Genomic DNA, 144,179 nt, shown 5'->3' with positions numbered 1-144,179 from the left:
AAATATTTAACTATGGAAGTAAATACAACAAGGCATCTCCAAATGCCTTTTAACATGCTCTTAGCTCCTTCTCCTTTGTTCCTCTCCTCTCCAAGTTCCAAATTAGTGTAGCTCTCAGCAACTTTTTGCACTATGGATGCTTATGGAGGTTCAAGATTGTAGATGATTATGAAAAGTATGCAAATGCAAGCTTAATAACCAAATAATTACGAGTTATCTAAATGCTTATTTGTTAATTTTAACCAAAAGAGTGAATATGACTAAGATATGCTAAATGCTCTCTAAAATTATCTATAACTTATATGCATACAAGTTTTCAGGATCTAGAATATGAAGAAATTCGCAGGGTGGGAGAATAGAACAAGTTAGCAATACTAGCGAAAAATAGAAAGTGGAGAAATGGGAGGCTCGGGAAGTTCATGGCGACCATGGCGGCGAGCGGGGGAAAATTAGGGTTACGACAAAGGGTTTATATGGGGAGAAAGGGGTGAAAACAGGCTCATTTGCATTCGCATCCATAGTGAAATCTTAGCTCTGATAGTGACTTTTTGGAGGAGTAAGCAGCAGTCAGGATGTCGGTTCCCATAGTAGAGCACCGATTAGAGTGAGTCCGTCGATTCCAGTGGCCAGACGGCTACGGACCAGCAGTATGTGAATTTGAATTTTTGATATTTTTTGGCTGAGTCCAAGTTGAGTCGACACAATAGCGCGAAAACTGTGTTTTGGCACTGTTGTTAACTTAATTAGCGCTATTGTGCCGCTATGGCGCTATTGCTTAGTGGTTTTAGCACTTTTGCCAAGGTTAGTTCTATTGCATAGCTGTTTTAGTGCTTCCGTTCGTTTAGCGCTATGGGGTAGTTTATTGAGCATTGTTGTGGTTAGGTAGCGCTATTGGGTAGTCAATATAGCGCTATTGCCTAGTTGATTTAGTGCTTTTGTTAGGATAAATAGATGCCTCAATTTGTTTGAACAAAAATCTCTTAATGCCAATGATGGATGGACGAAGAGATGAGGTGAGAGTTGTTTTGAACCATAGCAGCCCTGATGAGCCTTAGGTCATTAGGATAAATGCATGTTGAAGTCTAGGTGTGCCATGATTGCTTACCTATTGAGACCCGAAGATACTTGATCAAAGTATCTGTTGATAGTCTAGGTTTAAACTTAAGAAAGTTTGAAAAAAAAAAATTGATGATGATGGTTGATGCACTTGTGTAGGAGGATCTTCACGTCTTACAGTTGCGTGAGAGGCATCCCGCCACACAGGTGTTGCATGATCGGTTGACAGAGGTTGAAGTGGATTGCATTGCAGTGACAGGCCTATATGATGTGATGTATATGCTCATGATTCGGATGAATCACGAATTGATTACAACATTGGCAGAGCAGTGGCATAGTGAGACATGTTCATTTCACTTAGCGCAGGGAGAGATGATAGTTACACTGGAGGATGTATGGCACATCCTGCACATTCCCATCCGAGGAGAGCTGGTGAGATATGACCAAGCGTGGGGGACCCTAGCAGTGCGGAGATTTTTTGAGGAGGATGTCTATATTGATGATGGATTGCTAGCCTGGGAGGACATAGTTGCGTTGTATGAGCCATTACTAGCAGTGCTATCAGGGATTGTTGGGGGACTGCTATGCCTAGATAGGCGATCACATGGACTGGCCGTTGGTTGGGGGTAGGTGATCGAGTAGGTGATTATAGAGGGGACCCGATTTGCATGGGTACCGTGCATGCTATCACACTTATATCGGGATCTTCATGAGGTTGCATACCAAGGGAGGGGCTCATTGGGAGTAGGGATCACGCTGCTACATATCTGGGCCTAGGAGCACTTACCGATTACCCGATCAGTTAGTCTGAGATTCTGAGTAGTGGATCAGCCATATGTATATATGTATGGTGGTATGATGAGTTAGCCCCACCTGGGGAAGTTAGAGTGGTGGCGGTGGGCACTGGATGACTTGGATACCATGATCTGGAGGTCGTATATTGAGTGTGAGCCATGGGAGGATGATGCGGAGGCATTACCATATGTGTTTATGACATGATACCTCATTGGTAGGACAACCTACAATGTGGAGAGACAGCTTCCAGGTAGGGTGTTGAGACAGTTTGGGCAGAGGCGGGGATTGCCTAATGGTTCAGGAGAGTATGCCAGGGTGGTCTGAGAGAGGTACTTATGGGGGCCAGTATTACTGTATGATAAGGCATTAGCAAAGTTTCATACACTACAGGCGAGACCATGGTAGATGAGGTCGGGGATGGTGGATGTTGGGGTGTCAAAGGAGTATACGCAGTATATTGTAGCACATTCGATTCCGTGGATATCAGATTTGGCAGAGCTGATTCCAGATTTTGAGGAGGAGAGGGGACAGAGATGGGGGAGGTGAGGAGGTCGCGGAGTAGCAGGTGGGGGTGGAGGTGGTGGGCGATTACAGCAGAGAGGGAGAGGTGGGCAGCCATTGCAGCTATCTCAAGGACCTTTGATGTAGGGAGGCATGAGGTTAGGTGGCAGGGATGCAGGTGAGGGACAGGAACCTATGAAGATAGAGGAGGGAGCCACTAGGGAGGCACCTATGGATATGGGGGAGGGAGCAATAGATGGAGATCTGCGGGATCATATGATAGGATATTTGCAGACTCGTATAGAGGATTTGGAGGCAGAGGTGGCAGCTAGAGATGTGCAACTATTTGCGCGAGAGTTAGAGCTTACTGTGGTGCTACGGGAGAGGGATGATGTAGTGGAGAGATTAGCAGAGCTACAAGAGAGAGTCTGGGTTGGAGTAGGAGCACAGGGTCCTATTAGGGAGGTGATGAGGGAGATTTGACGGGCACAAGCAGAGATAAAGTATTGGCTGGGGTTATATGAGTAGGTGGTGCCAACTAGTCAATGAGCACTAAGCTATTCCTAGATGTGGTAGGCAAGATCAGAGCGGTCTCAGAGAATGCAGAGAAGTGGTGGTGTGATGGGTCCTCCCTAGAGAGATAGATTAGGTGGTGCAGGGGCTAGTGGGGGAGCAGGTAGAGATGGGGGTGCAACATCTGGTCAGAGTGGCATCTGAGAGAGCATTTTGTATGTATTTATTTTATCATTTGGACTATATCTTGGATGGCTCTTGGTAACCAATTTTTTGGACTTCATTGTACTCTGATACGTGTATATTTTTGGCGATATGATATAATATCTGAGGAGATCCCATATTTTGTGATGATATGTATGGATTCTTATGCAGGATGATGATCTTTATGATTTTATACTTAGATGGATAGTTGTACTTGCTATATGTATTTGTTTATGAGATGAGTCCTATACGCATGTTGCATGATGATTTATGCCTACATGATGTCTATATGCATGTTTTATGAATGTGATGCTAATGATGTTTATGCAGGTTTATATATGTGTGGATGATGTGTTGGTGATGTAACACCTTATGTATGTAATGCCATGATGATTAGGTATGCATAATAAAATGATGACTATGATGGTTTTTTTGGATTTCGATAAGACAATGAGATAATGATATGTAATGATGTTTATGATATAATGCATTTAAATGAATGATTAAAACATGTAAATGCATCTAGATGTTTGTTATATGAATGTAACAAATGTAAAGTACAAATGTTGAAATGATGATTTCTAAATGAACGCATATGGATAATATATATGAACCTATGTGGAAACAAATGGTTTTGTTTATGAGTCTTAATGGTGAAAAATATGATGATGAGATAATGATAATGCAACTCATGGGTAACTGCACCTTAATGCAATTTAAAAAGTAGAATGAATGATGTTTGTAATGAATCCTAAATGAAATGAAATAAATGAGTAGAAGTATTGTAGTCACATAAATCTGTCCACTTAATTAAATGAATACTTAGTATTTATTTGATTATTTAACCATCAATTAATAATTAATTAAATTAATATTTAATTAATTCATCTTAGCCCTCTTCTCCTATTAATTAAATAAATTATTCAATTTATTTGATTTAATTCACTTAACCAAATTCATACCATTAATTAAATAAATAAATCATATTTGTTTAATTAAATCTTCTCTCACATTTAAATAAATTAATATTTATTTAAATCCCCCAAAATCCCACCTCTCACATTTAAATAAATTAATATTTATTTAAATCCCCCAAAATCTTCTCTCACATTTAAATAAATTAATATTTATTTAAATCCCCCAAAATCCCACCTCTCACATTTAAATAAATAAATCATTTATTTAAATCACCTTTATCCTCCACCCACTTGTATTTTCCTACAAAAGCAAGTTGCACAATTATTTTAAATAAATAATTTATTTAAATCACCTTTATCCTCCACCCACTTGTATTTTCCTACAAAAGCAAGTTGCACAACTATTTTAAATAAATTATTTATTTAAAATCCTATTTATCCTCACCCACTTGAAACCTTTAATGGTTTCCCTTAAAGTATTCAAACTTGATGGCTTTAAAGTCTTCAAACTTGATGGCTTCCTTCTATAGTCTTCTTAAGACTTTAATGGTTTTCCTTAAAGTCTTCAAGCCTTTAATGGTTCCCCTCAAAGTCTTCAAGCATTTTAATGTTTTATCTTCCTTTTTCTCATTTAAATAAATTAATATTTATTTGAATATTTATCCAAATACAACTTGCACACATTTATTGAAATAAATGAATTTTTATTTTAATAAAATCCTATTTTCCCTCACCCACCAAATCCACTTGCAAAATCTAATCCCCTTCTAGATTCTTCTAACCCCTTCCTAATTAACTTAATCCATCCCCTAATTATTGTCACATTCCTAAGCAAAATGGAGTCACTTCTCAAAGCCTAAAAGTCTTTGATAACCATTAAAGGCTTTCAACCTTCAACCACTAAATGTCTCAAAGTCTTGGATAACCTTTGAAAGCTTCCAACCTTCAACCACTAAATGGCTCAAAGTCTTTGATAACCATTGAAGGCTTTCAACCTTCAACCACTTAATCCCCAAAGTCTCCAATAACCATTAATGGTTACCTCAAACCCTCCCACATAGTTAAAACATTTGTTTTGACTCAACCTCTACCCAACCCAAAGGTCTCATCAGGCCATTAATGCTTTGACCATGATTATCTCTTAAACATTTGCACAAAGGTTTATCCTTGGATTAACTCTTAATCCAGTGGGTAATCTTAATTTGGACTTGACTCTTAGCCTCTAGATAACCATGAGGTCTCCTCAGGCATTTGATGCCTCCAACCTCTTCTCTCAACCCAATCTTATGTTGACACTTGTCACCATTTCATTGGTGCAAATTGTGCACATGGATCCCCAACTTTCAAGCTTGACCCTTGATTAAACCTTTCAATCCTGGCCATCCATTGCTCCATTTTTCCTATAAATAGAGCCCATTCCTTCATAATCCAGATCCTGAAAACTTGTAAGCATTTAGACTATAGACATTTTAGAGAGCATTCAGCATAGCATAACTAAATCTTGTCTTTTTGGTTAAAATATATCATTTTAGCATCAATAGCATAGTATTTAGCTTTTCATTTCATATTTGAAGCTTAATATTAAATCTCAATCCTCCATAAGCATCCATAGTGCAAAAAGCTGCTGAGAGCTACACTATTTTGGAACTTGGAGAGGAGAGGAACAAGGGAGAAGGAACTAAGAGTATGTTAGGAGGTATTTGGAGATGCCTCATCATGTTTGCTTTGATAGTTAAATATGCTTGCATGCTTGTAGTCTCTCTTTTGGTATGCCTTTATAGATTAGTTTTCGATTGACAAACACTAATGTTTTGTGTGTTTTTGTGTTATTTGATCATAGACTAATCTTGTGCCATTTAGGAGGGCATCAAGTATATACTAAATGAATATAATGAATGTACTTAACTAATGGATAGATAAATGCATGCAAATCATGGGAATCTAAACAAATGTATGGTAAATAAGTTTAAATGATAATAAATGATGAGTTGCAACTAACACTAAATGAATGCATAGTAATGGCTAATACAATCAAGGATAATTTTATCATATGAATGAATCTAAATGTCATCAATATGCAATGATGAAATGATATAAGAAGACTAATGTCAATAAATGATAATGAACTATATGTAATTGTATACCACTAAATGATATGAAATGGACTTGATGCAAATGCAACTAAATATAATGATGATGATATGATCATGATAGATGAATGCAAGGTTGTTTAGACTTTGCATGATGTACTGATGATGTATCAGAGTACTCTATCGCGATTGTATCCAAGATCAGCTCAATTTTCACATAACTGCTCACATTAAATTTTTTCACACTTGCATACAAAACCATGTATATGAATAATGAATGAGTAGATGGATGGGCGATATGGAACAAAATACAATATAAACAGATGAGATGGAATGACGATCCATAGTGCTTTATTTTCATCATTGAGCTTTTAAAATGTTTGTAAGAAAATGCAAGCAACTTGACATAATGATTCAAGATGACCTGAGTATTCCTTACATGGTTTTTGATATAGCAAGTTAATACGAGCAATGTGATATAATGGATCAATTTGACTCGAGTATTTCTTGTGGAACGGACAAGGATTATCTCCTTTCATGCATGACTTGGAACGTCCTCCTTGATCTTTGGCCGATCATATCCTAAGACAAGTTCATACTGTAATCAGAGATAAACCATTATCGAGCTTGGATGAGGCAGTAGGAACCAAAGATGGAGCATTGTACCTGTAAGCAAACAACATATATAGAGAATAAAGAATATGGACCATCGATAATGCTTCATGCTCATATGGTTGAGGTATACGCTGTAGTCAGCAAGCCGTAGTGATCTATGACTATATTTTGCATAAGATCACATAGCTTAGTGAGCTTCCCATGTAGACACCATTAGTACATGGCCCAGTACTTCATCAGAATAATTCACAGAAGATACACAAACAATGTTGGAGGAACCTGAATGAATAAATAATCTACAAATCAACCAAGTACTTGATAGCTTACACAAAATTTTCTTGTCAAAGAAAATGTCATCTTGTCTTTCTTTTGGTAAGGAAGGATGCATCCTTGTTAAGATAGTTTGTGTGTTGATGTTGGTTGTTTGGTCGATTTGATAAGTGATCATCATTTGAGTATTTCACAATGTTTGTTTGGTATCTGCTTTGAAAAACGTATGTATAGGGTGTTTGCCATGTTTTTGATTGATTTTTGATGTTTTTATCATGTTTTTTGATTTTGTGATTGTTTTGAATGTTTTTGGATTTTGTGAGACAATTTTTTTCATGTTTTTGGTATTTTGATGATTGTTTTAAAAAAAAAAAATTGGAGTTTTGTGAGACAGTTTTGAATGAAGACCCAATGAATCACAAGTAATGCAGAATCCACTTCTATCAAATACGTTAAGGGTATTGCCTCCAGTTTAGGCATGACTTTGAAAAAGCGGGATGCGAGGCGCATAAAGTACTATCCTTGAATGCAGATTAATAACATAACAAGCCATGGTTTGGACGGATGGATGAGTGAATGTAGTGAATGTGATCACAACAAGTTTGAAAGACAATGGAGCCATAGCCTTTATGAGTGGCACCTATTTGCTAGGTTTTCACCATTGCACTTACCCAAGGTGCCACCGGAGTGGTTGTTCACCGCTTGGATGCATGATTTTTCTTTACTATTTTGATATTTTTGTATTTTCTTTAGGACATTTATCTGAATGTTTTTGATGTTGTTGCCGATATGTATGGGAGCTTGATGCTCTGTGCAACTTATGTATAAATTTTTTTAAGGTGCATGTTGTTGATCGGATCTGCTAGTGGTTCTCCTTCTCAAGTAGCCAATTGATATGCCCCAGACCTAAATACAGCAGTAATAACATATGGACCCAGCCAATTTGATTCAAACTTTCCCTGATGTTCTTGGTTGGGTTGGTTATGAGGATTTTATCGAAGAACAAGATCACCTACCTCGAATGTACGAGGTCTAACCCAATGATTATAGCTTTTGCTCATGCGCTGTTGATAGGCCTTGAGGTGATTGTATGCAGCTTGTCACTTCTCATCAAGTAGTTCTAAGTCCTAAAGATGGGATACTCTGTATGCTTCATCATCTATGAGATTGTGTAAGTAAACTTGTAGAGATGGTATCTTGACCTCAATAGGTAAGATAGCTTATGCGGCATAGACTAGTGAGTAGGGAATTGTGTCTGTAGGGGTTCGAATGCTAGTTTGATATGCCCATAGTGCTGGATTCAATTGAATATGTCAATCATGACCGACATCATTGACTATCTTCTTGAGGATTCTCAATATGTTCTTGTTCGATGCTTCGGCCTGACCATTGCCTTGTGGGTAATAGGGAGTGGAAAAGCGTTGTTGGATGTGGAATTTCTCACAAAGCTCACAAACATCCTGATTTTTGAAAGGAAGACCGTTATCTGTGATGATGGACATGGGTACACCATACCGGAAGATGATGTAATTAAGAATGAATGAGGCTTCGGTAAGTGGAATAGCTTCAATCCACTTTGTGAAGTATTCGATGGCGGTAATAATGAATTTGTGGTCATTGGATGAAGATGGATGGATTTTACCCACAAGGTCAAGGCCCCATTGACAAAAAGGCCATGGTGTTGTGATTGGTTGCAATTCTTGTGTTGGTGCATGTATCAAGTCTCCATGAACTTGGCATTTCTTGCACTTTCTGACAAAGTAGTAGGAGTCTTTTTCCATAGATGGCCAATAGTATCCAGTGCGCATGAGTTTCTTGGCTAGTGACGGACCGCTTGCATGAGTTCCACAAATTCCTTCATGTACCTCTTCCAAGGCCTTTGTTATCTCATCATGTTCCAGACATCGAAGGAGAGTACCATCAAGACTGCCTCGGTATAGGGTTTCAGCAATAATGGTATATCGAACGGTTTGGCAAATGAAGGTTTTACGTTGGTTATTCGATTGGTTAGGAGGAAGTGTGTGATCGTGGAGGTAAGTGTAGAACTCACCATATCACGGGGATTCAAAACCGATAAGGTGACATATCTTGGATTTGGGGATATCATAAGCGGGAATCCAAAGTTGTTCGACCAAGAACTTGTAGCGTGTTGAATTCTGTGGAAGATCTAGGAGAGATGCAATGGTAGCCATAGCATTAGCAACTCGATTCTAATCTTTGGGTATCTGCTCAAAGGTGATAGTAGTGAATGATGCCTTTAATTTGTCCACCATTTGTTTGTATGGCATGAGTTTGTCATCCTTGGTCTGATATTCATTTGTTGCTTGTCGAATGACCAGTTGGGAGTCGCCATATACTTGTAGTTCTTGTAACGTCCATTCTATGGCTAGCCTGAGTCCTGTGATTAAGGCCTCATATTCAGCTATGTTGTTTGTACATGGAAATGTGAGCCTGTAAGACTTTAGGATGTTGTCACCTTGAGGTGTGATAAACAGAATGCCTACCCCGGATCCATGCCTAGTGTATGAACCATCAAAGTATAGTTTCCATGGTTGTGTTGTTGTGATCATGAATATCTCTTCATCTGGAAAATTGGAAATTGCAATAACTTGACCCTTGATAGCCTTACGGTCCACATACTCGATGTCAAATTCACTTAGAATCATCACCCATTTGGCCAAGCAGCCTGTCAGTGTGTTGGGCCCATATAAAAATTTCCATTCCATATGTGTCCTTTTTTGAAGTAGTGCTTATCTAATTTGTCGGTCAAGTTGTTTGCTTAAATTTCCCTCATGTAATTTGGTCATTGTTAAGTTTCACTGTGTTGAACTTGAACCTTGAACTTGAACCTTTTCGATTCAAGGTTCAAAGTTCAATGGGCATTGCTTTGAATGTTTTTCCTCTCGTGCGGTTTTTAAGTTTTGCTAGTCCTAGTCGGCATTTTGCATTCTTTGAACTTTGAACTTGAACCTTTTTGGTTCAAGATTTTTCATGTTAATATTGTGTCGCAATTGTTTCGCAAAGTTTAGAGTTGGATGTATAGGTTTCTTGGAGGACATGTGACTTTCCACAAGATGACCGCACGGATTTTTAGGATATGATAAACGGTCATTGAGGGAAGGAATATTCTTTCTTCAATGATTTGAAATATGCTATTTTTAGCAAGTATGTGTAAGGATTTGTTGTGTCAGAAGTGAAGTGACTTAGCATTTAAATTATGCTTCAGCGCAATTATTTTAAAATAAGGTCACATGAATGAAGAGTAATGAAGGCAACTTTGGTAATGATAGGTAAGATTTTCTTGGCTTTAAAACTGAGTAGTTGTCACGTCGGGATTATTATTTTCTAGAGAAGGTTTTGAGAAGGAATTTTCGAAGCAGGAAAAATAGGCTACGATAGAGGTTTACAGAGGACAGAGGAAGGTATGTTTAACAACTTTCTAAATTATTGCAGTTTGTTTTAAAGATATGGGTGTTCTGTTAAGCTGCTTGCTTCTGTTTCCACTTTCCTTCTTTGCCTGGGGTCAATTGGGGAAAATCACGAACTAAAAATGAGGCATGTTTTGCCCAAATTGATGAGCTCCTCTTCCCTGGTGAGCTCTTTACCGAAATTAGGTGATACAGCGTTAGTCCAATTGGATTTAGATGTTTTTCTAGAAAGAGTAAGGAATTCAGTCACGGACGCTATGATGAGAGATGCAGCATAGAGCGGATTATTAGAAGCAGTCGCCTTTCCCACAGCTGCTCCTTGCCCTGAGTTATTCTTAGAATGTATGAGCCATTATGACAAGGGTAATAGATGTATAAGGAAAAATGATGGTGAAGTCTTGTTGTCCATTGATAGACAGATAGTAATGGCAGCCATGGGTATTCCACATCGGGAACCCTATGAAGATTGGACCATTGGTAAATCCTATGGGATTTTCTCTAAGAAAAAGCAATATTATAGAACTGTTATTGCACGGAATTGGCTCCTAAGATTCCAAAAAGGAGGCTCAAGGCTACTGAGACCTCTAACCTGTGAACATTTAATTCCTGCAATCCGAGACTTGGTGATATTGTTGAGCAGGGTAAAGGGTAATTCCCACTCTTTTTACTAGGAGGATTGGATGTATTTCTTCATCCAGGTCACTCTGGATAAAAGTCGGTTCATCGACTGGGGAACTGTCATCACGGAAAGGTTACACAAAGGTTTAATTAATTATCTTGGGATGCTTAATTTTTATATGTCTTCCTATCTGTTATATATGTTTGCCTGTGTGAGAGAATCATCTGGATTGTCTCATGTAAAATGGGTTCAAGGCATGAGAATTTATGAATATCATCCTAATCTGACTTTGAAAGGGCATGTTGATGACTATCTCCATTGGAATGATATTTTTGTTGGAAGGCTGACCTTTGAATTACAAGGTAACTTGTATAGAAGAATGTCTGCAGAAGCGGTTGAACTTATTAACATCTACGACTATTTCTTTATATAGTTCAGTCACTTCACTTACCTAAGGGTTGGAGGATTTAAAGGTGAACCCTTTAGGCTACCCAGGTATGTTTCAGACTACTGCATTTTGATCAAAATTTCTAGGCAGCTTGCCTATGTCACAAAGGATTATGGTGAGGACTCTGACACAAGTGGGATTTTTCCCATTGATTTAAGCCATTATAGTTGTAGGTCTGTCTCTGATGCACTGAATCTTGAGCTAGAATTTAAAAAGTTTCATTTGAAGACCTTTGTGAAAAGGGATAATTTTGATAGTAAGGGTTTCATTGCTCAGTATATGAAGAATATGGTGCCTGATCAGCATGTTCCTCAGTTAGAGGATTATTGGGAGGGTTGCCAGGATGAATTTGAAGTATGGAAAAGGAGTTGGTCCAGATTAACTTTGAAACAAATTTATGACATGAGATTGTCAATGGATACCTCAGATGTCACCACCGATAATGAAGACGTACTTGATTATGAGTTTATGAAGCGGGTACATGATGAACCTCTTCCAAAAGTGGATTGGAGAAAAAAGATGGGGGATAGTGTTTAGACACACACCTTCAATGTAATTCGCAAGACAAAAAGTTGGCTTAGGAGTTGCCGTTTCCATCCGACACGAGCAGTCAATTCGAGAAGCAAAAGTGGGAAGAAGAGTATCACAAGTAAAACTTCTGTTTTAACTAACATTCTCATTTCTGATGCAGGAAAAAGGCAGACAAGGATTAAAGAAGAGAAACTTGACACCGGGGGTGAGCTTTCTATTGCTGGTCGAATTACCAGGTCAAAGACCAAGAAGAGTTTCCAACCGTTGGCTCCTCATCTCATCCTTGATTTGGACACAGAGGAAACACTGTGCAAGATGGCATCCCCTATTTCTGAAGTAGACAAGGTTTCAATTGACATAGATACTACTCTCCAAGACCCAGGGACACTTGAAATCCAGTCTCATATGGACCGTGCCACACCACCACCCTCAGCAGGATTTCCACCCATGCCATCTAAGGAACTGACTCTAGCACCCAAATGGTTAAGTGATTCAATCACCAGGAAAAGGAATGTGGTTCCTATTTTGATATCAATGGAGGATGTTGTGAGAAAATGTCTGGGAAGGTCTACAAAGCCCAAAAAGCTAAAAATGGAGGCCATGATTGATTTTGATGAAAGCACAAAGCATTGGACTGTGGACATTGCTAGACCCGAGTCTGACTAAGATGTTGTTATGGTTTTAGAAGTGGATTATGCTATTGAACAAATTGATTTGGGGGTCAAAACCAGAGCTGTAGATGTGAAACATCTGGAGACTTCAACTAAACAAATTATCTCTCGTACTTGGAAAGACGAAAGAGACAAGGCTGAGTTAAAACAAAGTTTAACACAAATGGCCCAGTATATTCATGCTCTGTAGAACAATCTGTTACCATTGTCTCAAAATTTAGGACCAGTTAGTCCGAAGTCACTTGGTAATCAAAAATTCTTTGATGAAGTTCAATGAAATAGGATAATTGTCGAGGTTTTCTCATAATGGCTCACCTCGATCATGCATCAAGCAACCAATTACATAACGGATTTGGTTCAGATTTTCAAAGATGCCAATGAAGTCACCAAAGCATTGGACTCCGACTTGGTCTCGTGGTAGAAAGAGAAATCTAAATGGGTAGTGATTCGAAACAGATGCGAGATATTCAGCGTTATGGTCTAATGAATTTTCTTGCTGAAAATCAAGTTTCAGGATTAAATGAAGATGTGATGTTTATTTGCAAGGAGAGTATTGAGTGGCACAACCAGATTATTGAACAAGGTTATAATGAATTGGCCAGTCTGCATGGTGAATTAATGGCCTTAAGGGCGACCATGCAGAAGGACTTACACTGTGTGGATGTTCAATTGCTTAAAGAAGACAACAAAACCCTAGAAGATATTACGGAGATGATTAACCAGTTTAGCAGCCACATCAAACAAATTAAGGTGGAGAAATCCTTGTCCGTGGAAGACTTTACAAGGATTTCTAAAGAGGAATCAATGCTCACAGTTTGTCTCGATCACCTGGATTCCCACAGAGATAAAGTGCAGATGGTGAAGAGAAAGAAGGATCTTTGGAAGCAGAGAGTAATTCACATCAATTTGCCACACGTAGTTGTAATCCAAGAATTTTCAAAAGTGCATCGAGAGTGGAGCACAGTGAAAGTAGTGATGGTGTCTATCCAAAACACTAACCCGAGCGATCACATCAGAACTGAGTAGACGACATGACTAGCACTGCTGGCAGTTGTTTGCCAATGAGTCTAGTTATTTTCCTTAGTTTCAGTTATATAGTTAGGGTTTCTTTCTATTAACTCATGTGAGTTAATTTTAATTTGGTTAAAAAGAACTAATATTGGTCTGATGACCTATAAATATGTTTCGTAATGACTTTGAAAGGGTTCACTAAGTTTTTGAAAAGTCTATCTTTAAAATTGGCTAAAAATATTTTGTGTATGTAGAAAGTGGATGATCATCGGTGAATGAAAAACTTGTTGACGGTTATCTTTGGTTTCAAATCTGTGTGTTTGATATTTGAAGTTTGATTTCTGTGAGAATCTGTTTCAAAGAAGACGCTATTATACTTTCTATATGTGCAGAAAATTACTAGCAAATTTCAGCTTTATAAGCTTTTCATTTTGTTTTAGTGTACATATGAAGTCTATCTGCTTTATATAAAGAGTTATATATGAATTAGTGCTTGCATTCATTTTGTGTTGACTGGTGTATGCAATTACCTTTAAGTGCTTTTTGGTGAAAAGCATTCTATTGATTGTGTGTAATTTGGAGATGATTGAATATTGTTTAGAGGGAGTTGTACCTTAATTTAGAGGTTAATCAATATAATGATTTTCCAACTGTTTGGTAGTAAATTTGTTTTTCTTTACATGACCCGCAATGTTTAAAGATTAAACAAATAAGGGGAGACAAATCTGCTTACCAACACAGTGTTTCTTTACTGAGTAAGTATTTGAGTGGATCAATCTTTGCAATTAGCTGTACTTTATGTGTCAACAGATAGTGCCTTAGTTTAGTAGCTGCCAAGATTACTACTAGGCAAGCTTGCTCAATAGGTGTGTAATTGAGTTCATAGCCAACCAGTGTGCGAGAGATGTAGTAAACAACACACTCTTTTCCTTCTGCATTGTGTTGTGCCAGTAGTACACCTAATGTTGTATTCGTTGCTGATATATAGAGCAGTAAAGGCCTACTTGGATCTGGTGGAATCAGCAATGGTGTATTCATGAGATAGTCTTTAAGCATCTGGAATGCTTGTTGGCATCTGGTATCCCATTGAAAGCAGATATTTTTGTGTAGCAGGTGTGTAAATGGGTGACATTTATCTGCCAGTTGTGCAATGAATCTTCGGATGGATTGAAGTCATCCTTGTAATGTCCTTAGCTGATTGATGTTCTTTGGTGGTGGCATGTCCATGATTGGTTTGACCTTTGCAGGATCAATCACAATACCTTTGCTTGAGACAATGTATCCTAGAAGCTTCCCTAAGGTTACTCCAAAGACACATTTCTTTGGTTTGAGTCGAACATGATATTGTTCCAGTCTGTCAAATATTTTCTCTAATATGTCTAGATGACCTTCTCTTGTTAGTGATTTTGCTAGTAAGTCATCAACATAATCTTCCATTATGGTATGCCTCAGGTCATGAAAAATGGTGGTCATTTCTCTTTGATAGGTCACTCCAGCATTCTTTAGACTAAAAGGCTTTACATTCCAGCAGTATGTTCCCCATGGACATGTGAAGGCCGTTTTATGTTGATCCTCTGGTGCGATCTTTATCTGATTGTATCCTGAAAATCCATCCATGAGTGAAAGCATGGCATGTCCTACTGTTAGGTCCACTATTATGTCGATGTTTGGTAGGGGGAAGTCATCTTTAGGACATGCCTTGTTCAGATCTCTGAAGTCAATACAGATACAGATGCCCCCATTTGGTTTGTCGACAGGCACAATATTGGATATCCAATCTGCATAATCAATTGGTCTAATAAAACCAACATCCAGGAGTTTCTTAAGTTCTACTTTGATGAGTACTGCAATCTGAGGATGCATCTTAAGAAGCTTCTGCTTGACAGTTTGGCTCCTTCTGCTATGGTGAGGTGATGCATGACTAAATCAAGATCAAGCCCGGGCATGTCTGCATATGACCATGCAAAGTTGATCTGACGCTTCTTGAAGAACTCTACAAACTTAGGTTGTTCCTCTGGAGTTAAAAGAGATGCCAGATGTATGTGGTGAGGAGTTTCAGGAGTCCCCACGTTCTATTCTTTGGTTTCCTTGATGAGAATTGTTGATCGTTCCTGTTGTGTACTAGAAGGGAGAATGTCAGACCTTTCATCCTCCGGTGCCTCAAAAAGGTTTTTGAAGAGGGGAAAAGACCTATGAGGTGGATTAGATGACAAATATGCAGATCAAATATATAATCACATGAAATCCAAAGACATAATTTGAAATGCTCAAAACAAGAATGAAATGCATATACCTCACAAACCAATACCTTCTCCTTCGGATGGAGCTTGATGAAGTGAAGGCACCCTTGGATGATGCTCCACTTGATGTGCTCCTCTTGCTTGCTTGATGTGGATGGCTCTCCAATGTTGTGCACAAATGAGATGGATCTTGGAGGATGACGGAGATGAGATGATTAAGTGTGGATATAGGATGATTTTGACATGATAAGGATGCTAAAATGATTTTCCTAGGCTCAAAAGGGCAGCATAAGATTACTAAATTTGGAGATGAAGAATTAAGGGATGGAATCCTCAATTTATAGGAAGAGGAGAGGAAAAATGGATGGCTAAGATGGATTCAAGATGAAGGGCTAGGCTTGCTTGTGAGCTCCCACAAGGCCCAAGAGAGGGTGTGAAGACCAAGAGATATGCCTTAAAGGCATTTCTTGTCTCCACACTCCTCAAGGTACATTAGGAAGACTTTCCAAGGTACCTTGAGAAGAGCAAGGTGCATTGGGAAGACTTCCTAATGTGCCTTGAGAGGAGCAAGGGATGTGACATCCCTTGAAGAATGGGGAGGAGGAATTTAAAATTCTCCAAAAAGGGATAATCATGGGGATTGGAGGAATAAGAAGGAATTAAAAATTCCTTGGGAGAGGAGATGCCTAGAGGATTGTGAGATTTTAAAAATCTCACATTCACCTAGGAAAAGAGCATTAAAAGCTAGTGGTTGGATGGAAGGGACAAGGGGTTGACTTTGTAGCTAATCATGATGATTAGCCACTAGCAACTCATTAGGAGGGGATTAGAGGAAGAATTAGGTGGGATGGGATTTGTAGGAGGACTTGAATAGGAGAGAGAATGAGTGGAGGGAATTAAAAATTAGAAGAATAAGGTTAAATGAGTTTAGGGAGTTTCTAGAAGAATTTATTAGGTTAATGATGAATTAAGAAGATGATTTGTAGGAATCGTGTAGGTTAACTAATTAATTGAAATTAATTAGCCAAGAGGAAGATTTGTGAGGATTTAATCTTTTAGAAGAATAAAGAAAGGGATTGATTTATTAAATAAATCAGTCACATACTATAGTGACAATATTAATTATATTTAATTAATATTGAGGAGAATTTGAATTAACATAATTAATTAAGAGGAATTAAAAGTAATTAAAAATAATTACTTTTAAGTGTCTACATTTTTCCCCTCTTTGAAGCGAGGTGTGATGATGCGTTATTCAAAGAATAATCTAATTATTCGATTCGATTGATAAGATCTAGATTCAGTTTGGTTTTAGGAAGGATTCATTCTATATAAGACAAAGATGATCAAAGCATCTAGTTTCAGGAAGGACACATCCTGTATAAGACATGATTGATCACAATGTCTAGTTTCGGGAAGGATTCATCCTGTATAAGACATGATCAGAGCATCTGGTTTCAGGAAGGATACATCTTGTATAATACATGATTGATCACAACATTTGGTTTCAGGAAGGATTCATCCCGTATAAGACATGATCAAAGCGTCTAGTTTCAAGAAGGATTCATCCTGTATAAGACATGATTGATCACAATGTCTAGTTTCAGGAAGGATTCATCCTGTATAAGACACGATTAGAGCGTCTGGTTTCAGGAAGGATTCATCTTGTATAAGACATGATTGATCAAAACGTCTAGTTTCAGGAAGGATTCATCTTGTATAAGACATGTTCAGAGCATCTGGTTTCAGGAAGGATTCATCGTGTATAAGACATGATTGATCACAACGTATGGTTTCAGGAAGGATTCATCCTGTATAAGACATGATTGATCACAATGTATGGTTTCAGGAAGGATTAATCCTATATAAGACATGATCAGAGCATCTGGTTTCAGGAAGGATTCATCCTGTATAAGACATGATTGATCACAATATTTGGTTTCAGGAAGGATTCGTCCTATATAAGACATGATAAGAATCAGAATTAATTATGTGAGGAATTAAAAATAACTAAAATAATTATTTTAAGCGTCTACATTTTGGTGGTGTGTGGAAGATAGAAGAAGAAGAAGATGCCCCAGTGTAAAGCATGGGAGGTGTATGCCCCCTCAAGAATTTTTTCGGAAAAAATGATGAAAAATTATCGAAAAGAAGAGGAAGAAGAATCAAGGTGGAAGGGATAAATGAGGAAGAAATATGAAGCAGTCATGAAGAATTTGGAAAGAAGAATAGGAGGTGTGAGACCGCGGAGCAAAATGGGCCCTCACGGGGGCCCATATAAGCCACAACGGACCCCATGAGGGGTCATTGGTACACACAAGCCTTGGAGCCACTCAGAGCGAAGAAGAAGAGAGGAAGAGATGGATTGCATTCCAGTTCGTGATCATCGCGCTGAGAGGATCTGACGATTCGACCGACCGAGGAGCTATGGACCACTGGTGAGTAGGTCTATCTCTCATTTGGAAATTTTTAATTTTGGCTAAAATTAGGGTTGGAAAAGGGGGGGAAGCTATAACAGGATTACAGGATGCTCTTCGTTGGTAGGATGTCAAGTTAGAGGGGTTATGAGCCAGAGTACATAGGGTGGAGGAAGATGCGACACGACTACGGGGGGAGAGGGATGCAACCCGCCAGGCATTGGTTCCAACTGGATTGGCGCAGATATTTTCTGACAGTCTGCAGCAGTGAGAGAGAGAAGAGAGATCATCTCGAGAGGCACAGTATTACAGAGGTTTATATCATGGATTAGTGCATATAGGACAGCGAGCAGTCTCGTACACTGAGAGTGTACAGTCTCAGAGGACTCATAGTCAGCAACCGACCCAGAGTCAGCAGACAGGGGGATCAGTTAGGGGGTGCAGGAGGATCAGGAGGGGGAGGTCCAACAAAGGGAGGTACAGCAAAGGGAGATACAGCAGAGGGAGGTGGAGAGACAGGTGGGGAGAGCTAGCCCCCGTTTTGCTTGTGTATTATATTTTGACCCTTCGGGGTGATCATTGTATCATGACAGACACATTTTCCTCTATATATATACATGATTTGATTGGTGGCAGATGATGTGTAGCATTTATTATGATGGATTTTTTTTTTTTTCTTATGGTGTCCTATATGGATGTAATCATGGATGTGCTATGTTGACCTATTTTGTGATGCAGAGTGGATGCTTATATATGTATGTTTATGATGTGTTGATGACATAGTTTTTGGATGCAGGATGAATGATTTTTATGCTTTATGTATAAATACACACGTGTGAATGATTTATAATGCAGTCTAAATGTAATGTTATATGGATGAGTCTATCTTTTATTTATGTGATGCAATCTTATATGGTAAATGTTTTGTGAAAAATATGACTGTCTAAGAAATGCACTCTACCTGATGTGAATGATTTAAAAAGAGGGAATATACCAATAATAACACAATGATCTTAGATAGAAGAATATGGAATAGATGGGAAGGGGGGGGAATTAAGATCTCCATGGGATTATTGAGTTTAGGATTTGATGGAATGATGATGATATTTTGTGCACAACAAATGTGGAGAGCCAACCTATTTTGATGTTGCACTGGGTGATTTGCACCACTGATTATAGAAATTAGGATGCCTTGAGAAACCCAAGGTGTGGACTAACTCTCAGATAAATGGGAATTCCTTACACACAGCTATGCAAGTGTTAAGAAACACTGATACATAGTTGTGGGTATGTGCAAGGAGACCCTCAAACACACCGATAACTCTTGTACACAAGAAGGTAAGTGTTGATGAACACTAATACCAGGTCGCCGATTTGTACAAGAGAGATCCCAAACATGCCCTGCTATGAAAATATGCCCAAGTTTGTGCCTATTGTAACATACCTGGATATGGAAAAAAAACCAAGTAGTCATAAACAGTTGTAGTCATAGGGCAAAAGATGCAAGTCTAAATGAAAAGATCCAACAAAATTTAACAAGTAAAATATAACCAACTGATACCTCTTGCCAAGAGTAGGACTAGGATGGAGGATTAGGTTTCCAGGTGAGGGAAGGAATCATCCCTAGGGCAACGTGGTCTTGTAGATTTTAGGCAAGTGATTTTATGGTTTTGGAGAGTGACTAGCAGACCTGGGATTGTTTCTAAAGACTTCTTGAAGCTTACATAGAGGCATAAAAGCTCAGCTTGATGGGACATTCCTTGTTCATGACTCAGGTGAAGACTCATCATCATACATGTGTTTTATTGGAAGGCGAGAGGGAAGGAATGTTGTGAATGGGAGGATTGGATGGAGAGTGATTTGCAGTGTCGAGCTGATAGACAGTGGATCCGGTTATTTACCTTGGCGCCTGTATGGAGGTTTTCACCAAGGTACTTGTCCATAGCGCCACAAAGTGGTTTTCACTGGTGGACGAATTGTTTTTCTTTCTTTTTCTTGTAGATTTTTCTTTTTTTTGTGTCACATGGCACCTATTTGTTGGGTTTTCACCAAAGTGACGCTTTTTTCAGGATCTTTTTCTTTTTTTTTTTGTATTTTTCTTGATTTTTTAATTTTATTTTTTTGGTTTTTTGACAATTTTAAGACTTTCTGAGGATTAGACATAAAATATTTTGAGGTGCATGATATTCATTAGTTCATCCACAGGATCACCTTCAGGAGTAGTCAACTAATAAGCTCTTGATTCATACTTTGCTGTGATTACATATGGTCAAAGCCAATTAGGCTCGAACTTGCCTTTCTTTTCTCTGTCTTGTAGATTTTTCTGATTCTCCATGAGGACAAGATCACCAATCTGGAATTCTTGGGTTCTGAATTTTTTATGATAACTCATGCGCAGACGTTTTTGATATACCCAGAGATAATTCAAGGCCTTGAGGCGCCTTTCATCTAACAATTCTAGCTCTTGTAAGCGGGCAATTCTGTATTCCTCATCTGGTAAGATATTTTGCAGCTATACCCTTAGAGAGGGGATCTCGATCTCAAGGGGAAGGATGGCTTCGGAACCAAATACTAGGGAATAAGGAGTGGCACCTGTGGGGGTGCGGATGGAGGTGCGGTAGGCCCACAACGCAGGATGGAGTTGGAGGTGCCAATCACGGCCCGCTTCATTGACTATCTTTTTGAGGATTTTTTATTAGGGTTTTATTAGAAACCTCAGCTTGGCCATTGCCTTGGGGGTAATATGGAGTAGAGAAGTGGTGTTAGATGTTGAATTTTTGGCAGAGTTCTTTGACATCCTGGTTTTTAAATTGTCTTCCATTATCTGTGATGATAACTTTTGGGATGCCATATCGACAGATTAGGTAGTTAAAGATGAATTTGGATATTTTCTTTCCAGTGGTGAAAGTAAGAGGGATAGCCTCTACCGACTTGGTGAAGTATTCGGTGGTGGTGATAATGAATTTATGTCCATTAGAAGATGAAGGGTGGATTTTCCCAATGAGATCGAGCCCCCACTGCGAGAAGGGCCATGGTGTAATAAATGGCTGCAATTCTTGTGATGGTGCGTGAATCTTGTTGCCATGTTGCTGGCAAGGGATGCATTTCTTCACGTAGTTATATGCATCTGCTTCAATTTTAGGCCAGTAGTACCCTGTTCTCAAAAGTTTTTTAGCCAATGTGAGCCCACTTGAGTGTGCTCCACAAATACCCTCGTGTACTTCATGTAATGCCCATTATGCCTCTTGTTTATCTAAACACCTTAGGAGGGAACCATCAAAATGCCTTCTGAATAGAGTGTCTGCAAGGATGGTGTAAAGAGCACATCGGAAAATGAAGGTTTGTTGCTGGGTTTTGGTGAGATGTGAGGGAATGGTGTTGTCTTTAAGGAAAGTGAAGGTTTCTTGGTACCAAGGGGATTCAGGACCAACGAGAACACACAACATTTCAGAGTCTGGTAGGTCATATGCTGGTATAAACAATTGCTCAACTAAGAACTCACACTTCTGACTGTGTGCCAGTATTTGGAGGAGGGAGCCAATGGTGGCCATTTCATCTGTAGCCCTATTGCTTGTCCGCAAGATTTGATCAAATCTGATTGTTGTGAAATGTTGCTTAAGATCCTCAACCATGGTGCGGTAAGGAAGGAGTTTATCATCTTTTGTATAGTACTCATCGTTGACTTGTTTTATGACGAGTTGCGAATCACCATAGACTTGTAGCTCCTTTACTTTACAGTGGATAGCCAAGCGTAAACCTGTGATAAGGGCCTCGTATTCTGCTATGTTGTTGGTGCATGCAAAAGCGATTTTGTATGATTTGGGGATGTCATCTCCTTGAGGTGTGACCAATAATATTCCTACCCCCGATCCATTCTGGGTGTAAGAGCCATCAAAGTACAATCGCCATGTGGAGGGTGTGGTAATGGTCATAATGAACTCATCTGGTAATTCTGTGAGAAGAGGATGGTCACCTGGAAGTGGAGCTTCAGCGAACTGATCTGCAATGACTTGTCCCTTGATTGTCTTTCTATCCACGTACTCGATGTCAAACTCACTTAAGAGCATGACCCATTTGGCAGTTCTACCCATGAGAGTAGCTTTGGATAGGAGGTATTTAAGTGGATCAATTTTAGCGATTAGCTTTGTCTTATTGTTCAGCATATAGTGTCAAAGTTTTTGTGTGCTAAACACCAATGCCAAACATGATCTTTCAATGGGGGTATAATTGAGTTCATATCCTACCAATGTTCGACTGATCTGGTAAATAGCATGTTCCCTTCCTTGGTCATCTGTCTGTGCCAATAATGCCCCCAATGCCACTGCAGTACCACATATATACAAAACAAGGGGTTTTCCAGAAGTAGGAGGCATCAACACTGGAGGTGATGCTAGATATTCTTTTAGTTTCTCAAATGCCTTTTGGCATAAGCAGTCATATTTGAACTTCGTGTCCTTGCGTAGGAGATGTGCAAATGGATGGCACTTATCTGCTAGTTGTGAAATAAAGCGCCTAACAGATTGGAGTTTTCCCTGTAGACTGCGTAGTTGTCTGAGAGTTTTTGGTGGAGGCATTTCCATGATAGCTTTTACTTTTGTCGAGTCGACCTCAATGCCTCTGCGGGAAACAATGAATCCTAATAATTTTCCTGTTGTGACTCCAAACACACACTTTTTGGGATTCAGACGTAGCTTGTATTCTTCTAATCTTTCAAAGATCTGCTTTAGAATGGGAATGTGTTCTTGCCTTGTCTTAGATTTGCCTAGCAGATCATCCACATAGTCCTCCATAATTTTGTGTAAGAGGTCATGAAAAATTATCGTCATGGCACGTTGATATGTAGCTCCCACATTTTTGAGGCCAAAAGGCATGACTCGATAACAGAAAGTTCCCTAGGGTGTTGTGAATGCAGTTTTATGCTGATCCTCGTCTACAATCCTGATTTGGTTGTATCCTAAAAATCCGTCCATAAGTGATAGCATCTTGTGCCCTATTGTAAGGTCCACAATCATATCTATATTTGGAAGTGGGAAATCATCTTTAGGACAAGCTCTATTTAGATCTCAGAAATCTGTGCAGACGCGGATGCCCCCAGCTGGTTTTCCAATTGGTACAATGTTGGAAACCCATTCAGCGTAGTCTATTGGTTTGATGAAATCTGCATCTAACATCTTTTGGAGTTTCGCCTTGACCAGGAGTGCAATATGTGGGTGCACTTTGCGTAATTTTTGTTTTATAGGTTTTGCATCTGGACGGACAACGAGATTGTGAACCACCAAGGCGGGATCCAACCCTGGCATATCAGCATAGGACCATGCAAAATTGATTTTTACCTTTGTAAGGAAGTTGATGAAATCTTGTTTCTCCTTTTCTATGAGGGACTTGGCAATGAACACATTTTTTGGCATGACTTCGGTGCCCATGTTGATGTTGTATGTTTCTTCTATCAGCAAATTTGATTTGTCCTGTGGAAGGTAACCAATGGTAGGGAGGTCAAGTCCCTCATCGTCAAGTGCCTTTTCTACATTTTCACTTTCGGATATGCCCTTTGTTTTTATTTTTTGTTCATCCAAAGGTGCCTCAAGGAGGTTTTCACCTAGGGAATCATGTCTTTTCCTTTTATTATCTTTTTTGCAGCTAAGGGTATTGACTTGACTACCAAAGTATCCCTTTTCATGTAGTTGAATGCCCTCAACTTTGTTACAACTTTCTAGATCTTGTGTTGTGAGGAGAGCAATGAGATCATTATCATCGATACAGATATCTAAAGTGGGTTTGTCTCATTGGCCCCAATCAATGAGTTCAAGATGGACAAGATGTAGCTCGTGTGAAGTGGGAGGGGTTAAGGGGGTGATGGTATTGATGTAAGTGTCAAAGAAGATATATTTCTCGTATTCAGAAGGCATTTCGTGGAATTCCTCTTCGTCAGCGCTTTCGATATCCAAAGAAGGACTAGAAGGGGCACCGACGATAGTAATCTTATGCACCGGGGTGTACCCTAAGCCTCTGTTGTATCTGTAGGAGATAGGATTTATGGGTGTTTTTCTTCCTTTCTCCTCTGGTCCCAGGTCGTGTCCTTTGTAACCCATTTTTTCAACTATGGCAGATGCTTTTGGGTATATTTTTTTGGATACTTTTGCTGGATCATCATCCTCTTCCCGGTACAACTAGGAAGAGACATCTGCTTCCAGGCTTTCCTCATTAAGTAGGCTCCATTGCTGGAAGGTGGTATTTTGGCATTACATGACTAGTTTCGGGTCCTTTTTGAGCTCTTTTGGTTTGCCAAATGACTTAGGAGAGAGAGGGAGGTTGCCTATTAATAAGGCGTCCTCCATTTTTTTATTCTCCAAAGCCATTATCCAAGATCTTGATTTGATTATCTGGTTGGGATGAAGTGGAGGCAACATTTGATGTGTCGGATGGAGACGTTGGCGAGGGTCTATTTAGTGGACAATGATACATATGTTTCCCCTCTAATAGTTTGCAATATTGAAAAGGTTGGGGATCACCTTTGATAGTGATCTCTCTTCCATTATAGGGGAATTTGATGCATTGGTGATAGGTGGAGGGTACGGCCTGCAAGGAATGAATCCATGGCCGCTCGAGGAGAATGTTGTAGGGGAGATCAAGATCTAGTGCTTGGCAAGGGGTTTCAATTGTAATGGGGCCCACTTGAAGAGGTAAGGTGATCATGCCCTTTGAAACTCTTTCTGCATCATCATATGCCTTTATTGTGATCCTTCCTAATGTGTCTACCAGATCCTCAAATAGTCCCAATTGTTTTATTAATTTATATGTACATAGATTAAGCTTGGATCCACCATCTATCAGGATATGTTTGACCTTGTGCTTGTGGATAAGAGCTTCGATGTGCAAAGGTTTGTTATGGTCTTCATCCATGGGAGCATCTTTGGAGATAAATACAAGGTGCTGCTAGGCAGCAAGGTTTCCAATGAGGGCTTGGAATTGGGTGGCATTGATGTTATCAGGAATGCGTGATTCAAGAAGGGCTTGTTCTAAAATTTCTTTATGGACCGGGGAAGTTTTAAGAAGTTCCGAAATGGAGATCTGTGCGGAGGTCTTCCCAAGTTGGTCAAGGAGGTCATATCGACGGGTGGAAGACATGGGTGGTGGATTTGGTGGGGGAGCGACTCCTTGGATGGTGACTTTACCTCGGCGTGTAGTTATATTGCAGTCATTCTGGAAAAAGGAGGTGGAAGACATGGTGCCTTGAATGACTACCTTAGCGGGATTTGGTCTACTTTGGGAAGAAGGAGGATTGACTCCTTGGATGGTTATGACATTGACATGATTGTTTGTAGGTTCAATGCGACCTACTAAAAAATCAAAGCTAGTTATGTGATTAGTGTAGTCATAACCCATCGCGTTAGATGATGAGCCTTTTCCTTTATCGTGCTTCGGAAAGGGTTCCTGGTATATTTTGAGTTTGTCATTTTTATTACTAGGTTTTGCATTTTCTACTTTAATCTCACCCCTATCAATGAGATCTTGTATGTAGATTTTCAGTTTCATACACTTTCGTGTATCATGTCCCTTGATACGATGGTATTCACAATGCTCATTTTCATTATACCATCTTGGTTTTGGTTGATTGGGGTCAAACGTGTTAGTGATTGGAAAAACCACTACACCTGCTTGGATAAGTTTTTGAAACACCATTTCAATAGGCTCAGCGAGAGGAGTGAAATCTCTTGGAGTCTTGTTATTCGATCGGGGTGGTCGTCCCTGGATTGATACATTGTCGTGAGGTTTTTGGGATTGATTTTGATTGTTTTGATTATTGAATTGATGATTATTGGTGGTGTATTTTGGGGAAGCGGCCATGGTTTGGACCCGCTTTGCATCAGTTACACCACCATTAACCCTGTTTTTGTTTTTAGACCATAATTTTGGCTTGTCGTTATGATAAGAGGAAGAACTTTGTGTCGACTTCTGGTAACGTTTTAAGATTCCTTCCTCCAACAAGACACATTCGAGGGCGAGGCCCTTATTGATCAATTTTTGGAAGGATTTGATACTTTAGGATATTAAGGGTCTCGAAAGTTCAGGCACCAAGTTCTTTTGAAATAGCTCAATTTGATGTTGTTCTGGCATGTCCCACTGGAATTTCTTGATAAGATGTTGTCATCTTTGTAGGAAATTGGCGAAGGTTTCTCCGGGCCTTTGTTTTGTATTGCATAGGTCCATCATAGAAACATCATTAACCATGTTGTAAGCATAGTGGGCCATAAATTTTTCTGCCAAGTCTGGAAAGGAGACAATGGAACCCCATGGTAGAGATGAGAACCATGCCAGGGAATCTCCCATGAGACTCTTGGGAAAGAGTCTGTGAAGATAAAGGTCACTATAGGAGACTTCTTGGTATAAGATGTGGAATTCTCGGACATGGTCGCGGAGGTCTCCTTTGCCTTCATACTTGGTGAATTTGGGGATCTCAAATCCTGGGGGGTAGGGTGCAACTTATATAGATGGGTCGTAAGGAAAAAGGAAAAACTCTTCGAACGAGTAAGTTTTCCTTTTATTAGTCATTTCTTTCATGTCCTTGATATTTTTCATGTCTTGAATTTCCTTGATGAGTTCTTGTTGTGGAATTTGATAATGATGTATTGTATTTGCCCCAAGAATTGGATAAGCCAAAGAAGGTGCGCCACCACCAATATATTGATATGATGAGGAGGCAGGAATGTGGGATGCGAGGACCAGTGTCGTAGGGATTTGTGTGATAGTTGGTTGCGGTCCGCAAACTGTTGTCACGGGATTGAATACGGCCCGGATAAAACTTGCGACATTGTTGGCAAGAAGGGAAGTTTGTGGAATAGAAATATGTGGTTGAATGGAAGGAGGCGGTATAGAAGTGTGTTGGAGAATAGATGAGATTGGATGTGATAGTGGTATAGATGGTAAGGAGGAAGAAGGTGGGATGGAGACCACGGTGGGAGATGTCGCGAGTGGCATTGATTGAGCTTGGATGATTGATGGGGCTGCAATTGATTGAGTTTGAATAATAGGTGCAGCACTTTGTGTGGGAGCGAGGTCTCCTTGTGGTTGTTGGGCGAGAGCGGATCTATTAAATTCAGGTGGAAGTTGAGCTCCATTTTCAAGGAGAGTTTTCAGAAGTGCAGTAGGATTGTGTTGAATAAACTTTTCCATCATCTCTTGGTTATAAGAATCCACTAGGAAAGTTTGCACTTCCGGAGAGAGTTCATCTTGGCTAACCATGTTAGGATTTTGGCTTTGATCTTGATTGCTAGGTTGCCCACTTTGTGTAGGATCTTGCGTGGGATCTTCATAGAGGACACTAATGTCCGACATGCCATATTGTTGTTCAGCCATCTTTTTTTTTTGGGATCGAGTTGTGACCATACACGAGTAACCTTAGAAAAGTTTGGAGGGGGAAATTTGTGATGAAAGGACTTAGCAAGATATTTGTGGAATTTTGGATTTTGTCTTTGATGACAAAGGATTTTGTTGATTGGTGGGGGTTCTTAGATTAGAGCCCAGATTTGATTAGGATTTGACACCTTAGTCCTTGGATGAGGATTTTAGGTGGTGGATGGAATCATGAGCAAGGTGATGACCAAGTTGGGTAGAATTTAGACCTTGGATTGATGATTAAAAGCCTCTCTTATACCAAGGGTTGACTAATGACCCTAAACAAAGTAAAGACGTGAGTTAAGAGCCTTGATCGACTCAAAAGGGATTAGGCAAAGGGTACTTGGAGAGGATTTTTCTTCAAGCACGAGAGCTGATTGATTAAGGATGAGATCTAAATGAAACTTCACAAGGCATGTAACCTTAACGTGAGGTAAAATTGTATTAGAGGATGATTGGATTTGGATTTTGATAATTGATTTGATAACGGTGGGAGATTGATTTGATGTGCTAAGTCCTTAGAAAATTTGAGGATGATTGATGGAGGAGGTATGATAGCGATGGCTTAGAAGAAACTTGATGACTAGGTTGTTCTAGGCATGGACATGACTCAATGGAGGATTGATTCGAATGGTAAGTTGTGTGAAAGGATACGACCACCCTAATTTTTGGTGATGGTTGGTGTCTTAAAGGACGAATCTAAACCTTGATGGAGAGCATGGACTCTTAGTTTCTCACTTGGACTTATGGGACGGATGGAGTTTTGATGCAATTTTGGACTTTGTGTAGGTAATGACTTGTACGATTGTTTGTGCCTTGACAAGTGTTTTGCAAAGTGTTTGAGGGCAATGACGTGTTTTTAGTCCTCTCTTGGCAAGTATGTATCAAAAAAAGCAAACACAATGATTAAATGCATTTCGATTCAAAGACACTCATGCTCATATACAACACTCTTAAGGTTGGCAAGGACAATAGTCATCAGATCCCAATCGGTTTCCCAACTACACCTACCCAGAGCGGACACTTAGATGCTTGACCCCACTAGCTCCCCTCCATGACACTCACTTCTCGGGGGAGCCAAGCATCAATTCCCATGAAAACTTATCATGGCGAACTTCGTGTCTCTACTAAGGGTCGTAAAAATATGGGCGGCTTCAAAGGTCCGACCTCCTGCACCAATGACTAGAAGGTTTTTGGCCACTATGAACAAGGTGTTTAGTATGTCTTCTCGTGAGGAGCTACCCTTCAAAGTTGCACAAGCACAATTGATGCCTATAGCCCGATGAAGCACCAAGAACTTAGTAGTCACGCAAGCGTGATTGAGATATCTAGGATCCTACTAAGCACTCAATGTGAGAGTGAACTCTCATATAGCCCCAACCATTAACCCTTTCGTAGTCAATGGCCTATTTATTATAGTGAGTTGGTAACCCTAGGTTTGGGTGTACTCACTTGGGTTGTTCCCCTCTTACCTTCTCAAAAGACCAAGTTGGGAGGGTAGGCCCGCTAGAGGAAAATACACAATCAAACAAGAAAAGGTTGGAGGGTCTAGATTTCTGATCGTCTAGCTAGATGAGAGCATACTCTCCTACCTTTATGCTTTTCTTAAAAGACATGCAAGACAAAGGTTCATTCCATTTTAATTAATATTTTGGTGCCTAATCTAAATAAATGCACAATGTTTGGTTGAATCTGCTTAGGCAACCTACAAAATAATGAAATTAGTAGTTTTTTTTTTTTTTTCTGACTCTTGGATGATCGGATTAAACTGCAAAACTAATAGACTGGAAATTAATCCTAATTGCAGTGCACAGACAGCACATGCGCTGAAGTGTAGTCAGTCACGCTGAAATGCCTGCGCATGCGCCAAAACGTCTGCGTATGTGTTGAACTAAATAAAGCAATAAGGAAAAAAATTGCAAAACCCACAAAACTAGAAAGGATCTTATACCTATCTATCGCACTGGTTGAAAATGCTCGCACTGAAACACCTACGCTCGCGCTGAAACGCCTGCGATCGCGCAAACTGAGAATAGAGATTAGCAAGAGTTAGTGGGTAAAGTTTTCAGAATTTAAATTTAAATAAACAGGGAGAGAATGACATAAAAATGGTCGCGTTGATTTAAATTTGACGCGCTAAAACACCTGCGCCAATGCCGAAATGAATGCGCACGTGGTGAAAAAATTGAGATAACACAAAAAAAAAAAAAATCAAAATACGCCAAGCAGGAAAAATTCAAAATATGTCAAACAGTCGTGCTCACGTTGATGCGCCTGTGCTCGCATTGAAGTAAGTTTTTCTGTCGCGCTGAACTCGTGAGGCTCGCGCTGGTTTGCAGTCTCTCATGCTATTCCAGAACCTGCATCTCACAACTTACAAAAACTCACAAAAAATGTTATTTTAGGGACATGGGTCCCACCGGGCGTGCCAGAATGAAGAGGGGAAAAGACCTGTGAGGTGGATTAGATGACAAATATGCAGATCAAATATATAATCACATGAAATCCAAAGACATAATTTGAAATGCTCAAAACAAGAATGAAATGCATATACCTCACAAACCAATACCTTCTCCTTCGGATGGAGCTTAATGAATTGAAAGCACCCTTGGATGATGCTCCACTTGGTGTGCTCCTCTTGCTTGCTTGATGTGAATGGCTTTCCAATGTTGTGCACAAATGAGATGGATCTTGGAGGATGATGGAGATGAGATGATTAAGTGTGGATATAGGATGATTTTGACATGATAAGGATGCTAAAATGATTTTCCTAGGCTCAAAAGGGCAGCATAAGATTACTAAATTTGGAGATGAAGAATTAAGGGATGGAATCCTCAATTTATAGGAAGAGGAGAGGAAAAATGGATGGCTAGGATGGATTCAAGATGAAGGGCTAGGATTGCTTGTGAGCTCCCACAAGGCCCAAGAGAGGGTGTGGAGACCAAGAGATATGCCTTAAAGGCATTTATTGTCTCCACACTCCTCAAGGTACATTGGGAAGACTTTCCAAGGTACCTTGAGAAGAGCAAGGTGCATTAGGAAGACTTCCCAATGTGCCTTTAGAGGAGCAAGGGATGTGACATCCCTTGAAGAATGGGGAGGAGGAATTTAAAATTCTCCAAAAAGGGATAATCATGGGGATTGGAGGAATAAGAAGGAATTAAAAATTCCTTGGGAGAGGAGATGCCTAGAGGATTGTGAGATTTTAAAAATCTCACATTCACCTAGGAAAAGAGCATTAAAAGCTAGTGGTTGGATGGAAGGGACAAGGGGTTGACTTTGTGGCTAATCATGATGATTAGCCACTAGCAACTCATTAGGAGGGGATTAGAGGATGAATTAGGTGGGATAGGATTTGTAGGAGGATTTGACTAGGAGAGAGAATGAGTGGAGGGAATTAAAAATTAGAAGAATAAGGTTAAATGAGTTTAGGGAGTTTCTAGAAGAATTTATTAGGTTAATGATGAATTAAGAAGATGATTTGTAGGAATCATGTAGGTTAACTAATTAATTGAAATTAATTAGCCAAGAGGAAGATTTGTGAGGATTTAATCTTTTAGAAGAATAAAGAAAGGGATTGATTTATTAAATAAATCAGTCACATACTATAGTGACAATATTAATTATATTTAATTAATATTGAGGAGAATTTGAATTAACATAATTAATTAATTAATTATGTGAGGAATTAAAAGAAATTAAAAATAATTACTTTTAAGTGTCTACAGTTTTCACCATTGGATACGCTCTTTTGGATACGCTCTTTCTTTTTACTTTTGTGGGATAAAACAGTGCCACAATGTGGTTTTCACTGGAAGATCCATGTTTTATTGTTATTTTTTACAGCTGAAAGGTTTGGCATATGCCCCGAAAGATGTTGTGCTATTAAGTTCAATGGCGAATCCAGCTTTGTGATCCCCACTTGGTATGTTATCCCATAGTTCCAAAAAGTCAATGATCGCCTCATCGTTTTGGAAATGGTCAAGACATGGGGGACTAGGTTGGTTCCATTCGATGAGTTCGGGATGGATAATGGGCATTACTTCATCGATTAGGTTAATTTTGTTAGATGTGTCAGTGAGGTTTAAGACATTATGGTGAAGTTCGTTGATGGTACTCTCCCTCTCAGAATCAGGTGTAGGATGTGACGTAGGGTCTATGGAAGAAGTTTCCAGCTCAGGAACCCAAGAGGTCTTTATCTGTGTTTCTCCATAAACATGGATGTCTTTGCGGGGTGGAGGTAGTGATGTGTATTCCTCATCTAAAGTATTAAGCTATATGGAATCAAATTCCCACTCATGTGAGTCAGTTTCTGAGTCACTTTCCAGTAACCGGTTACTGTACCATACTGGGATATCCTTTGAGTTAAACACTGCAAGTGTGATCAGTTGATGTACCTTTGTAGATGAAATGATTGGTGTTGTAGGAATGATTATGGGGATCAATGAATCCGATACGGGGAGTATCGGTAGTGATGACTCTACTGCTTGTGCTAGAATTGCCAGTGTTGTCGATACTACTGGGGGTTTTGATATAGTTGTTGCTGCTAATGGTGCTTTTGATGTTATTGTTGCTGCTGATGGGGTTACTGGTTTGTTTGGTGGGATGATTGGTGTTGTGGATGGTTTTGCTGGGATTTTTAGCCTTGATGGGGCAGTTGTCATGGTGTTTGATGTTGCTTTTATAATCAAAGGTGACCTCTTTGTAATAGGCTGATATAGAGGTTGGTTGGGTTTTCCTTTTAATCTGAGCTTAGGAAGGATCTCCTTTTCAAAGGCTAAGCCTGTATTATCCTTGGGCTTTAATTCCGGCTGCAGCGGTTCATGTCTTCCTTGCTTGCAAGGTTCCAAAGCACTCTAACTATCTATAATGTCCCCTTCTCAGACCTGATCTTTGACTTGGTCATTATTGGCTTCAGGGCATGATTGAAGAGTTAAGTTGATATATTTAATTAAAAGGTCACGTTTTAATATTATATTCGAACGTTGACCCCTTGGCCTAGTCTATTGACTTTATGTTGTTTTGAAAAGTGGGCTTTTTGAGGGTGGCGCCTTCATTAAAGATTATTTTATTAATTTCCAAAGTCAAAGCAAGCTTAATGTGGGCGCATTTATCAAGGTATTGAATTTAATTAAAATATCAATAATAAGCTTAAAAGGAAAAGGATGCCATCTTGGAGAAAGGATTAGGGTTTGGATATTGAAGTGGATTTTAGGGTTTCGTGAAGTCAACAGGAAGTTATAAAAGGAAGACTTTGAGCAGCATTTCACATCTTTGGTCTACAGTACTGTTATGTTGTCGGTTTGGCTCTGGGTTTGCTTCGAGGAATGAAGGCCTCCTAGCTCGGGCATCGCTTCTTGTTTGTAAGACAGCAACTAGTGGTGATTTTAGTCTAGTTTGTGAGTTCCTTGAAATTTGTGCATTGTAATCAGCATTGTAGTTCTTAGTTTCTGATTTTTGCATATTAGAAGTTCCTGGTTTTTGCATGTTAGCTTTAGCAGATTGGATGTTTAATTCATAAATCAAAAAAGACAAAGAAATTCATTGTGGGTATTGCATATTCCCTTCCATATAGGGAAGGCGCCCATGTGTGCCAATTTGTAGATTTATTTGTGAAGCATCAGATTTTTAAAAGAGAAATCGCCCTTTCCAGCTGGGTCGTACCTTTGTTGTCTTGGGAATTGTGCATTGAGTGTTAGATGCTTTTTAAGTCTATTTTCTGTTCTTAGTCTGAGCGCCTCCTTTCTATTAGAGTTTTGCAATTGATATCAAGCATTTTGAATGAGTAAAGAGTGAGTTCTGAGCATTTCAAAGGAATCCTATGTTGCTGGTTATTTGTTGAAAGGTGCAGGTCTGTTAAATCAGTTTGGAGAAATCTGCAATATCTTTATTCGATGGTGGTGAGAGTTCTTTGAAAGCGATGGGAATGCTTCATTGAAGATTTATTCAAGTCTGGAGAAAAGGTTGGATCTGTTTATTGCCATTTCCATTAATCTTACTTCTCAGCAAAGGAATTCATTAATATTGTACCTCTCTATTTATATGCTGATACGTATTGTTTGCAAGATTTCATCTTTCATAGTGTAAGCTGGCAGTAGTACTGACAGCAGAGTATAATCTAGTACTGACAGCAGAGTATAATCTTGCTTTATCAAATTGTAATGCTCTTCTTACTTTCAGCATTTGATATTGTATTTAATTGACCTCCGCCCTATGGTAGCTACTTTCCCATTCTGGGTTAGCAAGCACATTCTGGGTGTTGAGTATTTCCAGCTTTTGCATTTCTTTTCAAGCATTGTTTTGTAATCACTCCGCCATATGGTCGCCCCTCACTCCATTCTGGATTGGGTAGCACATACTTGGTGTAGAGTTCCCTTTCAGCATTTAGGGTAGAAGATCCTCTGACCATATGCTCGCCATCATCGGCGCCATTCTTGGTTAGAGTTACTGCATAAGCAATTTTGTTTTGGATCCTCTGACCAATGCTCACACCTTGCCCACAATGGGATCCTGGTGTACATTCTGGTTAGAGTTGCTTCAGCACGTTTTGGTTTATCTTCTAACCTTAACAGGTGCATTGAATGTAATTTGTAATTTGTACAAACGAAAAAATTTGGCTCGGAATATTACACTATCATAACCCATTCTTTGCATAATGAGAAGGCCTTTGCCATACTGATCTATGGGAAGCTTAGCTTGTGGGATGTCTGCGGTGATTGGGTCTTTATAGATCCATTCTGCTAAGTCCTCATCTTTGATTTCTTCTTCTTGACTCTTTCCAAGGATGAAAGGCATCAAAGTACATGCTGGCTTGATAAGTGGTTGTTGAAGTAACCGTTGAGGTTTACCGTGAGTTCTAGGAGAAGTAGGCATTTGTCCTACACAAAAGAGTTGGCTAAAATTGTATTCCCTCATACCTTCCTCTTCTATTTTCATCTTGAGCTTCTCTTGTTTGGGTATAGTGGTGTTTGAACTGGAAAGAAAATTTGGACTTATGTATGAAGTGGAGGAGATGGCTTCTTTGTTGTTTAGAACAGTAATCTTTGGTTGATGATTGATATTATGACAATATGCAAAGGGATTTGCATCGCCCAGGATTGTGACTTCTACAACATTATGCGAGAAATTGATACACTGATGGTAGGTGGATGGGACGGCTTGCATGGCATGTATCCAAGGTCTTCCTAACAATAAATTGTAAGGCAGAGGAAGGCCCAGAACTTGATAGATGATGTGTTTCACCACAGGGCCCACTCGGATTGGTAGCACCACGGCTCCTTTGGATGAACATTCTGCATCATCATAGGCTTTGATTGTTATCTTCTTGTGGGGATCCACTGATTCAATGGCATATCCCAAAGCTATGATTAATTGTAGAGTATAGATATTCAGGCCTGCTCCATTGTCGATCAAGACTCGCTTGATCCTATGTTGGTTGATAAACCCTTCAATGTGAAGTGAGGCGTTATGAGGTTGCTAGGAGGAGGAGTTGTCACTTTCAGAGAAAGTGAGACAAGGTGATGACCTTAGATTTCCAACCATGGCTTGGAACTAATCTGTATTTAGGTTTGCAGGGACTGATGCCTCTTGGAGAGCTTGATCCAGAATTGTTTTATGGGATGGAGATAGGTGCAATAGCTCTAAGATAGATATTAGTGCGGGTGTTTTGTCTAATTGTTCCACAAGGTTATACTTCTTTGGGATAGATGCAGTGCCTTATGGAGCTCCTTTTATGGTAATTTTGTTGCAACGTGTAACAACATTGCAAGTGGAGCTAGGATTTTTTATGGTAATAGTTGCAATTTGTTCATCGGCATCGTATAGGTGATTCACAGTGTAATTATATGCGGCTTGCGTATAATCGGTAGTATCTGTGTTTCTCCTTGAAGTGGAAGGAGCCCTCTGATCATGTGATGGAAGTGGATTTTAAAACATGAGATGATCATTGTTTGTTGCCTTTGGGTCATGTCCTTCAATTTTGATTTCACCTCAGTCAATAAGATCCTAAATAAGATCTTTCAATCTGTGACAATTGCTTGTCTTATGTCCTTTCCCTTGATGAAAATCGCAATATTCAGTATACCTCCACCATGAAGGTTTTACTTGAGGTTCATAATTTGATGTTTTGGGTAAGGTAACCAGATTTTGAGAAACCAATTGACGTAACACTATTTTGATGGGTTCCCCTAAGGGAGTGTATGTTCATTTTGGTTTAAAATTTTGTTGACGCTGTCTGGGTTCTTCTTGAGATGTATTATGTCCTTGACTTGGAGGAGCAACTGTGTTATTCTTGGGTGGGGGTTCTGTCCTGCAAATCGAACCATAGGTTGTGCACTTTTGATAGTTCTTGCATCCACAACCCCGTCGTTGACGATGTTTTTGGTTTTGTTCCAGAAGTTAGGCTTGTCACTATTGAAGCATGGACGAGGGCCATCCTTTGGTTCATTGTAGATTTTGATAAGTCCTTTCTTGATGAGAGCCCACTCACATTTTAAGCCTTTGGTTATCATGTCATTGAAAGAGTCTGTGTCTTTTATGTCTAGGAGAAATTCCATTTCATCATTTAAGTTGGAAATAAATATTTCCACTAGTTCTTGTTGAGGTAACTAAAGAGAACGTATGCTAGACATTTGACGCCATCGTTGCAGAAAGACTGAAAATAGCTCACCTGGTTTTTGTTTAGTGTTACATAGATCAGCCATTGTGATATCACATTCAATGTTGTGTGAGTAAAGTGCCATGAACTTCTGGACTAACTCTTTGAAGGTCCTAATGCCACCTGGTAATTGGTAAAACCATGATGTGGTTGTTCCTCCCAAGATTTGGGGAAAAAGTCGCATTAGGTATGTGTCCTCGTATGCCACTTCGAGGCAAGTTGAATGGAATTCTCTAACATGATCACGAGGATCTCCTTTTCCTCTATACTTTTCAAACTTGGGTGTTTCAAACCCTCGCGGAAAAGGTGGCATATGAAGATTCCTATCAAAGGGATAGGGACAAATGTCATTAAGTGAAAATTGATTGGTTTTTACACCACTATGAAGTTGTTGGGCAAGATTCTCGACTTGTTGCCGCAACATGTCTATTTCATTTGGAGGAGGAGGAGGTGGGGGTTTACCTTGATGAAGGTTATATCTATTGTGATCTTGACCTCTTTCATCCTTATTATGACTTTGGTGTTATGATGCTTGTCTTAGTTGTGCAATGTCAAAGTCAGAGGGTAGTTTAGCCCCTTCTTGAGCAAGTCTTAAAAAGTGAGCATCAGCATTGCTCCTGAGTATTTCATCAAAAAGTCTATTAAAGAGAGAGTTGTGTTGGGCCCTTTCTATTGTTGTAGGAGTACAATTACTTGTATTGTCATCATTTACGTTTCCTCCAAGGGCTTCTTGGAATTCATTGATATTTTCCTCCTCTTCCTCTTCAATTTCTTGTTGTCTAGACCTGGACCTGGTATGAGCCATTTTGTTTACAAGTTTTTGTTGAAGTTTGATGAAAATGATGATGAGTTGGTGATGGAATGAAAGATTGATGTTTGGTGAAGTATTTTTCATATGGATCCCTAGCACTAAAGGTAAATGTTACCAAAGTCCTTTCCTGAATTGTTTGTTGTGTTTGATTGACAAAGTTTGATGTGATAAGGTTTAGAGAGATCTGAGATGTGTTACAGACTCAACTACCTAGTAATGAGAGGATTCACTCATAGACTAGTTTTAACCTGCATAGAAATGTCTCTTAGGATGAGTTTATCCTAGATGTAGAGACACTCTAAAAAGTGATGCGTTTGTGTTTGATTCAAGCAATATTTTGAAATAGAACTTAGGACAAAAACCTTTTGATGTTTTGAGAGTTGGAAGTGGATTTGATGAGATATGGATATGATAATGGATGAGATGTTTAACTTCAATAGAAACTTTGTGTTACAAAAGGAACAAACTCTTCCTCTTCTTCTTCAGGGGTTGTTGGTTCTTCCCTAGTCGAGTTATATGTGATACAAATATCTGGAAAGAAGGCAGGATTGATCTTGTCTCCCTTATTTTGATGATAACTCAAAGCTCTATATTGAGTAAAAGCTCTGTGGTTTAATGACTCTGGATCAAATTTGTTTGATTTCCCTTGAAGGTAAAGATGCATGTGACGTAAGAAGGTTCTATGAGAGACAAAGATTTGTCTATTAAGATAGAAGAATTTCCTCCTTTAGATAAGATCCTTTGAGCTCAATGGTCTTTTCTTCAAGTTGATGTTTTGATGAAGATTCTTCATTCTCAAGATGTGAAGAATGGTCATATAGTTTTGATACTTTTGCTGTTGCTCTTTGGTTTTGATCTTTTGTGTTTTTGAAAATGTGTGTTTTGGATGAATACTTGTGTTGGATTTTGGATTCTTATGATGTTTCTTTGACAAGAAAACAAAGCAAGCACACAAGCACAAGAATGTTGCCTCAAAAGACACAAGTGAGTATGGATCTAGATTAACCCAATCTTTTGAACTTTTTATGACCCTTTCCTTCAAATGTATTTTAGGTGTTTTCCAAAGCCTGAAGTTGGCTCAATTTGCACTGGTCTTGACTAAACGAAAACACTTCAAACACTTTTTATCCGTAAGGTAAAATGGCCAATTGCGATAATTTCAGCCCACATCTTGATATTTCTTTGATTTTGGTACTACATACCTTATGAATCCCGTCGTGGCAGGTAAAGATGTGATATACTAATTCTTGCATGAGCATAACAAATAGATGATCCCTATGATGGGGGAGTCATCACTTTCATCAAGCCATAAGTGACTTTTCAAAAAGCTATGTTTCTACTCAAGGAAATATGTATGGTGAGTATCTTGGGAGCAAAACCATCTATGCTCTTGCACTAAATGTATCACAAATATCCTCAATCAATAGAACGGGTGGGCTACTACATAAAGGTGTTTAGTAATTTTTGATGTCTTTGCACATAAGTTCATTCTGCAGTGACTCACTTAAGAGCCTTGTAACTTGTGGTGGGGCCCATTTGTCCTTTCGGCAAGTTACACTATAGGAACAGCTATACCCAAGGCTACAGCTTTCGCTCTCACCTAATTTCTATAGCGGTTCAAAAGATTTACCGCGTGAGGTCGTTCCCAAGAGTGATGTGTCTCTTGGAAAACCTCTCTTAAAAAGATAAAACTCGAGTGTTACTAACACTTTTCTCTTGCACCTAGGACCATGAAAGCCAAGGGAGAGGATAATGTGTGTTAGAATTAGGACCACTCGACCAACTCTTTTTGCACAAGTGTGCCAAACACAAACTACACTTGTTCTTTTTAACTTGTCATTGCAATGATGTTTTATCTATTTGGAGATGTTGCTCCAACAATCATGATGTTCTTTTTAACCTCAAAGGAAAAATGTTTGAGTAACTAGGAATTAAAAAATCCTGGTCAACTGAATTTGAAACACCTATGCATGAAGTAAATCCTTTTGCAAAAATGAGACAAGTTGATTGTTCTTTTTACTTGCACAAAATCAAAATATGGATTGTGATTTTTAAGTTTGGATTGATGCAAGGAAATCAAATTTTGAGTTGTTGATTTTAAGCACCGAAAGAAAATGAGTCCTAACTTGCAAGAAATAAAGATTGTTTTTGTGATTTTTAAACCACCAAAAGAAGTTTGAAGCCTAACTTGCAAGAAATAAATATTGTTTTTGTGAATTTTAGAGCACCAAATGAAATGGATTTTAACTTGAAACATAAAAAGGAGTTAGTTTCAACCTGCACATGAAACAAACTGTTAGCAAAATCCAAACATATGGTGGGCTTCTACAAGCCTAAGAAAATTTATTTTCTCGGTTACACGGCCTTTTTTACAATATTTTGTTACAATAGCGCTAATCTGTGTGAAAACAAAAGCGCCACTTAACACAAATGTGCTAAAGTAAAAACACAAGCGCTAAACTAAAAATTTAAACAGCAATAACAAGTGCGCTACAACATGGGCAAAAGCGCTAATTAATAAGCAAAAGCGCTATAATACAAGCAATAGCGCCAAATTTGAGACAATAGTGTTGGCATTTGGCATTATAACAGACAATGGGAGATTGTTGGCATTTCAATAAGGATATTGAGAAGGTTTTTGATGATTATGGATATAACTGATTAAGGATGTTTACTGTCTTAATATTATTATTTTGTCATTGATGTCAAGAAATTGATTTTCTAATTCAGTATGATGTTGCCATATCTTGAGAAGTATGATTTGATGAGTATAAAGATGTCGGTAAAAGACACAGAAAGAATATGATGAATAAGGGGATGAATAAGGTATTCAATGGGCAACTATTACCGAGTCAGACAATGATGAGATCATGATGTTTAGATTGTTTTAACATCATACATATGTTGTAAATTGTAAGGTTAATAATATACTATGTTACCGAGCAAAGAACCTAGTCGGTAAACCCTAAGGAACCTAGTCGGTAAACCCTAAGGTTATCGCTATCGGTTAATGAAGGTGGAATGTCTACCGAGTGAAGTTTAGTATTTACCGAGTTGTTACCGAGTTGTTACCGAGTTGTAACTGAGCTGTAACAGAATACATTAAATGGTTACATGAGTTATTTAATGAAGGAAGCTGATGAGCTGGAACTGATTAAATGATTGGTATGTCGTGCATGAATTTTGTTAAAGAATCTATGGCAAAAGAAAATCGGCATGAAGATCTACAGCACAGATTGAACCGCATTACCCTAGCACAAGTTCCAAGAAATGTATACAAGTTCCAAGGTAGGGTAAAACATTTTTCAGATCGAAGGATACATTGAACCTAGACAAGATTGAAGATCTGATGGCTATGATTGATCATGGGAAATGTGATCAAAGAGATTAAGCGATTAGCTAATTGTTTATAAATAGGGAACTATTGATAAACAATGTATGCACAGGGATGCTACATATTGATTACCGAGCACAGAAGCTTGAAGACCTGTTTGAATAATAGAGTATAGAAGCCCAGCAGATGGACTAGATTAGTTCTATGTCTAGATTGTATTGAGCAAATAAGAATCTGCTTTAGCATTTTAGATGTGAAGTTGTAGATAGATTTTTATTACTGTTATTTTGTGAAAGTGATAGAAAATCTCTTAACCGAGTGGACTTAACAGTCTTATTGGTAAAACCGTCTAGCAAGGTGACATTCAGATTGAGTATTTGAAATCCTTTAACAAGGTCACTTCTAACAAGGTGAAGATCCTAACATATCTGAGGAAAATCCCTTAACCAAGTCACATCTAGCAATGTGTTTGTAATCTTTAACAGGATTTTCTTTTAACCGAGCATACTCTAGAAAAGTATATTTCTTAGTGGGTCCGAAATCCCATAGTGGTTTTTCCCTATTTGGGTTTCCACGTTAAATCTGGTGTTATGAGTGATGTGATGTTTATATGCTTTTGAGTTTGCATGTTTAGCAATTTTGGTTATATCACTGAAGTATATGTTACCGAGGTTGAATCTAGTGTTTTTATGAAAGATTAAGTTTGTATGATTCACCCCCCCCCCTCTCATCTTATTAGCTTAGCATCTATACTTATCTTTAAGTATCAGAACTATCAATTGGTATCAGAGTTTTGGACTCCAGAAGAAAAAAAGTTTAAAGGTACTTGAGGCAAAGATCCAAAGATGTATAAGAGGGATGCACCGAAGCTGAACAAGTCAAGTTTCTCTACATGGCAGAAAAGGATGAAGCTGCACCTATCAGGAGTTGGAGAATATGTTGTATATTATCTGGAGATTGATTTCATCACACCGAGAACCTATTCATTGAATATGGAAGAAATAAAGGCAAAGCAAGAACATATCCAAGCAATTATTGAAATAACATCTGCATTGACCGACTCAAAGTTTAATGATCTAGAAGGCTGCAATGATGCAAAGGCAATGTGGGAAAAGCTCATATATGTATATGGCGGTGATGAACATGTTCAAAGAGCAAAAGTAGATATTCTAAGAGGACAACTTGAATCTATGAGGATGAATGAAGGTGAGAACATAACCCAGTACAGTACAAGACTAAAGGAGATTGTCAATCAAATCAAAGGAGCAGGTGGAACTATTGAAGAAAAGGATGTAAAAAGTAAGTTGTTAAGAACCCTTCTACTGGCTTATGCAATCCGAGTCTCTGCAATCAATGAATTAAGGTTTGTACCTAATATGCCAGTTCCTTTAGATGCTACTATTGGTAAGCTACATGCATTTGAGTTAAGTAACTTTGATAACAATGGGTCATCGATAAATAAAGTTGAATCTGCATTCAGTTCTTTTCATCTTGATGAATCTAATGACTACAATGAAAGAAAGTATAAGCACTCTAAAGGAGATCACAGTGGAGCAAGTGAAAGATTTCGTAAGAACATTGAAGAAGTACACAAACTGTATGAGGAAATCAGAAAGCAGGAAGAGTTTGAAGCACTATTAGCCAGAAGGTTACCGAGAGGCAAAGGTAAGTATAAAGGAAAACTACCTTTGAAATGTTTCAATTGTGATAAAATAGGACATATGGCTTCTAACTGTCCTGACAAAGATTCTACTGAAAAGAGAGATTACCGAGATGACAGACAGAAAGATAATCATTATAGAGGACATCGAGACTTCAGAAGAAGAGATAGAAAGACATGCTTAATAGCTGATGAGGAATCCAACGATGATAAATCAGATGAAACTGATATAGAGGAAGTAGTTTATGTGTCTATCAAAGATGGATCAGATGAAGAAAGGTATGAAGAAAAAGCCCTAATATCTCACATAAATACTAATGATTCTTGGATCATAGATAGTGGATGCTCACATCATATGACAGGTGATAAATACAAGTTTGTTATGTTAGAAGATTATGATGGAGACTATGTAAGATTTGGTAATGATGCACCATGTCCAGTAAGATGTAAAGGATCTATAAAACTTCTTGACAATGCAAGATGCAATGATGTTTATTGGGTTGAAGGTTTGAAATACAATTTGTTGAGTATAGCACAGCTAAATAATACAGGTTACCGAATAGAATTTCATAAAGGAATTGTCAAAGTTCATGACAAGCATGGAAAGTTAGCTACTATCGGGACACAAACAAAAGGTAACACATTTCACCTTGACTCAACTCGGAATAAGTGTCTGTATGTAAAGATAGATGATACCTGTTTATGGCATAAAAAGTTTTGTCATGTAAATTTTGATAATCTGATCAAAATAAGTAAGAAGCACTGAGTAAGAGGTCTACCAAGTCTTGAAAAACCTGAGAATGCTATGTGTCGAGGATGCCAGATGGGTAAAATGACAAGATCAAGCTTTACAAGTAAGTCTTACACCTCTAAGGGAATTTTAGATCTTGTGCATACTAATCTTTGTGGTCCTATGAAAGTTCAAAGTTATTATGGTGACAAATATTTCATATTATTTGTGGATGATTACTCAAGGATGATGTCAGTAATGTTTTTAAAAGAAAAATTAGAAGCTTTTCAAATGTTTAAATGCTACAAGGTAAGAGTTGAAAATGAAACAGGAAGACAACTGAAATGTCTTAGATCAGATAGAGGAGGAGAGTTCACATCTGATGAGTTCAACTTATTCTGCAATGATCGTGGTATTAAAAGACAAGTCTCTACACTGAGAACTCCACAACAAAATGGAATTGCTAAGAGAAGAAATAGATCTATTGTGGATTGTGCCAGAACCCTAATGATTGAAAAGAAAGTGCCACAAACATTTTGGAGGGAAGCAATAAGCACAACAGTTTACACCCTAAACCGAATACAACTGAAGAAAGGTACTTTGAAGACACCATATGAAATCTGGTATGACAAGAAACCTAATGTAAGTTATTTTAAAATCTTTGGAAGTAGATGCTATGTACACAAAGATGATAGAAATGGCAAGTTTGATCAGAAAAGTGAAGAAGGAACATTTCTAGGTTATTCTTCTAGAAGCAAAGAATTTAAATGTCTGATCAAATCATCTAACAAAATAGTAGAAAGTGCAAATGTGAAAATTGATGAATTTGTAGAAAGAAATGATGAAGGAAATTCCAAAGAACCAGAAGATTATGATGAATTTGTCTATGTTCAACCGACAATCCTACCGAGAAAATTGTTGAAGAAAATGAAGAGAATATCCAGTTACTGAGTGATGATAAAGATCATACAAAGCCTACCGAGCCTGTATTAGCCAAGTATGTCAGAAGACATCATGCACCAAGTCAGATTATAGGAGATAAGGATGATCCAGTGATGACAAGGAACAAACTGAGACAGAACACATGTCTGATATCTGAATTTGAACCAAGAATAGTGAAAGAGGCATTTAACAGTGAAGATTGGATAAATGCTATGACAGAAGAGATTGATCAAATCAAGAAGAATGACACATGGACACTAATCCCAAGACTGAAGGACAAAAATGTAATCAGTACAAAGTGGATTTTCAGAAACAAGCTAAATGAAAAAGGTGAGGTCATTCAAAATAAAGCAAGACTAGTATGCAAAGGTTATGCTCAAGAAGAAGGAATTGATTATGGTGAAACTTTTGCACCTGTGGCTAGACTTGAAGGAGTAAGAATATTCTTGGCATATGCTACTTTCAAAAACTTCAAGGTTTATCAAATGGATGTCAAATCTGCATTTCTAAATGGAATATTAGAAGAAGAAGTTTTTATTGAACAACCTGAAGGATTTGTTGAAGACAAGAGTAAAGATCAGGTATGTAAATTGAACAAAGCATTATATGGTCTGAAACAAGCACCTAGAGCATGGTATGAAAGATTGCACTCTTATTTGATTAAGATTGGTTTTATAAGGACAAGTGAGAAAAACAATATGTACATGAAGAATGATGAAAATGGAATACTAATCTCAGCCATATTTGTTGATGATATTATATTTTGTGGAAATGACTCTTTATGCAAGAACTTTGGAAATGAAATGAGCAAAGAATTTGAGATGTCATTAATCGGTGAGATAAAGTATTTTATAGGTTTACAGATACTGCAAATGAAAAATGAGATTTTCATTACTCAATCCAAGTACATAAAGGAAATCTTGAAGAAATTTGGAATGGAGGATTCAAAACCAGTAAGTACTCCTATGACTACCAATTGTAAACTATCAAAGAATGATGAATCTACATTTGTTGATGAGACACTTTATCGATCCATGATTGGAAAGCTACAATATGTTGTTCACAATAGACTAGACATAGCACATGCAGTAGGTATAGTTGCAAGATTCTCTGCAAATCCTAAGGAAACACACATGACAGCAATCAAAAGAATTTTCAGATACTTGAAAGGCACTGAAGATTATGGCTTAGTATATCAGAAAAGAAATAATTTTGATTTAAAAGTTTATACTAATGCTGATTGGGCAGGCAACATTGATGACAGAAAAAGCACAAGTGGAGGAGCTTTCTTTTTAGGAGAAAGACTAGTGAGTTGGCTTAGCAAGAAACAAGGATGTGTTTCATAGTCAATAGCAGAAACTGAATACGTTGCTGCAACATTGAATTGCACCAACATAGCATGGATCAAACAACTATTGGAAGGTATAAATGAGAAAGTTACTGAGCCAGTAACTATATTTTGTGACAATACTAGTGCCATTAACATTTCGAAGAATCCTATTGTGCACTCTAAGACAAAGCACATCTCTATCAAATATCATTATCTTAGAGAAGAAGCTCAAGAGAAGAAAGTGGTGTTGGAGTATGTTAGCACAAAGGAACAAATAGCAGATATCTTCACCAAGCCACTACCAAGGGACACTTTTGAGTATCTTAGAAGTAAGTTAGGGGTCCTACCCCTATCTTCTACTTACTGATCGATTTCGGTGAAAGCATCAATTCGATGACTCTACAGAATATCTTTTAGGAGTTGATGTTGATTTACACACTTTAGGATGTTTTCTAAAGGTGTGCAGGAAACAATGTAGGATACAATACAGGAAATAGGAATTGAAGACAAAATGCTCTGACCGAGACTAAGTTGACACATTACAGCAGGAATTCACTTCATATAGGAAGAAATTATGTTTTAGTTCTTTACTTTGGCATTGTTGTCAAAGGGGGACAAGACTAGAGAAGAAGATTGGAAAAGACTGAGAAGACTGAAAAAAAAGCAGAAAAGAAGACTGGAGAAAAAAAGGAGGAAGTCTAATGTATGGGGGAGAATTCTGATGATAGGAAGAGAGCATTTCAGAATCTCACAAACAACTCACAATAATCCAAATCAATTAGGTCAAATCAATTGGTTTTGCCATCAATGCCAAAGGGGGAGATTGTTGGCATTTGGCATTATAACAGACAATGGGAGATTGTTGGCATTTCAATAAGGATATTGAGAAGGTTGTTGATGATTATGGATATAACTGATTAAGGATGTTTACTGTCTTAATATTATTATTTTGTCATTGATGTCAAGAAATTGATTTTCTAATTCAGTATGATGTTGCCATATCTTGAGAAGTATGATTTGATGAGTATAAAGATGTCGGTAAAAGACACAGAAAGAATATGATGAATAAGGGGATGAATAAGGTATTCAATGGGAAACTATTACCGAGTCAGACAATGATGAGATCATGATGTTTAGATTGTTTTAACATCATACATATGTTGTAAATTGTAAGGTTAATACTATACTATGTTACCGAGCAAATAACCTAGTCGGTAAACCCTAAAGAACCTAGTCGGTAAACCCTAAGGTTATCGCTATTAGTTAATGAAGGCGGAATGTCTACCGAGTGAAGTTTAGTATTTACTGAGTTGTTACCAAGTTGTAACCGAGCTGTAACAGAATACATTAAATGGTTACATGCGTTATTTAATGAAGGAAGCTAATGAGCTGGAACTGATTAAATGATTGGTATGTCGTGCATGAAGTTTGTTAAAGAATCTATGGCAAAGGAAAATCGACATGAAGATCTACAGCACAAATTGAACCGCATTACCCTAGCACAAGTTCCAAGAAATGTATGCAAGTTCCAAGGCAGGGTAAAACATTTTTCAGATCGAAGGATACATTGAACCTGGACAAGATTGAAGATCTGATGGCTATGATTGATCATGGGAAATGTGATCAAAGAGATTAAGCGGTTAGCTAATTGTTTATAAATAGGGAACTGTTGATAAACAATGTATGCGGGCAAATGTATGCATAGGGATGCTACATAGTGGTTACCGACCACAGAAGCTTGAAGACCTATTTGAATAATAGAGTATAGAAGCCCAGCAGATGGCCTAGACTAGTTCTATGTCTAGATTGTATTGAGCAAATAAGAATCTGCTTTAGCATTTTAGATGTGAAGTTGCAGATAGATTTTTATTACTGTTATTTTGTGAAAGTGACAGAAAATCTCTTAACCAAGTGGACTTAACAGTCTTTTTTGTAAAACCCTCTAGCAAGGTGACATTCTGATTGAGTGCTTGAAATCCTTTAACAAGGTCACTTCTAACAAGGTGAAGATCCTAACAGATCTGAGGGAAATCCCTTAACCGGGTCACATCCAGCAATGTGTTTGTGATCTTTAACAGGATTTGCTTTTAACCCAGCATACTCTAGAAAAGTATATTTCTTAGTGGGTTCGAAATCCCACAGTGGTTTTTCCCTATTTGGGTTTCCATGTTAAATCTGGTGTTATGAGTGATATGATGTTTATATGCTTTTGAGTTTGCATGTTTAACAGTTTTGGTTATATCACTGAAGTATATGTTACCGAGGTTGAATCTGGTGTTTTTATGAAAGATTAAGTTTGTATGATTCACCCCCCCCCTCTCATCTTATTAGCTTAGCATCTGTACTTATCTTTAAGTATCAGAACTATCAAATAGCGCCATTGTGATAACAATAGCGCTAAAATGTCAAATTGCAATAGCACTAAAGCGCAGGCAAAAGCACCAAAGCGCGACCTATGTGTCAAGTTAAACAGTCAAAAAAAGTTAGTTTTTGTAAAAAAATATTGTTGTTGTTTGTTCGATTCACGTCGGGTTCACAAAATGATGCTCTGCAAAAAGGACAAGTGTTAGATTAAAGCTCGTGGTCGTATAACACACTAAAACATGAGAAACTGTTAGTGTTAATCAACCAAAAACTAATCTAAGCAGACATATCAAAAGAGACACTAAAAACATGATAAAATATTTAACTATGGAAGTAAATACAACAAGGCATCTCCAAATGCCTTTTAACATGCTCTTAGCTCCTTCTCCTTTGTTCCTCTCCTCTCCAAGTTCCAAATTAGTGTAGCTCTCAGCAGCTTTTTGCACTATGGATGCTTATGGAGGTTCAAGATTGTAGATGATTATGAAAAGTATGCAAATGCAAGCTTAATAACCAAATAATTATTAGTTATCTAAATGCTTATTTGTTAATTTTAACCAAAAGAGTGAATATGAGTAAGATATGCTAAATACTCTCTAAAAATCTCTATAACTTATATGCATACAAGTTTTCAGGATCTGGAATATGAAGAAATGGGCTCTATTTATAGGAAAAATGGAGCAATGGATGGTTGAGATTGAGTAATCTCAACAAGGGTCAGGATTGAAAGATATCAAATCCATGTGAAAGATTTCAACCCAATCCCAGGATGACAAGTGTCAATATGAGATAGGTTGAGAGAAGAGAGAATAAACAATAAATGCTTGACATGACCTGAAGGTTAACTTGGGAGTTAAGGTCAATGTTGGGTTGAGTGAATAAATTCTTTATTCAAAGAATAAAGCTTTTATCCAATGGATAAACTCTTGTGCAAGGTAAAAGGGATAACCATGGTCAAAGCAATAAATGTTTGAGGAGACACATGGGTCACATGAGGGTTGAGTTAGGGGTTAACCATAAATGGTCATGTAAGAGCCATAAGTGGTTTAGAAGACTTTGGAGGTTAATTTGTTGAACACACAAAGCATTAAATGCTTTTCAAAGACTTTGAAGTCTTTGAGAAGTGACTCCAAGTTGCTTAGGAATGTGACAATAATTAGGGGATGGATTAGGCTAATTGATTAGGATTAGAAGAATCTAGAAGGGGGTTTAGGAGTGCAAGTGGATTTGGTGGGTGAGAGAAAATAGGATTAAAATAAAATTAATTTATTTCAATTTGTGGTTGCAACTTGCATTTTTAGGAGAATGCAAGTGGGAGGGAATAATGATTTAAATAAATGTTTTATTTAATTTATTTAAAAGAGGAAAGAGGATTAAATTGAATAAATAGAATTTATTCATTTAATTGATTGTGAATTTGGTTGAATTAATTAATTAAAATAAATTGAATAATTTATTTAATTAATAGGAGAATGTTTGAAGATGAATTAATTAAATATTTATTTAATTAACTAATGGTTAGTGGATTTTTAATTAAATAAATAGCAAATATTCATTTAATTAAAATGGACAGATTTATGTGACTACAGCATCCATATGAAGAAATTCTACACTTGAGTCGTCCAATGCATGGATCAAGCAAAAAAGTTAAAAGAGTATCAAAAATCACCACTAGGATGAAAACCTGGCAAACAGGCACCCTGTGACAAAAAAAAAATTGAGAAAGATACAAAAAAAATTGAAAACAATCAAAAAGTGCAATAAAAACAAGTGGTGAAAACCTGGCAACAGACGCTATTTGTGAGAGAGAATCTCCTCTATCTACTAGTACTTACATCATATCTTTGGCTCCATCTGATCTAAACCAATAGCCACTACAGAACACTTATAAATGTAGTATTATCCCGGACATACTTAGCGTGGTCACTATCCCTGATTATCTGAATCATATCCCACCATGGCTTGGTGATCAGTGTACATATCCATATCGAAGTATTATCGACAACAAGGGGCAAAATCCTGACCTAGCTGGGGGCACTTTGCCTTGCAAATTTTCAATAACAGACCGAAAATGTAACAAAATAACAAAGATCAGAACAACCAATAATGACAACGACAATGCAAGAAGGCTAGACATCATGGAATTGAACTGACTGGAACCGAACAAAAGACCTATTTGCAAGATGTTTTATTTGACAAGAATACATTTCCAATAGCATGCATGCTTACTTATGATTGTTGATTTTTGTTTATCATATCTTCTAAGTGACTCAAGGATATCTCAAAGACTAGAGAAGCAAGAAAGGAATGTGATGTTTTCTTTGTCTACTATTTGGGAGTGAAGCCTTCTACTATGCAAATTTGTCTTATGACGTGATCAGGAAACATATCACTAAAGACATTTCAGATTTGTATGGGACTAAGGTTAACTCTTGTTTGTTTTACGCAAGCAACACTCGGGTCATCTTGGTTCAATTATACCCCGACATTTGTTTCGTCTTGCAATATCAAAATCCATGTAAGTTATACTCAGGTCGTTATGGTTCAATTATACCATGACATGTGCATCAACTTTCAACAAATCAAGGCTCGATGGTGAAAAAAATAGGGAAGCACTAGCAATTTGATCAAAAATAGATTGCAACATTTGGGAACAAGAATGCATTAGTATCAGTTCATTATCATTATCATATTAATCTTGCATTAGGTTGCATATCATTTTTATTTTTCATTAGTGCCATTTATCATCTTTAAGCTTCGACTAGGTTGCATATCATTCTCATTTTAAATCTTGCATTAGGTTGCATGTCATTTTTTGCATCATTCCATTATCATTCTTAGCATTAGGTTGCATATCATCTTTAATCTTGCATTAGGTTGCATATCATTATCAGGTTAATCATACATTAGGTTGAATATCATCAACATGTTAATATTGTATTTAGGTGCATTTGCATTATCATTTTCCACTTACATTCGATTGCATTATCATTTTCATATCACATTATAGTTTTTGATTAAGTAAAAACAAGTTTTAAAGGGACCAGAAACCCTATACAAGATAGGTTTTAGAAGGACCTACAACCTGAACCGAAAGATAAACTTGAAAGACCACTCAAAGAAACAGAACACAAAAGAGATTTGGCCCAGCCAATCAAAAGAAGGGTAACAGCATTAACCCCCACCAAAAACCAACAAGCTGCAAAAAACTAGCAGCCCTACCCCAACCAGGAAAGATCAAGAATTTGACCTACCTTTATGGGATCGAAGGGTCATATCAAAAGAGGACTACGACAATTTAGATTTTTTACTTTTAACAGTAATCCATCCCTCCTCAACCCTAGCAGCAGCCTTTTGCCAAGAGGATGGGTCCATAATAGAGGACCTCCCATCATCAGGAGGAACAGAGCCAGCATCCAGAGAGGCAGAGACAGCAGAAGATCCAACAGCAATCTGAGATGCGAGAGGGTCATCCATCGAAGAAGAAGATCCATCATTTTTCAAAAGATCACTCAGGATGCCACCACAGGCATTCACACATTCCTGAGGCAAGGCAACACCAGAAACAAGAGGTGTACCCTCAGTTTGAGGAACCTATGCCACCACTTGGGAAAAGCTTTTATTTTTAACAAAATAGTGTTCAGAGGATGCACCTTTCCACCAAGAAGCAGATCTTTTTTTCTTTTTATCTGTTTCACACCCTGCAGCAACATGTCCAGTCTGGAAGCACTTTCGACATCTAAAGGGGATACCTTCAAAGTCGAGTGGTTGGACCCAAGATCCCAAGGAAGATTCAATCTCTAACTCAGCTGGAAGCCCTTTAGAGACATCAATGTTAACCAAAATGCAAGCATAAGTAGAATGATAAATTTGGTAAGATTCCTTATCAATCATTAGGAATTCGCCTAAAGCCTCCCCCACTTCCTCTAGCAGAGAATCCGTCCAAAGATGAAGGGGAAGGTTGGGGAGCCTAACCCAAATAGGAATCTCATTAAATGAATCAGTACGTGGATTAAAGCTTGAGAATCAGGGTTTAACCATCAAAACATATTTGTCCTCCCAGCTGAAAGGATTAATCCCTAAGATTTTTGATCTATCCTCTGCATATTCAAATTTAGCAATGAAAAAACCCTTGGCTAAGGGAAAAATGTTAACTGAACCTTTTATGCTCGGTTCCCAGCTTTGGGAAATCCAAGTGTGCAGTTGAGGAAGGCTTGGCCAAAAAGCCCAAAACCTATAGATCAGACCATGAGCTTCAAACACAGAGGAAGTGTGGATGATCTCCATGTCAGTATCAGCAGATACCTTGAAAACCAGATGTTTGCAAACAGAAACCGCCATAGGCCCTAAGCCACGGATACCCTGATCAGCAGCAGAGGGCGCTGGAAGCACCGTATCACCATCTGAAACCCCCGTAGAGCTCCCATACATAGCACCAGGCTCACTAGCCGCACCAGGGGAAACAGGGGACTGGACGACATCACCAGGTGATGTCCTTAGGGCAGCAGTAGTCGCAGACGGCCTTAGGGCAGCGGCAGCAGCAACAGCAGTCGCAGACGGCCTTAGGGCGGACGGCATCATGACAATAGCAGTAGAAGAATCTCTGGTTCAAAATGTAATTGGTGTAATGGTCCTTTTAATACCAAGAAGTGCGGGCAAGAAGATTCGAGGTTGTGGCGGCTTTGGGCCTGAGTAAAAGTTGTAGTCAGATATGATATCACATTATAGTTGCATTTTCCTACCATATCATAATGATTTCCATATAATTGTAAAGAGAATTACATCTTATATCATAAATCTCATTTTCAAAATATATCTCATATCATGCATATCATTATCCATCTCAGTTTCACGATACATTTCACATTTCACATTTCACATCATTATAGCATTTTGTATATCATATTAAAACATGTGACATTCTAGATCATGTTATCCAAGGCACAAAAAAGCACAAAAACATGTTAGAAACATCTGCAATCGTCAAATCCAACCATCATCAGCATATCACCTTCTAAACATATAGTATCATTGCAATCATCATATAAGCATGTAAATCATGAAAATCAAACACACACACATCACATCATCATCTACAAAAGTCATATAGATCAAAATCATATCATATAGCTCATTGAAATCAAAATAGTTGCATCCATAACATATCATCATGCACATGTGAGACCACATGTTGATCCAAAGGAAAATCAATGATACAAGTCAGAATCAATTGTCAGTTAGAACAAATAAATTTCCAAAGTCCCTAGATATCATATCAATAACAAAGTCTATGAATCAAGCAACATCAAAACGAATCAATCAATCCAAGTTCCATATCAAAAATCAATCAATCCAAGTTCCATATTGAAAATCAATCAATCCAAGTCCCATATAAAAAATCAATCAATCCAAGTCCCATATAAAAATTCAATCAATCAGGACACATATCGAATCAAGACCCATATCGAATCAAGACCCATATCGAATCAGGACTCATATTGAATCAAGACCCATGTCGACATGTTTGAATCATATCAACAATCAAGTTTGACCCATATTGACATATTGACCCATATCGACAATTAGCTAGACCCATATCAACCTTTGAAACATATCGACACTTGACCCATATCGACAATCAGAATTCATACCAACACGACCTCGGTGGACATGTGGGCATGTACGCACTATTCCCACATTAGTCTTCCTCATTTCTTCAATATTCTTTTTAAAATTTATTGGTAGATAAATATCGAAATATTTAAAAAATTCAAAAAAAAATAAATCATCCAAACTTTCGAAAATCATCCCGCATCGCACCACTGCTCCGGAAATCATATTTTTTCTCAATTCATCTCCCGAGGGGGCATATCGACATCAATTTCATATCAGTCTTATATCGACACCAGCTTCATATCGACTTTTCATATCAAATCAATTATTCATATCTGGGACATCATATCGACAATCCTGGCAAACAACATCATATCAGAAAATTTTGATGACATATCGAACATTTTCTTTGAATTAACATGTGGTCACACATCACTTCAAAGAGGGGCAAAATGTAGACACCTAAAATTGGACTAATCAATGTGGGTGTGTAAGTAGTTTTTTTTCCACAGTCCCTGGATATCATATCAATAACAAAGTCTATGAGGGGCAAAATGTAGACACCTAAGATTTAATTAATATACCCTTCTTCTATCTAAGCCATTTAATTAAATACCCCCCTCTAGCCATTTTAATTAAATTCACATTTAATTAAAAATACCAATTTAATCCCCTTTGCATCTAAATAAATCAAAATTTCTTTGTAAATCCCCCCCTTTGCAAAATCCTACAAATGCAAGTTGCATCCCTTTTGGCTAAACTAAATTATTTTAATTTAACTAAAAATTCTATTTTCCCTCACCCACTTGCAAATTCCTACATATCCAACTTGCCTCCTAATCATCCTTCTAGAACCTATCTAATCCCTTCATTATCCTAATTAATCCATTTTGTTTCTTCCTAGGTTGCTCACACATTATCATCTTCATCTTAGCTTAATTAGATCACTTACTTCTTCAATTTGACAACACAACTTCATCTTTCATGTCATTTTCATATCAATAGTTCATATCATTTGATCATCTCACTAAGATCTTAGTTACATTCCATTAAGATCTTATAATCATATATATCTCTTGTTCTTTAGGTAGTCATCCTAGAGATCAAGTGCTCTTCCAAGCTGAGAGCCACCTTGTTTTGAAGGATCCTTGGAGATAGAGGAACATGAGACGTGCTTGGAGTTTTTGATTTCAAAACTTAGTTTAGTTTCTATTTTATATTTCTAACTCTAACAATGTTTCATGTGTTTTCTTGTTGGTTGTTTTCTCCTCTTGCAGGTTGATTCCATAATTTGGAGCTCACGGTTTCCATGTGACACAGGGTGGATGAACTTGAGAGTTCATCAAGGGTGCACACTTTTGCGTCAATAGTAAAAAAGAAGGCTAAATTTCTCAGAATATAACACTTCTACTATATATTACCTTCTATACAACAATATCTCAAACCTTTAATCCTTTCACACTATATCTATATCCAATGAACATACTTTTCATAGCTTTGTTCTCCAACTTTTTTCACTTCTCTTTTGGCACATGTGCATATGCCTTGCAAATAAAAAACTAATATATCTTAATGAAGACCTGTGACCTATCCATGCCTCTATAAGCATCTTATCAACAAGAGATGATGTAAGAGACCTACTAATCAGGTAACAAGTAGTGGCAACAACTTCAACCTAAAAATGTTGTTTTAGACTAGCACTAGTAAGAATTTCCCTAGTCTTCTCCATCATTGTCTTGTTTATTTTCATGTGGCTCTATTTGGCTATGGAGAATACAGATTTCTTTTTTCTTATAATGCCACAATATTTACAAAATATATCAAAATTTGTAGAGAAAAATCTACTACCATTGTCTGTCCTCAAAAACAAAATATCATCCTACAACTCAACCATTGCTTTAAATTCTTTAAATCAATTGAAAACTTCATATTTTCTCTTTAAAAAATATGTCCTACTATAATCATCAATAAATGAAACATAATATGTAAATTTTTCAATGGAAGGAACATCTACATGACCAAACATGTCAAAATGAATAAGATTCAATACACCACAAGATTTATGAGAACTTAAGTAAATTTGAGTGTTTTTTCCTTACCATAAACACAATGCTTACAAAATACAAAATCAAAATTATAATTAGACAAACCTTCAACAAGGTTTTTATTTTTTAAGGTCCTTAGACCATTTTCTCCAATGGAGCCATGTCTATTGTAATAACATAGTCTTCTTTGTAGGTAACTTTGATTTAGGAGAAAGAGCACCCTTGGGTACCAAAAATCCATGGCCATCCACTAAAGGTGAAGACCACACCTCTTCCAACATTGAACTAGTCACAAAGTCACTTGTCACAAAACTACTGTTGCACTCAATAGTGTTTGCATCAAAGATTATACAAAGTGAAAAATTTGACACCTCTAGTGATTACCATAGAACCTCTAACTATATTGCATCTTTTTATCAAAAAAAAAAACTACTTACACACCCACATTGATTAGTCTGCTCATAGATAATAAAAAAATATTGCTAGTCTAGAGATATGCAACACAACATTAATCATTTTTATTCTACCATCAATAAATCCAATTCTAACTTTACTGCAACCAAGAATACTTTAAAAAGAATCATCATGCATGTGCACCTTGACTAAATCCTTCTAAGTATAATAGGTTGATGCAAAAAAACCATATAATTGGTTCAATGGACCAACATATCCCTTATCAATTAACATATTAACTTGTAGGGATAATTTAATTATCGACTAGGGACATATCTTCTTGGATGATGTTGACATTGTATGTGTAGTTGAGGAGGCTCTAAGTTATTCTATTACATATGTACTGGAAATTAACTAAAAGCAACAAACAAAACTGAAAAACATAAATGTGTTGAAAGTAAGTTTAACTACATAGTGGCTAATGTAGGTAAATAATCAATTACACAGTAGTGGTTACAAGTGGTTGTTCTATTGGACTTTTAACTATGTTGCAAATTTTTACATAAAATGTTTCTTAACTATTATTAACAGTTGAACATATCAATCTAAATTAAAGAAAATAACTTAACAAAATAGTCTACCAATTAACCAACAATCCAACTACCATTAACAATAATAACCTACATTATAAAGAGAGTTATAGTACCTCAAGTGGCCCTTTCTTGAGTGTTGTAATCTCAACTATCAATATTCAATCTTTAACTCAAAGTTTCATTATCAACATTCATTATTCATTGTAGATTCAAAGGGAATACATAAAACTAATAATCGTCATGTTGATAAAAAAGACACTAACAATAAAATGTAATGACTAACTAGAACTCTTGATGACTATTGACTTACAACTAGGAACTAACATCAACTCTAACAAGGTCCCCGATTTATACATAAAATCCTAAGAGTCCAATTATTTTTGCACTCTAAACAAACATCCTAACATATGTAAATTCTCCCATAATCATGGGGAAAAGTATTTTTTTATACAAACAAAAATAAAGACCTAATTAAATAGAGTAAAGAGTATCAGAGTCCTCTCCGAACTCGAACAACATCAAAAAACAACTAAAGCAAGAAGTGTCCAAGAATAAGGTAACATCATTATGAACCATATTCTTGTCATTCTACAAATATTTCCTTGTTCTATGACTTCATTTATTCTTTATTAACATCATTAACAAGAGGTATCAAGAACCATTCCAAATTCTTCACAGTTGCTCCACAATTGTTGCCAACACGATTGAAAGGGATGGACATGCTATTGGTAACCACCCTTCGGCTACAAGTTTGACAATCAATCTCTACTACTACATGTTTGTTCCTCAAAAACATTTTGACATTAACTATCATTAATAACATCAAAATTAATAACATTCCAAAAATATCCACAAAATCACATTCATTTATCACTATGACATATATACCATCAACTATACTTAAATACTTAAAATAGCCAATAAAGTTATAGATATTGCCTTAAGAGCATGTGAAATGTCATGAAAAGTATAAGCTAGATCAAGGTAAATAAGGTCAAATCTAAGACTCATCACACCTTACCTCCATCAAAGTCTTCACATTCAAAAAAACAATCTCTTTTAGAATTCATATGGAAATATGCACCTAAGTCAATCAACCATGCATCATTACCTACACAAGTGGCCAAAGTTAAAATGAATGCATTGCCATCTTCCTTGTCAAACTCACAATCATAATCAAATCTCTTCTTATTTTGGACTCCTTATGGAAGTATACATGCTTATCATAGTTCCAACAACTGGATTTGTATTTTGTAGGGGATTTGGATCTTCTCTTGGACTAGGATTTTTCATGCTTTCCATTCTTCTTGTCTATTTCATAAGGTCGTCCACAAAAAGTTAAGGCCTCACTAGCACTGATAAATACCTTCCTTGTCATCTTTTCAAAAAGTAGATAACCCGAAACATCTTCAACCTTTAAGATAATAGAAGTACTTCCAATAGTTGTAACAAGAGAAACCCATAATTTAGGAAAAGAACAAATAAATATTTGACATTTGTCCTCATTCATTTTGACAGCAACTAATACCTAGTGAGCCACCAACGTATTGAATGCTTCTATTTGGTATGTAATTCGTCCACCCTCTTCCATTCTGAAGGAATACAATTTCTTCCTCAAGAAATTATCATTCACTAAAGATTTGGCTTGATACATCTCACCGAGTTTCTTCTATAGTTTTTGTACAAAGGTATCTTAATGGACATTGAGTAAAATAGATTATTCCAAGAATAATCTAATTAGGCCCTTGAATTTAAGGTTTGTAACATCATATTGAGTAGCCAAAGTAGCATTTGTAGGCCTTGAAACATTCCCATCAATAACATCCCATAGATCTCGATCTATTAGCAAATCCCCCATCTTTAGCTTCCACATCTCAAAATTATTTCCAAAAAACCTCTCCACCTGTATTCTCCCTAATGAAATTACCATTGAATATTCCTACAATAAAATCACAAAGTATTTTCTACACAAGATCCCACTCAAATCTAGATTAGTTAAAATAACCCAAAGCCCACAACTAAAACCAAAGGTGATTAATCTATGATAACATTTGTAAGCAAGCTAAATTAATGGAACATTTTCCTACACTAATCTTGATATGAGGGTAATGCAAAACTTTTTTAGATCTTTACAACTATACATAATATAAACATGAATATCATGCATACCACAACATAGTGATTTAAGTGGGAAAAATACTTGTAAGAGAAAAACCCCACACTACAAAGCCACCCAATATAATTTTCAAAATCAATAAGACTCTAATATACATTTAGAGCAAGCTTCTCATAGGAGTATCACCAAATAGAGATCCATAGGCAACTTTGCAACTATAAGACTCTTACAACCAACCTCCATTTCGTGCACCTAACATGTAGGAGATACAATACACAAAACTATCAAATAGTATCACAAAACCATGAGCCGAAACCACCTAAAAAGTGGTCTCAAACTTATCCTCAAACACAAGAATCCCTATGATGTGTCAAAACACACACCAACATGTGTAACTCCACCTTATATACCTTGTCCCAAAACCAGCAACCTCCCTTAAGTGGAGTGTCCCTACTTGAACCATCCCTTTGCACTAGGACAAATAACAAAACCTCCTTGTACTTTAATTTGAATTGCAAGACAACCAGACATGAAGATTAAGAAAATTGGGCCAAAAATTATGAAAAAATTGTAGACCAAATCCACTTTTGTAATCAATTTTCTTTCTTTTCCACCTCGTCCCAGAAATTCATTGCCAAAGCATGTTTAAAGCGGTGCTCCATTGTTGCCAAATTTTTCTTAAACCCACTATTTCTAGGGTCTAGCGGATGTCACAAATCTACATGATTGTCAATGTTTGATACATAGAAGAGATCTACCTCATTATCAACCATAGTTCGTATTTTATTAGGGCTTGTTGGAGAGTTTGGATGATCATCCAGGGTTGTAGGAAATAGATAGGAGGGGTGAGTTCATAGGGGCACTACCATGGATGAAGTACAAAGGATCATATTCCAAGGAACAACAAATCTTTATCCTTGTCAAGAATAACATCTCAAGGGATTTGAAATTTAATGGCAAAAACAACACCACATTTAAACGATCGCATTCTGCCAATACATGCACCAATTTATTTTATTTATCTATATCGATAAAGAATAACAAATCTTCATCCTTACCAAGTTGTGTGTCTGGGAACTTTCCTTTACAATCCTATGAGCAATTAGGGTGCAAAGCCATACATATTAGTTCTACCCCAAACCTCATTATTATTATTTTATTTTTTTGAAAGGTAAATGCTTTTGATCTAGAGATGTGAATTTGTGACGTCACAAACAAGGGACCTCATTCCCAATATAAACACTCAATAATAAGATCCCAATGAGATTTCAACTTTGGTGGTAAGAACTACACCACCACATTCAAACCATCACACTATGTCAATATCAACACCTTATTTTATTTGATTTTTGGTGTTATTTTTATTTTAAAAGCTCTTATAATTTATTTATTTAAATATTTTATTTTTGTTTATTTAGATATTTTATTTACTTAAGAGTTATTCTATTTGCTTAAGAGATATTTATTAGTCCTTATCATATAGGCAGGAGACTAATGTTTTCATTTAAGCCCAAATGCAATTAATCATATCTAGGAAATTGCATTAATAAAAAATTACTGGCTTATTCTATAGTTTGCAAAGTAACGAATTTCTAAATTTAAATTTACTATTTTCTTTCTTTTTTTGGATTGGTCATTCCTTATTTTGCTAGGGTTTTCTAACTTTTCCTATTAAAAACTTTAACAAAAAACTTCCCACCAGTCAGCGATGAGTATGGTCTATGAGTAATTAAATAATTTAAAATCAACATTGTACAAAGTAAATTTTTTTAATTTTATTTCAATGTGCTTCAAACATCGCCTCTCCCTAAAGCATGAGTATGGTTTTTACTATTCCTCATGCATCATTTTTATTATTGCTGGTTTCATCTTATTTTATTATTTTATTTTTTGTGAAATGGTGGGCCCAAAAGAAGTTAACGATGAGATATTTTCTTTTCTCTGAGAGAAATTGATATATATATATATATATATATATATATATATATAATTCAATTAAAGTATATAGATTTAAAATAAGTTTTGTTTTTTATTTAACTATATTTATTAATAATAAGTATTAAGAATTTAATTATATTAATATTCATTTTTATAATATTTTTTTATTTATTTGAATTTATTTTTCATTCAGTTAATGTTGATGTTATTTGTAATAAATTGATTAAGTCTAATAATTATAAATAAAAAAAAATCAGTTTTTAATCTACATATAAGTTTTAATTAATAATTATTTGTCTTATTAAAATTTTAATTAATGTAGAACAATACGACTTCTTCTTAAAATAATGAGGCAAATATGTATTTCCAAGAATTATTTGTAATATAACAAATAAGGTCATAGGAACACATTATGATAATCATTTGCCATCTCCATTGATCTGAAGTAGGATTACACTTGTGTAGGGGAAGGAATAGTTGAGTGGAAGAAAGGGAAAAGTAAGCGATGTTTGATATTCTCATTCTTGATAATTTTTGGAAAACGATACACTATTGAATATCAAACAAAGCCACACAAATGTATTATGATAAACCATGTCCATCTCCATTGATATGGAGTCCATATGAGTAAACTAGAATCACTGCAAGATGATTTTTTTTTCAGTCCAACAGGCCATGATCAAACAATTACCCTTGTATTAATCCTACTCATGCACTTCCCCAACTTATGCAACTTTTGTCATACAAGACAAAGAGCTAGCCCTATATATGCCCTTCCACTATATTCTCATGGTCTTTGACAAGTAATCTATAAAGATTACTCTTCAAGAAGTATTGACATATGAAACATACACATAAAAAGCCACAATGGATAAATTGCCTAAATCAATTTTATTTAAATTGTATGATTTGACATCTAATCATCCTTACTAAAAATCAGAGGCATCTATTCATCTATATGCTAATCTCAAATCCTAAATATGAAAATTGGTTTTCGAAATAAGAAACCAGAACTCAAACATGAGAACAAAATTTTATGAATTACCACCTATATTGTAATGAAAATTTTAAAGGCCCTATTACCACCTACACACTAATGAAAACATTTAAGGCCCTTACACTCAAATCCTGGCCATTGAATTCCTTTTGAGAACAAGAAACCAAAAGTGAAACATGAGCATCAACATAGATCGCTACTTACCTACTAGATCCTTATGAAACAGTCAAGAATCCTCATGATCTTTGTCTATTTTAGCATTTGCATATAAATTTTTGGATTTGATCATATAACTTCTTTCTAGTGTACTTAATCATAATTCAATCAGAGTAAGCATAAGTTCTAATAAAGACACTAGATAAATTACATTCCAACACAATATGATATTGTTTTCTACGATATTCACATTTACGAAACATTAAAAGAAATTAGCATGAATGCTGAAAAATAACATGTAAATCTTAAGTACACTTATTCTATAGTAAAAGTATTCAATATCATGAACAAATTTTGTGTTAACATTTGCTCCAAAGTGATGAAATTCTTCTAACTTTCACCATTCAAACTTATGGCTAATTAAATGAATGAAGGATGTGCAATCTATAAATATAAATGCATAATAGATAGATTATATGTATTGGCTAATTAAATGAATGAAGGATGTGCAATCTATAAATATAAATGCATAATAGATAGATTCATATGCATACATAGAAGGGATCCTGAGTACAAATGGTGACTCGAAATTTCAATTAGAAGTTCTGATGATTTGTTTTGTTTTCTTACAATGTTAGCAGCTCCACAAACAAGTACCTTTGCCAATTCTAGCAACACTTCATAAGTGCAAGCTCTAGCTATCAACTAACATCTTCAATGTTTTGGCCCCTTTTCAACAACTAAAATATATTTCTCTGTTGCATCTATCCATTAAAATTCTTTTTTACTATCTTTCATCATCTCCATGGTTCTAGCACAAATTCTATTATTTTATTTTTTTGGTGAACTTCTAAGTATCTAAATGGACTATAGTTCTTTTTTAGTTATTTTAAGCCACTTGGTGTATAAGCAATAATATAACCACCAAATCATTATATTCTTTAAGACAAGGAAAAATAGGAAAATACTCTTTGAAGATATAAAAAGAGTTAAAAGGAATAATTATTTCTGTCTTTAGGAAAATATTTGAAACACTGATTAAATTATATTTTTTGCAATCAAAACTCTCTTATCCAATCCATAGCACAAAGTCCAAGTCAAGTCATCAGTTTAACACAATTCAAGTTTCATGGCAAGCCCTACTATTTTTTGCATTAGGCAAGGACTCTAGCTGCAACACGGCTCTTGTTTTTAAAACATATCTTGATTGTATTAGTTTCATTGATATCATCGTAGAATACCTCGACTTAATTGCTTTAGGATAATTAATAATGCTTGGGATTTAATAATTTTTATAAATATTTAAAAATTAAATGAAGTAAGTTAAGACTTGGTTGACATCATACGAAATTCAATTGCTTTCAACCAAAATATTAAGATTGCAATCTAATCAATCTTGAGTTGCACAGTCATGGAATTTGAATTTTTTGTTCCTCAAGGTCGACCTTGAGCTCCTCAAAAGTAACCTAATCCACAAAATCAATCATGCAACTCAAATATGATCAATCAAAATAACGATGCACTCCAACTCCTTTTTCCTCTATCATTGATATCTCAGGATGTGCAAAGACTAGCAATATTTAAAAATACCTTAGGAATGTTGCTAGATTGTAAAGGTCGAGTTATCCACAATCAACTCCCTTGATACACTGACTTTATGACCTTAAGTGAATATCAAAGACATTACTCTAAAATATGCAGGTTTCCAAGAAAAAAAAAAACAATGCAATTCGTTTTAGCACTCCAAACTAAAATGTTCTCAAGATGAATGTTTTTTGTAATTACTTGTTTTACAAATGATCTCAGATGTATTTATATGCAGAAATGAATGTATTTAAATACAAAGATATAATAAATAAGCATAAATGTGTACTAAATAAACTCTTAATAACTAATAGAATAAAATACAAATCCACAATTCGAATTTGGATTGATTCCACATAATTCAATCAAAATCTTGAACCTTAGAATTGAACCAGTATAGGAAGGCATAGATCTCAAGTAAAAAAACAAATATATGGATAAAGGTGCAATGAAAGTACAATAACTAATAATAATGAGAATAATGTGTGAATGAAGATAAGGCTAAAATGTATAGAAGTGTGCAAATAGAGACGAATAAAAGATAAGGGATGGTGTCAAGAATACACCACTTGTCACTTCATAATTCTTCTGAGACATTTCATTAAAATAAGCCCCCAAAAAAATAGAAATTTGCATATTTCTCCATTACAAATTTTTTTTTTTTTCATTTGCATATTTCTTCGTTACAAATATGTTTTTTTTTTCTCATTTATTTGTCGTTAGATTTTAAAAATGTTAAGAAATATTTGCTATCCATTAATTCTCCATTCATCTAATGTTGGGTTAAAATATATTTTATTTATTTATTTATTTTACTTAAATTAATTTCATGTCTGGAACATATAATTTCTCCCAAATTTTGGAAGATTCAAATGCACAACACTAATACAACCATCTCCATGAATGCAAAAATCTTAATTTTAGAATTTGTGGGGCGTCCTATGCTTGGCCATCTCTTTTGAAATTACCGAGCTATTTTTAGCACTAAATAAAATATTTTTCATCGATTAATTGGTAAGCTTTAATTCTGACTGGTTTTCTTTTTAAGTTAAAAAATCATATACAGCCTATTAAAATTGTGAAACAAAATAAGCAACTTCAAAGCTTAAATCCAAGACTTACCTGTAAAAATCAACGTGTTAGTAAAATTGTTTCTGGAATCAACTGTGCAGAAAAAATTTGCATAACATTTCGGATCACCCCATATTGTTGAGATCTTTGTATTTAAATTTCGTTAAATAAAAAAACAATTTGTCAGTCATTTTACTTGAACCTTCCATGTTTCGTACAATGAGAAAAAAAAACTATTTATGTGCACCGCATAAAAAGGGCACAATTCATCAAAAAGCCCAAACTTTCTCTGATGGTATCATATCCATCAAAATTAAACTAGAGAAGCTCACCGAGTCAAAAGAGACGGGAGAAACAAGCCATCTAATGCAGGCTCTGATCCAGCCTCTCATTGCAGTTGCCCAACAAATTGTAGTCATCATACCTTAAAAATTGTGCCAACATGATATAAAATATGATTCCGGCTTTTCATATTCATGCCACAATATTTTCCTCAAGAAAACACCTTAACTTATATGTTCTCCTAAACCTGTAATTTTTACTTTTTATAAAATGCAATAAAAAAAATTCTTTACAGATGATGAAATGTAATGATACCTCACTTCCACATTGACAGTCATTGTGCATTGACTGCCTCGATACACCTGCCTCATCTCACAAGTTTAATCGATGCAAAAATTCCACACACAAGGTCATTTGTTGCTCTTGCTTGTTTTTTTTAATACCGTGAAAATATACTTCTGTAGAATGAAACCACTAACCAGGCAAATGCCAATGAAGCTTCCCTAATTTATAATATAAGCGTGCATCACAAAACTAACTCAAAGAAAACATATCACAACATCACAAATGCTTTAAGTTATGTCAAGGCCATAGCGTAGGAGGCTCCTAATACAGCTAAAATGTTTGCTTCTGAATTGACAAAGCTTTTGCCATATGGAGTCCCTTCAAAACATCTCAAAAAAACTACTCTTGAAATCTCGGATGTGTGTTCTCAAATGTCAGATCCAGCTTACCATCTAAGTGCCAGCATCACTATTTTTATATAAGATTGTACGTTACAGAGTCGGTATTACGCCCACCAATTGAAAACCGGGCCTCCCTTACAGTTATTTTGAGTTTTTTTTATTTTGGTGTGATAGACAAGCTATTTCCATTCAAGTGCCAAAAGCAAGAATCAGTGGAATAAACGTGCATTAACCATAAGCCCTTGCAAATGTTAGTTCCATTACCATAAGCATGAAATGAAAATCTTACGTAGCATTGAAGTGAACAGCAAAAATATGTAAATAAATTGATGTACTCAAAACACATTGTAAAAACACGTGATCAAGATCTCTAGAATACTAAATATGTTCTCCCTACGTCCAAAAGCCATTAAACATGAATGCATCATAGTCAGTGCACCATCATTTCAAAGATGAGCTTGACAAATATGAATGTAGACTTATAAATAATTTTACAGGGATTGTGGAAGCTAGGAGACCATTTTTAGAATCTCCAGCCACATGTTTGCTGAGCATAAACTTAACGTGATGTCCATGCCTGTCAGTATTACCAGAATTAAAACTAGGCACGGTTCATCGGATATAATGTCACAAAGAATAAGGAGCCTCAAAAAAGCTCTACAAGCAGCCAAAGAATATACACAAAATAGCGCTTCCTGCTAGCAACAGAGAAGAAAGCACACTACAACTACAAATTAACAGAAGCACAACTCCATCTTTCCATCATTGGAAGCTTGAAATCCTCTACCTGACAATCAAAAATCCAATGTAGGAAATGATATATAAACACCTTTCACAAAGAAAGAAAGATTAGCACTTCAATTTGCATATGATACCGACTTCTATTGTTTAGAGGTTTAGATATCTCAGATGGTTCACAGGTATAGACTTCACAGTGAAATTTTCACGAAGGGAGAAGGCAGCACATCCTTAGTTCCTGCACAAATGCACAAAATGTGCTACTACATTAGCATTATAAACAGTTTAGCCCCTCTTGCAAACTATTCAGGACAGGAACTGAACAGCAATCACAGATCCATATTTTGGCTGAGATTCTAAAAATTGAGGAGGGTCATTGCTCTTCCTTCGGCTTCCTCAAGGCTTCTGCTTTTTCTGAAAGAACAGCATTATCATCATTACCAATAGACCGACCTTCATTTGTTGAATGTGTTAATGATGGTAATGTTTCAGTTTGCATATTTCCACTATGGCTGTTCAAATTTGTAGGTGAAATTTCTTCAATCCCTCCACTTTCTGTATTGGTATCATTCCTTCCTTCAGGCCTGCTCTCTGAAATCCTGCTGAAAGCAGACTGTTTGTTCACAACCCGTTCACTTTTTACTGCATTTGTTACAACACTCCTGCTGGCAGCTGTATTTGCTGTCTGAGCTTGTGAAATAGTACCCAGTACATCATGGCTGCTATGCCTAATAGCTGGCACATCATGGTTGTGTTTTCCTTCATAAGTTGTTATAACTGCCTTCTCATCATTTGATGCCCTCTCAACGTGTTTGCGCACAGGGCAGCCAAGATTCGTGCACTTGTAATAACTCCTGATGCACAAAACATAAGATGCAATGGTTAGTACAAATGACACATGGTACAAATTCCTCATATTTTACCAATGGCATTGTGAATGATAGTATTCCATTTTTTGGCTAAACTTTTCATACATGATCCCATTTAGTTGCATAGAAGAATATGACACAGAATTGGCTACTGCTTAAGGAGAATAATAATTGCTCTGCTCAAGACCCTACCAATTTTGTGTCATCGTGGACATTAAAACATAGAAAACATGCTAAGAAAAAATATTTAAAGAACTGAAAATTCTGATTTCTCTCCGAAATAGTCTTTGCACACTTGAACTAAATTATCAGTCAAAAGCAACACTCAGTCCAGATTTGTCCCTCTCAAAAAATGAATAAAACCATGATAAAAAAAGATGTTAAGGCAAGCTATGGATCCATGGTAGATCAGCAATAGGTTTCCTCTCTTATCATTTTATTCATTCAGTCCACTTTGTTTACTCCTTTGGCGCCAAAAGTTGTCTGTTACAACATAGCCATTTGACCACTACAACAAATCATAGCAACTAACCAAAGCCAACAAGTACTATCAAAATAGACAGCTACTAAGTACTAACAGAACATTACAAATATATTTATTTTAATTACATACTTTGTACATGTCAAATTGGTAGAGTGTGGTAATTAAACAAGGATCCAGATCTTTTCCCATAACTTTTAAATTTTAAAATGAGAGCAGAACCCTCAAGGATTGTTCATGACATAATGTACCTAATATTTTTTCTCTTGGATCAACTATAAAGGATTAATACTCGACAAGCACACATCTAAGGTGTTAAGAAACAGATATTTTACAGCTGTGAATCAATCAAACTAGCAGATTGGATCATGTTACCCTAGAGGAAATAGAAACCTGTCAAGCCAAGGAGCGCCTATGTGAAACATGAGGCATTATAGACAATAGGTTCTGCAGCTGCTAAGCAGATGTATTCAGATATAAACCAGTACAATTATGGACAAAAACAATAAAGCACAGAAAAGAATCATTATAAATTCAAGAAGCCCACACAGTGAACTCGCAAGCTACATCACTGCAGCTTAAGTTCATACAATTGAAAACTCAATCATGAAATATGAAAAGAGAACGAGTGGGGAACATTACTAAGTCTGCTACAGATTTGAGATAACTGAACCAACAACATAGCATCAAATTCATAGCACAACTGAATCATAGGAGATATAGCACAACTGAATCATACCACAATTTTGTTTTCATAAATCGATATATTAACAAAGGAGATTAAACTCCTTAAACAGAGAGATTTACACGACGGAAATAGAAACACAAAAGACAACAAACCAAGATGACCATTATAGAAACATTACATTATTTTAATACCCTCCCTTAATCATCATCATTCTAACTACCCTACAAAAGACATAATCTGCAGTCTTTTGGTCACAAATGCATAGAAGGCTGCCCCCTTCTCTTCAGAACACTCTTCAACATGAGTCTACTGCTGAGACCCTCCCTAGTTCTGCAGAACTTCTGGAGACAACCAAGTTAACCACAATCCTACCAACCTGATGTTGGGTAACAAAGCTGCCCCTCCCCCTTTATCCAGAGACATGAAGATCAGGTTTCCAAAAAGCATTGATTTTTGTTGGAAACCACGATTTTGTAGAAAAATCACGAAACCCTCTAGAAATACTCCAAAAGATATCCAATTCTTATTAAACCCTTGAAGTAGGACAACGCCAGAAAATCCTCCTTGTGGAAAAAGCCGCCCCATTCAACATCTCATATGAAATCCCAAACAGATACAATATTCTTCACGTCATGACTGTCTTGCCTACAACATATGACACTCAACTTCCTACAACTACCGCTTCCACATGTGGGATATATACATTTATTCTAATTAGCTAGTGGGATGACTTACAAAGCATATGTACCTCAAGCCTTTATTTATTAATACCTAATACACCATATTATCATAGCCATTGGTATATGATACTTTGCTGAAGACTTATAGACTGTTTTCATATTTACATCGCTTAAGTATTGGTATTATCACCTTGAAGCATGTAAGTTCCTTAGATACAAATTGAATGTGACTTCATTTCACAGTTTTAAATAATGTAAATCTTTTTGAATCGCTCACTTGTTTCTGAGTTTTCTTTGAGAAGCCATCACACAGAAGCTTGCATCTAAATAGGACAGCTGACCATTGGATGCATAGTTATAGAACTCACAATTTGGCAAAACTTGGCAGACCCAATTTTGACTAGGACTTGGCAAATTGGTAAAAGCCCAGCAAAACTCAGTGTTGAATCAGTTTTCAGCACAATCTCACATAGTACTCACTGCAAGTTCCAACCTCCAACTTGCTGAATCTTGCCACAAACAAATGGGTGAGTTATTTGGCATCCACTGCAACTCACAAGTACTTGTGATTTCTGTCATTTTTTTGTAAATCTTGTAACACTTATTGGATGCTTATACAGTCATTTTATCTCCCACAATGGTGGCATTATTGTTCTTATAACTGTGGAACCTGGTAAAAAAAATTGTAAAGGGATTACCTATTTACAACAGACTTGGTAACAGTCATATATTTGCTCTGACCATCCAACAAACTACTAAAATTTATTGAAGAATAATTTTTATTTCATTAATAAAGAATAGATGATATGCATTAAGCTTAGAATGCCTACCTAAACCATGATTTTATCCCCTATGATACATTTCTCTGTGGTTTTCATATCAAAGAAGCAATAATTAAATAAATAATCTTCAATTACAATAAAGCTAGCACAAAACAAATGAATGTTATGCATGAGTTGATATGAAACCTATCATAAATGTCTACTGTGCATAATAGCTGTGAGGAGCCAACAATTTAGGCAATTCCCAATTGTACACTGCGGTCAACAACACTTCACAATTTACAATATATTTGCAACCTGCTTATGGAAAGAACTAGTAGTTTGTTGCTTATGAGTGAATAAGAATAAGAAAGGAAGCATCTACAAACAACAGACACTAAGGCACTTCAAGAAGGGCAACCATAAAACAATTGGTGCAAGGAGGAACACAGGGGGCAAGTTCAAGTCAAAGGACACTGGCACAGAAATGTGTGCCCTAGAAGCCCCCAAAATCTCTATTTGGCACAAATAAGTGCAATTAGAAACCCCCCAAAACTTTCATGCTTAAGTCTACAACTTTCCCTTGAACACAAAACAAAATAACAAGATTCAAAACACATAATGAAATGCTTTTTCAAGACATCATTTACATTATCAGAAGCAAAAGTGCCGTTTGACTACTACTACTGCTTATAATGATGGAATAAATGACGAGTTATATAATGATTGCCAGAAAAAACACCAATGATCAAGCAATAAGTGATACAAACAAGAACAATAGAGAGCTTAAGGATTGGGACATAAGGCTTTAATAGATCATAGAATAGAAGGCCCAAAAAATTCCTCTCACCCACTATACTATTCAGCACCAGAACGACATGCAAATCCAGTAACCCTGATTAAGTTTGGTGTTGCATTAAGTTAAAGCCCATCCATTGGGAACAGCTAGATCTTGAGTTGATTGCTTTACCTGGTTGCTAGGAGTATCCAAAGTTGCATCTCGTTGTTCACATGTGAGAGAATGTTTTCATAACTACCATGAAGCCTTTATGTTCTAATAGATTGTGGCTTAGCGTTTTTTTTATGTCAAGTGCTTAAATTAAATCTAAGTTTGCCAGTTTGGATGTATGGTCAGGCACATGTCTGCATGTGCTATTTTTTTCTGGGTTTGATAACACTGGGTTCGGCCATCAATAATTGACCTTTGATCATCCTTATATAAATATTGATATGAATAGTTAAACATTATTAAGAATCAAGTGGATTTCATTTTCCTTAGCATCCACAAAAGGCATAATTAGTGTGACAAAGAAATCGTGCAAAAGGCAAGACTCTTAATTGTTTAGTGTCAAATCCCATATGTATTCATGCTTAGGAAACAAGAGAAATAGTGTGATGGAGGTAGGTAGATGCGGTGTCTTGTAAGACAAAATGCAAAAAGAAAAAACAGCAACACTTGCACTATCAGAAAGAGTCAGAAAAGTTTGTGGATGTGGAGGGAATTATTCAATGATATGTAAACTGCAACATCCATACTGTACAAGGAATGAAATAGCGCAGTTGCAAAATTGCTGAAGCAAATGTGGCGGAAATGAATACATCCACAGAGGCCCTTAATAGGAGTTTAATCACAGGCAAAAATGATGAGGGTTCTCAAGCAATATTTGAGAATATATTCCCTGCCACGCCAGACCCAGACGTTGACCTATTCAGGCCAGATATGGGGGTCTCTGAGAACAAGCCCAGTAACTTAGCATTAAATTTGTGACTAACAGGTTTCCTATTATTGGAAAGTTCTATAGGAAAACAAAAAAAAAGCTCTCAGTGGAATTGAACCAAGTCGATGTTTGCAGAAATCCTACATATACGGAAGTCTATTATTTTAATTTTTCCACTGAGGTGTAGACAGACATTAGAACAAACTGTACCATGTTTAGTAACCAGTGCTAAATAGATAATTGAAAGTGAAGAATCCCCACTTCTAAAATAGCAGCATGATCATAATCTCAGTACTCTGTTTCATTTGATCCTGCTACAGATATTTACAATTGAGATTTGCAATCTTGGCTGTACAAGGTTTAAAATGTCCCATATGCTGCTGGACTTACCTTTCATTTACTACATGGATTGAGAAGAAAATGTTGAAAAAAATGACCTTTCCAAACTGATAGTGACTGATAAGAGTCTCAACTTTTAAGTGCTCTATAAAGGGTAAGGTATGTTAGGAATAATAATTTGATCCTAAGTCAACCTTTATCACATTAATGTTTGTTAGACATAAAATGGTTATTGGGTGATTGTATGGACTGGTTACTCACGTAGATGAAGTTGCATGACATGTACTTATATTGTGATTTGTTCTAATGTGAAAGAAGCTGCATGTCACAATTCTTGCCCATCATATTACTTACATTCTCTACTTGTCGTCTCAGAGTAAAAAATATTATCTAAGCTATTTTCAAACTTTCAGTCAAGACATATGACCAGCACTGTTTAATTTTGCATTATTTATTGTCAAACTATTTTGCGAGATTCCAACTCTCTCTAAATGCAGACTCAAAAAGCTTTATATCAAGCGGCAACATGGTAGGATGAGGATCATGCAAGTATTAGAATTTAATGTTTGAAACACAAGAAGATTCCCAGAATTTGAACTGCCGAGGGGTAAAGTGATTGCAATACGAGCACAAAATTGAGAAGTATGAACAAAACCTGAAAAGGTGGTTGAATTTCTTTGATGTAAAGGAATAAGGTTGTAAAATATTCATTGAATTGTTTCTACACCTGCCCAAAATGTGAATAAGGAGGTTTAATTCAACATTTATGATTTATCTTTATCCAAGCATTTTCAGTGGCATCCAACACAAATATAATAAAATTCTTTAGTTTGTTCAACTTTTTTAATTGGATTCCAATTATTCATTGCATCATGGATTCCACATTAAACACTGATGGCATTTTTCCCTTGCACGTCATGGCTAAAACATTGAAGCCCATAGAAAGCCAACTTGATCTCCAAATGTTGGAGAGACTTCTGACCATTGTTTACGTAGCTTTTGTGGTGAATACACTATGTTGAGACTTGGCATTGTGTCAACTATAGTTCAACATATTGTCAAACCTGTTCCATCTATCTATAGTCCATGAAACATAAAACCTCTACTCAAACCTGTTGTTCTGTCAGTCCACCAGACATAAAACCTCTAGTCAAACCTATTGTTCAAAAACAATGTAAGACTGTACCATTCCCCAAGTCTATTGTTCTCAAACAGAACAAGAAGTCTAAGCCTATTGTGTAATATCCCCAAAGGAATATTTTATCATATCTTCCCAATCTTAGTCCACTTCAATAATTTCCCAGTGTTAGCTTCACTAACAAAATTAAATATTATTGATTGCTATTTAGTTGTAATACTGATACTGATATTATGTATGCAGCAATTATGGATAATAATTATTAATTAATAACTCATCTAGCCTGAAGCAGCGCACACTAAATGATATAAATCCACAGCCAGAAATAAGAGTTAATTCCACAATTAAAGTATATGCAGTCGATCCCAGCAATGGTGTGATAAACAAATAAACCAGAATATATAATCAGGATGAACTCAGCTTAATAAGATGACAGATCTTATTCATATAACCATCACCCTCTATTCAGTACTGCTTTACCATTTCCACAATGACTTGTCATACCCTGCTGCTGATTTATGTCACTGCAAATTGATACAATTGGTCGCTTTAGATAGCAGGTCTATTTACACAAACAATCGCTGCCTCAAATAAGATTCAGACTATATGAATTGCTGCAATCTTGAAGAATATGAATCACTGCAAACCAATTATTAATTGTAGATTTGAAAGGATATTTCTTTAATTACAAACTGAAAATTAGCTACGTTACCCGGGGACGCGTCCCCGACCTGAAAACCCCCGTCCCTGTCCCGGGGACGTTTCGGGGACGGCCAGGGGACGTTTCCCCCCGTCCCCAAATTGTCCTGCATTTTGAGGGGACGTCCCCGAAACGAGGGGACGGCTGCCCTAGCTCTGGGGGACGTCCGTACATCCTGGGGACGGCTGGGACGTCCCCAATCCGTCCCAGGGGCAGCCAGACGTCCCACATATCTAAGGCCATTAAAAAAAATTTAAAAGTTATATTTTCAAATTTTTTTTTAAATTTTCTAATATAGGCCCCTCATTAATTCAAATTGTTATCAAAAATTAAAAAAATTAAAAGATAACATTAATTAAATTTTAAATTTATTAATTTAATTCATAATTTTGACAATGAAACTATATGGCAGCAGTGTAGCCTTTGGGCATTTTGACAGAGATTAGAAAATCGTCCAAAAATCCCCAAACTCGGCGAGTCAATAGAAAAATAACACCACACCCAACGCCTTTATTAAAGAATAAGTTTTTTTGGCCTCGCGGGGCAATGCCCCTTGACCCCACCTTGGGGGCGCTGCCCCCAAACCCCCGTTGAAAAATATGGGGTGAAACTGCATCGATAGAAGTAGGGAAAATTTAACCTCTTTGTTTTGACATTTTGTATGTTATTTCTTTAATATCTATTATGATATGCATATTGACAATGTGAATGAATTGAAATTCTGATTTATGAATGCATAATTGCATATTGTCTATTGAGTATTAACAATGTTGTATGTTCAGAATTTACATTCTAAAATGTTTTCAACTTTTCATAGTATCATACACATGCTATATCCATGTTTTATTGTTTTCATATGAATATAATGTATGTATGCATGCTTTATCCATGTTTTCATATGAACATTTAGAATTTTGAAATTTTCCTATATATTTTAAATTTTTCCTATATTTTATATAGCCGGTCCCCTTTGCCATCCCCCGCCGTCCCCAAATTTGGCAAACAAATTTGCCGTCCCAGAAACGCGTCCCGCCATCCCCTGCCTTCCCCATCTCGGAAACTCGAGGTAACATAGAAAATTAGTCCAGACTCCAATCTGCACAATGGTGAATTCTGTATGGAATCGCTCCAAGGAATTGTGGGTTTTCATCCTCAAATTTCAAACCTAGAAGGCTTTCATCCTCAGGTTAATTGAACCAAAGTTCCATGCCCCAACAAGGTGCGGAAACCAAAGAATAGAATGTCTTCTCAATATGCCGCCTCCTCCTTGCTTGGCCTGTCTTAAATAGAATTTTCCTCAAAAAGACATAACCCTTCAAATGCCCCTTGATTGATATTATTAACAATAAACTTTAATTATAATAATATTGCTTAATATTTAATTTGCTATGCTTCTCGCTTACGCCCTATCATTATGGCCTAGCCTTTGAAAGCTTGTGCTATCCTTTCTTTATGCTATGCCATCCTTTGTTATGACTGCACTACATTTTAAAATGTTACACAATGTTATAAGAGAATCTTAAATTGTGCGACATACTGTGTACGTATGCCCAGATGGAATTTTAGATACCTGCACTAAATCCTTGCTGAAGGTTGTAGGAGGTTTCGAAGAGGGAACATTACATATTGTAAGACTGGGTATCGTTGCCCATACATAAAGGGGATTTACAGTAGATTTACAGTATCAAGATTTTGCCAGTTTTCATTTATTTGAATACTCCAAGTCCAAACCTCTAGTTTGTTTGGGTGTCTGCTTTCAGAAATTCATGATGGATCTTCACATGTCAGTTTCAATTGTGTAGTTAATCCCTCTGACTTATTACTGATTAACATTCTCCCTTCCAAGCAAATAGTTATTGATTTCAATTGTGGTAGTCAACGTCACGATTCAAGTACTTGTTTGGAGTTGCATCTATTTATGTCCTATGGTCTAACTAATTCATGTGATCAAACAGTGTTATCCATGTGAGGTTCCTATAGATTCCCTTTGTAGAGTTTCTTTTGGGTGGATTGGTCACACCCAATTATGCTGAGTGTCATCTATTGTCAGGGTCTTACAGTAGAAAGTGTGGTCTCCAGTTAGTGCTGATCTTGCTTTCTTGCGTATTGCTAATCCATTGTTCAATATTGATCGTGAGCCTACTATTGGAGATACTGTTGCTTCAAATCCAATTTATTTTCACCTCCACATGTAATGTAGTGGCTGTCCTTTCTCCTTATGACTTAGGGCAATCATTTCAGATACACCCTTCTTAGGATCAGCATGTGCACCATATTTCTTTAAATTTCCCGGGAGGTTCTTTGAAGGCTTCTTCATTGGCTGACACATTCTGCTTATTGGATTCATCACAGACCTGAAAGAATGCATTACTAATTTGTGGTACTTTCATCAATTCAAAGACTGAGAGACTGAATTTCATCTTTTTAAATTTGTATGGCGGTCTTGTTGATTCAGACTTTGTTTTTGACTACTTCTCTTTCAAGGGGATTCGATACAGAGGCTCTCCACTCTCATCCAACAGTGGACCAACATTTGGAATCAAATTTTGCATTTGTTGTTGAGTTGAAAATTCTGATTTTCCAGGTTGAGTAGTTGTGTTACTGATACATGGTTGTTGATCTTGTACTTGTTTGGTTTCTGCTTTTTGCTAGAGTACTGATTGTAGATGAATAAAGCATTTATTTGCATGATGCTCAAAATTTGTCATGGATGACTTTGTATCGGATGGTTGTAATTCACATGAATGTTGAATTGTGCAAATTCTAAATGATTGTACCTGGACATATGTTGGTATATTGCCTATTGACTTATTGAGTTATTATAGAGTTGTTTAAGTTATTACAGGACTTTAAGGAATTGTTCAAACTTCAAAATGTGTGTTACCTGGCAACTACTTGATTTTTACGATTGTGAATTAGATTTTTTAATCTCTTTGATTACAGGGATTTTGCATTGATTATAGCACTTGCATGTGTTACTCAAATTTGTTCATAAATGATTAACAATAACATTGGATTGGATGATTGTGATCAACATGTGTAGTTGGGGATATTCCAAATGATTGTGCAGGGACATACCTTAGCATGTTATCTATTGAGTAATTATAGTGTTGCTCGAGTCAAAACAGGATTTTGAGGAAATGTCTCAAGTGTGAGTTACCTGCAGACAACTTGGTTTTCATCATTGTGAGCTGGAGTATTTTATCCCTTGATTACAGGGTTATTACAGAGATTTTTTGCAATTCTCCTGAGTGTGTTAATTGGCGACTACTCAAATTGACCATTAGATCAGTTTTACTCTTTTCTTCAGGCCGGTTACACCATTACAAAGTGATTGCAGCTTACTGCTTAGTGCAGTTTTTGAAGATGAGACACGGCTCAAGATCTCAAGCATTTACAGATGATGTTCAGATCAACAACTGTTACACTTAGATTGAGATAATGAACTTTCGTATTCAGTTTACATTTTTCAATCATCATGGATTTTTTGACAACTATGCCTGTAGTTGATTCATCAGATTTTCAGAGTTTTGGCACAGTTTGTATGCCTGTCTTTGTCTTTCAACATGTGCCTGCATTATTTGAGATTGAGAACTCATATGTTGAACATTCACAGGTCCACAGGTGACTAGGGTGCAGCTGAAGCACCTTTTATGGGGTTTTATGTTACTCGAGAGTTGGCTCATATTTTCCATCTTTGCTCTCTTTGAATTATGATTAACAGGGACACGCTATGAGTTGGTATAACCATATAACTCCTTGCAGGTGTGGAACTGAATTACAAGTTCTGATTTTACCATGAATTTTTCTGTTGATTTGGGGTTTGAACTCACTATCTGCATAATGGTAGTTGCAGAGAATAAACACTCAGTTGAGTAATGATTACAGGGGATTTGCTAGGAATAATAATTAATCCTATGTATACCTTGATCACTTAGAATTTGTTATACATAAAGTGATTAATGGACAGTTGTTTTTGGCACCTAATATACAGTTATCCTAATACAGTTTTATGTTGACACTTGTGTGGTGGTTCGTTTTTACATTCTCCGCCTTATATGAGTCTTTGAGTTTGTCACATTCATATAATTCCTGGTCATATGTTCATGGCAGACCTGTTCATAACAACTCATTTTTAGCCTAAGACTTCACTTGGCCTGTGCAATTTTATTTTGTTTCATCACTGACTTGTTATTAGATGTTGCTTCAACTTAGTTGCTCACTCCTGTCTTTTGGTGACCCAGCACCAGTTATGTGCATCTATCTCGGCAGACCAAGTTGGCGGGTTCTTCACCCATCTACAGATCCACCACAACAGTCCTTATCATCAATGTGATGGCCGTCCATCTTAGAGCTCTTTGGCACCAGGTGGTGATATGTCATTTCCTTCTTGTGACTGGTGCAGCAAATCTACATGAGAAGATACAGTTGGCAGAATGGGTTTTTCAGTGGTTGAGCCTCGGGGACATGTAATAATCCTGTTGGTTGCAGCTTGTCAGATATTGAACTACTTAGTACCTCAGTAATCTGCCTAAGCTATTGATGTGGTGGATTATTTGCCATGACAAATTAGAGCCTTAGATCTTGACCAACTTCTTAAAAAATTCTGTAATGCAATTGAGTACTGTTGATGGGTGTTTTATGACCACACCAACATAGAATAAAGTGCCAAAGGACACTCTATCCTCTCTTGAGAAAAATCTCATGTATGCTAAGATTGCGAAAGATCATACAAGTGACTCCAAGGTTCCTACTGTAAACATGCAACTTCATGTTGGATGTGAGCTCGTTTGGCTTGATGTAATATGCTAGTAACACAAAGGGACTTACATTTGTATCGTTCTTTCACTTTTCAATGCTATGGCTGGAACTTCATCATCGGATATAGAAATTTTGTGATGCTTCTGCTTCGAACGAACTGAACTGGAATGAACTGAAATTAAAGGGGAAAGGGTTAAGAAGATCTAAATCTACTCCTACGGACAATGATATCGATGGATAGCGCTCTAATGGACGAATTCCAAATAAACCAAGTTTTGCTTCGCCGAGCTCAGCAACAACTCCACAGAACCGGTGCAATCTTCCAAGGGTTATGCAAAGGATTTTCATATCATAATGAACACCATCATAACGAACAATGTACATTCAATGATCAAAGTTAAGCATCCATATAAAAAAAAGGCTCAAGCTAACTTTACACTGCAAATAGAAATCATCTAAGTGCAAAAAGTATGAACCATTGAAATTCATCAAACATTGTCACATTCTCCATTAACATCAATGCACTTCTAACAATTGAGAAATTGGAAGAACACCATGCAACAAGTTGAAATAAACATGAAACCATCATATCTTCAATGAAATCAAATTTTATTTCTTCAATTCTTACAACAATGTCTTCTCCTTCTCCTACTCTTCTTCTACTCTAAGGTGCAAGAGCTCTTCACTTCTAATGAGCTAACTATCTAATGAATTACAAATGATCAAGCAGGGCCTTTTATTGAGATCCTCCAACAAATGAATGGCCAAGATTGATTTGAAATCAAGGGCCAAGATTACACCATGCAAACCCTAATTAGGGTTTGACCAAAAATAACCCTTGACGCCCAAAGTAGTGGGCCTGGTAATTAATGAGGCATCACGCCCACTAAACATTTAACAACCCATCACTTAGAATAGCACGCCCACTAAGCATTTAATAGCCCATCACTTAGAATGGTACACCCACTATCCCTCTCTCTAGCGGCAAATGCAATGAATCAGGTCATGATGATTTGGAGGCATTTGATTGGCCGAAGAAGGTGACAGGGTGCCACCTCAACATGTTAGGTGCCATGTGGACCCGGTGACTCATCACGAGGAATATTCCATCTTGACTGATTGTGATGGAGTATATTCCTAAATTGCATCATTTAGACCAAGATTCTAACTTTGATCAACTCTTTTGAGATTATCCTTGATCATTTTCTTCTTTCCACGTACTTTCTTGGGAATTCAACTTCACAAAATGAATTGGGCTCCCTTGTCAACGATCCTATCATTCTCGAAGTCTTTCATACTTGAACTAGTATCTCAAGAACTTTGAATGTCTTCCTTGAATGTCCAGAATTGGAATTCTTCCTTGGTCTTTCCTGACTGAGATCTTGGATTTATGGAGGAAATTCAAGATAGTTATAAATTCTTCTCATTTGTACTTGCTTGAATCTTGAGATCTTTGAACTAGCATTCCCTGGAACTGGAATTCCTTTATGCTTTTCGAACTTCCTTGGAATGACGCCCTAGAGCTGGAGAGATAAATCTTTGATGCCCCTTTTTGTCCTTTGACTTGCCAAATGCCATATCAAAGACATTACCTTAAGCATTAAATTCCATGCCTCATGTCATTTCTCCATCTTGGGCGCATATGAGACAAGTGGAAGGAATTTTCATTGCCTTGGCCAAATTTCCATGTCTTGAGTACTTGAGTGCATCCTAGAAGGATGGGAGGAAATTTTTCATAGCCAATTTTCATTCAAATGACTTCATGAAGCTAGGCACACTTGAAGCTTGGAAAAGGAATTTCTCCAACACTTAGCCACATTTCTGAATTTCCATGCTCATACTTAGCCAATTTTCGTTCATTCCATGACTTCAAGAAGCTAGGCACACTTGAAGCTTGGAGAAGGAATTTCTCCAACATTTAAGCCACATTTCTGAGTTTCCATGCTCATACTTAACCAATTTTCGTTCATTCCATGACTTCATGAAGCTAGGCACACTTGAAGCTTGGTTTTTAAGTTACCATGCTCATTCTTAGCCAATTTTCGTTCATTCCATGACATCATGAAACAAGGCGCACTTGAAGCTTGGAGAAGGAATTTCTCCAACACTTAGTCAAATTTCAGTTTCCATGCCTTCAGGAATGCTTGGGCACATTTGGAACTTGGGGAAGGAATTTCTCCATACTTAGTCAAATTTCTTCATTTCCTGCCATTTTGGAGATGGGAATTTGCGCCCAAGGAGGTCTTCCTAGCGCATTGGAGTGGTAGAGAAGGATTTTTGGATTTTTGGAAAATTCCTCAAAGAAGGATTTTTGGATTTTTGGGAAATTCCTCAAAGAAGGATTTTTGGAAACTTCCTCAGAGAAGGATTTTTGGATTTTTGGAAAATTCATCAAAGGATTTTTGGATTTCTAGAAAATTTCTTAGAGAAGGATTTTTGGAAAATTCCTCCTTTGTGATGGACTATTTCCATACTTAGCCAAATTTTGGCTATTCAACTTCATTCCTTCATGCAGACCTTTCAACACTTGTAAAATTTCCATCAGTTCATCCTTCTGCTACTGAAATCCTTGTTCCATCATTGCAATCTCTTCCTTGGACGATGATATCACCCACTCAATGAAGTCCCCTTCTCAGCATCCAAAGTCTTGCTCCCCACTCTTGCTCCCCACAATATACCTGAAAAAGACAAGGAAACATTGTGAAGTACAAGTATCAATAAAGTTCATGGTGAGCGAAATGCAAAGTTTGAAGGATAAAGCAATAAGCACAATGCAATTCTCAATACATCAAAACCCTAATTCTCGACTTGATGACAATATTAAGACTGTATCTTGTCTAGGCTGTATATTCCTTAAGAATCCATTCCCTACTTAGTCATTTCATTACTTTCACAGATCAAAATCCAAACCTACAAGACCTTACAACTCTTTCCTTAGGGTCGGAAGACGACACAGACTGCAAAAGACTTGGTTTATTTAGTGAAAAGAGGGGGTCCCCATTTGCAATAGGGTGATGTGTGAAAACGTCACAATAAGTACCAACAAAGGGAGGTATGTGGCATGTTCTATTTGGTTCATGGGCATGATACAAATAAAGCAGCAGTGACTGTCAAACTAGATCTAATCCAATGGCACCTGCAATTCCATTCACTAAAAGTTTCTAGCAAAGCTCTTCAGCAGTGAAGACCATTGATCTTCTATGCAGGCAGATCTAAGTTGTTGATCTAAATGCAAAAGGAAGGAGAGTGTCAAGTAAAGATGAGGCCCATTGTTGTAATATCAAGCAGTTGAAAAGATATACTGATCCATCGTTGACTGATCTAGCATACTATGGTAAAATGGTAAACTTTGGCAGGTCCAAACATCCAAAACCTTGATGATATACTGATAACCAACACCATTGATCCTTGTATCTCCAGTGTATTTATATTTTATAGCGTATCTACATTGATTTTGTTCAACATTTAGCAAGTTAACGTGTCTAAGGGATTTCTTGGGTGACACATGGTGTGTCATGGTTGACTCTTATCGGTCAGGCAAGTGAATATGTGGACACTAGCAAGAATGTATCTCTGAAAAGTCAAATGGAATACTGCCACATTGAATCTAATGGCACCAAGTGACAAGAATAAGGGTGGGCTTGTTGTGACAACTTGACAATTTTTCCTTACAGACTTCATAAATCCACATTGCATTCATCACTAATAGTTATTCTTTACATACGCCAATGTCCCGAAGTAGATCTAAGCTGTAGATTTTGCAAGTATGTCATATCTTTAGTAATCCTGGCATATCAGTGGACCAAACAGTGCTATTTTAGTCACCTTGTGATAGGCCACAACCATCAATCATAAAGAAGATTAAAGCTGCACCATTGATCAAAGGAAAGTTTCAATTACTTAATGCAACAGTTCTTTGATTTTCAAAATAAAAGTAGGGTGTCTTTAATGAAGGTTTCGCATAAAGTTCCAAGTTGTATTTCAAATTTAAGCATTTGAGTTCTCCCAATTGAGAGCTAATTTTTAAAGTATCATGCCCTACACAGAAAATCAATTATTGCAATCCCACCACACACCTAGAATTCTCTAGTTGTAAAGATTTCCTAGTAAGCTCAAGCCCCCTTCTCTGCATCGATAGTAAAAGCAATCATCTTGACAAGGTGTAAGGGGCATAAATTGAAGAAACTTGGTTTGTTGATTTGGGAGAAATAGTTAAGCGTAGGTTTTCGTTTGATCATAACGTTGAGGTGTATAATCAATATTGGTGCCTTTGCTTAAAAACCCTAGAAGGATTGTCTTGTTGCTACAAATAATTACATTCAAACCTGTTCTCGAAAATGCCAAAACCCTCTATTTTTTTTCAATCTCTCTCTTCAGTCAAACGACCCTAAGAAAGCTGCTGACCAAGATCCATTTGAGGATATTCCATGGGTTATAAAGAAATACAATAAGTCTACAGCGACAATAGGGGTTCTAATAAATCATTTCCAGGATGACAGAGGTGCTATTAGAGATTCGTTGACTCAATTGTCTAGAAGGAACCTTTTAAAGAGGTTGTATGATGACAGAAATCAACCTAGGCCAGTGAGCAATGCTTGTGGTCCCCAATTCTTTTCCCAGCACCAAAGATTGATGTGAAGGCCCAAATAATGCAAGATTTGGAAGGACGACCTATTTCCATAATCCATAAAGAAACAATTCAGTAGGTGCTTGGATTAACAGCTAATGTTAGAATGGAGTTAAATTATAAGTTGTCTTTTGAGTATAAAAAATTCGAAAATTATTACGAAGGAATCAAGTTGCCATATCACAGAATTTGATGTGACACAACCAGCTTGACACCAATTCCAAATAATGATGAGGAGCTTTTGGATGCATGTAAGTTTGAGCCAATATTTCCAAGAACATTTCAGGCTTTCAGTCAGGTTATTGAGCAAGATGCACATAACAAGATATTTCAGGGAGCCTTGGTTTTTCCTTGCAGATAACCAAAATCCCCACATTATAATAGATCATATAATTTTGGGGATTTTATAGCAAAAGGAACCCATGAGGAGTTTGTGCATTTCAGGTAAATGAATTCTCCTACAAGATACAGGAGTTATTCAGTCTTATGTTACATTTTATAGTATGTTTTGCTGAAGAGTGGGATATTAGGCTAGGAATAGAGTATATATCCCCAAATCTCCACTGACATCAAGTCGAACAAGAGCAACTATGGTTCATCCATATGGACTGTAATAACCTAAACTGAATGCAAATAAAACAAGCACAAAAATAATACAGCAATAGATATTTTTTGTTTTTTTATTTAATGAAACACATATATACAACTCAAAATCTACCTGTCTGATAGAACTAACAAATCCAAAAGTACTAAACTGATATATACGCCTGAATCTTGACCAGCTCCTAAAGGATCCTGATGAAGTTTCTGTTGGCTGCAAATTAATGCTCTGATAATCCTGATGTTAATTTGCTGGACATTCCTGCTGAAGCCTGAGGATTTCCATCCCTAGGGTACTTACTACTGACTGATGCACTTGAGGTTTTCATCCCAAATGCTGAGCTACTGTAGCAGCATCACTTTGCTGCGAAAAAAATCACTTTTTTTAGTTTGTAATTTTCAAAAAGATGCTTTCCCTTTCTTCACAGCACTTCCTGTAGTCTCTACTTGCTGCAATCCTAAATCAGTGGCAAAAAAACTGGTCAGTCCACTCCCAAATTGGTGACAGATAACTGATCAATCTACTTCTAAATCAGCGGTATTAACAGGTAGGTATTGAAAGTCTCAGTGGCTGCTCGACTGGAAGACACGGAGTTAACTGTTAGAAACTGCAAGACTTAACAGCTGCTCAATGGGAAGACACAAACTCCCACCTTATTCCAAAATGCAGCAAACATTCGTAACTGAAAATGAAAGTAACTATGAAAATATTCAACTGCCACTCGTATGCTGCCCATCCACTTTTCAACTAACCAATTAAAAAAGGGAGCATTACCTAGCCATCATATTGCACTTTTGAAACCTTTTTTGCAATTCCTTTACTACATAAGTTGGGAGAATGCAGACATAGGTTGACAAATGAAGCAATAGAACTTATCAAACCTTATAAGAACTAATAAAGAACAATCAGGGAGATTGGTCCTTCTATACAAGATACACTACAATTATATGGGGCTATATTTGAACCGTACACGTTACCCCACACAGTATCTCTCAAGATTGCTTTCTTGGACACAATTAGACAAATGAATTAACAAAGTATCATTTTAAAAATCCTCAAAAGCAAAGTTTTCTTCTACCCTTAATAAAGGGTGAGATTTTTCATTAATAACGAAAGATGACATTGAAAAAATAAATGAAATATAGAGATTGGTTTGGGAACATATTATGATGATTTGAGTCCTTACGATCCTAAGAGGCTAGGAATTCTCCCTCTTCTCACAAAAACAAGGGAAAGAATGAATGAGATCCTGAAAAATGTAGAAATATAAGGAAGCATGCCTGACAATTAAGAACCAACAATGTCACAAAATGCAACAAGGACATGGTGATTCTAGTAAAAAAGAATCTATGCAAGAGATAGAAATGAGGCCCCTTGGAACAACATCACCATCACCATCAGCATGCCATCAACCATTGCAAAGGAATGAACAGCCAGCCAGCCAAATTATTATCAATGACCCAGTAGAGTATTCTACAACTGAGGGAACTGATGAGCATTTACCTCCAAAGAATCCTATAATCGCTACCATTAGGTCTCCACAACACCTAGGAAAGAAAGAACTGGATATTCCAGATTCTACAACACTAGTGGATCAATATGCTAGTGAAGAGGATGGTGAAGATATGAGACTTAATGCTTGTAATAAAATTTTAGCTGACAGTAAATTTGTAAAAACTCTAGAGTTTCAAAGATTAGCTTCAATGGTCAAGAATAGAGAAACAAAGACTAGCATGAGAGAGAAAAGAGAATCTTGATAGAATAAAAACAAAGATACAGCAGAAAGTAATGCACCTCCCCCAATTTTTAATACTAATGTTGAAAATATCACTCTAGAAGAGGTGAGGAAAGTAGTGGAAGCTAGCAGGTGCTTACTGCTGCCTAGCTGGGATATTGCAAAGGCCACTGCTTTTGATTCCATAAGGAGAAGAGAAAGTGACACAGATGATACTGCTAATTTTTTCTCTGCATTTGCATTTAATCAAGACCTTCAAACTTTGGCTATTTGGGCAATAACCCAAACACGTCAAAAACCTCAAATAGGTTATGTCCCGCAATAGCTAGCATGTTAATTGATAGTTAAAAGGGTGGGAGATGTCTCAGCATCTGATGCAGCAACCTTGGCAGTTCATACAACTCAATTCAGCCAGGCAACCACCAAGAAATTACATTGAGTTTATCAAGCTTGAGGAAAAAAATTTGAAGATAGATAATGCATTGATAGAGCTCATGGCACTGAATGATAAACTACAGAGCAAATACAATCTCCTATGCAGAGAAACTCTTTTTCTACTCCCATACCTCAGCTATCAACTACAACACAAGTGATGAAATAGAAAACAATAAATTAAGTGTACTAAAACTTTGGATGAAGAGGAACCAGGAAAACAAAAAGCAAGCCAAGACAGAAGCAAGAACTTCTAGAGCCAAGTGGGTAGAAATAATTCACAGAACCTTCTATTCTAGGGTTCAAAACAAATATCGATTGTGCAATGATCAATGGAAATATTTTGTTGACATAAATAAAGCATCTAGCAAAAGGAAAAAAATAGAGGCGGGACTTTTAATGATAAGGTACAAATTGATGCTTCATATTTACCAAATGAAGCAAACATATGTTCAGACAAAGATTCTAGTGGTATATGATTTATGCACTCTTCTTTTTGATACTACCACATATGTAGAGAAAATGGGAAATTCTTTGAAGGAGAAGCACGACAATTTCCAAGGTTTGATCAAATCCAAAATACCTAATATAAGGAATGAGACTAGAAATCTCAAAGAATTAAATACTTAAAAAGAGGAATTCCAGATTTGCACTCCTTTTTTGCAGATCCCCTTATCCAGGATGAGCAATTAAATATTACCATGTAATCCAAAATACAACAACATGGTCAGTGATGACATGATCTCCAACGCTGATCTTCCAAATGATCAAGAATGTGATTATTGGAATAATATATACTTTTAACTCTTTGAATTCCTTATTCCACTTATTCTTTCAAAGGTAAATATTGGTGTCTCGTCAACTCCACAAGGAGACTACTGAGTGTACAACAAGGCATTAACAGAGCTCCAAGCAATTTGCATACAATTTTAGGTTTGTCAAAATAAGTAGCAATCAAGACACGTTGATAAGTCATGCATCAAAGTTTTAAAAAGTGAAGGGCAATTTCATAAACTTATTAGTCTACACAAAGTGTCATCTAAGTTGTAATATTGTGCATTGTTTCTGAACATATCTTAAGGGTTTCTTTCCCCAGTCTCAGGACACACTGGAACCTAACTCTTCCATTTCTTCTAGCAACAAGGATTCTGATCTTATGAAATTCAAGAGAAATATTGAAGAAATAGGAGAAAAGTTGAGTGACTTAAAGTCAACGGCATGCCCTTCAAGAAAATGCTTGAGAATATACAAAGGAATATTATGGAAAGCATGTGTCATCTAAATATCATGAGAGATGAGTTGGATATCGTAAAGAGATTAACTGATGTCAATATAGACAAGGAGTATCAATCATGTTGCAAAGCTTGTAGAATAAATTTGTAGTGTCCCCATTCTGAAATAGGATTTAATAATAAATACTAATAATAAAACCAAAATATAAAAGAATTGAAATTAAGATATAAAAGAATAGAATTAAAATATTAAAATTTCCTTAAGAAAAGGCATGAAATGAGAAGTTGTGATTCCCTCAAACATGAGGTATAAAAGGGAGAAGAGAACTTTATTTGAAAGGGGATTTTTTAATCAAGAATGAGAAGTGCAGGTCTCATTTGAATAATAAGACAGCAATGAGGAGACATGACCCTTTAAAGGGATGTCTCTTTCCAAAGAGATGTGTCTCCTCAATGAGATATAAAGGTATAAAAAGAGTAAGCTATTAATATGAAGAGGAGGTATAGGAATTCTGATTCTGAGTTTAATACAGAAAAGTGCAGACATCGATCAAAGAATAGAATGAAGGGAGGAAGAAAGAATGGAGCATAGGGAGTAAGGAAAAATGGAAGAATAAAGGAATGAGCACAAAATAAGGAAGTGACTTTTCAAGGACAGGAATGATGAAAGATTGTGACCCTTTAAAAGGGTGGTAATTGTTAAAGGTTGTGACCCTTGCAAAGGGAAGGCATGATGAAGAGATGTGAATCTCCCTCACTTTGGAAGTTATAAAGGGGAGAAGGTTTCATTTAAGGGGATGGAAGGAAGATCAATTTGGGGAATAGTTTATTACTCTCAAAGGCAACAATGAAAAGTGGTGTCTCAATTCTTATGAAAGGTGGTGACCCTTTCACCATTAGGCATTAAGGTACAAAGGAGAATTCATTCCAAGCATTGAAGGATCGCTCACTCAATCATCACTCATGAATCCACAAAAGCAATTATTAAGCAAATCATTCTATCAAATCAGCATTCATTCAATCATATATCAAAACAGCATTCATTACATCATTACTCATCAATCATCTAATCAACAATCACTGTCATCACTCACCAATACCTCAAATCATCCAATCAAAGGAATTAATTGAATCGATCGATCAATCAATCATACAATATCAATCCACCAAAGATATCAGATCTGAGTTACAGGCATTCAGGCCATACAGCCGATAAAAGCATAAATACAAGTAATTTGGTACGAGTTATACTATATCATACATGAATTATTATATGGATATCTTTTGACATTGATCCTAATAAGATTAATATAGCATTATAGTCCTTTGAATGTATAAATCATGTATGTATTTATCCCATAATCAATCATGTAATGTTGGAGGAAATAAGGTAGAGAGATGCAGTTTACTGGTTCCCTCAAACTAAGTAGACCACCCCAAGGGATGGAACTTGTCATAGTGGGACGTTCCTGTCACTTATGGGCCGAGGGGCGAGTTGTCATAGCTGGATGCTACGCGCCCTCGGGCTTAGTTGGGCTGAGCAGTTTACTGGCATCCCTTTGAGTTTTCTTATTGAACTAAATTATGATTGGTTATAGGGTAGTTAGCTAGTAATAATGTTTATAATTCCATATGATGTATTTGTTAACTATTCCATGTATGTATTCATTGATTCTTAAGTTTAATAATGATTAGATGAAATTACTTTAGTATGTTATTGTTAAAAGATAAATTATATTGTTGGAATTGTCAAGTTGGGCAAAATCAGGTCTATCTCAATTTGGGGATATTACAAAATTTGCTGCCATTTTACTGTCAATGTATAATACGAAAAAGACAGCATCTTTCTCTTTGTAGCTGTTTTCAAGGACTATTTTGAATAACAGATTTTGTAACAATAAGATAAGGCATGCAGGGACTGTAAATGCAAGTCATCCAATTGTTCATTATCCTATTCAGATGAGCATTGCCCTTTTGCTATTGAACTTTAAAGAAGTTATCTCTCTTGAATTTTTTATCTTTTGCTATCCTAAGGGTTTTAGTCCGTTTCTGTCCAGAACTTGCTCTAGGGAGTCAGGCATAGTTTGTCTTATTTTGAAGTTTCACAAGTTGTAAAATACTTTTCAGAAATTATTATATGGTAGCAGATTCTATACATAGTTCTCCGTTGTTGGAATGCCGTTTCAGTGGATCTGCCTATTTCTGAGAACATAAATGTTGTTCTGTTATAATGATTGATTAGCTTTCTATCAAAGTAGATGTAAAAAAAATTTAACATAATATATGGAATATAATTGATAGAATAATATGTACAGAAAGCATTGGATATCTTTTTTTGGGGTCATATACTCTTAAATAAAGCAAGCAAATTACATTTAAACCATTTGAACATAAGGGTTTACATTGTGAATGCACCAATCTTAAGTCCTGATTGATCGAAGTATATGTCAACTAGTCAAAGAATATCTTTCTCATTGTAACTTATGCTTTCATTAATACACTAGTTGCTTCTAAGGGCATAAAGAACCAGTACATGAGAATCATTCTGAAATTCTTTAATAATACATCTGTAGGTTGTAATTTATAAGTCTGCTTATAATCTATTGATGTAAAAAACATAAAGACTAGCACAGAAGGATGTTGATAACAAATAAAAAGGATTTACTCTATGCTATCTAAAGTTTAGTTTTTGCTTGCAACATATTTGATCAGTTCTCTTTAATCGTCTTGTGAGATGAATATGGGACACCCTCCCAAACCTGGCAAAGCTTGAAGTGTAGAAGAGTTGTACCTTCTCTTACTGATTGGCCTGATCAGCTTATGTTTAAATTGTAAGATTCACTTGAACTTTTAGGCCAACTTTCTATCCCTAGGTCTAAAGGCTTTTTCAGAATGCATCCTTTAGAAACATAACAATTTGGAGCACCAACGGTTGTGTTGGTTGGTTACTCCCATTGGTGTAGTTGTACCATTCATACTTTCTATTGAGATTTGTTCAATGTGAGATATGGCCATTTATGTAAGAAATACTTGCATGTTATTTTCCTATTCTAATCGTCTATCTGATTGCCAATTAGGTACAAATAATGAGAAAAAACAATCAAAAACCATAATCAATAAAAACACCTATGACCTGCATAGGGCAAAAAAATGATCTAACAATAATACAATATGGATATATATTCCACCCAGTTAAAAAAAACGTCATATATATTTTATGAAAATTCTGAATACAAGCTTCTCTCCAAGAAAATATGATTTCAACATTTGAAGATAAACTAGCCTTGCTTACAAGTACAAATCAAAAAAATACATCATTAGAAATTTTGCAGTGTGGTAATTCTATACAGAAAAATATATTTCCCAAACAAATACCAGACATTAAACTAATTCATTTTCTGTAGTGAATTTGCAGGCTTGCCAAATGCATTTTCAACCAGTTTTCAAAGTCTTTCAAATGTTCAGATTTGGGGATCTTTCTGCATTGCAAGTCTCTGGCCAACAACATGCAACAGAATAATGTCCCTTAAAGCATATGGATCGCAATTCACTTAGCAACATTTTATGCATATTGATCCCAATTCCCAACACTGTTAGAGATCACCCAAGTACTGTCAGAGATCATCTAAGTGTGCAGTCTTCTAGCTAAGAACATCCAAGCAACTGGAGCTAATTTCCTGATACTGATAGATATCACTTGAATAGACATCTAGCCCTCCTCTGGCTAAGAATTTCCTTGCAAGTAGGTGTGCACATGACCAATGTCCAAGAATAAATGACAAAGTAAACTTACATACCATGTGTATTTTATGTCTATATATGTGTGTATATTTCACATTTTTGTATGTACATTTCTTGACTACTACATTTCTGAGGTTCCTGAAAAATTCAGTGTTTCAGTTTCTGTTTCCAATCTCCAATTCTGTTTCCTAGTAAATTAGGATGTAGGTATGCTTTTGTAACAGCTACAAAAGCATTCCTCCTGTTGCAATTAATCATGGTTTAGTTTTGTTTCATGCCAAATGCTTATAGTGAAATTATCACTAACATGTTTCATCTTGTTGAAAATTCCTATACCAGTCTAGTTCTTCTTGAGATAAAAACAAAATCTCTCAAGAATTGAATTAAGAAATGTTTAAACAGTCCTATCTATATATATGTACTCTCTCAATTTTAATATTTCTACCCCAATGTAAGCAGACACTATAACAAAGTGTAACAGTTTAGCAAAGAATTGCTAGCTAGATGATTAAAGTTGAAATGTACCCACTTCTAAGACAAAACTGTGAACAGAATCTACAGACAATATTTCACTTGCTCCTGTTAACCTTTGCACCTTTGCTTATATCATGTATAATATTGTCCCCAAATGATGATAAGACTTACTAACCATTGAATGCAGGGATGGAGCATAAAATATTGAAAATTATAAGTTTCCTTCTAAGCTGATAATATTTAATGATAGTCTTAACTATTGACTGGTCCATAAAGGGTAACCTAAAAAAAATGGAAAAACTTATAAACAATGGAAGGATCTATAGCCAGAATAAGTTAAAAAAAAGATCCAACAACAGAGATATTAAAATAGTAAAAATTCTCTGTGCTAGTACAATCCAAAAGATAACTTCTCACAACCAAATATCAGACCAATATTAAGGGGCAAAAAGTCTTGATTACAAATACTAGACACAAATACACCACAAGAAAAATTCTCTGTGCTAACACAAAATAATCCAAAAGATAATTTCTCACGACTACAATCAGACTTTTGATAGATTCTCACAAAAATAACTGATTTTTGCTATGAATTTGCTAGCTTTCCAGGTGCATTTCTGAACAGTTTTCATTGCTTTCTAAAAAGACAGAAAGGTGAAATTAAGAAAAAAATTCTTTGCTTTTATAGCTATGTTATTTTCTTTGCTTATTTTGAATATTCTTTATATAGTTTGAAATTTCTGTCAGAGTTCAGTTCCATTTCTGTTTCACATTGTAAGTAGTTTTCAGAATAGCAAGTTTATAAACTAGGAAAACAATATTGAACGACAATAACCAAACATTTTCTGTAAAATCACTCATAATTTTACAGTTTTTTACAGCTTGAGTTTGGTTTATTTTGTGCCTCCACATCCCCAAAACTACCTTATGCTCCCAAGCATTTCATTTTTGGTAAGTTAAAATCAGCAGACAAACTATTCCAATACATAACATCAAAGAAAAGATTTGGCAAGATACAAGTTATTAAGGAAAATTATACATACCGAGGATGAGGATTTCCCTTAACCACCTTTTGTCCATATTTCCGCCAGCGATAACCATCATCCAAAATGTCCACATCACTTCTTGTCTGAACAACCACACGAGGTTCACGAATAGTCCTAAGTGGTGCAACCACAAGAACTTCCTCTGCTTTCTTCTCCTTCTTACTACAGATGAAAAGAAGAAAATGAAAAATATTATCATGGAAAGAAGTAAATAAAAAACGCTATAATGGAAAAGAAGAAAAATGGAATCAAATTTGTAACTTCAGTTCAAAACAATTACCTTCGTTTCGAATCTGGCTCATTGTCATTTCTGTCATCATCACTTGAACCAGATGATTGTTCCAGACTATCATTACCTGAGTTATTTATCTTCACTGATGTTGAAGGATCCGAACCATCTACATTTTTTTCACTTCTGCCACCAGGATCTTCGGAAAATCCTGGACTAGATCCATTACCTTTTGATTTCATATCTCCAGCTCCTAAGTCTTGTCCACTGTTTGAAAGGTAATTATGTGAGACAATAGCCATACGCCTTGTGGGTTGAGGTTTGGGGTGATTGTGCTCCCCTTTATACACGATTTCAGTCACTTGCCCATTGTGGGATCGCTCAACCTTCTTCTTCACTAGACAGTTTGGTTGAGTGCATTTGTAGTAGCTACGAGGATATTCACTACCCTTCACCTGCTTTTGACCATACTTTCTCCAATTATATCCATCAGCTGAGGGTTTCTCCACAAGAACTGGTGGGATGGAAGCTGATAGAATTCGATTTGACTCTTTACTTGATGAGCTCGTATGTTTTGTTTCTAAATGATGTTCCGTCTTCTTTTCAGATGGAATTGCGTTAGAAGTAGCAGAACTGGTAACAACACTAGATACTACCGTACAAGAAGATGAAGGCTGGGGTGACATCGATGAAGGAATCTGTGGCACATCAGGAAGTGCACAAGCTTGCATTTGCTCATGGGCCTGGGCCCGGGCCTGGGCTTGAATCTGGGCGAGCACTTGCTGATGAGATATTTCAAAAGGTCCCTGCTATCAACACAAGCCAATAAGCATCAAAAGGTCCCTGGTTACAACAAGCCAATAAGCTACAAAATATTATATTTATGGCATGTCGTAATGCTAACTATACCATTCAGTTGAGGCTTACAATTGTAAAGATTGACGTGTAGGTGTAAGTGAAGGAGGAGAAAGTGCAATAGGAAGCATGCTTAACATTAAACTATTAATAAACAGCTTACATTATGCAGAAATTACATCATATTTTTTTCATTCATGTAAACTGATGTCAGTTGCTATAGAGAAAATAAATCTTGATAGCAATTTCATGCTATTTGATGTGACTCGAAACTATTATAGAGATTCATAAAAGAAAAAGACAGCAGATCATGTTTATAAGTTGAAACAGAATTATGGCCAGAGACAAACAAAGCACATAAGTAAAATGTAATATGATTCCTGACAGAACAAAGACTCTTCTGGTGAACAAGAGGCAGACGCAACCCAGGCAACCCTGTTCACACAGAATAACCAGCCCCCACAAACAATAAAAATAGAAATACCAAAAGAACAGAATCATTTATTGAACAATAATGGCATCCATATTCCTATCCTAAGGAAAGTAGTTAATAGAATGCTCTAGTGCTGAAGTTAAAACTGTGAAAAAACAACAAATCCACAAGTTTGGATGTAATGTCCCCACTTTGGAAAAGAATTTAATAATAATATTAAAATAGAAAAGAATAAATAAAAAAATTTAAATTAAAATATAAAATATAATTAAAATTTAATTAAGTTAATGAATGGTTAAAAGACATGGAAGGAAAAGTTGTAACTCCCTCAACCATGGGATATAAAATGGAGAAGAGAACCTCATTTTGAGAAGGGGATAATTTGGGAATTAGAAGTGCAAATCTGATTTAAATAAGAAGTGCAGATCTGATTGTGAAAGGTTGTGTCCCTTTCAAAGGGCAGAAGTAAACAAGAGTTGCACTCTTTCCAAGGGTGCTAAAGGTGAAAGGTTGTCTCTTGCCAAAGGGCATCCAATAATGAAGAGGTGTGAGCTCTCCCTTACATTGAGAGATATTAAGGAAAGGAGTCAAAAGCATCCAGTGAGAGGATCATCAATCAAATCAGATCAGAACTATTATAAGTTACAGGAATTGGCAGCCTCCTAGTAGAGGACATTACATTGGAAAAATGCATATTGGAAGATCTCAAAAGAAGGCTGCATGGAGAAAATTTGGAAAATACAGGAAAAGAGTACCAGCAGGGGGAAGAAGTGAGAAAAGAGAAAGATGAAAAGTTGGTGGGACAATTTTTGAAAGATGCTAACTAATAACAAGGATACATTGCTTCCAAAGTAGCTCTTGTGTTTTACAAATTCACCTGATACAATCAAGGATAGGGAGTCAATTAAATGGTGACCCTGTCCTTGCAGCCAAAGACTCAGATATAATATGCATATTGCTGATGTAATATAAAGACAAAATTCTATGGCTTAATTCAGATTTCAAAACATTAAGGAATCATGAGCAATAACAACACATTGAAAATTTTATGACAGCCCTTCAAAAACTTGTATTTCCATGTTTTCTCAGTACAAAATCTGAACTGAAATTTTCTTCTTTCCCCAAGATTCTTGCTCTACCAAAAAGAAAAAACCCACTTCTTTCCCCTCTCTAAGAGTCCACTTGCACTTTTCCCTTCAAAAGCCCCCACTAATCTCATTATTAAAGGATCGATATAAAGATCAATTTTCCAACAATTCATTTCTTGTCTCTTCACATACATGCTGGTTCATTGTACTCTTGTCTCCTCGCTTCCATATGATGACTCTTTGCATTCCATGTCATGATTCTTTGCCTTCATGATCATCATGACCTTTGAACAAAAAGTACTCACTTTATTCACCTACCAGTTCCTATAAAAACACCCAAAGTATTTTTAGTTGATGCAAAATTGCACTTACCCCAGGATGCTCCTGCATCAACAGTGACTGAATAAAAGATCATAGTCAACGGAAAATCAAGTAACCATTATTTTAGTACAGCCAGAAGCAATAATGGAGGATGAATGGTGAAAGGTTCCGAAGTTTCACCAGGCTCTCCAGCCACCTATTGCCCCAGATTCCAGTTCTTCCTATATTGAAAGGAACAAATCTACCGTACATTCAATGACTCCATCAAAAGGAATAATATTTTCAAAGATCAACAGTGTGATGGTATTTGGATAGAGGCTAAGTGAGAAATTCAGTAGAGATTGATACAAATGTTTAAGAGGGCTTATTTGTTGTGCCACTAGAAACCTTAATGAGATTGAGAATAGATATAACGCGGTAATGGTTTACTACACTAATAGCAAAGTGACCAAGCATTGTTCAACAAATCAATGGATTAACATGTCACATGTTCAATGCTCTGTAATGTCCCTACTCTGAAATAGGATTTAATAATAAATAATAATAATGAAATTAAAAGAAAAAAGAAAAAAAATAACATTTAAATTAAATATAATTAAAATTTAACTAAGTTAATGAATGGTCAAAAGGCATGAAATGAGAAGTTGTGACTCCCTCAAACATGAGATATAAAAGGGAGAAGATAACCTCATTTCAGAGGGGAGAAGGAGGAGAAAAGAAAGAAGGAAGCATGTGAATCAGAGAAGAGTCAATGGAAGAAGGAATGGGAAGTAAATAAAGAAGTGACTCTTCCAAAGGAGGGCAGAAATTATTGAAGGTTGACTCTTTCAAAGGGTAGTGATTGTGAAAGGTTGTGACTCTTTCGAAGGGCAGGCATGTCAAAGGAGTGTGACTTCTCCCTCACAATGGAAGATATAAAGGGAAGAAGGTCTCATTTAAGGAGGAGAGGGAAAAAATGAAGAAACATCAGATCTCAGGCATCCAGCACAGAGGACATTAACCCTTGCGATTTGGTATGAATAGATGAAAACAATATAATAATATGCACTTATAATATCCATGCACTTGTAATATTTATACACCTACAATGTTTATGCATTTATAAACTACTTTCTTGGAATAATCTAATATCGATGCACTTCATATCTTTGCAAACATGCTCTATGTATATCGATAATAAAGATAATGCTGCATAGTGTTTGTGTATTGTGATGCATAATTTGTATGTTATTGATGTCTCCAATTGTGGTGGAGAGATAAGGGACACAATAGGGGGAATGGTGAAAGATTCCTCACCGGGTATGGCGCCTCGTAAAGATGGTTAAGGACCACAAGGCCACCTCATGATGATGGTTAAGGACCACATGAAGCTAGGGAGGATAAGATCCTAACCTTGGGCCTAGGGTTGAGTCGAGGGCACCCTATTGCAATCTTCCCTCCAAACCCTATAGGGGTTTGTTATTGAAGTAGACAAGAAAGGGTATCCTCAATCATAAGAGGAGAGAAGAATAGCATGATGGAGGGGAACGGTGTATATGCTCCGCTAGGTACACCACCTCACGAGCATGGTTAAGGACCACATGAGGCCAAGAAGGGTAGGGTTTCCACTCTTGGGCCTAGGGCCAGAGATATTTAAGGCATCTCATCATGACCATCCTATCTCCATCCTCGTTATGGTTGAGCCTATGAGATCATTTGGATTTATGTGCAATAAGTGTGTTTCTCCTTTAGCCCTAGAGATAGATATATTATATGTATTATGTCTACATTATTATCTAACTTGGTTGCAAGTTTCCAAGACAGACTTACCTCATTCTATTCTTAGGTAAGGATTATCTCTCTAACTAAGTTATGTCCTTTGTTTCATTTGGATTTTGTGAATTTAGGGCAAATTACAGGGTAATCCAAGAAAGGGATATTACATGCTCACTTATAGGCTATATGAATAACTATTTGATTCACTATTGCACACAGCATATTTACATGATTATCCCAAAATATAATTATTCAAAAATCATTTCTCATGATAGATCTTTGACAAAATATTTATTATTTTTTGGTATTCATCTGCTTGGAATGCACTCTATCACCCTCATCCCCAAATTTTGGTGTAACTTAGACAAAGTCCAACGTGATTGCACAGCTACATATACTTGAAGCATGCCTCTAGATCAATTTGAATTATTCTGAGTTTCAAATGAAACAACGTTATTTTTTAATATCGATAAAGAAGCACCTGCTGCTCCTTTAGTATTGTTGAATTAAAGTTAAAATTTTATGTAAACATTATAGAACTGTCTAAAAATTAAAATCAAAGGCAAGGTAGCACAAATCCTCAGATTAAAAAAGGTCTTGAATCAATATTCTTCACATCAACCTTTGCAATAGAACACAGTTGCTTCTCCAAGTTATACTGATTGAATGTTCGTAGTTGCTTTATTCTGGCTATCAAAGTTTCAAGTTTTAACAAACCTTCCCTTCCTTGAAATGTATAACATTACAAATGCATGAAGACCTCAAATTGTAGAAAACTAGAGCAGGAAAATAATTATTGAAAACTCAAAGCATAAAAACATAGAAAACACATATAAGATCATGTTGTGAATTGGCATTAAAATAATATTGTAATATTTCTATAATGGTCATCTTAGTTAGTTGCTTAGTTTCTTTTAGAATGTTTATTTTCATGTTTCTATTCTCGATTGTTTCTGTTTTGGAAAGATCCTCTTGTAATCTTTAATCTCTATATAAGGAGCCTTCGTCTCCTTTGTAATTAGTACATAACAAATTATCATTTCATGGTATCAAAGCGGGTTAAGTTTTTTTGAAAAAAATTTTAAAAATAAAAATTGTGAGTATTCACCTAGAATTTATTTCCAGAAGTATTTTTGTGATTTTTTATGAAAAATCGTGGTGTTGCTACCTGGTTTTTTTTTTAAAAAAAATTGAATTGGCTTTTTAATGAAAAAAACATGGTTTGTTGTTGAAAATCACGGAAGGGTTTTGCATGATTTTTTTCATAAAAATCACGGAGGGTTTTCTGAAAGTCGTGACAAGTTGTTTTGTTTGTCGTGGCTATGACGTATTTTTTTGTTTTACCGTGCAATGAAAGGCTTTGGTTGTAGTGTGAGGATTTCTATGTTTTTTGAAAAATCGTGGGTTCTTTCTCTATTGGACGGTTTTTTTATTTTTTTCCACAAAAAATCATGGAAGGTTCTGCATGATTTTCTCTTCAAAATTCTGGTGTTTCTATTTTTCCACAAAAACCATGATTTCTTGCAGCTTGTTTTGGGTTGCACTTAGGGTTTCTAGGGCGAACAGTGTTCTTCTGCAAAAGCTTTGTTGAGTTTTGATCAGATTATAATGCAACCTCTACAGTTTAATATTTACGCACTCCTGAATACGCCTTGCTCAATTGTAATTATGAACTGCAGTATATATATATTTGACTTCTTATTACGTATAGCATTCTTCACAAACTGCTGTATTTCAAATCCTTGTATCGCTGTATATTATCGATCTCTTGCTACATTTTTTTTCATATTAAAATACAATGCCACATGACTTCCTAAGAAGTCGTGACTCTTCACTAATAGACCCGATGACTATTGGAATCAAAACCGATTCATATATAATCAGTTATGCAAAATCGATTTAACTAAATTGATTATTAACCACAGCGATAACAATTCAATCATTAACCAATACGATAATAATAAATCATAACCAAACATCGATTATGAATGCAAGTCAATAGTTTGATATGTACGTTGAAGGTAATCATTGACTATATTTATTAAACGGCACATATAAACATTTAATATCATTTTCATTAATAGCGGCATACGTAATTGTCTAAGGCCGATAGATGGCCAATAGATCAATTAGACAATTACGTTGTCTTTGTCGGCCCTAATGGAGTCCGACTGTAGCTATTCTATCATCAACACTCCCTCTTAGCTAGGGAGGAATCCTTCTTAATTTCTATAAGTTACATCACCTCATCATGATGATTGACCACAATGGCTACATCCATATGTGGAAAGGAAAGATATCATCTTACTGTGATGTCAACCATCATGGCTCCTTCATATATATCACTTCACGGGATATCAATCATTATGGCTTATCCATAGATATTATGGCATATCCATAGACATCACCTCACATGACATCCACCATTATGGTTTATACATAGATATCTCCTCTTGTAATATCCACCATTATTGCATGTCCACAGATATTACCTCACAAGATATCAACCATTATAGCATATCCATAGATGTCACTTCACATGATATCCACCATTATGGTTTATCCATAGATATCTCCTCATGAGATATCAACCATTATTGTGAGATCGTCACCTCACAATAATGGTATGATGTACAAGTGTTCAACATTGTGAGATCGTCACCTCACAATGATATTCACCATGGCTCATCCAGAGGGCAACCACATAAGTACAAGAAAATCACCACGGATTCTCTCATGTGGTGTTGTCATAGTGTCATACACATGATATCCACCATGAACCATATTAGAGGGTGGAGATAAGGGCTTTCACCTCAAATCTCTCTCAAGGAGAAATGCATTAACAAGAGTTTATACATTAAACATCTATTCTCAATTAGAAAAATACATTAGTATAACATATAACTAAATCAATGATGTTGAGACTCAATTGCAGCTATGGCTTCATTCTCCACCATACCAAGCTTACCTAGAAAGTACACAAACTTTATTCTGAAGAGAGGCTTGGTGAGAATGTTTGTTGTCTTCTCATTAGTACTAATGTATCTTAACTAAATAGCATACCTTTTCACCATGTCTCTAGCATAGTGATACTTGATCTCCATATGCTTTGACCTTTCATGAAATACAAGGTTGGAGTCTACATCACTCTTGGTGTATTCCAAGTTCACCAAGTATTTATCTATCCAGGAATATCATGACCTAGGAGTCAGCATAAAGGCCTTCCACCCTACATACATAAGTCTCCATCCCTTGAATCATAGTCCTTTGACTAATCACTAGAGAAACCATCTTGACATGGTCCACTCCCTATGAACCAATATGACCAAGATCCTCGAATATCGATCGAAGCACATCCTCTTAGCTGCTTCCTCTGTCACGGAAGCACCCCCTACTCACATGGTCCCAATCATGGAAGATATCTTGCTTCAGGAGACTCTCATCATCTAGTATGATCCTCATACGACTGGAAGTGCTAGATCCAAAGCCACCATGGATCTGCTGTCATAAGATCGAACCCTAGGCAGGAATGTGACCATCCTGAGATTTAGAACAAAATCTCCTTGCAGTGCACTCCCTCGCACTGGAAGAGCCTTCTTGTCTCATCTTGCTTCGTAACCCTAGATGCTATCATTACCTACACCAATGCCTCTATGGCTTTCACAAGTGAATTGCACTTTTGCAGGTAAATATTTGTTTTGGAAATGCAAAATCTCAGAATCTCCACTAAAGTCCTTTGCATATTCTTCCTGAATTTCAATCTCTTCATCACAAATAGAACTTCAAAACTCTATAACCTAAAAAGCAACAAGTTGTGATTCTAAAGATGTCTTGCATGTAAGGGACAAGTTTCTCATAGTAAATTGAAGAAATTTAAAAAGCAATATATCCAAATGCAGCTCGTCGTAAGTGGACATCTGCTGACAATGTTGTTTCACAAATAACACGCATAATGTAATTGCATGAATTAATAACTACATATGAAATTCATGAACATTATTCAACCATAAAACTTATCTCTTTCAAATCAGAATATGAATCCATCTGCATCTTTTTGTGGAAGAGTCTCACCAACATCTGCAATGGAAGCTTGAGGCATATTATCGATATCTTGCTACGTTTTTTTTCATATTAAAATACAATGGCACATGACTTCCTAAGAAGTCATGACTCTTCAGTTTCACTAATAGACCCAATGACTATTGGAATCAAAACCGATTCATATATAATCAGTTATGTAAAATCGATTTAACTAAATTGATTATTAACCACAGTGATAACAATTCAATCATTAACCAATACGATAGTAATCAATCATAACCAAACATCGATTATGAATGCAAGTCGATAGTTTGATAAGTACGTTGAAGGTAATCATTAACTATATTTATTAAATGGCACATATAAACATTTAATATCATTTTCATTAATAGCCGGCATACGTAATTGTCTAAGGCCGATAGGTCAATTAGACAATTACGTTGTCTTTGTCAGCCCTAATGGAGTCCAACCGTAGCTATTACATCATCAACAAGGTTTTTGCCAGATTTCTTTTTACAAAATCATGTGTTGCTTCTTTTGACAATTTTGGCAAAACCGTGTTCTTTCAAAATTGTGAAGTTTTTTGAAAAGCTGATCTCAATTATCGTGTCTCTGGATAGTGGGAGTGATAGCATCATTACCCAGCATCATGTTGGAGGGATGGTTTCTGATTCTTGGTCATATGAAGACGTTTTGCAAAAAGGGAGGGTCTCGCCACTAGGCTCATGTTATGGAGCATTTAGAGAAGGGGGCAACCTTATATGCATTCATGGCCAAATGACCTGCAGATTATGTCAAATCTTCTATAGAGTAGTGTTGTGACATTTACACACATCGCCCCATTGCAAACGAGGACCCCCTCTTTCTTGTTTTTTGCACTTTGTTAGTTTAGGGTTTTGGCAATTAGACGGCAATTTTGAGCTTTCAAGTGCTTGAGTCTCAATTTTGAAATGATCTTGCCCATGTGCTAATTAGGGTTTTGAATTTTGAATTTTTGAGATCAATAGGATCTTAAGTTTTAAAATGCCCAAATGTTTTCATGATCCTAAAGTTTGCCTAAGTCTAAGATTGCAACAAGATGTAAATTGAGCGTAAATATGTCTAAGTGTTGCAAATCAGGGTTATTTGTGTGTTACAGCGTCTAGAGACCATATAGGAGTCATTTACTTGCTACGAGGTAAAATTTGGTCAATTTGCACATAGTCCCTATGGACCCTTATTTTCCCCCACTTAAAATGATGAAAGTCTTGATGCAAAATGATTAAATTTGATAAGTTTCAACTATTTCAGTGTGAAAAACACCATTGTCCTGATGGAAAGCATTTCTCCCCATGAAATTAAGGTCATAAAATCAAGTTGTCCCGATGGAGAGCGTTTTTCCACCAAGTTGCACGAGTTTTGGGGAAAATCGCGATGCATCCATATTCTCCCCTGCAATTGTCCATATGGACCACATTTTTCCCCTGGAGGCAAAAATGACTAAGTCAATTTCTATATTTTGTCCAGATGAGGTTCGATTTTCCACCAAGTTGGAAAGTGAGTGATACGGAGTTAAGTGCAGACAAAATTACATTTTCCCGATGAGGGGCATTTTTCCCTTGGATGAATTTATGAGGTTTTAACATGATTTTATTGTCCAAATGGAGGTTGAATTTCCCCTGGAGGCTGTTTGATGAATTTTGACAAGTTTTTGGTGTCCAAATGAGCCACATTTTTCCCCTGGAGCCCGATTTGTGGACAAAATGAATGAATTTATGGATTTTTAATTGTCTCAATTTTCGCCAAAATGATATTTTTGGACAAGTTGAGTGAAATGAATGAAAATTTTGTGTCTAGATGGGGTCGTTTTTCCCCAAAAGGCTCTATATGATGAGTTATAGTGAATTTTAATGAATTTTGTTGTCCAAATAGGGATCAATTTTCCCCAGATGGCTCAAATTTAATGCAAGTAAAAGATTTAAATGACAAGTGTGCCCCAAATTAAATTATTTTTGCCTTGTTGCAAAAATTTAATGATAAGTGGATTACATTTAATGTCAAATGTGTTATCCCAATATGAATTGATTTTCCACCAAGCTATTATAAAGCAAGTTTTTTATCCCACATTGCTTGTGTGGTGAACTTGCAAGGTGAAAAAATTGAATAAGAATGTCCAGCCAGCATTAAAATAATATTATAAGTCCGCTGATGTGACAGTTTGCAAGCTAATTGGAGGCAAAATTGTTGGGTGGGAGAGTTTGAATTTGTCCAAGTGTGTGTGTGGCGCCATTTTTGGTAACATTTTCCAAGTGTTGTTGCAGATTGAAGGGCGATTTTCTGTGTTTGGCGCCATTGTTGGGGAGGCAGCGATTTTATATTGTGGCTGATTGCGCCACATTGGAGTGTAGATTTGAGGTGTTTGTGTTTAACACCATTATTGCTGATTGGGGCGATTTTCCCTAAGTGTTCATTTGAGAGTTCTGATACCATTGAAGGGCGCCATTGCTGATTCATACCTGTGACATCAAGTTCCAGATCTGAAGCTTTGTTTCCAGACATCATTTGGGGCAATTTTGGAGTTACTTGTGTTCGGCGCAATTGTTTGAAAGGGGGTGTTTATTGGACACCATTGCTGGTGCAAGTCTAAAGCACCATTTTCAGAATTGTTCTCAGTCTGAAATTACATTCCCAGCCACTTGTTAGTGCCCAAGCATGGCCATTTTGGAGCTTTAGATGACGATACAACTTAAGCATGAAGGTGTGCCATGGCTGTGACCACTTCCAGCCACTGATGTTGATCATTTTCTGAGTGTCTTCAGACTTTTGGAGAGCATTTTCAGACTTTTAGAGAGCATTTTCAGACTTTTGGAAGCCATTTTCAGACCTTGGGAACGTGTATTCAGACCTTATTATCAAAAAATCAGACTTATATACACCATTTTCTGAGTGTGTTCAGACCTGGGTATACTTTTTTGAGCTCCAAATACTTAAATTTCTGAGTATACCAGGGCGTCTTCAGACTTATATTTCATAATCAGACCTTAAATAAGTCTGAAAATCAAGTTTTCAGAAGGGTAATATTTCATAATCAGACCTTAAATAAGTCTGAAAATCAAGTTTTTAGAAGGGTTTTGTACCCTATTTTGATTCAAAATCATGTTGTTTTCAGAATTTATGTTACTAAATGTTGAAATTTCTGATTTTAGACCTTTAAATTTGACAAAAACATTAAAAATCAGAAGTTAAGGAATTCTGAAAACAAGTTGTTTGAATTATTTTTCCATGATATTAATTTCGAGCTTCGTACAAGTACCATGTCTAAGGCGGAGATAGCAGCAAGAAAGGAACAGTTAAAGATTGTACAAGAAGGTTTCTATCTGGAGTCATTGCTATCATCCCGATGGAAGAGGATCACGGATACGAACATGGAGTACTTGGACATTAAGTAGATGAGACAAAGAATGTTTGGAGTGAAGAATCATCTTCCTTCAACCCTATCGGCTAATATCATGAAGATTGGAATCTACCAAGCGGCTGGCTTTCCACCATCCATACAATGCAGTGAACTTGTTGTTGAGTGTGCGAAGCACTACAATCCAAGAACCAAAATGATCAGATCGCCTAAAGGGTTAGTACTTGCATACTTAGCCAAGAAACGATCACGGAAATGTTTGGAATTCCCAGATGTACAGACATGCAAGAGATGACTAAGGATGATGCCTTAGCAAAATTTGTGAAGAGAGCAGATGCATGCATGACAGTTGTGAACAATGAGTGGGTCTTTGAGCCAAGGCATCACCACTCCAAATTGCCCAAGGGACTTCTATGTTCGAACTTCAAAGATGAGTACAGCGACTTAGTATTTTTACTCAACCGAGTGATGGGAGCTCCTTAAGGGGCATTGTTCGAGAATTGGATGTACTATTACATTGAAGAAATATCAAAGGTAACGGTGTTCAATTAGGCCAAACTTATAAGTGATAACTTCAACTTCCAGTTGAGAGGTTTGGAGAAAACACGAACATTCAACATCAACTGAGAGATGGGAGCTCCTTAAGGGGCATTGTTCGAGAATTGGATGTACTATTACATTGAAGAAATATCAAAGGGAACGGTGTTCAACTGGGCCAAAATTATAAGTGATAACCTCAACTTCCAGTTGAGAGGTTTGGAGAAAACACAGAAATTCAACATGACCTCCTACCTTGTGTACACGCTAGCCAGATTTGTTGTGTACAAAGGACTAATATGCTAGGGTGATGTCGGAAATGGGCCAGGACAATACACAGTTTATGAGTGCTATCCACAACTCCATATGCACAAGATTGAACATTACAAGAGGGTGAACAATGCTTTCACCATGTACATCACCAGATTGCTGCAAGGCAGGATCCACAAACGGTTGTCCAAGGAGGCGACGAAGCTTATTGAGAAGTATGGATCATGGTATATATAGTTTCCTACCTTCACATACCTACGGATTCAAGGATTTCGATCCGAACCAAACAAGCTTCCTAGGTATCCGACAGATAAGATGATTTTACTTGAGGTAGTGAGACAGCTTTTGGAGTATGATTTCCTCCAAAAGGAAAAACATAGAACGGGGATAACTCTCCCAATTGCACTTGGGAAGACATTGGAGGTATGCCGCATTGCAGCCGCAACAATTCAATTATTGAAGAACTTGAGTTCTATCGCCTTGGAACCTAGGGATCAATTTGATCCATTTAAGAATATTGTAAAGATCAAGGGAGGAAGATTTACACACAGAATCGACATCAAGGACTATTGGGCTAATCTCATGGATGAGCAAGCAGTTAGGAAGAGGATGTGGTCTCGTATGTCAATGGATTCAATGAGAAAATGTAATCTTTTCTCCATTCCAGATCAGGTTCAAGATGATAGTGACCATGCCCACCCACAGTACGTAAATGAAAAAGATAGGCCCTTCTTGGAACCTAATTTGACGCAACCTGAGTTGGTGAATTTGAATGTTTTGATGAGAGAAGTAAATGATTACTCCAAGGAGTGGGTTGACAAGTACATCAATGAATTGAGAAAGTTGAATGTCACCTTTACCTATGAGAAAATGAAAGATGAGGAGTTGTCTCTCAATGACGATGAAAGAACAGTTAGTGATATAAGGACACATGATGATGAAGAGAGTCAACTCCTAAGAGAAGGAAAGGTAAGCCTGGAGAATCACGAATAAAAGGCAAGGAGACCCTTAGTCAAAGTTCAAGAAAGAAGAAACATAAGTCTGATACTCCTTTATCCACCATGAGTTCCTTGTCAGTGAGAGAGAATGACATGACAGAGAAGGACAATGAGTACAGACAGGGTTCTGATACGAAAATCCTACCAAAAAAATTGTGAAGAGTTACATGCTACAGCACAGTCGACATAGCATGATGATGATGAAGAACAGCTGGGATCTCCTACAATCCAATTGGAGGACAACTTGGGCAACAATGTGGTGAACTCAACCAAAGATAAGGATACAGATGATGATGTCATTCCAGCCTTGAGAGGACTTGATAAGGACATGAGCCTCGAAGATGGGATGGAGATTTCTACTATTCTCAATTGGTTGCTGCAAAGCATAGAGAAGAAGAAAATGATAGATGAATAGCCTATAGAGGACATTGATGATTTCTTAGCTAGGACAGACAAAGGAAAAGAACATAAGAAGGCTAAATTACTCTCTAGGATTGCTAGAGATGATACAGGTATGCGCATTGCACAAGTGGCTATCTCGATGGGTGATAAGACCAAGGATACAGTCACCCCTATGGATTATCAGATCACCACGATTGACATTGGGCCAACTACAAAGAAACAAGAGTTCCAAGAACTTGATGATACGGTCAAGGCAATCAAGGCACGATTGGATAGGACTATTGAGAAGAAAGATATGCTTGAAAATAAGAACAGGAGACTTAGAGAATACATTGAAGGGATGAACTCCCAAAGGCGTGAGGATCCTACTTTTGTCTCACCTATCGCCATCGATCGCGGATTTCCCTTTGACTATGAGGCAACAACGAGTACACATTTAGAGGTTGGAAAGTGGATTGAAGATGTATCAAAGCAGGCGGATGATTTCCTAGCTCAGTTTGTCCAAGCATTTGACAAGACGGCAATGCTCATATTCAGGATACAGTATTTGGAAGGAGTTTGGGATGATTTCCAACCTGTGCAGGAGAAGATAATTCCTCACCTCAGATTGTTGAAGTGAATCCTAATGCCTACGTTGATCCAAGGAGTTGTGCATGGAAGTAATGTTTATGATTCTCAAGGATGGTATTGTTCTTTGGCAATGCGGAAGTCCGCTTCTGATCATGCAAGACAGGATTGCACGGAGATGGAAGGATTGATCCAAGAGATTCAATCCAAGATCCTTACATCAATTGATGAATTGTTGGGAGTGGATGTTCATGCTTCCAACAGTTTACACTTAGAAGAATTGAAAGAAAAGATGAAGTTTGTTTACTTCAATCAATTAGAATCTTTGAAAAAGAGTTAGATAGATGATTTGGTTTCTCTCGTGGTTCACATCAACAATTTGCAAAAGCTTATGCCAGATTGGGAAAGTATCTTTGATGCTTGCTCAAATGCACTGGATGTTGTTGAAACATGATAGCTTCTTTAAGATAAATGATTGAATGAGAGATAAATGAAGTCTCTCATTCAATCATCTATCTCATGGATGATTAATGATAAGACTTCATTTATATATATCCTTTGTAATCTTCATTCAGATTTCTTGTAATTGCAAATACATTTCATGATCGGTCTGCATATACCGATATGTATTTTCTCGAATGATCGAGCACATGATCATATTGATATACTTCTTCTTAATTACCATTCACGATCATGAAGAGATCGTATTAGACTTGATCGGGTTATCGTGTATAATAACCATGCAACAATGTCAATACTCCTAACATCCCGATTGGTATCGGGTTGGATAACAAAAGGTATTTAAGCACCGATTAGTATCGGGCATTATCTGTATTAAACCGATTGGTATTTGTTATGCGCTAACACCGATTTATATCGGTATGATCATATTTGTTATCAAGAGGCATGATCGAGTGTTACCTTGATCGGCCATGTCTAAAAGACATGTCCGATCAAGTTAACACTTGATCAAACAATGTCATCATATATATGCCAATCGATGGATGAGTGATAAGACATCGAAATTTATTAATGTTCTATCACAGCCACCTGCACAAAAGAAAGTATAATCAGCAATATTCATTGAAGCAATATATATACAATTGGAATTTAAAGACAAATAAATATACCTTTGAGCATTTGAACATAGATTTGAATACATTTACATGGTATCAGAGCCACATTAGATCGAACTTGAGGCATTCAAATTTGTAAAGTTCAAACCAAAGTATATAACATCACACTTTTCTCCATGGCCAGTGTTGTTAGATTTGAAGATAGACTCAATGGAGGAAATAACTTTGTCTCATGGAAATTCAGAATTATGTTGGTACTTAAAGAGAACAAAGTACAATCATTTGTAAATGAGAAAACTGAAGAACCACAGAAGGATCCTGAGAAGACTGCGTGGATAGATGGAAACAATAAGGCAATGAAGATAATTGTGGATGGGGTAAGAGACCATGTTGTACCCCTTCTAACGAAATATGACACTGCATATCAGATGTTCAAATCTCTTGAGAGTACTTATGAGATAAGTAACTCTAGCAGAACTTTAGCACCGAAAAGGCAGATCAACCACATCAGTATGAACAAGGGTGAATCCATCAATGCCTACTTTATGAGAATCTCAACCTTAAGGGATCAACTCTCCACTCTTGGGTATTAGATTGAAAGCAGGGAATTAACCCTAATTGCTCTAGATGGTTTACCAAGCACCTGGGAAACCTTTGTACAAGGAATCAGTGCCAGATCTAAATTCTCGAAGTTTGATCGATTAAGAGCAGACTGTCTCCAGGAGGAATCCAGGCAAGCCAAGAAAGGGCTCAACCACAAATCTATAGATGAAGACCTTCAAGTGCTTACTGCTAGCACTCACAAGAAGGGTAAAAAGAAGCAATTTAAAAAAAGGAAAAGTCATCAGAGCAAGAACACCTCCAAGAAGAACCTCTCCCACATTCAATGTTTCAGATGCAACCAGTTTGGACACTATGTAGCCAAATGCCCTGAAAGGTCCAAACAACAAGCTACATTTGCCAAAATAGGAAAGACTAGAGGAGAGAATGATTCTAAGAAATATGTGTTTTATTCAGCACTCTCTAACCAAGTATCAAATAAAACAAACTCATGCATGATTGACAGTGGCTCATCTAGACATATTACTGGGTTCAAAGAAGTGTTGGATTCCATGGTGGAAGAAACTGATGAAGAGGTAACAATTGGGGATGATTTTGCACATCCAGTCAGAAGAATTGGAACCTGCGCCATAAAATTGAAGTCAAGCCTATCTTTGCAAATCACAAGAGTACCATACGTCCCAGGCATCAAGAGGAACCTAGTCTCCATTTCAGCACTAGAGGATAATGGGTATAAAGTGACCTTCATGGATAACAAAGTGTTGGCTTGGCCAAAGAATTCATCCATCAAGAAAGCCAAGACTATAGGTCAGAGGCAAGGTTACTTGTACGAGCTATGTACAGAACCTAATCTGGCCCTAATCCATGAAGTTGCAGATGCAAATGAAATTTGGCATAGAAGATTAGGTCACCTGAACTTTCGTGCCTTATCATCTATGAAGAATCTTGTCACAGGTTTACCTAAGTTGAAACAGTATCATTCAAGTGCATGCAAGAGATGTGCCCTAAGTAAAAATACTAAGGGCTCTTTTCAAACTAGTTCTAGAAAAACTAGCAATGTTTTAGAATTAGTCCACTCTGATTTATGTGGACCTATGTCTGTACCCTCTTTAGGAGGATTTTTGTATTATGTAATATTTGCTGATGACTACTCCAAGAAGACTTGGATCTACTTCTTGAAATGTAAAGAATTAGAAGAGATCCTTAGAAGGTTTAAAGGATTTAAATCCCTCACTGGAAACTCCTCAGGAAAAAAAAATTAAGACCTTAAGAACTGACAATGGGAGGGAATATACTTCAGATCTATTCAAGGATTTTTGTAAAAATGTTGGGATTAAGAGGGAGTTCACTGTTCCTTACAACCCTCAACAAAATGGGGTAGCTAAAAGGAAGAATAGGACAATTGTAGAAGCAGCCAAAGCCATGCTCCTTGATCAAAATCTTGATACCCATCTTTGGGCAAAGGCCTCAAACACTGTCGTGTATATACAAAATAGTTGCCCTCATTCTCACATTGAAGACAAAACTCCTGAGGAAGTCATCACAGGATCAAAGCCAAATATCAGTCATTTCAGGATATTTGGGTGCCCTGTCTATCTCCATGTACCTAAGGAGAAAAGAACAAAATTAGAGCCCTCAGGTAAAAGAGGAATTTTTGTTGGGTATAGTGAAACTTCCAAGGCCTAAAAAATATATGTACCTAGTCAAAAACAAATTGAACTTAGTAGGGATGTGATCTTCAAGGAAGACTTAGCCTTCAAAAGAGCCAAAAATCCCATAGAACCTGAAGTTCAAGTTTCTGCTCCTAACCTAGAAGAGGATCCTGCTCCTGAGTTTCAGAGGGAGAATCTTGAGGAGAATGAGGATGAAGCCCAAAACTCACCTAGAGAAAACTCCAAGAAAAGACCACTCTAGGCCACCAAAACAGTAGAAGAGGCTCAGAAATATGCAGCTCCCTCAAGAACCTTCAGAGAAAGTAAAAGGCCTAACAAATTTACTAATTATGTTGCCCTTATAAATGATCTCTCCAAATCCGAACCTACTAATATATCAAATGCACTTAAACATCAAGTATGGAAGGATGCCATGTCAAAGGAATATCAGTCCATTGTGAAAAATGATGTTTGGGAGATTGTTCCAAGGCCAACAGGAAAATCTGTGGTTTCATCCAAATGGCTCTTCAAAATCAAGCATGTTGCAAATGGCAGCATTGAAAAACACAAAGCCAGATTTGTAGCCAGAGGGTTCTCACAAAAGGAAGGGATTGATTATGAGGAAACCTTTGCACCTATTGCCAGATATACCTCAGTCAAAGCAGTCTTAGCCATTGCAGCAGCAAAAGGATGGAAAGTACATCAGATGGATGTAAAGACAACATTCCTGAATGGAAAAATTGAGGAAGAGGTCTACCTAGAGCAACCTAAAGGATTTGAGATACATAATGCAGAGTCTCATGTGTGCAAACTCAAGAAAGCCCTATATGGACTTAAACAGGCTCCCAGGGCCTCGTATGAGAGAATTGACAGTTATCTCACAGGATTAGGCTTCTCAAAAAACGATGTGGACCCAAATCTTTATTTTAAGCAAAACAAAGGTGATATGTTAATATTGATCTTATATGTTGATGATTTATTAATCACAAGAGAAGATCATCTCATAGATCAATGTAAGAAAGACCTTGCTAAAGAATTTGATATGAAGGACTTGGGTCTTCTTCATTATTTCCTTGGATTGGAAGTCTGGCAGAATTCTGATAGCATTGTACTAAATCAGGGTAAATATACCTTGGACATATTGAAGAGATTTGGGATGTTAAACTACAAACCTATGACATCTCCTATAGAAACAAACCTTCATAAACTAAAGGAAGCAGCAGCCGATTCACAACCAACAAATCCTACTCTCTATAGGCAGATGATTAGATCCTTGATGTACCTGGTAAATACGAGGCCAGATATCAGTTATGCAGTAAATGCTTTGAGTCAGTTTATGTGTAACCTGGTAGCAGTAAAACACATCATGAGATACTTTCAAGGTACTCTCAATCTTGGTCTCAAGTATGAGAAAGTTAATTTGGATCTTCATGGATTCACAGATTCAGATTGGGCTCGAAGTGTGACTGACAGAAAAAGCACCTCAGAATGTTGCTTCAGTTTGGGTTCAACTATGATATCTTGGATTAGTAGAAAATAGTCGTCAGTAGCACAAAGTTCCACTGAAGCCGAATACATCGCAGCTTCCATGGCTGCTCGAGAGGCAGTATGGCTCAGGAAGTTGCTTGTGGGATTATTCGGTGAACCAATGAAACCTACTATGATTCATTGTGACAATCAAAGTTGTATAAAACTCTCAGTGAATCCTGTATTTCATGATAGATCCAAACATATAGAGATTCCTTATCATTATGTACGAGACATGGTGGACAGGAATGTGATACAATTGGAATATATTAGTACATGAGATCAGATAGCAGACATACTTACCAAACCACTTTCCAAGGCGAAAGTTGAGCACTTCAGGAAAGGTCTTGGTATGATTGAATTGTAATTTGCTTTGTAATTTGTACTTATATATATTTAATGTGTAAACTTCTTTGTCGTGTTATGACTTTTATGGGCTCCACCCCCTGTGTACATTTCTAAGAGGTGACGATCTCCTAGATAATGGACACTTGTATGAGACATTATAAGGTGAGGATCTTATAATGGTCAAACAGGATGTCATGTGTGATGATGTCTTGTATATCATGGATGTGCCATGATATGTTGTGGTAAGACATTATGAGATGTCAGTGCACATACCACAACTTGGATATAATGAGAATCAAATTATTCTCTTGCATTTATATCCTTGGTATCGCATGCTATGCGATACTGATATCACGTGTTAGGTGATATCTATGTCACGTGCTTAGGTGATATGATTCCTCATATCACATGTTAGGTGATACTTCATGTCACATGCTTAAGTGATGTGATTCTTTGTATTACGAGATTATGAGATTATGGTCATCATGAGAAATGTGATGCTATATACTAAATATGTTGTCATTCATTTATCTTCCCTAGCTAAGAGGGAGTGTTGAAAGTTTGAAACATGATAGCTTCGTTACGATAAATGATTGAATGAGAGATAACTAAAGTCTCTAATTCAATCATCTATCTCATCGATGAACAATGATAGACTTCATTTATATATATCCTTTGTAATCTTCATTCAGATTTCTTGTAATTGCAAATACATTTCATGGTCGGTCTGCATATACTGATATGTATTTTCTCGAATGATCGAGCACATGATCATATTGATATACTTCTACTTAATTACCATTCAATATCATGAAGAGATCGTATTAGACTTGATCGGGTTATCGTGTATAATAACCATGCAATAATGTCAATACTCCTAACATCTCGATTGGTATCGAGATGGATAACAAAAGGTATTTAAGCACCGATTAGTATCGGGCATTATTTGTATTAAACCGATTGGTATTTGTTATGCGTGTTTATCCATTTTCATCATAAACATTTGGGTTTTGATCTCCATTCTTCCTATCTCCATTGATCTTGCTTGATATATTTGCTCTCAGATTTTATGTGCACAAGAGCTCAACAAAGAACGGAAATGTGGTTGCAAGTAGGATCGCATATGAAAGTTCAAAAGCGTAGTGTAGTCGAGTAATCATCGGGGTGCATAGGGTTGATAATGAAGGAAGCATCTCCTTATATAGAAGACACTATAAGAAATGGAGGGATAAGATTGAGAGGTGTAAAAGAGGTCGGCTATGATTAGAGGGTAGGTAAAGAAAATAATAAAATAATGAAAGAGGTAGGTAGTGTATGAATTAAAAGATGAATGACATGTGTCATGGGTAAAAAAGGTTAATGAATTAATTAAATAAATAAAGATTCATTTAATTAATAGAAGAAGTGGGATCAATTAAATAAATAAGATATTTATTTAATTTAGGAAAAGGATAATTTAAATAAATAAATGTATTTATTTAAATGAGAAATAAGGCTAGAAGAGGATAAATGAATTAATTAAATAAATAAAGATCTATTTAATTAATAGAAGAATTAGGTTAAAATAATTAAATAAATAAAGATATTTATTTAATTAGACTGGACAATTTTAGGTGTCTACAATGCGCTAACACCGATTTATATCGGTATGATCATATTTGTTATCAAGAGGCACGATCAAGTGTTACCTTGATCGGTCATGTCTAAAAGACATGTCCGATCAAGTTAACACTTGATCAAACAATATCATCATATATATGCCAATCGATGGATGAGTGATAAGACATCGAAATTTATTAATGTTCTATCACAGCCACCTGCACAAAAGAAAGTATAATCAGCAATATTCATTGAAGCAATATATATACAATTAGAATTTAAAGACAAATAAATATACCTTTGCGCATTTGAACATAGATTTGAATACATTTACAGATGTGACCAATGCGCAACAGGAAGCTTTACCCAGCATCACCATGGAGGAGCTCAACTCAGTCTTGGCCAGATTCATGGAGTATGCAACTAGAGAGAGGGATGCAGGACGGAATCTTCTAGAAGATTCCTTGCTTGATGACTAGGCATCATCCTATTGGACCTCTTCTTTTTTGTTGCAAACCCTAATTAGGGCTATTTTAGGGCAGTGTTGGCACGATCTTGGCCCTTGATTCTAAATGAATCTTGGCCATTCAATTCATTTGAGACTATATAAACCCATTTGCCTCTCATTTGTAAGGAAGAGGTTTTTGAGAATTGGTGTCTACATGCTGCAAGTTTGAATATAAATCATTAAAGTGTGGTGGTTTTTGTTTAGATTTTGTATGCATTTGTGGTTCTCATTGCTTCCAAGTTTAGATTAGAATTTAGATTAGAATTTGTTTCAAGTATTTTAGATTGGATGAAAGAAGTGTTGAATGCATTTGAATGAGATTCGTATAATCCATACCACTAGCTTCTTGTTGACTGTAAGTTCACCTTGTGTGGTCAATTGAAAATCGATTGAACTTGACTTCAATTATTACACGTCCATTGGTATGCATTGTCTTGATGGTATTGATGTTGATGGTGATAATTTGAACATCTATAATTTTACCTTAGATGATTGCACTAAGCATGTGTTGAATTGTTCTTTGATGGTGAAACCTTGCCTAGTTGAATCTCATCGAGTCATTCACTACGTCTTGCATTCTAGGTTTTTTATTAGAATTCCTAAACCCTTATTCCTTTTGCATTTTATTTGAAAATCCTTGTTAGATTAGATCAAGAGCTTGAATTGCAAAATCTTTCGAAACCATTGGCATCCCATATCTACTCGTGATCAGCTCAACAAAACTGAACAATTACACAAGTCTCCAAGTGAAAACAGCAAACCACATCAGCCATTGAGTTACCCACATGTCAAGAACTGACCGTAGAAACCTTGGAATCGTCTTAGTTGATCAGATATTTAGCATCTGAGGTGATTTTGTTCAAGAGAGGGTAAAATAATATGGTATTTTATTCTGTGTTCGATCGTGCATAAAACACACATCAACAGGTACTTAGTAGAATGACCATTAAGGGAGGGTATTAATATAATATTGTAATATATCTATAATGGTCATCTTAGTTGTTTAGTTTCTTTTAGAATGTTTCTTTTCATGTTTATATTCTTGATCGTTTCTGTTTTGGAAAGATCCTTTTGTAATCTCTATATAAGGAGCCTTATAACAAATTATCATTTCAATTGGATAATTTATGAATTAGCTTATGAAATTCTGTACTAAAAACTTATTTATCAGATATCATAATTTGTCATATCATGATAATTTTGTACAGATTGGCCATATGTATATTCACTTTATTGATTCAAAACACAGTGACCATGTATGTATCACGTTCAATCTCCAGAACTGTGCTCTTTGTTGCGAATTGGATGATTTATAAATAAGCTTATGAAATTATGCGCTGAAAACTTATTTATCAAATATCATAGTTTGTCATAACATGATTAATTTTTTTCAGATTGGCCATATGTATGTCCACTTGATTAATTCAAAACACAGTGACTATGTATGTATCATGTTCAGTCTCCAGAACTGTGCTATTTGTTGCGAATTGGATGATTTATAAATAAGCTTATGAAATTATGAACTGAAAACTTATTAATCAGATATCATAATTTGTCATAACATGATTAAAAAAAATCAGATTGGCCATATGTATGTTCACTTGATTGATTCAAAACACAGTGACCATGTATGTATCATGTTCAATCTCCAGAACTGTGCTATTTGTTGTAAATTGGATGTTTCATAAATAAGCTTATGAAATTATGTGCTGAAACTTATTTATCAGATATCATAATTTGTCATAACATGATTAATTTTTTTCAGATTGGCCATATGTGTATTCACTTGATTGATTCAAAACACAGTGACTATGTATGTACCTTTCATTGTCTATGTCCAAACACAATACCTATAAATAAACTCTTGATGAATGATTCCAAAGATAATAGATTTCATTGTCCACATAATACTTAATAGAATTTCAAAAAGAGATAATAAAAATCTTTTTTACGTTGCTTGCAAGAAAGACTGAAAATTAAATATAAATTCTTAGAATACAAGTTTGTATAAAACAAATAAAACCCCGATCAGGTTGAAAAACCTACAACACTCGAAAGGGTTGCCAAAGGGAAATTAGAGGTACTACCTTTGGATATGGTTTGAAGACAAAGTTTGATCCACCTTCCTTATCTGCATTCTCTTGTTTGATAGGGATGAGTGGGAAATTGCCTGTTGTTGGTGATGGCTCAACCTGGAAATAACCAACAACTTAATTATCTGGATCAAATATTTTTAGCTTTAAAAGCAACTTCATAAACCACATTTAAAAGAATATGTTTTTCAAAACAACAAAATATTCAATGCCAAAGATGCACGCAATTGATCACCACTTAATTTTAATGGTATAACCCATGACAAATAATTGTCAAAGACTCATTTTTTAACCTACTAGCAGTGAAATGACATTTACATATTTTGGGGGTACAAGGACAGATAAAGAGCTCTACCACTTTGATGCTAATTATGAAATTACCAAGAACAAACAAAACAAGATCATGCTCTGTGAAATGCAGACTAGTACAAGCTACAAAAAATAGTGCTTTAACTTGGCCGATATTAGAAGTGCGTTCAGATTTATGTTCAAAATCAATCAAGGAAAAACAAAAACCTTCATATGGTATCCTACTTATAAACAATTAGTGAGAAAAAAATCAATTGCAACGTTAGTGACACATGAAATTAAAAGCTACAACAGTCCACATAGTATATTCTCAACGTATTAAGCCAGCAATACTCAAGCTTGTGCAGGCCAATTGGTCAAGGGGCACTAAAGTTGTTTCAAATAACTCAATGGAACATTATTTCCTATTAATAACTATTTAATGTCAAGTGAGCTAATTAGAAAATCACCAAGAACAAACAAAACAAGATCATGCTCTGTGACATGCATAGTAGTACGAGCTACAGAAAATGGTGCTTTAACTTTGCCAGTATTAAAAATATGTTCGGATTAATATTCAAAATCAAGCAAGCAAAAACAGAAAACATTCTTGTGCAACCTTAGTTGGCCTAGTGGTCGATAACTTGTGCTCTTGAAAGAGAGGTCACAAGTTCAAATCCCATAAGGGGGTAGGGTATGTACACCTTATCGGCTTCGGCCCATTACTGATCCAAAAAAAAAAAAAAAAAAAACAGAAAACATTCATATGGTAAAATATTTAGAGGGAAAGAAAACCAATTGCAATGACACATGACATTAAATGCTACAACAGTGCACACAGTATTTTCTCAATGTATTAAACAAGCAATAGCTCGTGCAGGCCAATTAGTCAAGAGGCACTAAAGTTGTTTCAAATAACACAATTGAACATTATTTCTTATTAATAACTATAGAGATGTCAAGTAAGCACAGTCACACATGTATGCTGGCAAAATTTATGAATAATTCACTTTCTGTCATAAATATACAGCAACACATTCCCAAGTTAGAACAGTATATAAATTGGCACCATATCCACAACCAACTAACCTAATAAATGTGACTTCCTTCTACCAAATATATATGTTTCAACTTCAAGAATCAACACTCAAAGCAAGCATTTCATTCAAAAAAAAGTCTACAAGAACAAAGCAAGGCTGCAACACAAAAATGACATTTTCTTAAAAATCTGACAACTGTCTTTGAGGATAGGAACAAAGCACGAAGTGTACTACTAACATTCCAGTTTTTTTCTTTATTAACAGAAACAGATTACAAATATCAGCCAATCACAACGTGATCTAGAGGAAAAATGTTGCACTTAATGCACTAATGACTCAAATTTTAAAGCTGGCAGGCATGACCCCATGTAAGTAGATTCCATGTAAATGTGACGTACTAGTGAATGTGGTGGAGATTGCTTTCAATAAATTATTGATACCAAGAGGTTAACGAGGTTGATGGCTTGTGAACAACAGAGAAACATTATACCATGGCAAGGATTGTAAGAAAAGAAATACTGTGCTGTAGCAAAGATTGTGAAGTAGCGGAGAAGTTGGCTCTCATAGGATGTACCATGAGGAAGATTTTAAGGTGGCCTCTCAACTGGATGAAAACTGTAGCATAACAAAGAATGCAAAGTGGCAGAAGAGTTGGCTTTCAAAGGGCATACACCATTTTGAATATTTTGAAGCAACTTCTCAACCGACAGAAAAACACTGTACAACAACAAAGATCGTAAAATAGTTCAGAAGTTGGCTTTCCATGGATTAATTGAGGTGGCTTCCTCCTCAGCTAAGAGAGATATCGGAAGGCAATAAAAACTGATAACAAATATTTGAATCAAAAAAAAATTAACCATGAAGATGATTACTTTGAATCTATACTACAAGATACATTCACTACATCTAAGTGTGAGTCACTAGCCCATGACATCAACATTAATATGCATTCCCAAACCTACAAAAAAACATGCTTTTATTGATCTTACTGCAACGAGGACCCGATTTCAGCACCTGAGATACTTATTTACTCAAACACCCCACATTTGAACACCGGTGTGGTCATTCCCCATATGAAAACCCAATGGGTCCATGTCCCTTGTATAACAACCCAGTAAGGTCGCAACACATGGTAATATTTTCTCTGTTAACTCAGTTTGGTTGTTGAACGGTGTACCATTGGCTTTTGGTGAATCCCTGAACTTAGGGCAGCATAAAGAAATGGCTGACTTCTCAACTAGAAAGGAATACTGTTATATACAGCACTCGACTATCAACCTAAAGTTTGAGCCCATCAGTGACCCTACATAGGTTGAGTGTAGAAACCTACTAGATTTCTCTCGTGAAGAGATATATTAGTTTATACTAACAAGCTATTAAGAAGATAGTAAAGTTTTAATGGGAAGGTAGCTTGCTCCTAGATAATCAGGAGGTAAATTTACCTCAATTGCTTTTTGAGATTCTATTCACGGTTCTTGAACCATACATTTATCTTAAAAACAGATAGTTGGAATCCGCGCCCTTTCTGACGAACTTCTAGACCCCTCAACAAATTGGATCTCTAATAATTTGAATTTCTAACAAAACCCACTTCGGCATATACAATTTCAACTTCGAAAAACACAAAATGAAGCCAAAATTCAGACTCAGATGATCCACCCATCAGCAATTCAGTTCCCAAAAAACCCAAATTATTCAGAAAAGCATACAAAATGAATGTCGTTATGCTTCTAATGTCAAACCCAGTTCCAAAATATATAAAATTATTCTGAATAACACATAATAACACAAGTTGGTGTTTTTTATAAAGACAAACCCAGTCAGGAAACGCACCTGTGAATTGGTTAGCATCATGGGAGAGTCCAGCAAAGTAGAGGGGCTGAGCCCATGAGGCAAAGTCAAATAGGGGGGCCGAGGAATAGGAATGCTTGCAGGCGGCATACACTTGAACTTGGCACTACTGCTACTTGCAGCCCCCGAGGGCTTAGCATCATTGTTATTGTTATTATTGGTATTATCTCTGGCAGGCGGTGAAGCCATGGCGCCTGCTAGCAGCTGGGAGAAGGTCTTGCACTCAGAGTCAGGGTCATGCTCTGCAAAGAAGGAGGACACGAGGCTCATAGGACCTGGGGAAAGAACCGCCTCTGAACGCGGCGGGAGAGCTAATGGGGGCCTCGAAGCTGCTGGCTTTGTTAGCAGTAGGCCCCCTCCTCCTCCGCCCTCACCCATGCCCGACCTCTTCTCTTTCCCTTCCATGGTTTTATAAGCCCCTGGTTTTATTGTGTGAACCGTGGGATAATATCAGTGCTCTGCTGTGCTGAAAACGAAAAAGATCTCCCTGCTGTCTGAAGAGGACTAGAAATCTGTCAACATGGGGTTCTTGTGGCCTTTTGTTGTGTATCGGAAGAAGAGAGAAGGAAAAGATTTTTGTTTGTAATAAAATCGGTCAAAATATTTGGATTTTTGGTTTAATCTGTACTACTTTCACATGACCTTATGGTTGAAGAGCCCAATAAATTTTTGGGCCCGTGTGACGGGGCTAATAGCTGCAATCATATTTCAAGACTGTATCTTTCTGAATTTAACATTCAAGAGTTTATTTTAAAAGTCAATATTTTAGAAATGGTTACTATTGAAATTATTCTTATGTTTAAATTGTATGTGGAGTACAAAGTTTAAGTTGATTTTTTTATATTAAGAATTAATAATGGAGGGATATCTTTTTTGTCAAGTTAGATGTAGATGAGATTCTAGAGTATATCTATTTGATTAACTTAATAATTGACAAGTATCCATTTTATCAATTTGAGACTTTTTGCAAATGAATTTGGCATTGTGAGTTTAAGTTGATATATTTGGATTTAAGGATACATAGTTATGTTGATATGTTTTCGGTTAAGAATCAACAATTAAGGACTATCTATTTTGCACATTTCACAAATGGATTTGAGATTATGAGTTTAGGTTGATATTTCTTATATTAAGAGTCAACAAATGAGGAATATCCATTCCATCAATAGCCACCTTAGACAAATCGTCACGTAATACAATTCATCTTACATTGATTAATCTACAAAATAATACTTAATCTATTTTATTAAAATTAAATTGATTAAATTATTTTTTATTATTTGATTAATTTCAATGATCCATTTTTCTTGAAAGTTTTTACAATTAATTTAATTAATCAAAGGAAATGATAATCAAGTAGTTAACTTGTTGATCAGAATCATTAACAAATTCTTTTAAAGGGAAAAATCAAAATCGAATTAGTTTACTCTTTAAGAAAAATAAATAAATAAATCAAGTAATTGTGTAATAATAGCTACCACCTATCCTCGTCCACTCCACCTTTCATGAGAGAAGTTGCTAATCTAAAATCAAATCCTAGTCATCCATCCATGTCTTCAAGATCTTATAAATTGAGTTAGATCCTTCACCTTTCAATAGTGGCAATTCAGGTTTGAGCTAATAGATGTTATATCGAAATAAGCAACAAGCATATATTACTTTCAAGAGCATATCTATAGCAATCTAGTAGAGGTTTGTATTGAATTAGAATAAATAATTCTTAATTATTATCGTGGATTCTTTGTTTCGTTCTTCATGTGCACACATTACCAAGGCAAGATTTTGGTCTCATTTTTTATGGTGGACTTGTTAAAACCATTCAACTTCACCAACAAAATAAAAAGCCCTTTGATATATTCAAAGTTTTAAGAGATTGTTAGTGGTTTTATTTGTTATGCAAGTTAGGTCGTTCGAACTTAGAGCAAAGTCTAGGGTTAAACACATTTGAATTAAGAGTAATATTCAATGTTTCATCCACATGAGCATCAACTAGATGCAATGAGTATTATGTGGGTCATCCATGCTCAAGAGAGATGGGTTCATGTGAATCTGTACTTGTATAATAAGAGTTAGTGAATTTGACTTTAAAACTACATAAATCATAATAAGTTAAAAAAATACTATCTGATTATCAAAATAAATTAGACTCAATAATCTATATTTCCTATTCAAAAAAGTGAATTTGACTTTAAAACTACATAAATCATAATAAGTTAAAAAAATACTATCTGATTATCAAAATAAATTGGACTCAATAATCTATATTTCCTATTCAAAAAAGTCACTGACCATAAAATTTCTCAATTACTAAACTTTGAAGGTAAAAATTTAAAAATGGCCATTTTCAACTCCAATATTAAATCTCAAGTTGTTTTCACATTCTTTACATATTACTTTATCAAAATTGCTAGTTAAAATGTCTAGTCGTAACCTTTAAAAAATATGGATAGCATGGAATCGCATTTTAAAGTCAAATTGATAAAGTCAAAAACGACAGAGACCCATGGACCCAAACTCAAAATAACAAAAAACTGACATGTAAAGAATAGCCACCAAACCATCAATTCAACATAATTTATCAAAAACTATTTTCCAATTTTCAATTTTCAATTTTCAGTTTTCAGGGCTTGTGAAACCTCCTCCATATGACCACATCTTAAACCCCCCAAGTGTGTAGGGTTTCAAAGTCTTACAGTTACGTGGAGTATTGGAGTTTTGTAGATAAATACAAAGGAATGCTTACATGGGGGTCAAGTTAAGTTGATATTTGTTGGATATTTTAAGAGGGGAGTCAAGTTAGGGTTTAAAGTTGTCAATGATTTTGGTGCTTTCCTTACCAAACATTTCGTGTTCATTTGTGTATTTCAATTCTTCTTCTATAAACTTTCTAAGTATTTGACGTGACGGAAATTATTGACGTGAAAGGGGTGAGCTTGAAATTTATGTCAATTTAATAATAGCTTTATATGACTACGAAGACTTTTGTGAAGAAATTTCTGTCAATTTCATTTTCTAAGGTTTCCATACGACTCTGTAATCTTGAAAAAGGTGGATTTTTTATTTATTTTTTTCATCTTTTTTCCCTTGATTCCACTTGTGGGGGCACATCGCCATGAATAATTTTAGCTTAGTGTTTGTGTAAGAATAATTTATATTGAATATTGAGTAATAGTGTAAATGGATAGGCCTGTGAGTCAATGTAGCATTTATTTGAAAGTGATTAGGATGAAAGTACACTGATTGAAAAAATAATGTTGACTTTTTATGAGTATATGGGGGATGGATATACACTTTGGATTCATCTCCTCATTCATTGAATTGGGTGAATGTGTAATTTGGAGGAGGGATGTACATATTATATTGAGTGACACTTGTGATACAAGATGGTTGTTTTTTAGTGGGATTGTTTTTTTGTTGTGTTGGAGCTTCTTTTTTGTTATATTATTTTGTTGGTTTGATTATGGGATGTCATTTCATTTGTTTTTATTTGGATATGGTTATTTGTTTTAACTTAGTTTTTATATTGGTTTTTAGGGTTAGCTTATTTGATCTTGACTATCACTTTAGTTAGTTTAGATCATCAATTCAATTTATGATTTGTCTACATAGTGTGGATGAGGGTCTTAGCTTATTCGGTCTTGTCTATTGCTTTAGTTAGTTTTGGTCATCAATTCAACTCCTAGTTTGCTAGTAGTGGGGATGAGGGTCTTAGCTTACTTGGTCTCGACTATTGTGTTAATTAGTTTAGGTCGTCGATTCAACTCTTGATTTTCCCATACTGTGGGTGAGGGTCATAGCTTACTCAATCTCATCTATCGCTTTAGTTAGTTTAGGTCATCAGTTCAACTCTTGATTTGCCCATAATGTGGATGAGGGTCTTAGCTTAGTTGGTCTCGATCATCACTTTAGTTAGTTTAGGTCGTTGATTCAACCCCTGATTTGCTTGTAGTGTAGATGAGGGTTTTTGTACATCGTTTGAGAGGTTATAGGGTGGGTTGCCCTATAAAGAGCTAAACTCCAAGTCATTGGGCTAAACTCTTGATTCCTTTTGATAAAATAAATAAATAAATACTGAGTTTTAAAATAAATGGCATCTTCATCTAAAGTGTGAGTCATCTTGTTCAAATCGATTAACTAGCTTGAATTTATTTCAACTTGGCTTGTTAAGTAGGGATTAAGTTGTGTTTATGTTTAGGATATGGTTGCTTTTTTAACTTAGTTTTAATATATTGTCTTTAGGGTTAGCTCATTTAGTTTTGACTATCATTTTAGGTCACTTAGATTGTGGGTTCAATTCTTGATTTGTTTATAGTGTGGATGAGGGTTTGTTGCACATTGTTCAAGAGGTTATAGGGTAGCTCACCTTATAAAGAGCTAAGCTCTAGGTTGTTGGGATAAACTCTCGATTCATATAAGTAAAATAAATAAATAAAAATAAAATCTTAGTTTTTAATATGTGGTGTCTTCATCTAAAAAAGGATATCTAAACATGAGTCATTTCGTTAAAAAATAGGACAACCCTAATAAAATGGATTAACTAGTTTGAATTTGTTTCAACTTGACTTGTTTAAGTAGGAATTCTAAATGTATTAAACAATTACAAATAAGTTGTCTTATATGAATAGTGAAGAATAAATTTTCATTGGGTGATGATGTGCAAATTGACATGTGATGTAGACATTTTACCCACTCAAATGAGAGTTACCTTGATAAAATAGATTTGACAACTCCAAGCTCTATCAACTCATATAATTCTTAGCAAAAATAAATATATAATTATAATTACAAATAATTTGTGTTTATATGAAATGATTTAGGGGTGTATTGTACCCCTAAACTTTTGTATGTAGTATTGGTCAAGTCATATAGTAAATGTGTGTTACACATAAGTATTGAGAGAAAGTTCTGACTTTTACTATGTGAGCTAATTACTTCTCATTGAGTGATAATGTGAAAATTGACATTTGATGTACTCTATCTTATAATTAAATTAGGGTTATATTAAGACAATCAATTTAACAACCCCAATCATTGTTAACTCATATCATCAAAGTAGGCATTTTTTTTTAATTTAGTGTTGTTATTACAAATAAGTTATGTGTATGTGAAACAAAATAAGGGTTAAGTATTGTTATTATGAATAAGTTATGTGTCATGTAGTAAATATGTGTTATATATATAAATATTAAGAGCCTCTAACTTCTTGATTTTTCTTTAATAAGTTAATAATTTCTCATTGAATAATATTGTAAAAATTAACATTTTGATGTAGATAATTTTTACATGATCGAATCTAATGCATTTATAATCTCTCTAGTGGTTTCAAATTAGCACCTACAAACCAACAATCATTTTTTGAATGAGTCGCGCTTGGATTTGACGGTTGGCATCCCCTCCATAACCTATGCTTCTTCTATGCATACCTCATCTCATATTGTTGTTGGCTTCCCATGCATGTGACTTCTTTCTTTGAGGTAGCCTAGTTAGAGCTTGAGTACTACATATTGTCGAGCCATCATTTCAAACTTGCGTTCAAATGACATGGGATTTATCCAAGCTTATTTAGGGTGGCAGCTTCATCATTTTCCAACACATTTGCATCTCTTAGCTCGACAATGTTGGCATATGTGCAGAGTATGTTGACATGATGATATTATGTTGTCATTGATGTCAATATGCTAGAGAGTGAACCAGTAATATGCTGAAGAGTGAACCGGTAATATGTTGAAGAGTGAACAGGTGCAGAGTATGTTGACATGATAATATTGTGTTGTCGTTGATGTCAATATGTTGAAGAGTGAATCGATAATATGCTTAAGAGTGAACTGGTAATATGTTGAAGAGTGAACAGGTTTCTTAAAGTTAAGCAACTGGCAAAGTGAACCGGTATATGTGCAAAAGGTGAAGTGGTACGTTTGTCCAAAGTGAACCGGTATGATGAAATGTGAACCGATATATGGAATGTTTTCTATCAAGGTTTTCCCAGCCTCAGGGTTTCCGGTTGAAGTGTTTCGAGCCTGTGTGATTCAACTGATGGCAGTGTGTGATGAGTTAGCATTGTAATGGAGATCAGATCGTGTTGCCACATCAGCCTTATGCGCATGAAGGATCTTGCATGAAGGGGATTGATCCTATCTACCTCAGGAATGTGTGAAGTTCCTGCAAACGGTGAATAACGCGTGATGGGTTATCGCCTCCAAGAAGCAGTGAAGAACAAACGATGGAGAATGTCTTGAGATCTGTTCAAGACCGTTGTATTCAAATGCAAAGTGTTCAATGGTCAGAATTGAATCGACTGAATTGCTCAACCTAAATGTTTAAGGTTTAGGGTTTATGCTACCGACCTATCTGTTTCCTATAATGTCGATGTTGTGTTTCATGTTGAAGTGGTTGGCAAATGTTGTGTTTGTATCTAAGTACAGAGATATGTGATTCTTGCTAGACCAAATAAGAGAATTGATACCTGCAAAGTATGTGTGCAGAAGGAAGGAACTAAAGCGGATCTGCATTGGCATTGAGTGCTATTACCAGATCATTGTAATACCTGTTGATCTCTAATCACTTCAACAGTTGGAAAATCCCTTAATAGGGTAGCTTTAACCAACTTGTTGTAAATCCTTTAACAGGGTGACTCAAAGCCATTGAGTTCATAAAATCCTCTAACAAGGTAACCTTTAACAAGGTTTAACCCTTAACTTGGTATTCTAGCCATCCCTTAACTGGGTGATCCCTAACAGGATCAGATCGGTTCCTAACAGAACATGTTGTAATAGTCTTTAATCGGACTAGGCTCCTAACAGAGTGAACTTCTAAAGAGTTCAAAAACAGCTTGTGGGTATTCATCCCCACCGTGGTTTTTCCCAATTGGGTTTCCACGTGAAAAATATGTGTGTCATGTGTGATGCCTCTTTCATGTGATGTTTTGTTATTTCCTGTTTAGTGGTGAATCATGTTGATCTAGTAAATGATTGTATCTCTGATGATAGATTATCTGTTTTTGCATAAGGATGAAGTGAAAATGAGGGAGTAGATTGTATGGAAAGCTAAGTGATGTCGGTTTATGTCTTTCATAGTCTCATTGTGTTTAATTGATAGTAATCTGGTTTATACCAGTATTAATGTTTGTCTATCAAGTGCACTGTTTGCAGTCAAACCGGTTCGGGAAAAGTTTTTGTGTTTGTACTGATTCACCCCCCCTCTCAGTATCGGTTTGGTACTCACTGTTCATCATTGAGTTATCAGACAAATGTTTAAGTTCAATACCTAGGTGATTTCGAATTTAAAATCCAAAAAGAGACTGTAAGTTACTTTCAATCTTGGTGTTGGAACAAGTTGTAATGCGACAACATTATTCAAAGTTGATTGTGAGTATCGTGGTGTTATTTGAAAGAGATTTAAACCCAATATTGTAGTCTTTGAGCTACTTATTGTGTTTAGAAGTAATGTTATATTGCCAAACTTGATCTTGTAGTCTTTGAGATACTTGTCATGTTTGAAGCTAATATTTCATGCTCAAAAAAAGAGATAACTTGTAGTCTTTGTGTTGTTTTTACCTTCTATGTTTGTGCATTTAAGGTGAAGTGTATGTTGAAGTATTTGAGTTATACATATTTTTATCTATGTTCTTGAATCTTTATAAGAAGTCATGTAAAGTCTTTGATCTTTCATGAGCTTCTTGGTTAATTTTTCTTTGTTGTACTTAAAAATTTATTGTAAGAAATTATCATCTATCCTGAAAGAAGAGGATATGACACCTATTCTGAAAAAAAGTAACACCTTATTGATTAGCTTAGTGTACACATATTTTGGCTCCTAGTTAAGTGTTAGTGGTTTTTTTTAGCAATAAAAATGGGGAGCCTTCTCTCATAAGTAGGAGGGACCATATCTTGTCTTCTAAGAGATATTGTCTCACATACAGTGGTGAAAACCCTCATTTCATAAGCTCTCTTGAGTTGACAAAATTTCCACCCAACACTTCTGCTATTAAAGGGTATGATTTACACTTGAGAAAAGCATTAGTGGGTAGCCTTTTTTGTAGAAAAGACTTGGCCAAAATTTTTGGCTTTCTTTATGTGTATTCAACCCTTGAGAGGTTCCTGAATTCTAGGGATGATAGGCTTCTATTCTAGATCTTATTTCAATCCATAAAATTGAGTTGGGAGAACACCTATGTAATAGAGTTTTTGATAAATATGAAGCATTGTTTCTCCTTATTACTCATATTAAGCACCCTCGACCCAACCTTATAATCTTCTATATGGGGAGGAGGAAAACAACCTACAAAATGACCAGAACCTACAAGCAACATAAGACAATCACATGAACAATGGAGAAGGTGAAGTCGGGGAAGCAGTTGGAGCAAATGATAATGCTCATGGTCTCTATGGTGCTATCAAATCCATTGGTGTGGAGCTAGTGCAAAATGGTGCATATGCTCATGCACTCGCACAAGATGTTGTCATGGAAGTAGGTAGATAAAATAGTCATGTGCTTGGCCTCGAAGTTGTCTTTAGAGCTAATGAAGATGAGGAAGCACAAGACTCCAATATGGTCATGGACATGGACACGATGGATTGATAATTCCTTGCCAACAAAATGTCTTTTAATTTCCTGTTATCTCCTTCATACAAAGTGATTTTGTGGGTTCTCTAAGGCAATTAAATTTTGATGAATTTTGTCTATGTTATTTTTGGGTTGTTTTTATATGTCTTAGATCAGTTTGAGTTTCTCGACTAGTTGCAGTAATGTCTCCTTTGTACCCCATAAGAGACAATTTGATATATATAAGGGGAAGTGATGCAGCCATGGTTTGGTGGGTCCTCAAATAGAACTGACCAGATCATGCAACAAGAGTAACACAACGAAAGCAACAACAATACATAGAAATATTATAGAATCAGACATTTGTATCATCATATATTTATCATAGAACATCTGGTAATCAATCGGTTACATGTAGGCTAACATGCCAGATTACAATCCATTTGGAACTCTCAGAGTTATCTGGATCTCTAATCATGAATCTAGAACCTCACACTAATCGATCTTCCTCTAATGACTACAATATATATATATATATATATATATATATATCTTTCGGAACACATCCAGGTCAGCCACAAAAGCTTACATTAACCAAGGAAGGAAAATAAAACGTGTAAGATAGGTCAGCCCCAAAATGTGAAGATCTCATCTGCCAAGAACAATTTGGAAGTGTGGACCACAAAGGATGGTCGGCCAAGGGCCTAAGAATATCGAGTGTGGTGCCAAACTAATCTGCAATCTAAGAAATCGCTTCAAAAAAAGAAGAAATCTCCAACTTAGATGATAAGCTCAAAACTACTTTGGAACCCAGAAACAATTACTCTGGAAGGAACAACTCACTGAGAAAGAACCCAAATGAATTGGAAATTTGGAATAATGCACAATAACACACCTAGAACTCAAAAATTTGATCTGCAATGAAAGATAAATAGCTACTGGAATACACTGAAAGAAACACAAAAAACTGCTACATGAGCTGAACAAGAACAAAACTAAGGAAATATTTATGGTTGATGCAAGATTGCTCATAGACCGGGGATGCTCTTGCATCAGACACCCCAGGTAGACAGAGATTTTCCATGAGTGGCAACTTATGAACATCAAAAAGGATTCAAAATATAAACCCCATGCTAATTTTTGATCCAAACATCTTCCTTGTCTACAAACCGCTTCCTTTCCTCTTCCAGAACCTCAGTCATACTCTCCAACTTCAGTATCTATTTATTCTTCTTTCATTGCTTCTTACTTGCACATTGTCTATGTTTACTGCTTCTCTCATTACTTTATAACTCAGATTTATTTTTGCCATAAGACTTCATGTGGTCTACCAACATAACCTTACGACCATCTGGTTTCATCCTGCCATCAGACTTATCTACTAAATCCTTCTGCAAATCCATTTCACCAACTAGTGTAGCCTCTACAACTAGCTTCTCATTACTGCAACTCTTCCCAAGACTCAAATTTCTTACTTCTTTCTCCTTCTCCCTCAAGGAAGTCAAAGTGAACTTCTGCCCATCCTTCTCAATAGTGATCAGGTTTCTTCTACAATCATAAATAGCTCTTTTATCAAACTATCAAGGTCTACCCAATAAAACACGACAAGCACTCATAGACACAACATCACATAAGACCTCATCTCTAAAAGGTCCAATATTAAAATGCACTAAACACTGCTCCTTCACTTCTATCTTTTGATCATCTTGTAACCAACTTACCTTGTAAGGATAAGGATGCTTAAGCCTCTACAATCCAAGATTCTCCACCATCCCCTCAGATACTAAATTATCAATACTTTCACTGTCCATAATAACCTTACAACACTTACCACCTGATTTGCATATAGTCCTAAAAAGACTCCTTCTTTGAGTAGGTCTGGTATCATTTCTCTTAAAAATCTCCACTTTATGCATTTTACTTGCTTGTATCATTTCTCTTAGAAATCTTTCCTCTCTTCTATCTTCTAGTCCTTCAACCTCTTCCGCTTCAAGCTCTTCTCCAGCTTCTTCATATTCATCCTAAGACTTTGGATTCCTACCAGTGAATGCATTCTGGATCTCATTCCTCATCTCATTCTTGAAATCCTCCATCATCTGCTCTAGCCTCTGGGGGTTCATCCTTCTAGGCGGAATCTCCTCCTTTGCTCTAGTGCAACTGCCTCAACTTGGCGATATGACTACAGGTATCAATTGCCTCACACTCAGCGATATATTGAAAACACTTGCAACCTTCCTCCACTCGATGATTTGTTCACCCAAAGGAATGTCACAAGGTTCGCAACCAACTCTGATGCCACTTGATGCAACCATAGTCTGGTGGGTCTTCAAAGAGAACTGACTAGATCATGTAGCAAGAGTAACACAATGGAAGCAACAACAACAACACATAGAAATATTATAGAATCAAACATTTGTATTGTCATATGTTTGTCATAGAACATCCGGTAATCAACTGGTTACATGCAGGCTAACATGCCAAATTAAAATGTATCTGGAACTCTCAAAGTTATCTGGATCTCTAATCATGAATCTGGAACCTCACACTAATCAATCTTCCTCTAATGACTAAAAAAACAATATATATATCTTTTGGAACACATCTAGGTCAACCACAAAAGCTTACATTAACCAAGGAAGGAAAATAAAATGTGTAAGATAGGTCGACCCCAAAATGTGAAGATCTCATCTACCAAGAATAATCTGGAAGTATGGACCACAAAGGATGGTCGACCAAGGGTCTAAGAATATCGAGTGTGGTGCCAAACTGATCTGCAATCTAAGAAATCTCTTCGAAAAAAGAAGAAATCTCCAACTTAGACGATAAGCTCAAAACTACTTTGGAACCCAGAAACAGTTACTCCAGAAGGAACAACTCATCGAAAAATAACCTAAATGAACTATAAATATGGATTAATGCACAATAACATGCATAGAACCCAAAAATTTGATTCACAACGAAAGATAAACAACTACCGTAAGACACTAAAAGAAACACATAAAACTGGTACATGAACTGAACAAGAACAAAACTAAGGAAATATTTTTTGTTGATGCAAGATTGCTCATAGACTGGGGATGCTCCTACATCAGGAAGTGTAATGTGTAAAAATTCATTGTCTTATATATAATGAGCATTTTGAAATATGTCAAGTCCTAAAGTATAGTCTATGTTCATAATTTTGTTAGGTCAAGAATTATTAGTAGTATGATACTTGGATATAATATACTCAACCAATGGGTATATGAAAGCATGTATTACTATTCAAATCTGACATTGTTGCCCTCCTTCTACAAATAGTGTAATCTTTTCTCAATATTTAAATATGAATATAAGCATAGGTCCCTAGCCTTTTTCCTTAAAAAAAAATATTGAACTCAAAATAGGGCTACCCTAACAAAATAGATTTAGTAACTCCAACCTTATTGACTCATCTCATCAAAGTAGAGATTTTAAATTTAGAGTTGCAACTATAAATAAGATTATTTGAAATAATGTAGGTGTTTATTATGCCCCTAACTTTTAGGTATGACATTTAATCAAGTCATGTAACATTATATGTTGCACATGGCTACCTACTCATCTAATAATATCTTGAATTTTCATGAGTGAAATAATAACTTCTGAATTAGTGAAGAACAAAATTCGGCATTTGATACAGTCACTCTTCTCATTTAAATTAGGGAAAACCTTAATAAAATAGATTTAGCAACTCCAACCTTAATGACTCATCTCATCAAATAGATGTTTTAAATGTACAAGTATAATTATGCTACATATGTTTACATGAAACAATGTTAAGGTTTATTATAGCCCTAAACCTTTATGTGCATTGTTGATTGAATTGCATTATAAATGTAATAAACACATTATTACTAAGTGATTGAATAATATGTTAAGTTTTCTTGAGTAGGCTATTAACTTCTCATTGAGTAATGTTGGGAAATTGGTATTTGATGTGATCACTTTCATTGCTCAATTTAAGGTTGCCCTAATAAAATACATTTAGTAATTGCAACCTTTATTGAATTAACTCATCAAAATTGAGATTTAAAATTTAGGAATTTTTTTTAATTAAGCAAGGAAGAGCCTTGATCCCATATAGTCAACAACACAACATAACCATCAGAGAGTGGCCACTAGCACATAACAACTAGGAGCTCGCATTAAAAAAAACCCATTAAACATATGTAATAAAAAACATAATATTGAAATGTCCTTCAAAATATCTATAAACATACTTAAGACTACTAGAAATATTAACAAATCAACCATAACACTTAACAGGTATGCATGTGATGGGATGGGGTATGGGATAGACTAGCCTAGTCTATGCTCTAGGATCCTTTCCTTGGATCACCTGGTGTTCTCTCCACACCCTAGGGTCTCTAGGACTTCCCTTGCTTGAGGAATCCCCTGACCTTGCCCAATCCACCCACCAATGAGTTGCAATGCTGCTCCTAAGGTCTCACCTACTCATGAGACTCAAAACCCCTTACTATGGCTAATAAGGGCTTGGCTTGTCCTACTGCTTCCTAGGTCCTAGCAAGGGCAGGTCAGGTTTATTTCATGGTTTTTCCACCCATTCATGTGTCTCCAAGAGGTTTCAAGATTTCAACCCCTTACCGATTTCACTATTTTGTGTTTTGCCTACAAAATAGGGCTACAAGGATTAGGACCAATTAGGCCTCCTACCTGGTCCTTTAGGGCTCCCTCTCACAAACGATGCACAAAATACCCAAACTCCCAAAATGGACTACCACTCATTTGGCAAGGGCTCAAGGATTTCTTTTTTTTTGGGCCTCCAAGTGGCCATACAGTGCCTTGGGCGAATTTTGGGGTTTTTAAGGGTTTTGTGAGGGTTTCATGGTCTGCCTGGGTCATAGTGGATGTTTTGTGTTGTAGCCACCTAGAATGGATTGGTGGAGGCTCCTCCTTCACACCATTGGTGCTTCACACACTCCTTTACACCTCCTCCAAAGGGTGCACTCTCCTCTGACCAACCTTGCTCTCCAATACCTCTGCAACTTGACCTTTCCTAGCCAGGCACTGTTCGGTCTTGCCTAGGTGTGGGTCTTTATATGGCCTCCCTGCATTTTCAAGGGCCCTGCTTGCATTGAACTATGGTACAATTTCTACACTCTCATTCCCCATGGTTTCATGGTGGTTCCACAATGGGGAATGGAGTTATGCATCCATTTACACAAACCAGTCCAAAACTGGACAGTGGGAAGGCAATTTACAAACTATTTACAAACACACTCAATCTGCAAATAAAAAACTAATCTAATTGCTCACAATGAAATTATTTACACCATAGAAGACATTTCGCATAGTTTTTCATCCAAATCAATCCATTAACTTGCTCGGTTGCTTCATTCAAACTGACTAGTAACCAACAAAACAGTCACAGTCAAGTCACTTTGCTTGGGTCGTACAATGTTTGACATCCAACCCATTAATTTAGGGTTTGCAAATACTTATACTACCTTTGCCTCAGTTTGTGTGCCCATATTAGGGTTTTCTACACCAAACTAAAGGTTTTGACCTCATGGTGGAAAAGTTGCTTGACAACTTTTAAAAGTTGTCATGCAACTTTTGCAACTTTTGAGCAACTTTCCCAATGTTGCTTTTCTTGACTCCTAGACCCACATTGGGCCAACCTAAGGACACTAACATGCCAATAAGGCCTAACACACATCCAAGGCACACTCAACCTCTCCTGCACAAGAAATCATAACAAAACACTAAGGACCTAAAACTAGGACCTAGCCAAGAACAAATGAGCTCATGGCTCTTATTCATATACAATGGCTTCAAAAGAAGCATAACACCAACAAAACAAAGAAGGAGGAAGAGCTTGGAAGGGTTCTCCTGCACCATACTCCCCCTCTGCACACAACTAAGAAATAGAAGAAGAGATGAGAGCCAGGTCTATGCCAAGTGTCTTGAACTTGCTCTCCTCCACCCAAGTTGCTTCAAATATAGGTTGGCCTGCCCATTTCACCAAGTGCTCCATGTAGACCTGGTGTCTAGTGGACTTCTTCACCCTGGATTCCAAGATCTCCTCTGCTATGGGCTTCTTCACCTGTGGTAAGACATTAACATCTAGGTCCTACAGTACCTTTGCTTGGCTCTTAGTCTTCCCTTCTATCTCACCCTTGTACATGATCAGGTTAGCTACATTAAAGACTGGTGATATAGCCAAATCTGAAGGCAAGTCAACCTTGTAAGCATTCTCACCATATTTTGACAAGATTCTACAAGGTCCTACCCTCTTCATTTGCAGTTTGGTAGGTTTACCACTTTGTATCCTAGCTTTGCTCAAGTGGACCATCACATAATCACCCACCTTGAACTGAACCTCTCTCCTTTTCTCATCCATTTTTGCTTTAAGTTTTTTAGTGGATTCAAGGATGGCTTTCTTGACTTGCTCTTGAACTTCCTTGATGGTTTGAGTGAAGTCCTCTGCTTGCCCACTCTTCATCTCCAAAGTACCAAGGTCTCTCAACTCACATACTCCCCTTGGATGTCTGCCATACACAACCTCAAAAGGACTTCTACCAGTGGTCCTATTCACACTGTCATTATATGCATACTCTACTTGAGGAATGATTAGGTCCCATGTCTGCCCATACTCCTTAGTTAAACACCTCAACAAGTTGCCTAACACCCTGTTGATAACTTCAGTTTGACCATCGGTTTGAGGATGGTAAGCTGAGCTAAATGACAAGTTAGTTCCTAGTCTCCTCCATAATGTTTGCCAAAAATGGCCCATGAACTTGTTGTCCCTATCTGAAACAATGCTTAAAGGGAGTCCATGAATCCTAACAATCTCCTTAGAGAAGAGATGTGCAACATAGCTAGCATCATGTGTAGTCTTACATGGTATGAAATGGCTCATCTTGGAAAATCTATCTACTACCACATAGATGTTGTCCATACCTGTCTTTGTCTTGGGAAGTCCTACTACAAAGTCCATGCTTATGCATTCCCAAGGTCTATTTGGGACCGGAAATGGTTGATAGAGACCAGCATTGCTTGATCCTCTCTTTGCTCTTTGGCATACACCACATTGCTCCACATACCTCTTCACATCTCTTGGCAACTTTGGCCAATAATAGTACCTCTGTACTAAATCCAAGGTTTTGTTGACTCCAAAGTGTCCACTTAAACTACCATTATGTTTCTCTTGGATGAGGTTTTCCCTCATGGATCCTCTTGGCACACACAACTGCTTACCCTTGAACAAGAGACTATTTTGGAGAGTGTAATCTGCATACTCACCATGGAAATGGTTCTCAAACTCCTTGCAAACCTTGTAAGCTGATGAGAAGTCTTCATCTCCTTCATAGAGGTCCTTGAAACCTTCTATTCCCATGCTCTGCAACTGTAGTTCTTGAACTGTCAACAACTTCCTGCTTAATGCATATGCCACCTTCTTGAGTTGCTCCTTCTTATGCTTGATGGTGAAGGTGAAGGATTGGAGGTATTCCATCCATTTCAGATGTTTATTGCTAAGCTTCTCTTGAGTGTTAATGTAACTCAATGCCTGATTGTCTGTGAACACCACAAATTCCTTTGGAAGTAGGTAATGCCTCCATTTCTTTAGGGACTGCACTAATGCATACAACTCTAAGTCATAGGATGAGTACTTCTTCTTTGCTTCATTGAGCTTCTCACTGAAAAATACCACAAGTCTTCCCTCTTGACTCAATACACCACCTACTGCAATTCCACTCGCATCACACTCTAAAGTGAATAGCTTATCAAAAGTAGGTAGGAGAAGGATAGGTTTTGTGGCTACTTCCTACTTCAACAATTGAAATGCTTTGTCAGCCTGCTCAATCCATTTAAACTTAGTTTTAAGACCTCCTTTTATGGTGTCAAGGACCGGTGCACATATGCCACTGAAGTTCCTCACAAACTTTCTATAGAATTGAGCTAATCCATGGAAACTCCTAACTTCAGTCCCTATTCTAGGTGCAGGCCAATTCAAGATTGCCTCCACTTTGCTTGGATCCATCTTCAAGGTTCCTTTAGACACCACAAATCCTAAGTAGACCAGCTCTTGCTTCAAGAAGTCACACTTCTCTAGGTTGATGGATAATTTCTCCTCATGCAACCTCTCTAAGACTAACCTCAAATGCTCAAGGTGCTCCTCTTTGGTTCTGCTATAGATGAGAATGTCATCTAGGTACACCACCACAAATCTACCTGTGAAATCTTTTAACACCTCATTCATCAACCTCATGAAGGTTCTTGGGGCATTGGTGAGTCCAAATGGCATCACAAGCCATTCATACAATCCTTCTGTGGTCTTGAAAGCAGTCTTCCACTCATCACCCTCCTTGATTCTAATCAGGTGATAACCACTTTTAAGGTCCAATTTGGTGAAATACATAGCACCTCCTAAACAGTCCATTAAATCCTCTATTCTAGGAATAGGAAACCTATACCTTATGGTGATCCTATTGATTGCCCTTGAATCAGTGCAAAGTCTCTACTTACCCCCTTTTTTGGATGCTAGCACTACCGGGACTGCACATGGGCTAATGCTCTTCTTAATCAGTCTGTGTTCCAATAACTCCTGCACTTGCCTTGCTGCTTCCTTATTCTGATTAGGTGTGAGCTTATATGCATCTTTTTTAGGTAGGGATGCTCTGGGAACAAAGTCTATTTGATGACTTATAGACCTTCTTGGTGGGAGTGTTGCAGGTGTTCCATCACTCACTATGTCCTTATACTCTTGCAACATTTGCTTCACCTCCTTGGGCACTTCTGCCTGCAACTTGTCTTCTTCCTCTTTTAGCTTCACAAAGATGGCACACTTCACTATCTCCTCCTCATGTAGCAAGTTTAAGAACTCTTTACCTGTAGCCAATAAGACACTAGGTGTTCTTGAAGTTCCCTCTTCATTCTCTGTCAAAGACTGAATCTTAAAGGTCTTGCTGTCCTTCTTGAATGAAATGGAGTTCTCCTCTCCATCATAGATCACCTTCCTATCAAATTGTCAGGGTCTACCTAGTAATAGGTGATAGGCATCCATAGGTAACACATCACAAAGGATCTTATCCTTGTATCCTCCAATAGAAAACTCCACCCAAGTCTGTTCATTGGCTAGCACACTCTACTCATGGTTCAACCATGTCACCTTGTATGGGTTAGTGTGGGGTATCCTTGTAAGTTTCAACTTCCTAACTGCCTCTTCTGATATGATGTTGTCAGTTGAGCCTGAATCAACTATCACCTTGCACACTTTACCAAGAATCTTGCATCTCACCCTAAACAATGCTCTCCTATGCTTAGGTTCATTCTTGAATGGCTATCTTATCAAGACCCTATTGAACATAAGATTTTCTCCAATCTCTAATTCAATATGGTCCACTTCAGGTGTCTTACTGCTTGAAGAGTCTTCATGTGCATAAGCAACCCTCTTTCCACTGTTTGATGAGGTAGGCTTTTCAGGGCATCTATATGTCGGGTGTCCCAATTGTCCACAATTGTAACACTTCATAGTTGCAAAGTAGGAGTTACCTCTGCTGGTACCTCTACCCCTACTTGGACCACCTTGTGCACCTCTTCCCCTAGAATGGCCCCCTCTGAGACTGGTTTCACTGCCATGTTTAGTCAACTTGGCTTCTCCTTGGTTCCTCTGCTCATTTGACTTGCTTTGGTAACCACCTCGGTGATTCATTTGTTCTCTACCTCTACCTCTACCCCTGTTATTAGAGTCTCCTTTCCTTTTGTTCCTCTCTTCCACCTTGATAGCAAGCTGATGACATTTTTGAATAGTAGTAGGAGTCCATAGGCTTATCTCCTCTTGAATGTTCCACTTTAGGCCACTTAGATACCTAGCCACCTTAATAGATTCATCTTCTTGGACTTTGGATCTAAGACAAAGTTTTTGAAATTCTTTGGTGTAGGAGGTCACATCAAGGTCTTTTTGATTCAAACCCTATCTCTTCTTATGAAGTTGGACTTCATAATCCTCTGGTAAGTAGTTCTCTTTGATCTTGCTCACCATGGCCTTCCAATTGGAAATAGGTAGCTTCCCCATGCTAACTCTCTCTTCTTGCAAGTACTTCCACCATGTCAAAGTTGCTCCCCTTAATCTTGATTTGGCAACCTTAACCTTTTGAGCCTCTGTCACTCCCTCACACTCAAAGTGGTTTTCCATGCCCTCAATCCATTCCATAACAGTGTCAATGTCCATCATATCACTAAAATGTGGTAATCCTTCAAAAGCTTTGGTGTTCAAAGCCTTAATAGCCTTCACAAAAGGTTCTTCATCAAACAAGGGATCTGGTTTAGGTATAATGTCATCTATGTCTATAGTTTTCTTGCCTTTTTCCTTGGTGTCTTCTCCCCAAGGTCCTTGTGTCCTTTGATCCACCACTTCCTGCAGTTTATCCCTTATCTCACTCGTAGCTTCTTCAAGGAGTCTATTTTTCTCCTTCTGCTCTTCTACCTCCCTAGCCAGCTCTGCATTAGTGACCATTATGCTCTCCCCTATTGATTCACCAGTATATAGAGACATACATAGTCCAACAAATCTTTAACTTGCTCTGATACCAATCTGATGGGATGGGGTATGGGATAGACTAGCCTAGTCTATGCTCTAGGATCCTTTCCTTGGATCACCTGGTGTTCTCTCCACACCCTAGGGTCTCTAGGACTTCCCTCACTTGAGGAATCCCCTGACCTTGCCCAATCCACCCACCAATGAGTTGCAATGCTGCTCCTAAGGTCTCACCTACTCATGAGACTCAAAACCCCTTACTATGGCTAATAAGGGCTTGGCTTGTCCTACTGCTTCCTAGGTCCTAGCAAGGGCAGGTCAGGTTTATTTCATGGTTTTTCTACCCATTCATGTGTCCCCAAGAGGTTTCAAGATTCCAACCCCTTAAAATAGGGCTACAAGGATTAGGACCAATTAGGCCTCCTACCCGGTCCTTTAGGGCTCCCTCTCACAAACGATGCACAAACTACCCAAACTCCCAAAATGGACTACCACTCATTTGGAAAGGGCTCAAGTATTTCTCTAGTTTTGGGCCTACAAGTGGCCATACAATGCCTAGGGCGAATTTTGGGGTTTTTAAGGGTTTTGTGAGGGTTTCATGGTTTGTTTGGGTCACAGTGGATGTTTTGTGTTGTAGCCACCTAGACTGGATTGGTGGAGGCTCCTCCTTCACACCAGTTGTGCTTCACACACTCCTTTACACCTCCTCCAAAGGGTGCACTCTCCTCTGACCAACCTTGCTCTCCAATACCTCTGCAACTTGACCTTTCCTAGTCAGGCACTGTTCAGTCTCGCCTAGGTGTGGGTCTTTATATGGCCTCCCTACATTTTCAAGGGCCCTGCTTGCATTGAACTATGGTACAAGGTCTGCACTCTCATTCTCCATGGTTTCATGGTGGTTTCACAATGGGGAATGGAGTTATGCATCCATTTACACAAACCAGTCTAAAACTGGACAGTGGGAAGGCAATTTACAAACTATTTACAAACACACTCAATATGCAAATAAAAACCTAATCTAATTGCTCACAATGAAAGTATTTACACCATAGAAGACATTCCACATAGTTTTGCATGCAAATCAATCCATTAACTTTCTCGGTTGCTTCATTCAAACTGACTGGTAACCAACAAAACAGGTCACTTTGCTTGGGCCGTACAATGTCTGACATCCAACCCATTAATTTAGGGTTTGCAAATACTTATACTACCTTTTCCTTGGTCTGTGTGCCCATATTAGGGTTTTCCATGCCAAACTAAAGGTTTTGACCTCATGGTGGAAAAGTTGCTTCACAACTTTTAAAAGTTGTCATGCAACTTTTGCAACTTTTGAGCAACTTTCCCAATGTTGCTTTTCTTGACTCCTAGACCCACATTGGGCCAACCTAAGGACACTAACATGCCAGTAAAGCCTAACACACATCCAAGGAACACTCAACCTCTCCTACACAAGAAATCACAACAAAACACTAAGGACCTAAAACTAGGACCTAGCCAAGAACAAATGAGCTCATGGCTCTTATTCATATACAATGGCTTCAAAAGAAGCATAACACCAACAAAACAAAGAAGGAGGAAGATCTTGGAAGGGTGCTCCTGCACCAACATTCCATTAAAGTATTATCTAATATAAAGTCTTACTAAAACCATAAAAACAAAAAACATAATCCAAACCTATACCCTCCCAAAAACTAAACATAACCAGAGCCTACAGACTATTTATTTTAGTATTTAATGAAACCCCAATTCTTTTCTAGGATTTGGAGGATCTTCTTCCAATCTTCAATATCAGGGACACGGTCTTTAGGATATTCCCATTTCTAAGCATTAGAGCCTCCAATCTTCTTTTGTTGTTTCTTTATTGTACTTTGGCTCGAGACCACCCCCATCGCCACCTTTCGCATGATCTTGTTAGTGGTCAGAGTAAGGGATTTCACCGCATGCTCCGGGTATCATGTGTCACCTTTGAAGCCCTCCATTCTAGTTTCAAGGTCCTTCAATTTAACCTGCATGTCAACAACTTGAATTTTGAGGTTAGCCAACATATCATTAGTAGTAATAGGGGCATTAACCAGAGCTTGAGTATTCTCATCTTTCCCATGTTCCCCAATAATTCCCATATCTTGCATCACAAATTTTTCCTTGGCTTCATCCTCTTCCTCTTGAATGACAATTTCCTCCTTAAATTCCTCCATATGGGTGTGTGCAAGAAGTTGAGTCCACTTTTTGGCCAAAAAGTGGAAGTGTTTTCCCTGATTTTCAGATTTTGCCACATTTGACCTTAAAATTTGAAGCACTTAGAGATTGAATCTTGAAAAAAATATAATGATATGAAATGTAGCACTCAGAGTCTAGTTTCCAAATATGTAATTTGTTTTAATACCCAGATAATAGATATTGACTTTCAAAAGGGATTTCTAAAAACCATTGTTTAAAAATGCTTGTTTTAGGACCCTATCATGCACTTGTACGATCAACACTTTTTGACATAAATAAAAGTTTTTTTTGAACCCTTTGGGGAAAAGATCTGTAAGACACTGAAGATTGATGAGGATATTTTGTGTAATTTTTTTTTTATCGATTTTGTATTGGCCCTAATTATTGTTTTAAAAACTCCTCGTGTACGACCACCATAATTTGACCTAAAATTATCATTTTCTATTTTTTTTTCATTTACAAAGGAATTATGTGTATATTGATGTCATATAATTTGTTTTTCAAAAAATGTAAAAAATAAAAAAGTTATTAAAAAAATAAGAAAACGTGATATTTCAAGTTTATGGACCAAATCCAGTACAAATTAATTGTAAAATAGAAAAATTATATATGTAGAATTTACACAATGTAATCTCTAATGGATTTTTTTTTTTTATAATTGTGTAAAAAAGGGCATCAAACATGTGATAGTGTTAGACAACTCAAATAACCAGATGACAACTGAGAGGTGGGGGGGAATCAATTGTCACCGGATTATAGAATTTTAAGCATTCAAATCCTTATTACCAAAACACATAAACTCAATACCGGAATGACAGATATAGCAATTAAACATAAACATAAATCACAGAATAGTTACCATCCATCCATAACACATGACACCAATATTTGTATGTGAAAAACTTGGTAAAGGGAAAAACCACGGTGAGAAGCCTACCCACACTCATATAATACTTCTGCAGTAAGTATGTGATTACAATAATGAGGGGCCTGCACATGCAGGAAGGCCAACAGAGTAGAGCACACTGCTCATCACAAAAAGAAGCCTCACTGACTACAAAATAAAACCAGACTACAATCTGAAATGAAGATTGAACTGCAAGAATAACATCTCCTATGCCTGAGTACAGTTTTGGTTAAGCTTAATATCGGAGGCCTTAAACCTCTTCCACAAACCCAATTCGATCACCTATGATCAACCAAACCTTCTGCATATGATTACAACATTATTTGCACACAGATAATCCCATAACCTTGACCTATGATCTACAAAGAGATCTTACATCATATTTATACCAATCTGGGCCCTAAACAATTAGGTCGGCCACCAAAAAGATAATACAATAAGTTCATAACATAAACCCACAATCCAATGATCAACCAAGTCGTCTTAGCCTAAAAATAATATAAACCAATCATTAAATCCCGCCGGTAATGCATCAGGAACATCCCCCAACACGTTACATAAACCCGTCCATAACCTAGATAACAGTAAACCCAAAATAGGTTGCCATAAACCAAATCCAACACCATTGATGAACTAGAACATCAAGATAACCAACAACATCCCAAAAGCCATCTAGAAGTTGCACCAACACCACTTATCACATGCAGCAAAAGATCTTCAACAAAACTCTGTCGGTAAAACCCTTACTAGTGACCAAAAGGCTTACTAGAACAAATGATAGTATATGTCATCAAATCCCAAACCAACTGATCGTGATATAAATCTAAATAACATGAATGACATATCCAAATCAATTCCACAAACCAAAGCATACTGGATCATACCAGATTAATATCATAAACCAACCACTCTATCGGAACCAATCGGAAATCGATAAACAACCAAAACAATCAATGAAAAAACATCAATGCAACACATAATCAATTCCTCCAAATTGCCAACAATCTCCCCCTTTGGCATTGATGACAACATTAGATGTGAAAAACATCCAAGTGACAATAAATGCCAAACAAGTTTCCCCCTATGGAAGACAACCAACAATCTCCCACAAAACAATATAGCAATGAAGCTTCGAACCAAACTCCCCTAATGAATATATCTCAGTTAAGCTCTGATCTCTCCCCCTTTGACTAATATTTTGTTAAGCTCTGTTCTTCACATATATCTCTCCCCCTTTGATATCAATGCCAAAAATCTGACATAAACATCAAAGAAAAATCATAAATCCTATGAATCGCACAACTGACTACTCCCCTTGAGTAGTAGCACCACCACATCAATTTGAAATGAATAGTAGCTTTGTAAATGCATACCAAATTGATGCTAATCAGCATCACTCAAGTCTCTACCAGAGGGGCAGAAACCCCCAATCTATCTCTGAAGTACTCAAATGATTCCTTAGGCAAAGGTTTAGTGAAGATGCCTGCAATCTGCTCTTTAGTGTTCACATAAACTAGTCTGACTTCATTTGCTTCCACCTTCTCCTTCAAAAAATTATACTTGATAGACATGTGCTTTGTCTTAGAATGAAATACTAGATTCTTTGATATATCAATAGCAACAGAGTTATCATAGTGAATAAGTACCAGTTCATTACAATCCACCTTTATAGCCTTCAACATTTTCTTCATCCATAGAACTTGTGTACAGTTAGTAGTTGCAGCAACATACTCAGCTTCAATAGTAGATAAATAAGTGCATGACTGCTTCTTGTTGATCCATGAAACAAGTTTCTTTCCAAGAAAGAAAGCTCCACTAGATGTGCTCTTCCAGTCATCAAGTTCTACAGCCCAATTTGCATCTGTATATGCACATAATGTAAAGTCATCATTTTTAGTATACCAAAAACCATATTTAGTTGTTCCCTGCAAATACCTGAAAATCCTTTTCACCGCACTCTCATGATTTTCTCTAGGATCACTCTGATATCTTGATACAATACAAATTGCATTCATTATATCCAGTCTAGTCTGAGTCAGATATAACAAACCTCCAATCATAGACTTGTACCTAGTAGGATTTGTCGGTGTAGATGCATCATTATTTGTCAATTTCTCACTTGTAACCATTTGAGTACTAACCGGTTTAGAATTTTCCATACCAAATTTCTTCAACAACTCTCTAGCATGCTTAGTTTAATAGATAAAAATACCTTTATCAGTCTGAGTAATCTACAAACCTAAGAAAAATTTCATCTCCCCAATCATAGACATCTCAAATTCATTCTGCATACTGTTAGAGAATTTCATACACAATTTACCTTCACCTCCAAAAATGATATCATCAACAAAGACCTTAATAATCAATATGTCATCATCTATGATCTTATAATATAAATTAATGTCAGCATTACCTTTAGTGAAATCAAGCTTCAAAAGTATCTAGTCTTGCATACCAAGCTCTAGGGGCTTGTTTCAATCCATAAAAACTTTCTTTAACCTGCAAACCATGTTTTTGTCATCTAAAAGTGAAAATCTATTAGGTTGGTCAATATAAACTCCCTCTTCAAGATATCCATTCATAAATGCACACTTAACATCCATCTGATAAACCTTGTAGTTCTTATGTGCAACATAAGCAAGAAATAATCTCACAACTTCAATCCTAGCTATCGGTGCAAAGGTTTCACCATAATCAATTCCTTCCTTCTGAGAATATCCTTTACAAACCAATATAGCTTTATTCCTCAAAACTTGTCCATCCTCATTCAATTTATTCCTA

The 144,179-nt window shown here is 36.6% G+C and overlaps 1 protein-coding gene across 1 annotated transcript; it reads right to left on the bottom strand.

The window, feature by feature from the left end:
- Positions 1 to 65,365: 65,365 nt before the first annotated feature.
- Positions 65,366 to 119,914, bottom strand: LOC131027156 (probable WRKY transcription factor 4). The gene is made up of 5 exons (XM_057957144.2): positions 119,194 to 119,914; positions 116,027 to 116,131; positions 92,062 to 92,816; positions 91,779 to 91,943; positions 65,366 to 66,612 (listed from the first exon to the last, which is right to left on the bottom strand). The coding sequence occupies exons 1-5, from the start codon at positions 119,614 to 119,616 to the stop codon at positions 66,132 to 66,134; spliced, it is 1,929 nt and encodes a 642-aa protein (XP_057813127.2). The 5' UTR covers positions 119,617 to 119,914; the 3' UTR covers positions 65,366 to 66,131.
- Between the last annotated feature and the right edge of the window lie 24,265 nt (positions 119,915 to 144,179).

This window comes from Cryptomeria japonica, chromosome 10 (assembly GCF_030272615.1).
Source record: "Cryptomeria japonica chromosome 10, Sugi_1.0, whole genome shotgun sequence".
Taxonomy (NCBI): domain Eukaryota; kingdom Viridiplantae; phylum Streptophyta; class Pinopsida; order Cupressales; family Cupressaceae; genus Cryptomeria; species Cryptomeria japonica.
This window is presented reverse-complemented; position numbering and strand designations above follow the sequence as displayed.

Bases quoted from the DNA above. Each gene is read 5' to 3' on its own strand.
- LOC131027156 (XM_057957144.2), bottom strand. From the start codon at position 119,616: ATGGAAGGGAAAGAGAAGAGGTCGGGCATGGGTGAGGGCGGAGGAGGA. The intron at 116,132-119,193 runs GTGCGTTTCCTG...GGTTATTTCCAG, and splicing joins TGATGCTAACCAATTCACAG to GTTGAGCCATCACCAACAAC. The intron at 91,944-92,061 runs GTAATTGTTTTG...TTTCATCTGTAG, and splicing joins GAGCCAGATTCGAAACGAAG to TAAGAAGGAGAAGAAAGCAG.